Source organism: Phragmites australis, chromosome 17 (genome assembly GCF_958298935.1).
Source record: "Phragmites australis chromosome 17, lpPhrAust1.1, whole genome shotgun sequence".
NCBI lineage: Eukaryota > Viridiplantae > Streptophyta > Magnoliopsida > Poales > Poaceae > Phragmites > Phragmites australis.
Genome location: NC_084937.1, coordinates 23,140,795 through 23,284,973, shown reverse-complemented (window position 1 = coordinate 23,284,973; position 144,179 = coordinate 23,140,795). Strand labels below are relative to the sequence as shown.

Here is a 144,179-nt window from a genome sequence, read left to right as displayed (position 1 = left end):
TGCACCTATGTCCTGCCGGTGAAAAGAGGTCCGAAGAAAGCGATGCTGCCGGGTTTCTGCAAGCTCAAATATTCTACCTAGCTGAGGCCGGATCTGCGGATCTAATTCGGACCTAATCTAAGTTCATCAATAGGGCAAAGTAAATTAACTGATAGATAGGGATCAGGGTTCAGGGATTGCATTTTCCAATTTTTTATTTTTACATTTTTCAATAGAAATTATAAATATATACATCCGTTTTGAAAAATTGCATATTAGACTCCTATCGGAAGGGCGACATGCTACCTAAAATACGACTTGTACAATGTGAAAAAAACAAATTTCAGCGATCCTAAAATTTATCTTTATTCCTTATTGCACAAATAATTATTTAAGTTAATATTTTAAAAGCTAGACAATAGCATTGGAACGCAACATTCTTCAATTTTTTAAAACGACCTGTCGTCAGTTGGGATGGATGGTACAAGCAATCCATTCGAAGATGGTGTCACCAAGATGCGATTCCTTGGCCGGACGTACATCCACTTCTTACGATTATCGTGCGTTCGAGTAAATTAAGCGGGGGTGACATCTTCATGTTGATTGGGATCATGCTCTCGCTCTATCTCGCAGTCTACTGAACTACAACAGTATAGCACTAAACAAAGTGTATGTGATATATGCCGGCCAATTTCATCCGCACCACTAGCTGCTTTGGATTGCCGCTGAATTATGACTTCCTTTACACAATGGAACGGATTTTTATTTTAATAATATTATTTTATTAGAAAATTACAAAAATAATATGCAACATTGCTAGAATAGGCACCTATTGACACTTTGCATGCCGATTTCCTACATGATAGTGGGTTCGGGAGCTTGTCGGAAATCCACGTGCTATCAGATAGTGGACCTGTTGAATTGGTGGTGCCACGTGCTTTGTTTTCATATTGTAGACTTTATATGTCCAGATAGTTTTAGCTTAGTCCAACTTCGCAACGATTGTGATCAATTGACTGTAAAGCATGTTTGATGAGTCATTGAAGTAGTGAGCACCACGGCAATGACCAAAATTTTGTTTCCTGAGCCTTTTTTTTTCATTTACAGCAGTCAGTAATGCAGTTCCTTGCAAATTATTTGAAAACGCTTCCACTTGAATTTGAACTTTGCTTTGCAAAATTGGCATGTTTTGTGTGACATGTCACTTTGGTCTTTCAGTTGATGGGCAACTCAAGTGTGAGAAATGGATCTGGGACGATGACAACAAGTCGGAGGAGTCAAAGATGAAACGGTGGGTGAAACGCTTGATTGGTAGGCCAAAGGATGTCTACATCAGTTGGCCATACCCATTTGCAGAAGGCAAGCTATTTGTTATGACTCTAATAGCTGGTTTGTAAGGTTATCATGTCAATGTTAATGGGCAGCATGTCGCTTCATTTCTTTACCGCACGGTAAGTTCACTGTAAAGCCTCATAAATCTTCATGAGTAGTCCTGAAGGTACGCATTGCTAATTGTGGTCAGCTGATGTTCTCGACAAGGTTACTCTCTTGATGATGCAATTAGATGTTCTTTACCGCACTGTAAGTTCGCTGTAAAGCCTCATAAATCTTTGTTGACCGTGAGCATGCAAATCTAATTGGAATACAACATGAAAAGTTTATATCTCTCCATGCTAAGTGCTGCCGCCCTTCCAATTTGACATAGAGTTCTCTTAATGATTGGAGGATCCTCGAATTGAAGCGAAACCATGTAGGATTGATTAATTAAATTGGATAGGCAGTAATGGATATTTCTGGTCTTATCAATAACGTTGCCTGGTAATGGAAATGGAGTTGACCCTCGATCCAAAAAATTTTTTATACTAGCCAGGGAATGCTTTTCATAATTGCGGGTAGCATGAGCACATGATAGTCGTGCTTGTGTATGTATTACTTTGACCGAAAAGCATAATGATAGACATTCCCTCGCCTTACATTGAAAAGCTTAGTTGATAAGTGTATAAGTGTAAACACATATATTCCTAGAAAATCCTAATTTGAAGAAAGGAGTAGCGCATGGTGGAATTCACCCTTTTAGTTTAAATCAACTGCATTTTAGATGCAAAGCTCTAAATGTTATAAGTACATCAAAAGAATCATGTAACATCTATTGGAACGCGATTACGTGTGTAAGTAGAAAAAGCATGTCAACATCTCAAAATTGGGTTGTGATCCAATCACGAAACTTATTATTTTAGTGCTATCTTTATTTTCCAGTTGTAACGTACATGCATTTGGCTATTACATTTTAGTTAGACAAGTATGAGTATGAATTTCTTATTGATTCTTGTAGGAAATATGTTATCTCATGAAAATTTATGTGTTTCGTTGTAACGCACGGGTATTTATGGATATCTTTCCATCTGATAATGATGGCAATTCGTGTACTTGCCGACTCGAAGGACAAATGGCTGAAGCCGGGAATTAAGAGATAGTCAATAACATCTGTAGTGGAAAATTTTCACCACCCATTGTTACGCACGGGAAAAAACTAGTTTTTTTTAAAAAAAAAAAGGAAGAGAAGAAAACAGAGACAAACCCAGCTCAAGCAAAGTACTGTAGAAAACAGCGGCGAAATAGAAGGTTTAGCGTCGAAATGAAACTTTGAAGTAAAAATGGAATCCGCCAGGACCATCACGCATCAACGCATGCTGATGCGACGCAGTGACTCATCGAGTCTCCCCTGCTTTTCTGAAAGGCGGTGCTGATCAGAACCCATTGAGCTCATTTGTCCTATCAGCTTGGCAATGATTAGCCAGGTAACGAACTGATGCCTAGTTGATGTTGTACCCCGTTACACTTCTGCGCTAGAAATTTCCTGCTTTGAATCCAGCAAAGTGTGGAACTTCTGCTTTTGTTGCTTTATTCTTTGCGCGAAAGAAAGGATTGTATTTATCGGCTTTCGACATATTTGGTCTCTATGTCATATTCGGCTTAGATTCTTCGATTGGCTTTCCCTAAAATAAATAAAAAAAATCTTCGATTGGCTTTCCCTAAAATAAAAAAAAAAATCTTCGATTGGCTGCTTATAAGTTGTCTTTACAATTGAAAATTCTCGTTTGCTATTTGGTAGAGGAGGCAGTCTATTACCACGCCCGCCCGGGTTTAAACCCGGTAAACGACAGAACAGTTGACTTATTTTAAAAAAATTTGGGCATTTGGATTTTGTTGTGCCGGTTTATATCCGGCTTAGATTATTCTATGCCGCTTTGATTTTCTTTTAATGAATCAGCAGGAAAGCTATATATATATATTATATTAATAAGAAGAAAAGTTCGATGGGTTATAGTGCTCGGTTAATTAAAGGAAATCCGAGCAAAAAAGAAACACACACACAAACACAACAGGCAAACTACCTAGGTAAACTAAACCCAGAGTACCATAGAAACAATCTGAATGCCTAACCAACTACCTAACTAAACTAGACCAGAGATGGTCCGTAATACCTCCAAGCACAAGAGAGTCGGACCGAATCCGATAGCCACCCTAAAACGCGGGGAAGGTGACTGCTAGGTGACGCCTCTAAGGAGGGCACAACGCTAAAGACACTACCGTCACCCATTTTAAAAACCAGAATTAGGGTTTCACCTGGAGGAACTTCACAGAGTAGGTAGGGAGCACCATAGCAATGCCTCTAGGGGAGCGGCACCCGAGGGTATAGAGGATGTGTACATGACTTGTCTATTGTTTTATGATATGAAAAATAGGAATATATGTGAAGTCGATGAAGTATACAACGAATAAAGACACAAAGTTATATAGGTTCAGGCCTTCGAGTTAGATAATAGCCCTACGTCTTGTCTTGTCTTGATTATTCTTGGATCATAGAGTATAATGCTGATGTGGATGAGTCTAATCCTACGAAATATGCGGATTTTAGTGTGTCTAAGGCTTAAAATCTAGTCGACTAGGGGATATCTTTTGTCATGGATCTTCGATAGGTGTTGGTCTTCTACTCGACTAATCTTGAGAGTTTCATGACTTCGGAGATCTGAAGGCATGACTTGCTTGTGCTTCGATTGCGATTTGCAATAGAGAGTTGGTTGATTGTTTGATCGCTTGTTCGTTCGCTTTGGACGTACCCCTATCCTCGCTTTATATAGTTAGGGGAACCCATGGTGTGATCCTACTTGGATATCTCGGACATATCCTACTCGGATCGTTAGACTCTTAAAGATCTAGGAATCCTTTCCGAATAGGGGATAACTTCTGTATTCGGAATGAGTATCTTCAAAGTATATCGTCTCCATATCTCACTCCGTGGTGGCCACGACTAGCCTTATATACCTTTTATAGATGTACGGAATATATAATATTAGTTATATATCCCTATCAGAGGATGTCGCCTGTGCCAGCATTTAAGATGCCGATTATGGCTTTTGTCTGGTGCTTCTGATCCTATCAAGGTTGAAGGGGACCAAAATGTGGTGGTGCCACTAGCATATCACAGGCACCAGAGATGTGCTGCCGATGACATAGTCGTCCGCCCCTCGAGCATGCGTAGTCAAAGGAGCTATTTCCAAGCCATATGGCTCCCCATGGACCAGATCTAGGGGGAAGACATATTTGGCAATGGGAAAAGCCCGTAAGATGCTGGAGAGGCACATAAGAAGGGATTAATGATATCTTAAGAGGGAGGGGATGAATTAGGACATTTACAACTATTCATTGCCAAAAACTTCATAAGATCTATTCAAATTGTAACCTATCTAGGAAGGTAAATTGCAAGTATGTAATTGCGAAAATATAAAAAAGATAGAGAGAGCAAACTTGGTATAAGAGATTTTATTCTGTAGTATCGATGGTATAAATACCACCCTTGGTCCACGTTAGAGCTCCACTAAGGATATGCTCCAGTCTCTAAGACTCTTCAAGTCAAGACTCTTGAGGCACCAAACCACCTAGGCAATACCTCAAGACAGATGAGCCACCAAACCACCTAAGCAAGGTCTCACCAAGCCTCTCTTCTAGTCACTTGTCATCATCTTCACTTTGGAGCTTAAACCACCAAAGTAAGAGTCTCCGGATCTCAGTACAAGATTCTTGCCATAACTTCACACTAAGTCGGAGGGTCAACAAGCTTGAGCCACCAAGACTAAGGTGCCAGTAAGTCACTAAGACTCTAATGTACCGATGTACCACTTGGTATAATGTAGGATCACTCATCGATCCACTCTCTAGGCATCAACACCTAGCAACAATTCTCTCTAAGCCTATTACCACTAATCACTCTCTAATCTTGTGCTTAATTGCTTTAGATGATCACTTTAAGCACTTTGGTGGCTTAGATGTCTTCACAAGTGTATGTGAGATTCTCTAGACTCCAGCACCTTCAGATGACCGAGTGAAGGGTATTTATAGCCTCAACCCTGCAGACTAGCCATTGCCCCAATGGCTCAACTTTTCTATATATGCCAGATGATCTAGTGTAAACAAATTATATTCGCCAGACCATCTGGCGTGTACATCCTCCACGAGCTAGCCATTAGAACCCTACTCAAATCTATTATGAACACCGGAATATCCGGTGTAATTTTGAAGTTTATCACCGGACAATCCGGCGTGTACACTCAAGCCAAACTACGCCACTTCTCTGTGCAAAATACTCCGACATAGCCAATCTTCATTGCTGGACCATTCGGTGTGTACAACCACGCCAAGCTAGCTGATGAGACCTTCTCTGGAACAAAAACTCTAATGAACCATCTGACATGTACAACACCAAGCGCTGGACCATCCGGCGTGTAGCATCTTCATCTCCTTTATCTGGAAATACTCCAATGTACACCATCTTCATACGCCAGGTCTTTTGGTGTGTACATCTGCCATGAGCTGAAAAGCTCTGGCGTGTACAAACTCTTCTGTGTCGGACCATCCGGTGTGTGTATTTTTCCTAGTACTTTGTCCAATTTGATCGATCTTTGTCCCGGCTGTGGTGGCTTCATGTACTGCATCCATGAGATCTACTAAGGCATATACTTGACAAATATATTAGTCTCATTGACTATATTCTCATTAATCACCAAAATCACATTACATACCCTAAGAGGGCCATGTTCGCTACACTAAATCAGGACGAGAACCGTGAGAAGAGGACTAGAGTGCCAAAGTCGCAAATCAAACTATACGCCACATTGTTTCACCCATGAAGCTGTTTCTCACGATCCAGATTGAGGGAAAGAGACCTATCTAGCAAGGGGGGAGCTAAAGCGGTCCAGAGAGACTAGAGCTGTGACGAGCATCAAACAAGCCTGATCAGCAGGCCACCCCACCAAAACCGCATGTCAACCACCAAAGGCTACCTGCAAATGCACCACCACTCAGAAACTGGTGCGCCATTACTGTCAAAACTGATGAACGCAAACCCCGAGCTAAGTGACACACAACCACTTCAAACATGGAAATGGGCTAAACAATGCAAATTGTTACCATTGCACTAACCTTGAGAGAGAAGAATAGAAACAGTGGCATAATGAACCACAAGCTATACCATGGTCGACACCATGGTTAGCACACACCACGAAGCCCTTCAACCATCGACTCCAGAATGGCACGATCCCATGGGCGAACATCTGGCCTTGCAAAGAAGAATGTGGCCCCTCATGCGAGCCATCGCATGGCAGTAAGAAGAAGAGGCTGCCGCCACACGAGGGCACGACCATCTGATCCACAAAATCACCCTAATCATGCTCTAGAGATGATGTCGTAGAACTTGCACGCCGCACCCAAGGTGCCCGGATCAACATCATTAGCTAGCAACAGACCCAACTATGGTGGCCGTTAGCACCAAGGTAGAGGAAGGTCAGGAGGGAGCTGCACTGCTCATTGAGTGAACACCAGTTGTTCGAGCTTCGGCTACAGGAGCCACCAGTGCACCATCAACAACGTTCTTTTGTAGCTATTCAGGGAGGGACCGTCGGGACCGACGCTGCACGACATGAAGGTCGGTGTTCTTGTGTAGTGTTACATGCTGTGAAGATTCGATCCACTAAGCATTGGCCAACTGGAATGGACGGGCGCATATCAGATCCACTGAGTGCGAGATCTCAAAGGAGAAGCAGTCGAACGCGCAGATCTGGCACCCACACATGGGGATGAGATGACACCGTGGAGATAGAGGTGATGCTATCCTTCCTCAGGATGTGGGCACACCAACACCATCAGGATATGGGTTAAGTATATGTGTGGTCATGCGAATGATGTCGGGGACCACCTCCGTGACTTCACGCTCTACGCGGCCATGATCTCATCATCACGGGCCACTGCCTGAGTCCTGGGTGTGCATGCCTCACTCGCTGATCTAGCAACCAAGAAGAGAGATCAATCACCCATGAGTAGATTCCACGATGTTGGGCGATGCCACATCAACCACCACCACCTGCAATAGAGATAGAGAAAATGGGAGGAGGGAGCGGAAGAAAATGGTGAAGGATTAAGATGGGGGTCTAGAGGGGGGGGGGTGAATAGTCATTTTAAAATTAACTTAAACTAAAACTACGAAAGCTAATTGGATGTTCTGATTTCTTAATCGGATATTCTGATATAGATCGGATGTTTTGATATTACTATCGGAACTTCCGATTTTTTCTAAACTTTACCGTAGCTGGAACTTCGAGCAACAAAAAACTAATCCACTAGAAAATAGATACAATAGGATATGAAATTACTCAAGCACATGCAAGGCTAGCAACAAAGTAGATATATATCAAGATAATGATGAATTGCTCAAAGTTGCATAAATAGTAAGAAATAAACGAAGGTGGAGACATGTTGGCTTTGTTCCCAAAGTTTGGATCCTTGAGGGGATCCTACATCTCCATTAAGGAACTTGGTCATACTTGAGCCGGGTCTCTTTCAACGTTTTTCTCCCGAGATTGCACAAAGCATTCCTTGGCTTCCTTATGGTATTTCTTCACAAACTTTCTCATGACACACCACAAATAAATTGGTGGCTTGTGAGCAACTCCTAGCTGTCTAGGAATCCTCAAACTCCAAGAGAAAAGAATTCAAGAACCAAAGCTTGGAGAAGACACTTAATGCTCAAAGGTCTCCTTTTGAATCTAGCACTCAAGCTCTCCTTTTCAAATCCCTCTCAAAGGTGAAACACTTTCTTGGAAGATGAGAGGGGCTTTTGACTTTGTAGAGCTCTCAGAGTCGAAATGTGAAAGAGGTTGTGAGTGAAAGGGTGGAGGGGTATTTATAGAGACCCCCCTCAAAAACTAGTTGTTGGACACGTTTTCAGCACACAACGGGTGTCCCAAACTCTATATTAGAACATCTGATCGGTTCAAATTTACATATTTGAACTTCAAGACTTAACTCAGAACTGGAGCAAAACACATATAAGAACATACGATGCAAACATCGGAACATCCGATGTAGAAAAATTAAACCAAGATAGAAAGGTTTGAACTTGCTAAAAATTGGAGGTTCTAACTGGATCGAAACATCTTATCCAAATATCAAAACATTTGATATTGGACTTTAATACCAAACAGAGACCTCTAAACTTGTTAAAGTTGGACTGACTCACATCCAAACATCCGATTAAAACATCGGAATATACTATATAGAAAAAGGAGACCCAAATAGAGAACTCTATCCTCTAAAATCTCGGAACATCCGAGTACATCGGAACATCCGATCTAGACTTTGAAACATCCGATGTGAAACATAACAACAAGACTCGGTGCTAAAGAGGTGAGCTTGCATCGCTTTCTAGACTTTGTGGAGATCTGTTTGAGCACTAATATTAAAACCAAACTATAGCGTTTCACCCCTCTTAATAGTACAGCGGTCCTAAACTCAATTTAAAATAAAAGGGTACTTTAAAGAGTAAACCGTTAGCCATTTTCTTTCTTTCATTTTGGGGGGTTACCAAAGTCGTGTTGCTTCACACAATGGGACTTTTACCTATTTAAAAACTCATTGAATGCATTAGTCCCTTAATCGTTTGTCGTCAATCATCAAAACCCACATAGGGGGTCTAGATGCACTTTCAATCTCACCATTTCTGGTGATTGATGACAACCCGATTGAAGCTTACAGGAGATTTAAAGAAATGCATTTTTGAATGTCAATATATATGATGAGCTCCCCCTAAAAGTGTGCATTGCTAGAAATTTGTTTTTGAGAAACAAATACACATTTTAAAGAGATTTTTGCGAGAGCTCCCTATATATCTTGGCATTCATGGGGTGCATAGCGAATATGAACTATGAAACAACATGAATAAAGCATGATTTCCAATATGACATGACATGGCATGGAACACACATTAAGCGTAATATTAAGCATAAGCAACAAGCATTCATATATAGAGTTCATAATTAAAAGGGTAGCACACACCACAATATTTAAACTTACAAGAATTTAATAAGATTAACGTTCACACACAAACTGAAGTAAAAGATACACGGACGGAGGACTAAGATGACAAAACTGGACAACTAAGTTTTTCTCTCCCCCTTTGGTATCAAGACACCAAAAAGAAAGAGAAGGAAACTTAGTAGGAAACTAGTCGATCTCCTCCTCACTTTCTTCTTATTCAACTACCGCTTCTTCTTCTTCTTCTTCTTCTTGGATATTTTGATGGAAGGAATCTTCAAAGTAGTAATTTCAGAATATAACACCCAATTCACGTGCCTCGACCGAAGATCACAATGACAGGTGGATCCGCCCTAAGTCTATGCATGTGGGCTAGGGTGTCAAATCCTGGAAGGCACGCAATTTTGGGTGTTATATTATTTAAATAACTCTCTTCAAAGGCATCTTCATCACTTGATTCCACCTTAGAATCATCTGGAGAACACGAAGGCTGGATATTTAGGTGATTGTGAATCTCCTTCACTCTAGAATTTAGCTTCTTCCTTGCAGCTCTCTCTTTTTGAACACACTGTGAGGTGTTCTTGCACATCCAAAAGATAGTTTTGAGAACATTCCAAGTAGATGAGATTGACCTGACTGAAGCGGACTATCCGAGCTTATTGGAGGAGTAGCACTTGCTTTAGACCTTCTATGAGGAATGGTAATGTCCTAAGAGGGGGGTGGATTAGGACACTTAGAAACTAATGTATCTAAAAACTTCACAAGATAAAACAACCTCAATTTCTATCTAAATGTGCTTTAGGTTATCTAGTGTGTCTCCTTTACCGCTCAAGATGATCACAACATACTCTAGCAAGGTAAATTTCAAAACATAAAAGCAAAAACAGAAATAAGGTAGAGAGACAAACTCAATACAAATGATTTTTATCCTGTGGTATCGGTGATACACAAGCCATCCCTAGTCCATGTTGAAGCTTCACAAAGGATATGGTACTGGTCGCCAAGACTCTTCTGGTCACAGGTTTTGAGATACCACGTCACCAAGACAAGGCCTTAAGCACGATGAGCCGCCAAGCCACCAAGACGATGTCTCACCACTAACTTATCTTCCAGTCACTTGGGTGTCGTCTTCACTTCAGAACTTTAGTTACAAAGACAAGGGCCTCCACGACCCTACACAATCTTCTTGCCATCGCTCCATAAAAAGTTAGAAGGTCAACAAGTTACTGACGAGTCACCAAGACTCTAAGGTGCTGGTGTACCTCTCAATAGACGGTTGGATCACTCCTTGATCAACTATCTAGGTCACAGCACCTAGCAACACTTATCTTTAAGCCTATAATCACTAATCACTCTCTGATGGTGTGCTTAATCACCTTAGATGAACACTTTTAGCACTTTGATATCTTGGATGTCTTCTCAAGTGTATATGGACTTCTTTGGACTCTAGCACCTTCAAATGACCTAGTAGGTGAGTATTTATAGCCTCAAACTTGCTAACTAGCTATTACTCCAATGACTCAATTTGATTGTGAACATCGGATGATCTAGTGACAATAGTAGTACAAGCACCGAACCTTCCGGTGAGTACACCATCAGCAGCTAGCCGTTGGAACCTCACTCAAATACATTCTAAACATCAGATTATCCGATGTATCCGTAACTCCATCACCAAACTATCCAATGAGTAGACTTGAGCCTGACTGAGCCAATCTCTTCACTTCTGGAAAATACTCCGGTGCTGTCATTCCTTCATCGCTGGACCTTCCGGTGTGTACAACACCATCTTCTGGGAATTCTCATACACTATGTTAAATGCTCCGTTGTTCATACTTGCTTCATCATCAGATCATCTGGTGCCTTAATCTTCTGTCTTCAACAGTTGCAACTTTCTTTGCAACACATGCTCCGGTGTATACAATCCTTGAATATCGGACCTTCCGGTGAGATCTTCATTTTCTTCTTCTGAGTGAAAACACTTCGGTGTGTATAGCCTTCTGATCACCAGACCATTCGATGAGTTTAACAGCCTCCGAACAACATGCTCTGGTGAGTGCAAACTCTTCTACACCGGACTATCCAGTGAGAACAATTTCTTTGGGGCTTGTGCAATTCATTCCTCCTGGCTTCGGTGGCTTCTTCATGTATGGCATACATGAGACCTACTAACATATAATCTTGACAAACATGTTAGTCCCAATGACTATGTTATCATTAATCACCAAAATCACAATCATGGCGTAATAGGACCATTTTTGGTACACCTTTATTCCTTAATGAGGTGAATTTGCAAGCCGGTGTGCCTCATCTCTTTATAAAAGGTGAACTTTGTCACTTTCTCAATCAAACACATGTCAGTAATACGGAGGTTTAACCAGTAAAAATTGTTAGAAGTACCACATCACTTACCACAATATGAAAAAGGCAGGAATGATCCACGAGGAATGGTCTGGGGGCCGGCTCTATAAGTCTTCTGAGTTAGGTGGCACGCATGCGCGGATGGTAAAACGAAAGTTACTCTGAGTACATGGCGTTATCATATTATCCAGCAAGAACGTTGACATCCACTACGACTGACTTCGTCCACCTCTGTATGTGCTCGGCATTCACGGATGCCTAGTTCTGTGTGCCTCCATTCCCGGTGTGCTCCTCCTGTACGTGACATAAACAGTTATAACTTCTTAACATGGATCACCTAAGTTACTAATGCTACCTACAATAACACACTTACTTGTGTGCCCATCCTGCATCTCATTGGGGAGGTACTGGCACCACATGTTGGTCCCCGAACTGCTTCTGTATACGCTCATAAGAATATACTTCCACATTAATCATGTACAGCAAGAAGTATCTGGTCATCCATAAGTCTTGCTACTGACACCATCTCAGCCTAGCATGAATCCACCGATACCCCATCGTAGGCCTCATATCATCTGCAATGCTATTGGAGATGGGGACTGGATAGTAGCTCTAGCTCAACCAAGGTTGTAACAGATCCCCTCTTCTTTGACCATTAGGTTGCATCACACAATCCTCTGTAGGTTGCAGCCAGCACAGCAGATACTCAACTGTAAGATGTCGGCTCATAAGGACGTGATGCAAGCTAACCCGCTAACCATACAATATGGGGAAAGACATAATCGTTTGTCATGTTGTAGAACCTAATGTCTCTCAGCAGGATATACATGTACATCTCATAATGCTGCATAATTGTAGCCTCGTCCGCATTCTGCGGGCATGGATCGAACTGTGGCAGCCCATGAATCCAGGATATGGAGATGCCAACATCATTCGTGTCATATTGCACATCTTTGTTGGTCACAAAACTACTAACGGAGCACCCCTGATCGGTAGCTCGGACAACATGGCCACATCCCTTAATCTTACAACCATCTCGCCAAAAGGAAAGTGGAACGTGTATGTCTCAAGATGCCACTGGTCGACGAGACCTGTGAGCGGTGCTACCTCAATCATTAGAAGAGGTGTCCTGCCACCGCCTACCATGGGGGCTCCGGTCATCATAAGAGCGAAAGGTAGTAGTCCTACCCGTACGAGTGGCTCGTGGAACGGAAGCAATTGCAAATGTATCCTTAATCATGTGGACACTTCAGCCTTGCAACGGAAGCAATTGCAAAGGTATCCAATACTATACATGTGCTAAGTAACTAACAAATTATCGTGGTAATTAAAAAGCACATATAATCATGGTACCTGCTGCCCTATGAAAATCATCATTTCCCTATGGTTCTCATCATACCATTGCTGAAGAAGCTAGGGAAGAACACCATGATCCATGATAACTCTAATGTTTGTGAATAACTTCATAAAACAAACTAAATCGCAATAACTCTAATAAAATACAGTACGATAGTGGCATGATAGTTTACTGCCGGGTTGGGCAAGTCCTCCTGTTATGGCCAAATTGTTTGCAAATTTTGCACTTGCGTAGACCGTCAACAACATCTGTTGCATCCATGACACCTTGCAGCCTTGTGGCTCTAGGCCTTCCAGGATCTGTGCGTCACGCTTGGGGATAAGGTACCTACTTAAGCCCCTCGATCGCTTTGTAGCTACTTCCGACGTTGAAGAAACACATCTTTGGAGGCCATGTTCTCCTCAATGCATCTATCGTGAAGTACGGTGATACATACTATGATCCGTCATTGCTGCCCATGTTCCTGCAAGCGGTTTAGACATGGGAGCACGAGATATGGTACAATTTTGGCTTATTGCATGTGCACTTCACCTCGTAAGGCCCAAATTGACATTGCTACATGGTGTCCCCTGCGCTATACCCTGAAAAATATCTGCGGTGGCACATGAACTCGAATTCATTATTGACCAAGTCATAAATCTTGGTCCGATGAAAGTGTGCCTTGCTCCTCCTTCTGGATATAATTTCCTCCACCTTAGGTGCGAACCAAGTGCTGCATTCTATAGCAGCATTACCACAGTCTCAAAAGTAGTCGATCGTTCTATAGAATGTGAGCTCAATGATGGTGCACAATGGAAGGCCCTGTACACCCTTTAGGACATTGTTGAACTCCTCTGTTATGTTCATTGTCATGATAGTGTGGCTAACATGGGATACAATAATTTTAGAAGGAATATTTGGATAAGAAAGGATAAAATACAATCGCTAAAATGCTAAGTGCTAACCTAGCATCGTCAGTGTCATGGATTAGAGCACAACGCTCCGCTGGCTTCCTCACTATACACAGGCTAAACGTAGCACGTCAACAACTAACGATAGTTTGGCCCCCACCATTTGCGTCCGTAGGTACTCCTCCTGTGCTTGCTACTCTACCATCATCTTGCGAGTGGTCTCGTTTAACTCTCTCCATATCTCATTGAACTTTGTCTGATGGTTCTGAAGACACAACCCGTTGAATCTCTTTACAAGAGACTTGTTGCGGTACCTTGTATACAGGTTCACGCTCAAGTGTCGTATGCACTACTTTCTCTCCACATCAGGTCATGCAATGGAGCAGTTTGTGCTATCATGCAGCACATCAAACTCATGCAGAAGGCCCTAGTTACGATCTGAGATGATGCAAATTCGTTCCATATTGCTCATGACATGTCTCCTCACCGAGGTGAGGAACCACAACCAGCTATCATTGTTCTCACTCTCAACCATTGCAAAGGCGAGAGTAATGATCTTTTTATTTGCATCTGCCGCCATAAGGGTACTGTCGGAGAGTGAACTCCTGTCGCAGGGATCCCGAGAGACCCCTTTTTAGAGATTCGGCCGGGGGGATGATCCTGGAAAAGCTTGTGTGGGAAATAAGCGGGAACGGAAATAAATGCGATGGCTAGTGGGTACGCCGGGTTTTAGACAGGTTCGGGCCGCACGGAGGCGTAACACCCTACTCCTGTATGAGTGCTATATTTATCCTTGAAGGGGATTCTTCAAGGAGGTATCTGGTTCTAAGAGGAGAACTGTTTACAAAGAGCTTGAGGCTCTTATGTTCTAGCTTAACTTGAGCTGGTTCGAGTGTCTGTCGATCTATCTTTTTCCTGGCTCGCCGGAGATTGTTGGTTATCTGGTCTCTTGGTCGTCTTGTGGTCGGGGGCTGTCTCTCTCCTTCTTTTTTTTTTTTGACCCCTCCTTAGTGTTCTCCATCCTTTCCTTTTATAGGTGCGCCGACCTCAACATATCCTGAATGGGAAAGAGGGGATGCGAATGCCAAGGTGCCACGGAGAAAGGCGTAATCATTTCATCTTGGCGAAGTGACAGGGGCGGTGGAGAAATGCGGCGCGCATTCGACCACCAGCCGCTGCGGAAGCCTCGGGGCGCCATGAAAGGGGCCCACCGGGCAGCCTCAGAGGTGCCCGGTGCGCCCACCCTGTCTTGTTCTCCTGCCAGGGCAGGGTGGCAGGCCGAGCGCTTCGATTCTGGCAACGTTATCCCGAGGCACCTGGATGAAACGGGACGGGACCCGTGCATTTAATGGACCCACGCCCCCCTGCCAGTGCATGGCAGGGTCTGATACGGGGGCGTGGGCAGCTGAGAATGTTAGGATGTCAGGATGTCAGACCGCGCGTGCCTATTAAATGCGGCATTGGGCCTTTGACTGGATGACACCCTGACGACGGGACCCTTCGGGTCGTTGAATGATCTTGCGCGAACCTTCGGGGAACCGAGTCCTCGGGGGCTGCCACGTGCAGCCCCGAGCACTCTCTCCCGAGCACTTCGGTGGGACCTTCGGGGCACGAGTCCTCGGGGGCTGCCACGTGCAGCCCCGAGCACTCTCGCCCGAGCACTCGAGTGGGACCTTCGGGGAACCGAGTCCTCGGGGGCTGCCACGTGCAGCCCCGAGCACTCTCTCCCGAGCACTCGAGTGAGACCTTCGGGGAACCGAGTCCTCGGGGGCTGCCACGTGCAGCCCCGAGCACTCTCTCCCGAGCACTTCGGTGGGAGCTTCGGGGCACCGAGTCCTCGGGGGCTGCCACGTGCAGCCCCGAGCACTCTCTCCCGAGCACTTCGGTGGGATCTTCGGGGCACCGAGTCCTCGGGGGCTGCCACGTGCAGCCCCGAGCACTCTCTCCCGAGCACTTCGGTGGGACCTTCGGGGCACCGAGTCCTCGGGGGCTGCCACGTGCAGCCCCGAGCACTCTCTCCCGAGCACTCCGGTGGGACCTTCGGGGCACCGAGTCCTCGGGGGCTGCCACGTGCAGCCCCGAGCACTCTCTCCCGAGCACTTCGGTGGGAGCTTCGGGGCACCGAGTCCTCGGGGGCTGTCACGTGCAGCCCCGAGCACTCTCTCCCGAGCACTTCGTTCTTAGTATTTGGGCTCTGCAGATCATCGGGGAACTAGGGTGCTCGGGAACCAGAGGCGGCGGCCCCGAGTACCTTCTCCCGGGACTTAGCTTTTTCTTACCTTGCAGGGTGGTGACATGTGGTGGATGGCCGGCCTGGCCTCGGGACTTAGGGACCCCTGGTTCTGAATACACCGACAGTAGCCCCCGGGCCCGTTGGTAGCCGATGGGACGGAGACTGCGAATGGGCCCTTCGTTGCGACCGAGGCCAAGGCTGGCGCGGACGCCATGTGGCAAGCTTTCGAGGGGTGGCCCTTGCGGACCTAGACCTCAAGTATGTTCCAACGGGAAAATGAGTGGACGCGTGTCCACACAACTTCCGAAGGGTATGATAACCATACGGGCGGCACGCGCGGTCGCCGCGCAGATCGAGGAAAATACGCCTGGCAACCGCTGACATCGCGCGATCGGCGGGAGATTCGCCCGACAGTCGCGCCAATCGAGGTGACGCTTCGCCGAGCGAACCGTTCGGGCGGCAGTTTTCGAATTTTGAGATATAAGAGGGGGAACGGATCGGTCCGTTCCCCTTTTTACGCTCTCTTGCACTTGCGCTCCTGCCTTCTTTGTGCTCCGAAGCCCTCAGGAAACTCCCAGGCGACCGGAGCATTCTCCCTTCTCTCTCTTTTCACCACCAGAAAACATCCCCCATCTTGCCGAAATGACGAGGGTTGGAGGAGGACGCCGGGACAAGACTTCGGACAGCATCTTGCCGGAGTCTCGTCTGAGGAACGAGGAGGCGGCGGATAAAATTAAGAAGCTGCTGGTGCCGGAGGGTCAGGAGGGTGCTGTGGCGGTGAGGCCGGCGACTCTGACGCCGACGACGACCGTCCCTGGGCGGACCGTCCTCTTCACCTCCTTCGTGGCGGCGGGGCTAGTGCCGCCGTTCTCCGCCTTCTTTCTGCAAGTTTTGGAGACGTACGGCATTCAAATGGCGCACCTAAGCCCCAATTCCGTCGTGGCGTTGGCGGTCTTCGCGCATCTCTGCGAAATGTTCGTGGGGGTGATGCCGTCGGCGACGCTGCTTCGCCATTTCTTCGTTCTCCGGCCGGTGGGGAAGAAGAGGGGGCACTCCACGGCGGACGTCGCGGGATGCTGCAACCTTCGGCTCCGGGAGGCCTGGGGGATCATTACATTCCCCAGGTGCTGCGCAGCAAGTGGGAGGAGTGGCGGCGGGACTGGTTCTTCGTCGACATCGACCCCCACGAGCGCCTCGAATTGCCAGAGAGGGCGGCGGAACCTCGGCGATCGACGTGGGAGGCGCCGCCGCCAGAAGACGCGAGGCTGAAGTTGGTGCTGGAGCGCATCTTGGAGCTGCGCGAGTCCGGGCTGACCTCCGTCATGGTGGTCGTGGATTTTCTGCGCCGTCGGCTGGCGCCCTTGCGAGAGCGGGCCCGACCAAGCTGGTTCTACACCGGGTCGGAGGATTTCACCAGGACCCAGATTGGCCCGAGCTAGGATCTGGGGCAGGCGGAGCTGCGAGGGATGACCCGAGTGATCACCGGGACGGAGGACATGAGCCGGGCGGAGCTCCCGTGGCCGGAGATGGCGCTCTGCGCCAATCCCAACCGGGTGGCCATCATGAGGCGGCTGCCGGAGTTTGACGCCCAAGGGCCCGTGGACCGGCCAAGAAGCCGGAGCCCCGAGGTCTCTGAACTCCCCGGGCTGGAAGAACTTCTTGGCGAGGAGGTTGCTGGCAGCTCGGCGCGGGCTGGCGACGGGGCTGCCGCAAGCAGCAGCTGCCGTGCCAGAGAGGAGGGCGCCACTGAAGTTGTTGAGGAGTTGGCGCCGGGAGACCGGGGAAAGCGACCCCGGGCCTTGATCCTAGTGCCGGACTCCCCGCCGTCGCCGACGGCAGTGGCGGCATTTCCGGTGCTGGAGCCGCGCCTGGTGCGGATGGGGCCTGTATCGGCGCCCGCGACCCGCATGGCGGAGACCGAGACCCGTGCGGCGGCACCCGAGGCCCGCACGACAGCGACCGAGACCCGTGCGGTGGCACCTGAGGCCCGCACGACGGCGCCCGTACTCCACGCAGCGGCTCAGCCGAGCCCCCAACGGAAGAGGTGGCGGGAGGAGTCCGGACCGACAGCGCCGGACCCGGACATCAGGCTCCCAGCAGCCAAATGGCGGTATCAGTGAGTCTTCTTGCTTGCTTTTCCATGGGCATTTTCGGCCCGAACTGAGTTTTGACAACTTTCACTTGTCTCCCGTAGGCCGGCCGCAGGCGCTGCTGCGACGGAGAGAGAGCAGGCACCGAGGCCAGAGCCGAGCCCGCCCGCTGTGACGACGGAGGCCGGCATAGGAATGGCGGAGGCGCCAACTGATGTGGCGGCCCCTGGGAGAGAGGCGGAGGCGGCAGCCGAAAGAAGGGTACCGGTGGAACCTACCCCGGGCGCGGAGAGCCCGGGGCGGATAATGGTGGAGGTGGATGTTCTGCCGGGGCCGGCGGACAGGACGGCCGATGCGGGAATGCGGCCGCCGTCCGAGATCTTGGCTCCGGCGGAGACTACCCTGGGGAGGCAGAGCCCGGGGTGGATGGCGGCGCAAGGCCCGGCGGAGAGCTCGGCCCCCCTGGAGGCATCCCGCGGAGAAGCCTGGGCCCCCGCAGTGCCCGGCCGGCCTGCCGATCCCTTCCTGGCCGCCATTAAAGGCGTCCAAGTAGCAGTCGGGCAGCTGGGCGCAGTGGTGAAGGCCAAGGAGGGGGAGCTCGAAGCCGAGTGCGCCCGCCTGGCACTGGAGAAGGCGCAGCTGGCGGGCGCCCAGGAGGAGGCCCGTGCGGCAGCCGCGCGGGAGCAGAAACTCCTAGAAGACATCCTCGCGGAAGCCGCGCGGGAACGAGAAACTCTGAAGACCGCGCGGGCAGAGGCCGCGCGGGAACGAGAAGACGCCACCCGCTTGGCCGAGGCATCGAGGCAGCAAGCTGTCGAGGCCCTTGCCAGGATGGGGCAGGCGCAGGAGAGGGAGGCGGCAGTCGCAGCCCGGGAGCAGGCTGCGGAGGAGCGGCAAGCCGAGCTGGCCCGCCGGGAGGGCGCGGACGAGAAGACGCGCGCCGACCTCCAGCGCTGGGAAGATGACCTCCGGAAGATCAGAGAAGAAATCAAGCGCTGGGAAGAGGACGTCTCCATCCGGGAAGTAGACAACGAGCTATCAGCGTCGGATCTCGGTGCCCGGGAGGATTCGGTGGTCCAGCAGGAGGATGTGCTGGCCCGGCGGGAGAATGAGCTGAGTCGCCGAGAAGGCGAACTGAGTCGCCGAGAGGGCGAAGCTGCTGCTGCGGTGGCCGCCGCGGCTACCAGGGCAGAGGAGAATGCGAAGCACGAGGCGGAACTGGCCGCCCGTGAACGCGCCTTGTCCGAGATGGTGGCCAAGGCGAAGCAGGCTGCCGCCCTTGCCGCAGCTGGCGGTTCTTTCGGTCCAGCCGGGGACCAAGGACTCGAGGCACAGCTGCGGGCCGCCAAGGAGAAAATCGAGACTGCCTTTGTATCGCGGGTCAACCTTGAGCATATGCTGGAGGACATACTCCGGCGGATGCGACGGGCCGTGGAGAAGGGTGGTCTCGGACGGCTTGTCGACGACAAGAAGGGAGACGGCCCCGCACGACAAGTGTTGGGGCTGCAGCAGGTCTGCGAGCGCCTCGAGACCCTGCCCTGGGCAGTCCAGGAACTTGCTACCCGGGAGGGGCGTGGCTTGGCACATGCCGTGGCCGAGCACGTCCTGGCCTGCTACCGAAGCAGGGACCCGAACTTCCCATTGGAGCCGGCGTGGGAGGGAGTGGTCGAGGCTGAGGAGGAGGCCGCCCGGGCAGCGGTCCGGAGTATCGCCTCCGTGGTGGCGGCCGGCTTCAGGCGAGAGGTGCCGCCACCGCCAGCCCCCGGGGACGACTCGGAGGATTCAGCCGACGCCTCCGCCGCCGACTAGGCCTTCTGTGCTCTCTTTTCTTTTGCCGTCTCAATGGATGTAAATATTAGGAGTGAACCCTTAGAAAGCACCTTGTATATGTCTTGTGAATATAATGGCAGCTTTTCCTTGGGCTCGCAACTCCAATTTCTCTGTGTGTTTGATATTTCTTCTGGTGCTCTGCCTGGAAGTCCCGGGGAGTACTCAGTCGGGCCGTTCCCGACCTTCCCATCCCCGAGAAATGAAGTTGTTCCGATCGCTGACGTTGGCGCAGCCAGCCCTCAAGCTCTCGCGAGTCCGCACTGCCTAGGTTAAGAAAAGAAGACACAGACTCCCTTGCCCGGGAGATAGATCGATCCTGCTCGGAACACGCCGTGCCCAGTGAACACTTTTTCACTTTGCGACCACTCAGTTAGTAAAAGGGAGACGCGTGCGGGCGAGAATGTGACCAAGAGTCCTCGCGGTCCGGTGGTGCCCGGGCTCAAAACGGGTCGGACCGAGCACTAACAGCCCGCCCCCAAGGCCTGAGCTCCGGACTACTCGAGCAGCTCGAGCGATAGGATTACCCAGGGCACCCGAGGACTCGGTAGTGCTCGGGGTCCTTAAAAGCGGACCGAACACCACGACCACCACGAAGGGCTTCGGTCAGACATTACCGCACGCGCGGTACTCCTTTCTACAAACCGCTCTGTCGTTCTGGGAAAAAGTAGACACGCGGCAGGGTTTTTGCGTGCGAGGAGACCACCTCACCGACCAGATTAAAGCGCGAGAGCCCCCGAGAATGACTCGGGAACATAAATTTACTGAAAGCAGACTTGTCTGAATATAACCACTCACCGGACAGCTGTCGGCCTTCCGACCAACCGATCCAGGAGGGGTGTGCTTCCGAGCTCGGGGGCCCGGGGACTTGATTCTTTCAACGGAGCGCCCGAGTGCCCAGAGGCATACGAGGCTCCTAGGGTCGGGTGATCTCGACCACCCAAGCCTAAGTAGTAGGACCACCCGAGGACCCTTGGGGCCGACCAGAGACCGGGGCATTGAAGCCCTCGCGGCCGAACTGCTCGTGATTGCCAGCCTGTGACTTAAGAGAGAATATAGAATTTCTTTGTCTGGTGCGCTCTGTTAGTGCGGTACTTGCTATAGACTGCTCTCGTTTTCGACCCGAGACCTCTTGAATACCCAAACCGGCGGACAAGAGCGGACAGAGGCATAACCCAGAGGTCCTATGGTTCGGTGGCGTCTGGGTATGACAGACCAGACCGAGCACCGACAGCCCGCTCCGGGGGCCCGAGCTCCAGACTACTCGAGCAGCTCGAGCGATGGGATTACCCAGAGCACCCCGAAACTTGGTAGTGCCCGGGAGCCTGTCACGACACCGAACACCACAGCCTACCATGCCGGACGTAAGTCAGCGGCAACTGCTCGCATGCATACCGATCGGGATTCTTTTGTCAGCGGGGAAAAAGAGAGAGCGAACTTTTTCTCGCACAACCGAGCTCCTCACCAGACAGATTAAACATACAGAATCCAGAAAAAGTATTTTGACATAGCGATTGCTTATTGAAAAACTTAATGTGCAATATTTACAAGGTTGGGTGACAGCGACTTACCCCACGGGGCGAAGCCTTCAGACTGCTCGGGCGGGGAGAAGCCCCCGGCCTTGCTAACCTGAACCGCGAGCACGACCATCTACGGGTAGAAGCGTCGAAGATGCTCGATGTTCCACGGATTCGGGAGTGGCTGTCCTTCCTCCGTCGCCAACCTGAAAGAACCTGCCCGGGGGACCGCGATCACGGTGAAGGGACCTTCCCACACAGGGGACAACTTATTCATTCCTTCGCGCGACTGGATGCGTCGGAGAACTAGGTCCCCCACCTCGAGAGACCGGGCCCGGACATGGCGCAGATGATAACGCCGCAGACTCTGCTGGTACCGAGCCGCCCGGACAGCAGCACGCCGCCGGCGCTCTTCCAGGTAGTCTACGTCGTCGCGCCTTTGATGCTCCTGCTCACCCTCAGAGTATGCATGCACTCGAGGGGAGCCCAGAGTGAGCTCGGAGGGGAGGACTGCTTCGGCGCCGTAGACGAGGAAGAAAGGAGTCTCCCCGGTAGCGCGGCTTGGTGTAGTCCGATTGGCCCACAGCACGGCTGGCAGCTCGTCCACCCATCCCTTCCCATGCTTAGCGAGCACGTTATAGGTCCGGGTTTTGAGGCCCTTTAGTATCTCCGCGTTGGCGCGCTCGACCTGCCCGTTACTCCGAGGATGAGCGACGGAAGCGAAGCAGAGCTTGATGCCGAGATCTTCGCAATAGTCCCCGAACAAGGCACTTGTGAACTGGGTGCCGTTGTCGGTGATGATCCGGTTCGGGACGAAAGCGGCTGGTGATGCCGCGGATAAACTGGAGCGCCGTGTTTTTTGTCACCTTGATGACTGGGACCGCCTTCGGCCACTTGGTGAACTTGTCGATAGCGACATATAGGTATGCATATCCCCCGAGTGCTCGGGGGAATGGACCCAGAATGTCCAAACCCCAGACCGCGAAAGGCCATGACAGGGGAATGGTATGGAGAGCCTGAGCTGGCTGGTGAATCTGCTTTGCGTGGAACTGGCACGCCCTGCAGTGCCGAACCAGCTCGGAAGCATCCTGGAGAGCTGTAGGCCAGTAGAAACCTTGCCGGAAGGCTTTCCCGACCAGCGTGCGGAATGATGAATGGCCACCGCACTCGCCCTCGTGGACCTCAGCGAGAAGATCGCCGCCTTCTGCCCGAGAGATGCATTTCAGGAGGACACCTCCTGCGCTACGCCGGTAGAGATCCCCATCTACTATGGCATAGCGCCTGGACTGCCGAGCAACCCTTTTGGCAGACGCCTCATCCTCGGGTAGGAACTTTTCTTTCAAGTACCCTCGGATGTCAGACATCCACGAGGCATCTTGAGAACATTCGGCGAGCACAGCGCACTCGCCGGACGGCGGCGCCCTGACGGGGCTTCCCACTGAGGGCACCGCCGGGGTCCCCTGAATTGAGTTCGAGGTTTCCCCTTCATCCTGTTCGGCAGGCAGGACGGAAGGCCGTGCGAGTCTTTCTTCAAAGACTCCGGCAGGGACGCGCGCACGTGAGGAGGCCAGGCGAGAGAGCTCGTCGGCCGGAGCATTGTCGCGGCGAGGGATATGCCGCAATTCGAGGCCGTCGAAGCGTCTCTCGAGCTTTCTGACTGCAGCCACGTACGCCGCCATTTGAGGATCCGTGCACTGGTACTCCTTAGATATCTGGTTGACGACCAGTTGGGAGTCCCCTTTGACCAGGAGGCGACGAATCCCGAGCCCCACCGCAGCTCGGAGGCCGGCGATGAGACCTTCATACTCCGCCATGTTGTTGGATGCGCGGAATTGCAACTGTACGACGTACCGGAGCTCTTCACCCGTTGGGGAGGTGAGGACCACTCCGGCCCCTGCGCCTTTCAGCGAGAGGGAGACGTCGAAGTGCATGACCCAGTACCCGGGCGCGTCGTGCCCGGGATAGGCAGAAATCTCTTCTGGGATGACGCAGGGGGCGGGCGTCCATTCTGCCAAGAAGTCAGAGAGCGCCTGGCTTTTGATTGCCTAGCGACAGACGAAGTGTAGGTCAAACTCCGCCAGCTTGACCGCCCATTTGACAACGCGCCCGGTGCCCTCCGGTTCCGGAGAATGGGTCCCAGTGGATAAGTGGTAACCACCGAGATCTTGTGCGCTTGGAAGTAGTGGCGCAGCTTCCGGGAGGCGATGAGCACGGCATAGAGCAGCTTCTGAGCTTGGGGATACCTTGTCTTGGCCTCCCGGAGGACCTCGCTGACGAAGTACACCGGTCGCTGTACCCGGCGGGCCCGGATAGTGGCCGCACCCGGGGGACTGCCACAGCCCTCGGGGTCGGCGACATGGTCGGGGCTGGCCGGGCACTCGAGCTCGATTCCTTGGCTGGGAAGAGCAGTGTGCTCGGGCTCGACCCCTTGCTCCGGGGGAGCCACGAGGACAGGTGAGTGGTCGGGGGCCTCTGGGAGCTGGGACCCAGCACCCGGCCCTGAACACTCGTCGCGCTCCACCACCAATACTACGCTCACAACCTGAGGAGTGGCTGAAACGTAAAGCAGCAGGGGCTCACCTTGAGAAGGAGCCACCAACACGGGTGGCGAAGTAAGGTACTTCTTTAAGTCGCGGAAGGCCTGCTCGGCCTCCGGCGTCCAGTCAAAATGACCGGATTTCTTCAGAAGCTTGAAGAGGGGGAGCCCTCGCTCCCTGAGCTTGGAGATGAAGCGCCCGAGGGCGGCCATGCAGCCGGCGAGGCGCTGGACTTCCTTGAGTCGAACCGGGGGTCGCATCTGCTCGATGGCCCGGATCTTCTCTGGATTGACCTCGATCCCTCGGCCAGAGACCAAGAAACCAAGGAGCTTGCCCGCCGGCACCCCGAAGACACATTTCTCCGGGTTGAGCTTGAGGCGGGTAGAGCGGAGACTGTTGAAAGTCTCGGCAAGGTCCTCGAGAAGGGTGGCGCGGTCTCGGGTTTTGACCACGAGATCGTCGATGTAAGCCTCGACGTTGCGGCCAACCTGCGAGTTAAGAGTGATACGAATGGCGCGCTGGAAGGATGATCCAGCGTTGCGCAGGCCGAAAGGCATCGACATGTAGCAATAAGTACCCACCGGGGTAGTAAAAGCGGTTTTTTCCTCATCCCCTACGGCCATGCGAATCTGGTGATACCCAGAGTTTGCATCTAGGAAGCATAAAAGATCACATCCCGCAGTTGAATCTATAATTTGATCAATGCGAGGTAAGGGGAAGGGATCTTTAGGACAAGCCTTGTTAAGGTCGGTGTAGTCCACGCACATGCGAAGCTTGCCGTTGGCCTTCGGGACGATGACTGGGTTCGCTAGCCAATCGGGATGGAGGACTTCTCGGATGAATCCGGCGTCGAGGAGCTTGCGGACCTGCTCGCGGATAAACTCCTGGCGCTCTGGCGCCTGCCGCCGGACCTTCTGCTTCACCGGGCGGGCGTCCGGACGCACAGCCAAGTGATGCTCGATCACCTCCCTAGGGATCCCGGGCATGTCGGACGGTTGCCAGGCAAACACGTCCACGTTAGCCCGGAGGAAGGCGACGAGCGCGCTTTCCTATTTGCTGCCCAGGTCGCCGCCGATACGGACAACCTGGGTAGCATCTTCGCCCACCTCGACCTCCTTCGTTGGAACAGAGGTGTCGGCGGCGATGCGGGGTCTGGATGAAGAGGGTCCCGGGCCCCCTGAAGAGCCATCAACCTCGGCCTGTGCTGAGACCAGAGCCATGTATGATTGTTCGGCGCAGGAGACGACGCCGCGAGAGTCGGCGACCACGGAGATAGAGCCTGCGGGGCCGGGCATCTTAACCGTAAGGTATGCATAATGCACGGCCATCATAAACTTGGCAAGCGCCGGACGCCCGAGGATGGCGTTGTAGGGGAGAGGGAGTTCCGCGACATCGAATAGGACGCACTCCGTGCGGAAGTTGTCCCGGCTCCCGAATGTGACAGGCAACTCAACCTGCCCGAGGGGCAGGGAGCGCCCGGGGGTTACTCCACAGAAGGGGAGTGACGGCTTTAGGTGTCGGGAGGATACTTGCAGCTTCTCAAAAACCTCTTTGGAAAGGAGGTTGAGGCCGGTGCCACCGTCGATCAGCACTCTGCCGACCTTCACATTGCAGACAGTAGGGGATACTACCTGAGGTAGCCGTCCCACGGCTGCAGTACTGGAGGGGTGATCAGCCATGCTGAACGTGATCAGAGCATCCGACCACCTTAGGGGTCTTGTGGCCTCCTCGCTCGGGGTTGCCGAGCATACTTCGCGTCGCATGACCTTGATGCCACGGCGCGAGCAGGGTGTGTAAGCGCCCCCGTTGATGAAGGCGACGGCATGCTCGGGCTCCTGGAAGCCGAGCTCGGCGTTGTTGGGGACGACCTCGGTATCGCCTCCTCCGCGGGACTCGTCGCGCTCTCTCTGGCGCTGCTCCATGAGTCCTTTGACCGTACGACACTCCGTGAGGTTGTGCCATCTGGTCAGGTGTATGGGACACCATTTACCTGGCTCGGGCCCCGCGGGAGCGGGGGCCCTCGCTGGAGCAGGAGCTCGGCCGGGGGCCGGGGCTCTTGCTGGAGCTGGCGCCCTAGCCGGTGTCGGGGCCCTCGCGGGCACAGAGGCCCGAGGAGGAGCCCGAGCAGGGGCCCTGACGGGGCGCCGATCGACACCCGGCCGACGCTCTTGCCGGTGATCGGGCTCTTGCGGCTCCCTGTGAGCGGGGACTTGGGCTAGCTCAACGGGAGCGGCCTCGCGCTTCCTTCTCTTTTTCTTTTCCCGCTTATCAGAGCGGGAAGAACTTGGCTGGTCAGAAGCGGGGCGAGGAGCATGCCATGCCCTGGCCTCCGCAGCCTTGGCGCACTTATCGGCCAGTGCGAAAAGTTCCGCAGGGGTCTCGATCTCGTGCGTACCTAGCTTCTCGAGCATCCGCTCATCACGGACGCCCTGCCGGAAAGCAACAATAACAGCATGGGGGGCCACTCGCGGAATAGTGTTGCGAACCTGGCTGAAACGCTGTATAAATCGCCGTAGCGTCTCCCCTTCCTGCTGTTGGACGGCGTGGAGGTCGCACTCCAAACCGGGACGCGCGAATGTGCCCTGAAAGTTGGCCACGAATTGGTGGCACAGGTCATCCCAGGAGCCGATAGATCCTGGGGGTAAGTTCATAAGCCAAGAGCGGGCGGAACCCCTCAAGGCAACATGAAAATAGTTTACCATCACCTTTTCGCTGCCTCCGGCCGCTTGGACGGCCGTCGTGTAGATCTGGAGGAACTCGACGGGGTCGATGGACCCGTCGTACTTCTCCGGCAGCTCGGGGCGGAACTTGGAAGGCCACCTCACCCGGCGGAGCTCGGTGGTGAAGGCACGGCAACCGGTGCCGTACCCCGCAGCACGACCGGGGGTTCTTGGTGGCGAGAAGCGGCGAGCCGGGGATCCCCGGTGGTCGTGGGCCGGGAGAGAGGAAGCCTGGTCCTCTGCCCCAACCCCCTGCCGGGTCTCCCGCTGACGTTCGAGAGTGACTCGGGCATCTTCGTGGCCCCTCCGCTCGTCAAGGTGCAAACGAAGGTCCCGGGCTTCTGACACGGCCAGGGGGACTGCGCTCCGCCTGGAGACCCCTCGGCCCGTGCGGGTGTTGCCCGCTGAGGAGCCGGCTCTGGCGGCACCATGCTGAGAAGTGGTGCGAGGACTCCCGGCCTGCACCTGGCGACGAGCAGTGCCGACCAAAGCGACGACATCTTGTATCCACCGGCCTTCCGGAGTGTTTGGCGTGGCCTGAACGGGCGGGTGCCTGAGGAGAGCATGTGCTGCAAGCAGCGCGCTTCCTGGGCTGGCCTCACTGAAAGCGAGCCTGCGCCGAGGCGGCACCCGACGTGGTCCAGAGGCGGACCTGGCGGCCGGGGTCCCGACCACCTGCTGGGGGTCGGAAAGTACGTCGGCAGCGGCGGCGGCGCTGATGGGCCCAGCGCCTTGATTCCCTTGGGCGGGAAAGACCGCGCGCGTGGATGGCGGCTGCCGCGGGCACGCAGCAGCGACGGGGCTTTCTCGGTCGTCGAGCAGCGCTCCGTTACTGGAAGTGGAGCCGGAACGCTGGAGACGGTGCCCACCGGCCATCTTTTCCTGTAAGAAAAAGTGAAACAAACAATCCAGGGATATTCCCCCCTACCTGGCGCGCCAGCTGTCGGAGAGTGAACTCCTGTCGCAGGGATCCCGAGAGACCCCTTTTTAGAGATTCGGCCGGGGGGATGATCCTGGAAAAGCTTGTGTGGGAAATAAGCGGGAACGGAAATAAATGCGATGGCTAGTGGGTACGCCGGGTTTTAGACAGGTTCGGGCCGCACGGAGGCGTAACACCCTACTTCTGTATGAGTGCTATATTTATCCTTGAAGGGGATTCTTCAAGGAGGTATCTGGTTCTAAGAGGAGAACTATTTACAAAGAGCTTGAGGCTCTTATGTTCTAGCTTAACTTGAGCTGGTTCGAGTGTCTGTCGATCTATCTTTTTCCTGGCTCGCCGGAGATTGTTGGTTATCTGGTCTCTTGGTCGTCTTGTGGTCGGGGGCTGTCTCTCTCCTTCTTTTTTTTTTGACCCCTCTTTAGTGTTCTCCATCCTTTCCTTTTATAGGTGCGCCGACCTCAACATATCCTGAATGGGAAAGAGGAGATGCGAATGCCAAGGTGCCACGGAGAAAGGCGTAATCATTTCATCTTGGCGAAGTGACAGGGGCGGTGGAGAAATGCGGCGCGCATTCGACCACCAGCCGCTGCGGAAGCCTCGGGGCGCCATGAAAGGGGCCCACCGGGCAGCCTCAGAGGTGCCCGGTGCGCCCACCCTGTCTTGTTCTCCTGCCAGGGCAGGGTGGCAGGCCGAGCGCTTCGATTCTGGCAACGTTATCCCGAGGCACCTGGATGAAACGGGACGGGACCCGTGCATTTAATGGACCCACGCCCCCCTGCCAGTGCATGGCAGGGTCTGATACGGGGGCGTGGGCAGCTGAGAATGTCAGGATGTCAGGATGTCAGACCGCGCGTGCCTATTAAATGCGGCATTAGGCCTTTGACTGGATGACACCCTGACGACGGGACCCTTCGGGTCGTTGAATGATCTTGCGCGAACCTTCGGGGAACCGAGTCCTCGGGGGCTGCTACGTGCAGCCCCGAGCACTCTCTCCCGAGCACTTCGGTGGGACCTTCGGGGCACGAGTCCTCGGGGGCTGCCACGTGCAGCCCCGAGCACTCTCGGCCGAGCACTCGAGTGAGACCTTCGGGGAACCGAGTCCTCGGGGGCTGCCACGTGCAGCCCCGAGCACTCTCTCCCGAGCACTCGAGTGAGACCTTCGGGGAACCGAGTCCTCGGGGGCTGCCACGTGCAGCCCCGAGCACTCTCTCCCGAGCACTTCGGTGGGAGCTTCGGGGCACCGAGTCCTCGGGGGCTGCCACGTGCAGCCCCGAGCACTCTCTCCCGAGCACTTCGGTGGGATCTTCGGGGCACCGAGTCCTCGGGGGCTGCCACGTGCAGCCCCGAGCACTCTCTCCCGAGCACTTCGGTGGGACCTTCGGGGCACCGAGTCCTCGGGGGCTGCCACGTGCAGCCCCGAGCACTCTCTCCCGAGCACTCCGGTGGGACCTTCGGGGCACCGAGTCCTCGGGGGCTGCCACGTGCAGCCCCGAGCACTCTCTCCCGAGCACTTCGAGGGGAGCTTCGGGGCACCGAGTCCTCGGGGGCTGTCACGTGCAGCCCCGAGCACTCTCTCCCGAGCACTTCGTTCTTAGTATTTGGGCCCTGCAGATCATCGGGGAACTAGGGTGCTCGGGAACCAGAGGCGGCGGCCCCGAGTACCTTCTCCCGGGACTTAGCTTTTTCTTACCTTGCAGGGTGGTGACATGTGGTGGATGGCCGGCCTGGCCTCGGGACTTAGGGACCCCTGGTTCTGAATACACCGACAGGTACCATGGTACTTACCGTTCAGAAATGTAGCATCCACGCATACAATCGGTCTGCAGTATCTAAAAGCTTTGATGCATTGTCCAAAGGATCAGAATAACCTAATGAGATATCAATTAGTGGTGTTGTATCACCCATCCTCTAGCTTGATCGGCTCATCCGCCATGGCCCACTAAGCCCCTTGATTCGTCATGACAATCTTCTACAGTAGCTTCAGAGCATAGTTGTAAAACTCTTCGAAGCTTCCAAACAGCATCTTCAACACCTTCTGCTTCGCTCACCACACGATGTGGTAATTGATCAGCATATCCATCTTAGTCTACACCTCCTCTATAATCAATTTTGGCGACAAACATATATCCATGCCAACAAGGGTGATGAGGAGTTGAGCTATGAACCTCGCATCAACGGCATGGCTGACATTCATAACAACCTCTTTGTTGTATGTATATGAGGTGTGTCTACTGATCACAAAATAGTTCTCATATTTCATTTTATATGCTCATACGAAGTAAGGACAATTCGGGTGCTTGATACACATGACCTCATACTCCGTAAGGTTATATCGGGTGCACTTATGGTCCCTTCTTGTGATTAAAGCACAATTACTAATAAAGTGGATGACCTCCTCCTAGTTACGAAACCATTGTTCGACTTGGATTTTGTTATTCTGGTATTCCCAGTTAGATAATGTATTATACTCAATAACACAATTCGCCTAGCACAATTCAGCAGCTTCTTCATCCCCACTATCATCGGCTTCATCATCAATGCATCCTGCATCTACCTCATAAGGGTCCACTCCAGCTCCCTCTGTACTAGAACTACCCTCCCCGACATGCCCTCCCTCCTCTTCATGCATCACCTGGTGACTTAGTTCTTTCACGCTAGTTACTGCATCACCTTACACCAGTTGTGGTACTATGTTTACATATACACCATTTCAAAATTCTCCTCTAATGTCTTATGTGAGTACAAAATTCATGTGTTGTTCCTTCTCATCTCGAACAATGTATGAACAACGATTAAGCTATTTAAAACAAGTTGTGACCGCACACTATCTAGGACAACAGTATGTGACTGCTAGTTCATACGTAAAAGGCTCATAACATATGATTTCAGATTATCTAGGTTAATAGGTAGTTCAACAGGACTCTCTATGTACTGACAATTCTGAATTGTTACAAGTCTCTCGTGCAAAACAACGGGACATTCTACATAATAAATATGGATAGTCATACCATATTTGCTAAACAAACGTAGATATAATAAAATAACTGCTTAGATGTATGTATGATACACAACTAATTACGTCCCTCGATAAATAATAAGTAAATTAACAGTGCAAATTAGATAGTACAATACTTAACCATACTAAATATTTATATTTAAGTAATTAAAAATGCTAATTAAATCATCAATATTGAATTCAAATGAAATAATTATTATTTAAGATTGAATTAAAATATTTAATAAACATTAACTAAGTATTAATATACAACTATTATGATTAAATATTAATAAACATTAAACATAATAATAAATATTTACTGAATAACTATTACATAAACATCAGGAATCCCAAGAATAATTAAGAAATAATAAATAGCTATTAAAAATCATAATTAATATTTAAAGTTACGGGCTATAATTATTTAACAACCATTAAATAAATTCATAATACCTTATTTAAAAAATTCGATTAATCATATTACTCTACTTAACCTAAGTGATTAAATTAATTAATAAAATTAGATGAATTAAATTAATTAATCTATAACTCTAATAATTCTGATTAAATTACACAAATACTCTAATTATACTGGTTACATTCATAAAATTACACTAAGAGAATAATCTAATTACATTGATTAATGAAATTTATGTTATTAAACTAAATAAATAATCTATTACACTAACTAATCAAATTCATATAATCAAACTAAGAAAATAATCTAAGTACTTCACTTTATCAACTTAATATAATTAAACAAATATAATTAAAAGGATTAAATAATCTACTTACTCTAATTACTATTACTAATCTAAGTAGTAATTAAATGTGTAATCTTAGTACTTAGCGCTCTCGAAATGTTGAATTCACGTTACTGCTCCTCGCGTTGCTCCTCTTCTGTTGCTCCTCCCCTTCTCACGCTGCTGCTGCTCCTCTTCTTACGCTGTTGCTCCTCAACTGAAGTCAGCTATCATTTTATAATACTAACTAGGCACTGAAAGCAGTAGGACGCGACAAGAAAAAAAAAAGCAACAGCACGTGATGCATCGAAAGCAACAGGACTTGACAAGAGAAAAAGCAGCAGCACACGACGCACCGAAAGCAACAGCACGCAACAAGAGAAAAAGCAGCAACACACGATGCACCAAAAGCAGAAGCACACAACAAGACTTGAGCCCTTTTCGGCACTTCATACGTTATACGATACTATGCACCGTATTCGGTATATCATGCACCGAATATAGTGCACAGTGTCGTATGGCACATGAGGTAGCGAAAACACTAAGGCTCTCTTTTTTTCGGTGCACGATGTATCAAAAATTTGTTTTCAATGCATAAGATGTCAAATAAATATGCTATATCTAAAAATACGGCAACATACTGTCTATTTTTGCAATATAAATTCCGTATGTTATCTATTTTCTCAATACTCCTGGAAAACAGAGCCCAAGCCTCCTTGCTCGAAAGCATTTTGGCCTCGTACCGTTAAGGAGTGTTGCTACCCTAGTTTTTGCAGCATCAGGCCGCTGTCATCGATGGAGAACTCAGTCGCCACCAAGCTGGGCCACGATGGGTGCACATTGCAGCCAATTGCAAATGGCGAAGGCATAGCCTCTGTTGTCAACAGAAATGTGGCGGCCAGAGTTCGCCGTCAACATATGTGGGGACGGACGGAGCTCGGCATCAGAGCTCGCCATCGATGGCAATCTCCGTGAAAACTACAGCAAAAAGGTGGCCAGAGCTCGTCATCAACGGCGGCAGGGGCAACTGGAGCTTGCCATCTATGGCGGCCATTGACAGAAACAGCTCAGTACAAGCCGTCGCCTTCCCCGAGCCGCACCAGGCTCGTTCGCTAGAGCCACTCCTGTTCGCTCACTCGCTTGGAACGAGTCGCGGATTGCACATGATCACTAAGGAATGAGTTGCTTTGAGATCAACGAGGACAGATGGCGTCAATCCAAGTTGGGGCATCACGAGTACTGGTTTGCACCTCATGTTACCAACCATTGTAGCGGCGGACCACAATAATCAGTGTGCCACCCACAAGTAACCCCTGGGTGGCACTGGATTACGCATCCGCGAGCCCACAACCCCCGGCAAGGCAACAACACTCTCGGCGGGTGGATCACTGGATCGCAGTGGTTGTGCTTTTTAGCAGTGTAGCATGCACGGGCGCATGGCTTTTGCAAATTGGAGGTGGTACAATATCGCACGACGGGAGTTCCCGACTTCTTGGCACGGTAGCTTATCCAGAGCGGACGGATGGATGGATGAGCGCGGCTCGCTTCTCGGCCATGTAGGTACGGGTGGAAATAAACCAAAAACGGAAATAAAAAGTCTAATCGAACCAAATTAACCATTTTTTACAGTTTATCTGGTTTTCAGTTCAAGGGTTTGGTTTTTAAAATTGTTATTTTCGGTTTTCGATTTATTATTCGTATTCAACTTTCAAAAACCGACTTGATCCCACTTGCGCAACATGATATTATCTCCAAAATTAGACTATTTGAATTAGAGTGTTGAGCTTATTGTGAATTTTATTATGTTGTGTCCATGTATTGCTATATGGGCATTGCAATGATGTGTGCATATTCTCTTTGTGTAGTTGAAATTTCCTAAAAAGGCTGAGATTTGTTAAGCTGTTTAGAATTTCGGTGCAAAACCGAAAAAAGCCAACCAAAATATATTGTTTACTTAGGTTTGGTTTTTCATTTTTACTTGGTTATTTCAGTTTCTAGTTTATGAAAACCAATTTTTTAAACCTTAAAAATTTGAACTGTAATAAGGGTATTAACGGATTGCCCACCACTACATATAGGACCTATCAAACGGCATTGTCTTTGCATGGGCTCGTTCGTATTGTGTGATTGGTTGCTGCATGGGATTAACTTAGCTCGACGGATAATCTCAGCGAGAAGTGTGTTTAGTTATCCATATATACTGTTCCAATCTGATACGGTGGATGCAAATGTATGTCCGCAGCTTGGTCCGGTAGATATAGGCTCCTGTATTCGCTCATGCAGATAAGTCCACTTATCAGTGTCACAAAATCATCTTCATACAAGCAACTAATTACAGTCTTAACTCTTGCATTCGCTCATGCGATCTCAGATTCGATCACCAAATCGAAACACAGCTCAACCTATCTAGACATATACAATCAACCAAACATTTTTGTTTTTAACAAATATAACTCCATTCAATCTGCATATACGGTCCATACGGACAACCAATTATACCCAAAATTGGCGTAAGGTTTTCGCATTAGACACGCGTCGGGCCAGCCTAGATAACATTCAATCTTCCTAAGGATTGGATCCAGGAGTTTCACGAAATTCGAAGTCCAGTGCCTCTCCGGTGCAATTGCAATGGAATTTTGGTTGAGATTCGAGGGTGGCGGATCGTGTGGACCATTGAATCACGAGTCTACGGCTTAGATCAAGTTGGTCCAAACAATAAGGTGTCTTGTTTGTTTTTTCAGTTGCCGTAAGCTTCCTTTTGCTAAGGGGCTGTTTGGTTTGGTACAAGAGTTTCGCCAACGCTTAACTTAGCAAAATTTAGTAGCGTTGGTCAAATTCGGCGAGTAGTTGGTTTGGTACCAAGCTTTTGCAAGATTCATTCCTCACTTGGAACTCCAGTTCATCTCGCTGCCAATGTTTGGCCAACCCCTGGGCGGCCAAATTTTGGAAAGGTCCCTTCACAAAGATAGCCCTTGCTCTCAGGGGGCCTGTTTGGTTCTTGAACCTAAAGAGGCGAAGCCAAATTTTAGCCTTGCCCACACATTTTGGCTTCCATTTGGTTTGCTACCCTGATTTGATCATGCCAAAAAAATTTTGGCACCGTCAGTTCATAGGAAGGCCAAACTTCGGCTCAGGCTGGGGCGAGCGAAATGGTGACCCCAATTTTGGTTTGGCCGGCTGCGGTGCTGAGGTGGCAGCACATGGTTGGTTGGAATAAATACTGCTTTTTAGATTAAGCAAGCTTCAACAGACTATATTTCTTAAACCGTAATTTCGATTTATGATCTGTTTGTATCGTTATGCTTTTTGCAATTAAATCTACAAATTAAGACCCGTATTGACTATATTTTAACGTTAAAAAAATTAATTGCATGTAGGTTCTACATGCCATACTCACAGCTTTTAGAAATTTTAGTATGACTTCGATCTAAACGCTCTAGACTCAATTTTAGCACTGCCCTAACATTAGCTTGTCACGAATCAAACAACATTTTTTACCAAATTTTAGCATTGCTCCAACTTTAACCATAACCAATATTTAGTTAGGCTTTTGAGCTATGCAACCAAACACGCCGTTATTCTTATTCGGTGGAATAAGAGAGCCAAAGGAATACATGCATGATAGAAAGAACACTGAAGTTCAGGCCGTGAGGCTTTCCCTGGGGATGTGGGAACTCCATAACTCAACATGTTATACCCCACCACCCAATCCTGATGTATCCTTTCTGTGTTGAAGTGGCCGATGTAGTGGCTCTTCGATCAAAGGGCGAGCAGCCACCAGAGATTAGTGAGGCAAATTCGATGTCAAAACAAGCAACCCCTTAGCCCTTTGATCTTCCCAAAGCCAAAATCCAAGGGCTCTTCTCCGCTGCGATTGCGTGGCGGCAGTTGAAGTCACTGGCTGATTTCCGTGAAATTCGAGAGTACACGGTCACATATGAGTAGGCCCTAAAACGTACTACCGTCGTTCTTTTTTATTTGACGTTTTTTTTTACTTTTTATGGTATTTGAGATGCAATTTTGTCTATTACTTCTTATAATTTAACATAAAGATATAGTGATAAGTTTACAATATTACCAAAGCATTTTTAGCTACAAATCTAATTATACAATTTTTATATAACAAATCTATATAGATTCAAATTTATAAGTGGTTAAGTTTCACTATTACAGAACTTATCATAAATAACGATTTATCACTATCGGTTGTACTAGAACCGATAGTGATAAATATATCACTACCGGTTCTTAAACTCTCACGCCTGAACGATGATGAAGTAGCAAATAATTAGCACTGATACATCAGTGTCAGTTTGTAATACAAACTGACACCAATAGTTGTGTATCAATGCCAGTTCTATTCACGAAACAGCACTGAAGATTGGATCCGAATATTTAGTTCATTTCACTTTTGGCTCACGTACAACTCGTCAACTGATGTTTTCTATTTGCTCTCACCCACTCAACTCTTATATGCTCCATCTCCTCTCTCATCCACTCATCGTTCTGCTCTTATCCGCTCAACTCTTATCTGCTCCACTCATCCACTGGAGCTCTACCGTCCGTCTGCTCGTCGAGCGCACCTGCTAGCATGGATCCCAGAAGTAGGCCTCCAAGCTCCGGCAACAGCATATGAGCACAGGAGCACGTCCGGCAATAGCAGATCCTCCTGGCCACGGGCGCAGATCCTTGGCTGCATCGATAGCGCGCTCGGCACGGTGCGCGGCTTCGCCACCGCTACCGGCGATGACAAGAAGCGCAAGTCGGAGAACGGGCCAACCTCTCGGCTTCCAACGACGTCCAAAAGAAGGTAACACGCATGCTAGCTCATAGATACTTCAATTCGTGGCATCATGAACTTGACTGATTCGCACCATGCCCCAGGGACACACATGTGGCCGTGGTGGACAACAGGTTCGTGTCATAGCCTTTCCTGATCAGCTTCACAGCAACAACAAGGCGTAGCTTCGTGTTTGATTTGATTTGATTGTGAGATGAGTCATCTTGTGTTCAATTTGATTGTGAGATGAGTCGATTTATTCGATTTGATTGTGAGATGAGTTTGTGTGGATAAGATAGTTGATCTGTTCTTGTATGGATTTGTTCGTGAGTATGTATTGATTTGATTATGTGTTCGTATGGATGAGATGAGTCGATTTGTATTTGTGTTCGTATGGCGGGAGAGGTTGACGGAGGAGCAGCAGAGCAAAAGGGAGAGGAGAGCAGGTGCTCATAGAGGATGGACGGAGCGGCGCGTGGCCGAGCTGCTGATGGGAAGGGACCGATCATCTAGATCCACTTTGTGATCCTTTTTCTGGAATCTCATTGCCAGTTCCCAAACCCAGTAAAAAGTGAGGAAGTTGGCCAGTGTACTCTGGCCGGAAAAATTGGCTGACACTCTCGCTTCAGGTGGCAGGAACAACAATGCAACCGTGCTAGAGAAATATGCCCGTGCGTGTTCGCGATTCTTACAGTGATCGACCAAACAAATGAGAAACAACAAAATTTGGCACAACGCATGCTCCTGTACAAGAAAACCAATCGGAAGCTTTTCCTCCAGAGGGCGCCGACAACCCATCCGTTTCCCTTCCGGACAAACCCTGCTTCTCGGTGCCCAGCGCTCAGCTACCGCAGCAGGTTGGCGACGAGGTTGAGAGCGAGCAGCGCGAGAACGTTACCGACGTGCCGATCTGCCGGGGGAGGACCTGAACTCACCGGCGGGCTGCTTGTCGGCGCCATGCCAGCCATCTGCGGACCAATGCCTCCTTCAGATGGCATCGGCGTCGGCGACGGACCGAGGTACGTCTCGAAGAACGACGACGTCGGCGGCGGGATCAGGGGAGGGAACTGATGCGGGCCTGCACGAACGGCACAATGTTTCAACAAATGGTTACGTAATCCTTTGTTTTACACACACGAGACATGAGTGAAAATCAAGAACAGTGGCAAGGAAAAATAACCTGGACATTGAGGCTTAAGCGACGTGGTTAATCTGCAAGATGCAAAAGATCGTGGGTGAAGCAGATTTTTCCGAGTTCAACATGAAAATGAGGTGAATTTGGGTCGGACAATGCTTACTTGGTGAGGATCGTCCCGTTCACGTATCCCCCGTAGCTGCATGACGTGACGCTGCACCCGGCGCTGGTCATCAGGAGGGTGAAGTTGCCGAGCATCATGCTGCTGTTGCTGCACTGCATGCTCGAGCACGTCGAGTCCGCCAGTGGCGCCGGCACGCAGAACAGGCTGCAAAGAGCAACAACAACGGCATCAGAAAATCTGGGACACTTCGGATTAAAATCTGGAGGGGGTTGAAGGGCACGTCGATCGGCGCCTACTCCAGGTTGCCCGGGCCACAGCTGCACTGGACGCAGCGGTTGGCAGTGATTGCGTAGGTCCCGTTCGCCACGGTCAGGCCGGCGTCCGACGTGAACGCCGGGAATGATGAGGCGCACGCTGAAACAACGGACAAAGAGGAATTGAATGATGTCACAGTGAGTACATGAAAAGATGAAGCGGCCGATGATGGATTTCCTGATGAATCGATGATGAAGAGGACATGATAGCCTACTAGTTGCTGATCAATCATGGATTCTACTGCTATCCTGTTAGTCCGTGATCTGACAGAACATCTGGGGACAACGAGGACTGTAAAAGTTTTCCCTTTCTTCACACTCAAATACTACCATGATTGTGTCAGAATCAATCGACACCGAAAACGGGAAATGCAAAAATGACAGGAACAACAGAACGTCCAGAGCAACGCTGCTACCGTTATGCAGAAATGAATTTTCTTGCTGAAGGGCTCATCTATCTGTCCTGACTCCTGAGTCCTCTGTTAACAATTGGCAACAGACACACATGGTGCCCACTCTGTTACTACTCGACAACATCTCAGCATCCAAAACAGCGTGCCAACTCACACTTTTGATGCAACAGTAGAGTGTTCTCTGCTCTGTATGCACGTTCTTACTTGTGGAAATGCGCCGTGCACTTGTGCTGCATGCGTCGCCCCTTTTGGCTGCCACATTTTCATGTGTAAAGAAAAAATATGGACGCGTCCAAATATACAAAACGAACAGCTAGCCAACCTGGCATTACTGCAGAAATATAGCACGATCAAGCAACATTTCGAGTGTAAAAACTTGTGTTGTCGGTGTGGAGCCTACCTACTTCAGGAGTGATTTCAAAACAGATTGATGTGGCACTGATCATAAACGGAGGCTACACGGTTGAGACCAGGGATTAAAATTTTATTAAAATTTCAAGAGTTTTAGAGGAGAATGAAATATCTAAATCTAAAATTTTCTTTCACTGATACATAGCCAAGGACGAAAAATAATCAAAATTTCGGTGAAATTTTAGTCTTTTCACCGGTGAACGAAAAAAAATTGTAAAACGAAATTAAAATGCCTAGTGAGACACTCACTTCAATCGCAGCACTGTCAGCAACGTGAACGAATCTTTATTCTTTACCAACCAAATTCGTCCACTAGATCATCTAACCAACCACACGCACGTTCGTACGTACACGGTACACCTCAGGCTCAGCAACGATCCAAACCAACAGAAACAAGAACCAGATCCAAGAAAACGTGCAAGTGGTCGAGCAAAGGTTAGCTGAGCTCACCGGGCAGCGGGACGACGATGATGTCCCCGGCGGCGACGTTGGCGGTGGCCATGTCGTTCACGCTCATCAGGTCGTTGGCCGTGGTCCGGTACCTCTGCGCGATGGCGGCCACGGTGTCGTCCTTCCTGACCACGTACGTCAGGTACACCGCGGGCACGCCGCTGTCGAGGCCGGCGAAGCACGCGCAGTGCAGCGGCACGAACAGCGTGGTCCTGGCGTCGAGGGCGGCGGCGTCGAGCATGCCATTGGAGTCCCGGATCCAGTCCTGGGTGGTGAGCCCGCCGTAGACGACGGAGGCGATGGACGCGAGCGTGTCCCCCGGCCGAGACACGTAGCGGACGGAGGTGGCCTTGCGGATGCCGTCGGAGCAGGCGCAGGGGACGGGCACGCGGAGCGAGAGCCCCGCGGGGAGGATGCGGTCCGCGGGGTCGGGGACCGCGAAGTCGATGGCGTTGGCAGCGAGGATGGCGAGCGGGTCGGCCGAGAAGAGCGCGGCGAGCTCAGCCAGCTTGAGGTCGGTGTAGAGAGCGTAGGAGAGCAGCGCGGGGCAGGCGGTGGTCGAGGAGCAGGACTCGAGCGTGGACTTGGACGCGGCGGGGGCGAGCCGCGTGGAGGCGACGGCGGCGAGCAGCAGGAGGAGGTGGAGTAGGGAGGACGGTGGTGGCATGACGGCTGTTGGGCTGAGCTCGGGTGCTGCCGCGTGAGGCAGTGAGCGGAGACGGGACACTGGTCCTCACTGCGGCTCGGTGATTTTCGTTGGGCGGCGACTGGCGAGAGCCGAGAGCGAGACTACCAGTGGTGTGGTGGCGACTGGGAAAGCGTGCGGGCTTTGGATCTTGGGCTGGGCTTGGTGCGTTCGGCGCAGGATCCTCTGCGACTGCCAGTCTGGTGCAGACGTAGTCATGTAGTACTCCCTCCCGTCAAAAAAAAATACTTTAGGCTCTAGACACCACGGTCTTCAATATATATTTTTAATCATTATTTTTTATTAAAATATATTTATATAATATAATGAATTTATAGTTATGAAAATATTTTTTAACCAAATCTACATATATGATTTTTATATTTACAAATTAAGTATTTTAAAAGCTATTGGTAGTCAAAGTATGAAAAGTTTGATAGAATTTTATTAAAAGCGTTAAGTATTTATGACCAGAGGGAGTAGTAAAATTATAGCAAAACCTTAAGGTTTTATGTCAGGTAAATTGAAGCGCATTAGACTAAATTAACAACAGTATTAGCATATTTCAGGAAAAAAAAAGGGTGCTACCCTGTTCTCAATATGATCCCAACACAAGCACTTAGACAGTTTGGCTAGCAAAGATTATATTTATGCTATTATTGTAGGACACTGAGCTAGAACTATAACACTTTATTCATAGCTTTTGAATAAAACATTATGCATAACTTTTGTATAAAATCATAGATGTAAAAGGTTACGACTCATACTTATGTATAAAAGTTATTTGTGTCACACCTTCTAAAAATAAGTATCCATCTAAAATTGTCATGCAATATAAGATGTAGACAATTTTTTTTTTTGTCTTGATAAAAAGTCTTGAGATTAAAAAAGGCATGAAGTTACAATAATTCAAATATTCTTTTTCACCCTTCAACTCCAACAACTATGAACTAACATACAGTGATGTTAGAGCCACTTGTTACAGATATGGTTTTACATATGTGGTGTAGTACAAACCGCAGAAGATCCAAATCTGCGTGCTGGTGGCCCGGTGGGGCTCGGCCGGTCTGTTTGAAATTAGGCTGCCGTGCTTTTGGCATGATGGTATTTTGGGTCGTTTCCTGATCGATCATGGATGTGTGTCGTTTTGTTTTCTGATCCAACCTGATCGATCAGAGAGTTTGCATGGGATATTCACTTCTCCGGGTATTAGGATCTTTGTTCATAAATTTTTTAACCAAACCACAAATTCAAACATTGTTCATGTTCTCTCACCTATGGCTCCTTTCTTTTCTGATTCAAAACTTCAAAACAAATATGTACATTTTGAACACAATGTTTCATCTCTCCCATGCTCCATTTGAATTTTTGAGACTTGAATGTACACTCGAAACTTTGTTCTTCACCACAAAAAAATATCAAACATCAAATTGGAAGATTTTTTATAAAGAAAGTTTTATTGACCTTTATTGGTTTCATTAAGGTCATACAAACTTAAAATGAGTGCTGCTAATTGTCAAAAAAAAAGGTCCCCCAAAAAAAAATGGTACACCCCTCCAATCAAGGTCCACTCTCAGCCTCTGCACTGCTACGATGCACATAGCCCCCAAAAAAAGGAACGCAAAGCAGAAAGAAATTACAAAAACGAGTGCTGCTAGTTGTCAAAACCGAAGCGACGACTATGTAGTCAAATTGGAAGGTGGAAGTATTGAACACACTCTTGATCAAATGAAACTACGAAAAATTTGTACAAATTTATAAACATCTCAGATTTAGAGTTTTTTTCTGTACAAAATTCAATCACAATTTTTATTTTCGCATCAGTTTAGAAATTTCAATGACATACAGCATGACAACATTAAATCAAGCATTGCCTACTTTCAACATCCAATAACCTAAGGTCTCTTAAAACACACACACAAAAAGGCAACAAACACCTTCTATACTCCTGATAGTCTCCACATAATCTTTTTAAAAAAAATAAGCATCTAGCGTTCACCTAAAACCTAGGGTTTCTTGCAATACCAGCCAAATCACTCGTATCCAATTGGTTAAAATGAGGAAAGGAAGGGAGAGTACCTCGATCTGTTGAATCCACACACAAAAAAAAAATCCAAAAGAGTGGATTTGAGGGCCAGGTGTCCATCTAAAAAGGCAAAACAAAAAATAATCCACACAAATTCTCTTAGATTTGCCTAGCTCCTTGAATTTGCGTCACATCACCTCGGCTACCTTGCCTCCTCTATCGTCACGGCCTTGGCCGTGAGCCCCGTTTGGCAGCCCCTCCAATCTAGGTGGGCCAGGTGTTCCTCTCAGATCTCGTCTTTCCTATGCGGATGTCATCAAGATCCCATCCGCCGCCATCAATTTGGGCCAACTACCTTCTGAGATGCGAGGATGTCCCTCCTTCGTTGTGGCAACTAGGCGTAGGCCTGGAGACAACATTAATTCCTCATATAGGAGAGGCGCATGCCGCTGGTCATGTCGTATTGATCGTCCCTCCACCGCTTCGAGCCGGTCACTATTATCCCGTCAGGATATGGTTTCCAGGCGTGATCCCAGTCTGTGATAAGTACTAGTAGCGTAAAGAACACCACCATTCTCAGGATGCAAGGAGCCCCAATTCAAATCATTGTGATGCCCCTTTGGGATTCTATCACCCTCCCCCATCGGTTCTAGCTCTCTCCTTCTACCGACGCCTCACCTAGGATCGCTGCAAGATCTGCCTAGGCTCTGACCACCATGCCAATAGTTGTCACGACCCAATCTGATGCTTCTGGTGCCACCACTCAGGGCATAAGGAGTGGGCGTGTAGAGCTCACCACTCTTCGCTCGGCTCCTCGGCACCTCTGGATTCTAGTATCATGAAAACAATGCACCCAATAAACATTCAAGTAATGAAAACAATTCAATGGATGACTCAGATGTTTATTAGGCAGGTTTCAATATCAGGTTGTTGTTCATCTGTTAGTGGAAGTTTAAATTAGGTGTGCATAGCTTTGGCTTTCCGATTATACGGCACATGGGTTCCAGCAGGTCGGACCTCTCTGCAAATCGCTACTAGGTCAATCAGAAGTATGAATATTAGGGTTTTTTTATGAGTTCAAGGGTGGATGTGTGTCATTTTCCTTGATTTATAATTATATGACATTTTACCTCATTAATGGGCACCAACCTATTAATTACCCTAATTATGTTACTATTTATCCTAAGGACATTGCTTTTAATTATTATCTACGCAAATTAAACTACTATAGAATCTGCACTAAGATTGTTCTTGTAGCCTAATTAAATATTATGATTACCCTAAGCTACTCATTTTATGGGATAATTATTGTGCAAATAATTATTAGCTATTATCATCTACTCGCTAATCACCATAGAAGATTATCCTAATATTTAAATATTTCTGAAATAGAACTAGAAATTATTAACATTACTATGCAACTAGGCTAACTTAAATAGTGTTGGGCTTGGTCTAGCCAAACTCCCTCTCGGGCTCCCCTTTCTTTCTTTCTAGGTCGGGTTCTCTCTCTTCCTCCCTCGGGCCGATTGGCTGGCTGGGCTTAGGCCTACCTCCCTTTTCTTCTTCTTCTCTCTCACCCACCCGGTCCCCTCACTCTCTCTCACTTTCCTCTCTCTCTCTCTCTCTCTCTCTCTCTCTCTCTCTCTCTCTCTCACACACACACACACACACACACACACTCACTCACTCATGAACCAATTGATTGTTTTCCACCGTCAAGAAGTGACTTCGCTTACTTGCCACTCTGACATACAACCATTGACTCAGATGGTTCCACATGCTATTGATATGAGTGGCATCATAATCAAAGGGTCGATCTTTTCAGTGGTAAATCATCAATTTATTCCTCACACACACAAAGGCGACGGTGGCAGCGGCTAGGGTTTGGCGGCGGGATGGTGGCTAGGGTGGGGAATGGGAAAACGAGGTGGCGACTAGGTGGATAACCGAAGGGGAAGGAGGAAGGGAGCCGAGCTCACCTTGGGGAGTCAGTGGCGGCGTGAGCACGGTGGAGCATAGAGGCGGTACTGGTGTGGTGGAGCGGGGTGAAGGCGATGGTGACGATCCAGCCTTTTCTATGTGCTGGAGGGGGGCAACATGGGATGGACAGTGGCATGGCTGCAGTAGCTAGAAACGACGACGGCTATTGAAATAGCGCCAGCAACATGACAAGATTAGGTGGAACAACGATGCAATGGTGGCGACAGCGACAGGGGTAGGTGGCACAGCTGCACACTATTCTCCTCTCTCTCTCTCTCTCTTATTTCCTATTATTATTTTTGATGTTGTTATTATTTTCAGATGTGTTATACTCATACTCTCATGCATTCACCCTAGCTCCCAAGCATAGGGCCGAGATGAGTTATATATTCCGGCTAGCTATCACTACTACAAAAATACCTAACAGTGCCGTTTAAATAATGACTTTACTGTCGGTTTTTCAATTGACACTCTTCACTCGGCATTGATAGTTCGGTACTATCAGTGCCGGGTGGGCAACCGACACTATTAGTATTTGCAGACAATAAAAGAAGAGAAAATTGGCGGCGATGGGAGTGGCATCTGAGCCGGCTCGATTCGATGCCGCTTCCGCCACTGCTCCCCCGCCGCCACTGCCGCCGCCGCAACTACCGCCACCGCCACCGTCGAGCTCCCCTCTACATACACAAGCACGACAAGCATGACATTGCAGCCCAAGAATCAAAACAAAACCTCAAAAATAAAAAAAAACAGATCTGCGTCGTAGCCACGCATGTCAAGGTCCTTATGAGCCGCAACCCCGTCCACCCCATCCCCGCACCACCACCCGTGCCTTCATCCTTAGCGATGACAACGAGGGTCTTCGAAGCCCCCGCGGAGCCGCCAACGATGCTAGGCCCGGCAGCGGAGAACTCGGAGGGGTCGACTAGGCCGAGTGGGGTCAGGGTGTCGTCGTTGGAGTTCGGGGAGGCGGCTTCTATAGGGGAGGGTGGGGCGGGATCCGATTCCTGGTTGTTGTCACCAGACACGGCGGAGGCGACGGTGAGGGCCTTGAAGGTGGCGTCGAAGGCGGCCTTGGCGGCGGCGGCGGTCTCGGCCTCGGACTTGAGCTTGGCCTCCTCGGCCTGCCACACCCAGATGGTCTTGGGCGTCGCCATTGGAACACGGCTGCTACTTCTGCCCTCACCGAGCCTACCCATATGCTCCTCCTAGGCTCTACAGCTTCTGCAGCAGAGAGAGAGTGGAGAGGGAGGAGAGTGTGTGGACCCGGTGTAGAGATAAGGTGGAGAGAGAGGAGAGTGTGAGTGGAGGAGCCGGTGAAAAATATCGCGTGCGACCTGAGCCGGACACGAGTGCGTGGAGACTAAATTCGATATGTAAAATTTCGGGTCTGATGGTTTTACTATCGGTTCGTTCTACAATCGGTACTAATAGGTCGGTATCAGTGCCAGTTCGTATTACAAATCGACACTGATATATTAGTGCCAGTTTGTAACATGAACCGACACTGATACCGACTATCAGTGCCAGTTTTTAGCGACTCTACCAGTTTGTAACACGAACCGACACTGATACCGACTATCAATACCGGTTTTTAGCGGCTCTACCATGATTTAGGTGTGAGAGGTTAAGAACCGACAGTGATAGAATTTCACAATCGATTTTTGTACAATCAATATTAATGAATCGCTACTTAGACTAGTTCTGTAGTAGTGTATACTAGGCACATGTATGCACGCACGCACGTAGCAATGGCCAATCGATAGAGCTGGCCGTTCATCGGGAGTGCCGCCGGGCTTCAGGCACATGGATCGCCACTACCTGCACTGCACGCACGCATGTGGGGACCGGTCTGGCCAGCCGGCGGCACTGGTCGTCGATGAGGCAGAGCTAGCTCCCGTGATCCCGTCCAAGCAATTCTCGACGAAACTGCATACACGGGCACGGTGTTTCGAGTCATGTCGGCGTATCGCGCATCAGCTGTACGTGAGCGCGTCACCTTTGCACGTGTGCTCTGGACGAATGTGTGGCTCGAACTGGAGTGCAAGTATTGGGATGCCGTCATTGAGCAACGCAAAGAAACACGGTGCACAGTGGACTCGTGTGTCGATCAGAGCAATACAGTCTACAGCTACGTACGAGGAGAGCCTTGTAGACGTAGTGGTTGTATTTTGTCTTGATGTTCTTCACCTTTCAAAAGCATCTTTAAGCATTGCCCTTACTAGCTACGTACATAGCCTGCATTATCCCATCGAGTCAAAGAACTTCTACTCGCCAATAATTGGAGAGCTAGCTACCGGCCGGTCCGGCAGCTAAGTGGTATAGTCTTCTACTCTTTAACGAAGAAGTAATTTTTCTTTCAAACTGATGACGTGTGAATAGGGATGCAAATGGGTACTTAGTAGGTAACTCTGGATTATTAATTTGTTTATTTTTTTCTTAACTTAATTAATTAGATGAGAATGAAGTTTTAATTCATTTTATTTTAGTTTTAGGTCGATCTAATGATCCTAAAAATACAAAACTTGCATCCTACGCATGAATGATATGTCTCCGTAGAGCCGACAATATATATCTCTTGCGGTTATACTATGATTTTGTCTAGGGTTTAAGAGGAGATAGAGCATGCAGACCGTTCAGTACATATACAGACCGTTCAATGTCAAAGCATGGCATGCGCTTGCCAGTGTCATGAACTGTCGTAGGTCAGTACTTGCTCCAAGAGACAATATATATTCACCATCAGTTGAATTTCGATGTAGATCAAGAAGTACAGGCTTATACATGATTTTTGCATAATTAACGATAAGACCGGCAGTCAATGATGCAATTAGAAGATGGCTCTTGCGAACAATATAATGCATGTGTATATATATACGTTCAAATCATCTGTAAGCAATAATGAGATGACAATTTGCAAATTTAAGGCCAGTAGCTGCAGACAAATAATGTACGATCGCCATTGAAATGCCAGAGCTAGGAGTACACTGCGCATTGGCTATTTAACATGCATGCATCTTTCACGACGAGCCCGTGAGCGAAGTAATGAGCCTAGCTATTTCTTTGTCTGGCCAGATGTGCTTAAATGCTTCAATTCGTTCTTGTCATGTGTCCTTGTTTTAGAGTGTCAGTGCTCGCACACGACCATGTCAGATCATTCTACTAGACGCAAAAACATGCACTTCGAAATGAATATATGTGTATATTATATATTAGCTCAAAAAATGTACATGGTTGTATGGTTTTCGAAGAAAAAATGTACATATTTAAATTCGTTCTCACTTCCAGGCATGCCTGTAGTAATGTTCAATTGTCTGGCCTTGGATGATGTGATGCAAAATGCAGAGAAATGCAAGAGCTGAGGTTCAGATCTGCATGGAAATGGTTCGGAAGTTCGTTCGGATCGAGCCGGTGAAAAGTTCACCGCATGAAGTTGAATTGTGTTCTTTGAAGCCTAGTAGATGTTTTAAGTTGCTATGCATACATGCTTTTTCAAAAAAATTTAGTAGTACTAATGGGATTCTATACACTGCAGATAAGAGAATGGAAAACTTGCATTGTTGGACAAATCTAGCTACGATCAGTAAGTCTTGAGCCTTTTCTGTTTCTAGCTGTGGACTAATAGAAAGAAAAGCTAAAAAAGATGGCTACCTTACCATGCATGCTCCAGTGGCAAACTGCTTGAACAGCAGAACAACTGAGTGGCAAGTATATGAAGATGCTGGTTAAAGGGATTGAAGCCTGGTCCGAGATCACCAATACTTACACCCATACTGGATGCTAAGCAATATGAGCCTGCATATATATGATGCATTTGGGAGACCTTGAACCAGACAACAACCCCCTTAACCTAACCTTCAACCTGGGTACGCACTGCACTCCAAAGAGACACAAGACCAGCAGCTGAGAACTCACCATGAGACAAAGCTAGTACATGCACCATGGACGGAGGCAGCATGGAGCTAGCTAGCCATGAAGGAGAGAGAGGCGAGAAGAGAAGAAGCTGCAGGCCGGAGAGGCACAAGGGGTCAAGGGCTAGCTGGGGTTCTTGAAGGGGCGGGAGCTAGGGCAGGGGTTCTTGAAGGGGCAGTGTCCTGGGTTGGATGGGCGATGAATTGTCATTTATTGAGAGGCGCTTATACACTGGGCAGGAGCTGCAGTGATGGGCAGGAGCTGCACTGATTAGGAGTGAGATTTAAACTCTGACTTCAACTTCGAGAGGAAAATTCTGCTAGTTCTTGTTCACGTATAAGTTATCAAGATCATTTATTTATATTGGGATTCGTATAGAAAAGATATGTGAAAAAAAAATTTATAAATATGTGAGAAAATTAATAGATAGATGAATATCAAATAAGATAAATGAACAGACGAGATTAGTTATATATGTGAAGGGCATGTGAGATTACATCTCCGGGCAATACAGACAGGCTTTTTATCGCGGGCTTGTGCTGCAGTGACAACTGGTACGAGACCGTGCGTGTGCACGTGAATCTTTTCCATGTGAAAGTTTTCAGCCGTAGTAACACAAGTTGCACTCTCTTTTACTCGTCATCCCGGAAGATGTGCTGCTCAATGTAAAGATCTCTATGTAGAAAATGTTTAGATTCGTCATATAAAAACAGAGATCTTGAAATTTCAAGTTGCTCCAGTACCACTACCAGCACAATATATGAACTTCAAATTTGGGAGTATGTATTTACCACGGGCAGGGACGGAGCAGGGCAACGTGGGCGGGGGTGTAAACTCACATGACGCCGATGGTGAAACGGGGCCCAGTCGCCAGGGATTCTTGGCGGCGTGGAAGAAGCTCATTGGCCGTAGGTTGGCAGCAATTATGGGGTCATGATACCCCGGTGATTGAGTGAAGAGAGAGATGGGCACCTGGAAAAGCTGAGTTTCTCGGGGAGCGCAGACGATCCCAAGTCCCCATGTACTGTATGCATTAAGGCAGAGTCCATTCTCTGTATGGGCCTTTTATCTGAAACTCCCTCCAATTTCGTAGATATAGTTTTGGACCGGATTTAGAATGCTAAGCGATTTAAATAAGATTTTTTCTTTACTATTTATCCATCATAACTCAAATAGTAACTGAGAGTTATTCAATACAATAATAAAGGAATAAAGTTAATGATGCATGCAATATTAGAGTAATTGCAATAGTAAAATGGACTAGATGGTTCCTAAAAACCTTAAACAACAGCTTTTAAAGAACCTCATCTAAAACTCTCCAGTAACATCTAATATGAAACTGGGGGAGTATAATTTCTGCAAATCCTAATTTTAAATTAGGGTCTACTTACTCCCTTCAATTCCAAATGTACATCCTGTCAGAGTTGTGCAGATGAGTTGAAAATTAATAGAAATTGTCATTCACATTAGCACAAAAACCGGCATTACTGACGGTTTTTAAATTAGCATCACTGTCAATTAAAGAACCGATAATGATACCTTTAGCACTGTTGATTCATGGAATGAATCGACAGCGATAGTCTTATGATGACTCGATGCCTTGGAGCCGTCGATGAAACTTGAAAGGCAGATCGGGTAGATAGACCAACCACTGTGGCAATTCATCAAGGAACCGTTGGAGGTTGATAGGGAGCAACAATAGCCTTACTGCGACGCCGGCGGCCAATGGCACAACGATAACGCTAGGGTACAAAGGCCTTTGTCACGCACTCATGCTAGAGCATGGCAGTGCTTGCATACAAACTGACAGAGCATGCAATGGGGAATGAGAGGAGGGGAAGGAGAGGCTGAGCAGGAGGTGAGTTCACCACGTCGGGGAGAACATGAGAGAAGCGGGTTGCTGGGGATACTCGTTGCTCTCTCTTTTCTATTATTTTGGAGTAATCCTTATCGAAGGGTAAGGCAACGGCTATGCATGGCTAGGAAATCTGCAGGCATGCAAGATGAGATGGGAGAAGAGATCGGGAAGGGGACACATGTTTGATTCCTCTCATTAGATTGGAATAGATAAGCCATTGCCTGATGGCATGGTGGGTAATTTGAGCCATGGTATTTGCTTTAGATCGTAGGATGTGGTAGATCAATTAATCTAAACTGTCATAACTCTATCCCACCTTTGAATAGACAGTTAGATTTTTTTTCGTTGAATAATGTGGGAATTTCCTTAGAGTCTGTGATTAATGTAGATATAGATAGATGGTATGTAACTGTAGAAAGATTGTATTTGAAACAACAATGTTGATATTTGGGTTTAGAGGGGGAGTAATTTAAAATCTTTAGTTGTCATATGGAATGTACTATAGGTCAAGTGACCTGATGTAACTAAAGCTATAAGAAAGTTCAAAATCCACAAGCTACTTGGGTATGACTTAATTCATGTTTGATTTGAGCTCGACTTCAATGGAAAACAAGCTAAACTCAAGCCTGCACTGAAGCTTGTTGAGCTTAAATAGCCAAGCTCGAGCAGTTCAGATATCAAACTACGGGATATTGATGCACTATTTTGTTAATGAGCTTTACTCGAGCATTTTTGCTGAGCTAAGCTTGGGAGCTAACCTATGTTAGCTCTAGTTAGCAATCTAGCTTGACTCTTGACCCCCTTGCATTTAACATATTAATTCAACGACGATTTCAGATCGGAAACTCTAGTGAACTTTTGAAAATCTTCACGTATGTTCATTTTTAGGAATTTGTTCTAACTTAGTTGTAAAAAATTAGATGTTTAATAACAGTTTAAAAGCCAAAGTGAAATATATGAAAATACCCTAAAATATTTATCAAAATTGTAACAGATCTTTCAAGCAAAACTATAATTAAAAAAATCAAAAGTGAACTGGTTAAATAAAAGGCAACCTTGTTCCAAGGAAACAAATTGAACCTAAAAATGAACCTTCTTTAGGTAGTCTTTTTCTCTCGAGACCTCCTATACATAGGTTGCGCTACCCAAAGCTTCAGGGTAGCAAGGCCCATTATTGGGGAAAGAAAATATTTTTTACGAAAAAAGTACAGCGAGAGCTAATTCATTGGAATGACTCAAGCTTGTAGGAGAAGTGGAGATGGATAGAACACCACACGTTTCTAGGGAAATCTACCATTTTGGCTTGGTGACCAAAGGTCTGTATTTATACTAATATCCATAGTATGAATGTACAAATATGCTCATATGAGGCTGATAGAGATACAAGATCTTTACTGTATCACAGGGTATAGGGATAGCCCCATAATTCATGGCTACGGCTGGTGAGGCGGTTATCCTAGTAGCTGGTCGTTTATTCTAGAGTCGTACTGCACCAACTTGTCAGGCGACCACCACTTGTGTCAGCATATCAAGTAGCCACCACTTCATTGGTATTAAATGCCGATCATTTCGCTGCAAATAGGGGGGCGACCTGCGGGCCCCCTCCTGGTTAATAGAGGTCAGGAGGGCCCCGACGGCATAGCCTCCGGGACCCCTCTGGAGTCATGGGGTCCCAGAGGAGTCTTAAGCCTAATGGTCTTTGGGCCTAGACTAGAGGAACCAAGGGGGCATTGGGGGTTTTTGATGGTGACCCCCAACAGTAGCCCCTTGCGAGGATGGCCAATGGTGCGACCATCCTCACGGTACTCGGAGCAGGGCCTCCGACGATCCTTGGCTCCTTGACCATGGGCTCTCAGCCCTCCGACGGTTTTGAGTTGGGAAGTGCCGGTCCAGTGATTAGGTAGAATGCCTAACGACACCTGCGAGAGAGAACATTAAATGTAGCCTGCAGCTAGTGATGTAGTCGTGTTTGGTCGGGCGGTAGTGGGACACATGGCACGTTGGTATTAGAGGGTCATGGAGAGTGGTTCTGCTTCCCCATGATAGTAGGGATGGGGACGTGATAGGGCGTGCGATCGTGCCCCGAGGTGGCAATGGCTCCTCCTTGGGTGGATAAAAGCAGGAGTCTTGGCCGGTTGGAGTCCTCATCTAACATTCTCGCCTCTTTTTTTCCCCTGCTCTTTCCAACACGCTCGCCGGCCACTACGCCTCCACTCTCCATCGTCGTTGAGTGCTCCTCACTATATTTCTATGGTCACCATGACTTGTTCTAGCGCTCGCGATAGGGTTGGATCCCCGTTAGGGGGCCATGCGGCGTCTGGGGACCAGGCTACCAAGCTGGTAGGAGCCACGGGGGACATGATCCCCCCACTGCTTCCTAGGTCGCCACCGGGCATGGAACTGCATCGCTCCAGTAAGAAGCACCATCGGTAGATCAGCGTGCTGGGGGAGTCGACCATCGTCGCGGCCGATCTTGACCAGATGGTCGATGAGGTGAAGATCCCCTCTAGGTCGGTGGTTTGCCTTCCGATGGGAGAGGCGATCTCGGCCCCACGGAGTTGTGAAGCGGTGGTTTTTGAGGCATTCTTTGATGTGAGGCTCGGGTTCCCGGCCACGCCACTTCTCGAAGGGGTGCTCCATCACTTCTACGTGGAGCTCCCCTAACTCTCAGCCAACGCCATCGCCCACCTAGCAATCTTATAATGGGCCATACGGGCGGAGGGCTATGAAGGTCAGGCGGAGCTATTTGCTGCTACCCACGAAGCAAGCTGCCAGCCGAAACCTCAGACGGAGGGTGGGAGACGAAAGCCCTCTGTTTTGGAAGCATGAACTTCTAGCTCTAGCTGGAATACCAGAACGCATTCTCGCACGAAGGCCATCAATAACCGGTGGTACACCGGGTGGACGGAGGGGTGGTTTTATTATGATGTAGGTTTCGGATCCCCCCTTCGCTCTACCAACCGAGACATTGAGTACGTCCGAACCCGGGCGATGGATATCCCCGACGCTCAGTTGGTCTCGAGGGTGGCGCTCCTTTGGAGGGTGGCCTGGAAGATGAGTATGCGTGACCTCGCAAAGGAGTTCACGATGCTACGCATCCGACCTCTCCAAGAAGGCTGGCCCTACATCTGCGAACAAGGTGGAGAAGGCAAGCTGAACACGTATTGCGGGCCCACCGCAAGTTCTGGTGAGTCTTCTTCATTGTCTAGCTTCAAATCCGCAGATATAAGACGCCCTTTTCTTTCAGAGAGTTGCCTCCCGCTGGACCAAGTGACCCAGATTGTAGAGAAATTCCTGAGCCAACCCTCCGTTATGGAGCGGGACTAGCGCCTGGAGCTAGTGGGGAGCTAGGAGTGACATAACCAGATCTGCTCCTGCCTCAGACTGGCGGCTCTAGTGTGGCCCACTCTAGCAGAGCCCTGGGCCACAGGAAAGTGTTGTCGCGCCGCAGACTTTGCAACTTCGGTGATTCCGCACCGGGCTCGAACTGCACCTAGCCTCACGGGCTTGTGTGCCAGCTCGGCGGCCAAGTCATCCGAGGCCGTGTCAGAAGGGGCAAAGCGTTGGAGGCATGTGGCGGACATCGGGTCCGCAGGCGGTGCTACCGAGGATAAGGCCCAATCCTTGGGTGGCGACATCAGGGAGGCTCTGGCCCCTCCGGTCCTGACCGTCCATGGCTAGGTTGGAGGAGGGGGCGAGGCATCCCTAGGTAACTCGATGGCATGGGATCTTACCGATCCCTTTGCTGACATGAACGTCACGGGCCCCACGGATGTGGTGAACGGAGGTGCGAGTAAGACCTTTGTTGGTCCCCACTTGTTTCTCGATGCTTCAGTGCTTGAGGATCTTGACCTTCGTATTCCTTCTGGTATTAAGAGGCAGCTGAATCGGAGCCAGTCTCAGCCTCCTCTCCTGAGGTGGTGGCACCCTTGGAGGGCTTGATGATCGTTCTAGCGGTTTTCCAAATTGCCACTCCGGAAGTGGAGGTTTTGGCGCCTTAGGGCCTCGTGCAAGGCCATAGCCTGGACCTTGTGGCTGGTGCAGGGGGAGCCGAGCCCTGTGTGGTGAGCGCCCTAGCTCTCTCAGGGAGGAGTTTGGGCTTCAAGGCCTTGACCTGTGACGACTTCACCCTCCACCCGGAGGCATTGAGTACTTTTGCTTCGACCTTGTTGCTCCTGGAGAGAGGAGAGACCAGAGCATCTCTTGCTCGAAGGCCCCCAGAGGAGGTGGCGGCGGCCTAGCAGGCATATCTAGGAGGTAGGTTTTTTAGCCTCGACCCTCGGAATGTTGTCTCATCCGTTCTTTCCCGCATATCACAGCAACTATTGCTAGAAGAGGCACTAAGCTGCTCGCAGCGCTAGGTCCTCGCAAAAGCCCAAGGCAACGCACGGGAGGAAGTGGCAACACTCTGAAGCACCCCGGAGGAGGCCATGAAGTGTGCGGATTCGACGGAGGGTCGTCTGTAGAGTGAGATGGTGCGCCGGGAGCACATGGAGGGTTCCCTGCGATAAGAGCGTGCGGAGGCTTCCCTATTAGAGGAGACGGTATGATGGGAACATGTGGAGGCCGCAACCCAGGAGGCTACCAAAGGCAACCGGGTCACGGTGGAGGCATTTAATGAGGCCAACATGGCCCGCGTGGCTATCAAAGGCGATGCCCGGGACCTTTGAATAATGGTTGCCATAGCTCAACAAGAGTTGTGGGCGACATGGGCGACGGAGGACACCCTGCAAGTGGAGCGCCAAGGGCTGGTGGAGTGCACTACGGAGGTGGCTCGTGCCATAGATAGTGCTCTGATCGGCCTCAGGACAAAGGGCCCATCGTTGCCCTTTGGACCGGATGTCCTGGTCTGGATGCTCTATTGGCTCCGGTCCGCGGTAGGGGCAGTGGCCAACGATGCCGAGGCTTATGCCGGCTCGAGTGTCCGGGTGGCCATGGCACTTCTACTGGCGCTTCTACATCGAGCCGGGGTCCATCAGTTTGGCGTGTTGGAGCAGCCGGACCTAGGCTTCACAGTCGAGGGTGTCTGACCTGAGGAACCCTCGACGTAGATTCGCGTTGCCTTAGACGGCTTCCACCAGGGAGTATGGGTGAGACATGGGCAACCTGCAACACTGCATCTCATGTCAAAGCGCGTGAAGTCCAGCGTCCGAGGGACTCCGAGTTCGGGAGTTCAGGCTCCACGCCCAGACGTCTCCTATGGCGCACTGCCACAACCTGGGTGTGTAAGACCTTCGAACATCGCTCCGTAGGGATAGTCACCCTGCGAGGATGAGGTTCATAGGATCGGCCTTCGAAGGTGTAGTCCTCAGTAGGCTTTGCTTTTTTTTTTTTGTCTCTCTTCTTCTTTTGCGAGAGGCCAGAGATTCAGTGTGCTAGCCTGGCACTCCTTTTTTATGTATTATAACTCTACCCTTCACTCTTTGGTGAGCCCATGCTTCCTTTGCTATTTGTGTATTTATTTATGTGTTGCGCTAGCATACCTTTGGTCAGGATTCACGCCTTCAGGTTCGACAATCTGGAGCAACAAGAAACATCCTCAATGCTCTGGCTGCCACCTCTAGAGGAGGGCTCAGGACGTCTGGATCCTCTGGGCCAATGCTATCCTTCGCATGGCGGGAGCACTTCGTCCTTCCTCATAATTCCCAAGGACGCGTGGATCAAGAGGTTTTCGTTGATGTCTTGGCGAAGGAGGAGCCAGGGGACCCTTCCGCTTCTTCTTTAGAGGCTGACTTGAGTTTCGTAGGAGTAGACGAGTGTTGGACTTCACGCTGCAAGATGATCTCCCCCTCAAACACTGCTGGTGCAGACTCGAAAGCAGCTGAAGTGGAAGTAGAGGCTGCAGGACCCTCTGCCGTGTAGAAGAGGCAGGAACCAGCTCAGGACCAAGTGTGGTAGTAGAAAGTAGTGGATCATCCTCGTCGTCCTGAAAGTTGAAAGGATACCATCTACAAAGATGCTTTCACTCATCTCCTGGTCACCTGCACACTCAAAGACAGAGCTAGCACAAGGGGTTGATTCATCAAAATTCACATCACAAAACTCTATTACGGTGTTAATGTCAAGATTAAAGACCATGTAAGAATGATCATGAAGAGAATACCCTAAGAAAATACCATCAGAAGAACGCGACTCGAACTTGTCAAGATTTCCACACTTTAGGATGAAGCACCGATACCCAAAAACTCTCAAATGCGAAACCTTCGGCCGATACCCAAATACTCATATCTTGTAGTACACTTCTACCTACCACCTAGGATATTTTGGTCCATTTTTTTCTCGATTCATCGGATGCCCGCGATGCCTTCATGACTTAGCTTCGTCTCAACGGAAACTTCGCAATGGTGCCACGTACTCTTCCAGTCCTCCCACGATTTTAAAGTCAAACCGTGAAACCCTAACACGCTTATCAAAGTGTGACTCCCCACTTGCTTACACCTTAAGCAAGCGCTCCAATGTCGACGCGTGTACTCCGTCTTGCGATCCTGACCATCGGTAAATCTCTCCGGCTCCCGATCCATCGAGCCGCTTTGTCACTTGTACCTGCATCTCCTTCGCTTGGCTTTATCAACACGCCATCTCTATCCACCTTTTATACTTTCCTTAACATCTACGTGTTCAACTAGAATCACACTTGACTCCGTTCGGCCTCCTTGATCATCCAGCACTAAGCACTCTGCTTGACCCCGATCATCCCAACGTCGACCGTCAAGTTGCATCCATCACCTGCACACTATGAGACAAGCAAACACATATCTCCAACTCTAGTTCTAGTTAGTCCATAATCAATATGTTCAAATGAAATCACAAATCAATTCAAACCACATCAAAACTCATAGAAAACCAAAGATCATCAAACTAAATAAATATCAATATCACCACTCAAAACACGTTCCAATCTCACCTTCTACAACAGGCACCGAGGTAACTGCCGTGAGCAGTTATAGGAAGAAGATCAACTTCAACAATACAAACTAATGGTTGAGAGAAAAATGCATTTTAAGTTTGAGATGCAAACTAAATCCCTCTACCCAACCGCACATGGACATGTGCCCCCCTATACTGTGCAGTCTGTGCTCGCCCCGCCAGCCCGCAGCGCGTCCTCGCAGTCCGATTGACCCGCCAAACCAATCTTAAAACGTGCCAACCAGAAGCTCTCCAGTAGCATGCCTATGTTATAGGATTTATGTTCCCTCTCTGCCGTTCACCCTTTCTTCCCCTCTCCTCTTCATTCCCCCTGTGCCCGACACAGGTTTCATATGAGCTGCTCGCTTTCACTTTCACATGGGCCGCTCTTTTTCAAGTGACCGTTCTGCTCTACCACCTATGCATGACAATCCAGGTGTCCACCTGCTCGGGGCCCACGCGCAGTGAACGTTCGTATGAACCGTAGAGTGAGAAAAGGCAGGCCAGGTACGATCTGAAAGGACAACCGTGTGGGCGGTTCGAACGCTCCCACTTTCTTTCACGAAGAAAAACGTTGGGCTCGTTTGGTTCCGAGCCCTGTCAAAATTGGCACGCCTGCGTACGCAAGGGTGCCTATTTGTTTTAGCGTCAACATGTTAGTGAGTCCGCGTCTGGGCGTATTCCTTTTTTTACTATCGGTGACTGTGGATGGTATCCTATTTGCTATTTTATCCTATATGTTTTTTTGGAGAACGCGCCTTGACACTTTTTTTATTAAGAGAAAAGCAACAGTAAAAGATACATGGACATGGACGAAACCTATGACGACCGGCCTAACGCCGACAACATGGTTTGTTCGTGTTCGACAAACTTAGAAAGCGAGAACGGCCAACCATTCACTGATCAAAGGGAAGTAAGAAACTAGACACTGATGAGCTGCGCAAGCTGCCTGTTCCCAACCAGAATCCAGCAATGACCTTCTTCCCGAACCAAACTGCATAGTTTGTCGGGCAGCAGACCGGACTGGTTAAAAGCACGTCGATTTCTCTCATTCCAAATGCACCAGGTACTTAAGTAGGAAGAGGACGTCAAAACTTTGTCTGATATCTACAGATTTAGAGTGATCTATATATCATCCTCAATAATAATTATCACTTTTTAAAAATGATAACTGAGCAATTATCCTTTGAACTATGCTCGTGATTTAGAACCATGTTAGTATATTTTCACACCCACCCGCGGACGAAACCACGGTGATCGATTCCTGCACCAAATATTTGGCAAGGCAATTGTTTGGCGGGGTTAGTCGGGGGCCAATCCAAACATGCCTGTTGCCTCCGGCAGGCCAATCTCTGCCGTAGGTCATCGATTGGACGGAGTGACTTCGCTGCGATGGATGGGCCTTGGGCCGCGCTAGGTTTTCCCCGGCCCACCTGGCCGCCCGCCCACGCCGCTGCAGCCACCGCCGCGCCACAGCCGGCGACTTGACAGGTGACAGCCTCTCTCAAAACGCCACCCCGCCGCGCGACCCCGACCCCGAGCAGACTCGCTCGGATTCGGGGCGTCTCGTCTCAGCGGGCGCGCGCCGCCGCCGCTTCACCTCTCCTACCGCGCGCCGCCGCTGTCTCCACCGAGCACCCGTCCGTTCTTGCCTCGTGCAAGTAGCAAGGTACCCGCGGCGATTTCCTTTTTAAATCTCTGTAGCTTTAACTCGGTTCTTGCGCCTTCTTGTTCCACCGCCTTTGCATTGACCTGCAAAAGGTGCTAATTATCTTGCGTTTCTTTGGTCGGTATGGATGCTTTTGCTTCCAACTCGCGATGGAATTTATTGATCTGGTGGCCGGTCCTTGTTCTTGACGCCGCCCAATCGATCTCTTCGGCTAGAAGAATGACTGCGTTTAGCGTTTCTTGGATATGCTTATGTGTTACAATTTCCTCGAATTTAGGGTTTCGGAAGTGGGCTTGCGCCTCCAGTCCAATAGCGTGCCAAGATTTACCTCTGTGATGTTTCATGTACATAGATCGTGGTCGATAGTGCAAAGAATGTTTTAGGAATTTTATACATTGTGTTTTACACTTAACTATATGGCTATATGTTGTGTTAGGACACGGGGACCATGAATTTTCTGTTCTGTGTTTGCTGCCGCTGTTGATATTAATGTTGGTATCATACTAAACATCATGCTGAAAAAATTTCTCTGGATTTTCTATATAATTTTTAGCTTATCCCAGCATATCAGATTTGACACTGTGATGTTTCCTGTGCTAATGATGTTTTATTATTGTACTCGCTTAGTGTAAAGAAGAAGGTTTCAGGAATTTTAGACACTATGTTTTATATTTACCGATATGTCAGTGTGCTGGGACTTGGCACCTTGACTGTTCTATTCTATGTGGCTGCCGATATTGATATTTATGTATGTTTCATAGTAAAATACATGTTTATGCAATTATGCTGAAGAAGTTTCTCTGGGTTTTCCATATGATTTTGAGTTTAGTCTCTACATTCCTACAAATTCCAGGGCATTTGTGTAGATGTCCAACGTTAGGCACACTCACACTGTGAGAGAGAATTACTCTTTATCATATATTTGGTGTGTTTGAACTGACATTTTTTGCAGTAGCAACAATGAGTATCCAAGATTCCAAGTTGTCCTTTTTTATTGGACTGCTAGGAATGTAGAAGTTGGCTTTTTGCGATCTTTGTGGTGAAAACAGCTATGCATCTCTGTTATAAACAGGTCAAGTATATCTGATATTATGCCAGATTCTCTGGTCAGTCTGGTCTTTACTGGTGAAATGCTCACTGGAACTTGTGCTGAACCAAAGCAAGAGGTTTAAAGTTTGGCAGTAACAGTCTCCGTTGAGTTTGTGATCAATACATGCTGTTTGACATTTAGCAACTTGTAAGTATTTGAACTGTTGGGTAACTAAAGAAGACTTAAATAAATGTAATGCAGGTTACTGAGCTAGTATCAGTGTGTATAACTTCTGTTCCATGCTTATCAAAATCATCAGGATAAAACAGTAGAAGTAGTTGACCTTAAACTTGGAATTCATAATGTCTTATTATTGAGCTTTCTTTTTAGAATATTGACCATGGGATAGGCCTCTACTCCATTTATTAAGTGGTGAAACAGTGAAGCAGAAAAGAACCTTTAGAAATGCCCTTTTGCTAGCGATCATACTGTCAGTGTCAGCCTGTATCCTTTGATTTTGATTTTAAATTTTCTGTTGACAGACTTCATGGCACCTTACTTAACAGGGTTAATATATTGCATCTTGCAGTTCTTTTCAAGATGACCAAATATATGAGGAACAAGAAAAATTCATCTCGTCAACTCAGATCATCAAATCATCAGAAACCCTGCAGCCGTTGTAGTTTCAAGAGAGTTGCCAACCAGGAGCCAACATTTGCCGCAACAGAGAAATGTGCGTGGACAGATGCAACTTGTCCAGTATGCATGGAATTCCCACACAATGCTGTTCTTCTACTCTGTTCATCTCATGACAGTGGTTGTCGTCCATATATATGTGCTACCAACTTCCAGCTCTCAAATTGTTTTGATCAGCTTGTAGAGTCATGCAGGAACGAAAGCTCCGAGGACCCAGACTCAATAGAGCTTGCATGTCCCCTTTGCCGTGGTGTGGTTAAGGGATATACGTTGGTTGAGCCTGCTCGGGAGCAGCTGAATCAAAAGAGGAGGAGCTGCATGCAAGATGGCTGCTTATACATGGGCACATACACAGAGCTCTGCAAGCATGTCAAAAAGAAGCACCCATCTGCAAACCCTCGCGTGGTGGACCCTGTACATGCTTTCAGATGGAAGCGGCTTTTATTTCGAAGTTCATTGCAAGATATGATCTGTTCGACGAGTTCACAAGTGCTGCGAAGGTTGTTTTCTACTATGCTGCAGTATGACGAGCTTATGGCATCTGTTTGGCGTCAAAATGGTGATAATCATGGCGCTACTAGTGATGGTTCACTGCAAAGTTCTAGCAGTCTCTGCTGATCCGTGACCTCTGGACCTCTCGCTGAATGCAAGAATCTGGTTTGATACTGCAGAGAACCTTACATGGACCCATGACTTGACCCCTAGATCCAAATTGTGACCTGACAAAGCAATACTGGTCTTCATCTGTTCTCAGGGAATATTCATTGTCATCTTCAGAAGAAACAGACTGTTAAGCTTTCATGGATTCAATTATAACAACCTTGACGTTGTGTTGGTCGAATGGCGTGTGGCTTCTGTTCATACTTCATCTTAGCCTCTTTGTGTCGTGTGATGCACTGCCGGTGCATCCCCTCTCCATTGTATGACATTACTGTTTCTTCTGAAATGTGAACTTTGACTGGTTTACTGTTTAGTTATTTTCTCGTGGCAGATGATGGGTATGAATGAGTATTCAAAATGGAAGATCTTTTGCTTCATACTGTCAAAACTATGTGATACGTTCTGCGTAAACATTGAATCTTGGTACTTGAATTATAGACTAGTTAATTTGGACCCAGGTCTGTACTAAATACGCTAATTTCTACTGGCATTTTCTGTGATATGGCAGGCAAACTTTTGTGCGAGTAATATGTGGATCTCATTGTCCGATCAGTTTCATGAATTGAAACCAGATTATACACAGAATTTCAAAATCAATTAGTCCCATCAGATTAGCAATGTGCTGTTAGAGAAGATTTCTTTATCACAACGGGTAGAGGCAAGCGACCTGGTTTAATCACAAGGAGCTTGGTAACCAGTGTCGCATGCTCTTTGCAGGCATGTTTGTCTCAGACTGTTTCTGTTAAAAACTCAAACAAACTAGTTTGCTAAAAAGTGGCGTTTGAAGAAACCAAAAGACTGCTTCTGAGGAAATAAACTAGAAGCTGAGAAACTAGCTGAGAGTAGTTTTTCTGAGAAGTATGCTGAGAAGTTAAAAAATTGTTATAAAATACAACAGCTAAAATCTAAAAATAGCTTTTAAAAAAATCAAAAGCACAGTTTTTCAGAGAAGACAGAAGCAGAAGCCCAAACAAACAGGTCATCAATCAGGCCACAGACAAGACAACGATTAGCATGTGATGCGACATGGCTGGACAACCTTAGGCTTCGAGAGGAAGGAGGTCAAGGAGCCATTGTCCCGCGCGCTGCGCTTTACGAGTTCGACATGCCCAAGGATTGCACAACGCCTTTCTCTCAGCCGGACGGTAGCGACGTCCTGCCAATCGGTGACTCGGTGGAAGGATGATAGGAGGTTTTGCCGTGTTGCGCCCAGCGGAGGACTGTAGATCAGATCACCTCTCCTTTGTGATGCAATGAAGCTGCGTGCCTAGGTCCGCCTTGGCCGAACGGAAGGGGCAAATGGAGGGACCTGGTGTGGTCGGTATTTAGCCCAAGAATTTTCTTCTCATTTTCAGTGCTCCCTATTCGGGTCGAAATAGACTCTGAAATTTCGTACCTTGCTACGTCCATCTACGACTCCTCTCCTTGAATTTTCCTGCGATTTTATTGCCTCTGCCTGGGTGGTCGGTATTTGAAATAATAACCACCTAAAGGACGACTATAAAAAGTCATCGCACCACAACTTGATGTAGTACTGCTCCTAATCCAGTCCTTGAAGTGTCACATTCAACAATAAAAGGGTTTGGATAAATTCGGCAACTGAAGAACAAGGACAGTGGATAGGGCTGTTTTGAGAGCAATAAAAGCTTGAGTTGCCTCGTCAGACCAATGAAAAGCCTCTTTTTTTTTTAAGACTTTGGTAAGAGGAGCAGCCAAAGTCCCATAATTCTTGATGAACTTTCGATAATAACCAGTTAATCTCAAAAAACCACCAACTGCTCTAACAGATTTAGGGATAGGCCAATCCGCTACTATAGAAACTTTTTGCTGATCCATTGCAACACCCTCAGCACTAATGATGTGACCAAGGTAAGCCACTCCAAAAAAACACTTGGATTGTTTCAAAAACAATTGGTGATGTCTAAGTGTTTCAAAAGTGAGCCGAACATGATGAAGATGCTCTGACCAAGATGCACTATATATCAAGATGTCATTAAAGAAAACAAGGACAAATTTACAAAGAAAAAGGGTCAACACCTCATTCATGAGGGATTGAAAATTTGAGGGTGCATTAGTTAATCCAAACGGTATCACCAAAAATTCAAAAAGACCTCGATAAGTCCAGAAGGCCATTTTGTGAATGCCATAGGGATGCATGAGGACCTGGTGATAACCCGAACGCAAATAAAGTTTTGTAAAAAATTTGGTGCCACGAAGTTCATCCAATAATTCTTCAACCACCAAAATGGGAATTTTATCTTTAATTGTAACAGCATTGGGAGCTCGATAATCAATATAAAAGCGCCAAGTACCATCACGCTTGTGGACCAATAAGACCGGAGAAGAGAAAGATGAGGTGATGCGGCGAATAAGGTCCTGTTCCTGTAACATCCTAAGTTTAAGCCTGCCAATAAGTACAAATCTCACTCTCAATTATACTTTTAGATTCTATTCAGCGCAAATCCAAAATTTAGTTGGATCCTTTGGTTCAAATCGTCTTGAAAATCTTGAGATCCAAGTTCAAATATTCAAAATAGAGTTGTTGAATCCAAAGTCAAAACCAAATTCAAATTCTCCAAATTTGAATTATTCCAAAACTTTTTCTTTCTCTCCTTCTTTTTCCTCCTTCCATTTTTCTTTTTCTCCCTGGGCCGGCTTTCCCCTTCCCTCTCCCTTCTTGGCCCAGCTGGCCAGCTCGGCCTCCTCTCTCCCACGCGCTGCGCCCGGCCCAGCTCGCCGCGTCGTATCGGCCCACTCACGCGCGCGCACTCATACGCCCTCGACGGTCCGCTGAGCCACGCGTCGCTGATCCGCCCGCACGCGTCCGCGCGCCTCTCCTTCCTTCTCCCCTCCAGCGCGACGACGACATCGCCGGTCACCGTCTCTCCAGGAAATATCTCGCGCACGCCCGACCACTCTCCGCAGTCCCCGCTCACCCTCCGCTCTCTCTCTCTCTCTCTCTCTCTCTCTCTCTCTCTCTCTCTCCCTGCTACCCATGCCTCTGCGCCGTGATTTCCGCGGCCCACGCGCTGGCCGGCGCAGAGTGCCCATGCTCCGGGGAAAATGGTGGGCGCCGGCCGCCACCTCGCCACCGACGTCCCTGTGACGCCAGCACGTGAACCGCCTCCCCGTGCCTTCCCTCCCGTCTATAAGTAGAGCAGCTTGCGTTTCTCTCTCCCTCCTTTTCTCCACTTCGCCGCGCCACCGTACCACCACCACCGCCATTTCCGCCGCTGCAACCTCGCCGTCACCCCTTCACCGTCCACGTGCCGTCAAGGAGTTTCAGGACACTACCACCGTCTTTGGGCCGCTGCTTGTTCACCGGAAGCTCGACTGGAGCTCGTCCGTGCCGATAGCCGAGCTGCGCTGCCGCCATCTCTCTAACGAATCGCCGGCCGCCACCCCGCCCGTCGTCATTCCTGTGCTCAGTGAGCACCCCAAGCCCTAGCACCCCCCCTCCTAGATAGCGTGTAGGTGTCCTCGCGCTCTCCCTTAGCTTTTCACCGTGCGCCGCCGTGTTTTGGTTTCCGCCGCCGCAGTTGCGCTCGCCGCCGGCATGATTCTGCCCGGTGCTGTGATCCGGCCATCATGCCATATGCTCTAGAGGCATTAGGCCTCTTTTCCTTGCAGGATTGGCCCCTCTCCGTGCGGGGGAGGTGCTGTCCAGTTGCGCCGCGCCGCCATCTCCTCTCCGGCGGTGATCTGGCGTCGTTCTCTCCGCCGGTCGCCGTCAAGATGATCCTTGCCGAGTCCGCCATGTCGCGTAGAAGCCCGGCGTTAACTCATAGTCGTGAAACTCCGGCGAAAACTCGATCCCGGCGAGCTTTCCGGCGCTGCGCCGCCGTGATTCCTCGTCGCCGGCTTGTTTCCCCTCCGCTCCGCCGCTCGCGCGCGTTCGCGCGCTGGCGCGTTCGCGCAAGCCAACTGGGCCATGCCTCGGCCTCGCCAGCCGGCCTGGCTCAGCCCAGTGGCCGGCTGACCGGCCTGGCCAGCAGGCCGTGCACCGTGGGCCGGCCCAGCTCCTCTAGCCTGTTAGCTAGCCAGCCCAGACCCGAATGGGCCAGTACTGTGTAGTTATTACTGTGCAGTCCAAGCCCGGCCCAGACCCATCTAGGCCCAAATTCGGCCCAATCTGAGCCCATTAGGCCCACTGGGTACTATTCATGTGGGTCCCACCTATGAATAGTGTCATTTCATAATTTTCCGATTTAATTTTATATTAAATCTTCCGGGAGCCGTAACTACTCCATTCTGGCTCCGATTTCGGCAATTCTTTCGCCAAAATTCATCTAAAATCGAGATCTAGTTATCTGTTGCATTATGATGTTTGTTAAGGATCATTGGTTTTCCATTTGGTGTGATTGGTTCTTCCCTAGTATAGCTCGTTAATGGTCGTAGTCGCAATTGCAGATCTGCCAGAATTCTGTGAGTGCTGCGCGGGAAGCATCAGAAGCGAAGAAGATCCTGATTACAACCAAGATTTTGAAGAAAACTCCGGAGAAGGCAAGTCATATTTCCTTGATCATATTGAACCTATGTTTTCGAATAATATACATGATCAACTAAAATCGGACTTATTATCGCATGTGCTATATATTGCATTTCTTTCAAACTACTTCTAGTAGTTAACCCTATCAACACTGCCATGCCATACATGTCATCATCCAGAATACATATCACCCTAGGAGTACCTGTTGTTAAATATATTAACGATGGATGACGTCTTGATATCTAGCATGCTTAGGATTGAATACATCTCCTCGGAGATGTCGCTTTTAAAACACTTCTCTTCGGAGACAAGATTTACTGTTATCAACAATAACTCATATACCATGATTCCTTGATGGTTGTGAATTCCGTGATTGTGGTGAAATCCTTGATGTCGGGTGGGACATGGAAGGTGATGTGTAAAAATGGGTGAAAACTGTTTTGGCGCGGGCAGGTAGAGTGGTCCTCCGGGGAGGATGCTCATAGGGGGCTTGAGTTACATGATGGTATTCATTGCCCATGAAGATGCCTAGCCCGGCCGCTTAAGGACCGAGTCTTGCGCCGTCATGCTTAGTCACCCCGTGCAACCATGCGTCCTGTATGGGCAGGACTTGATTTTCCTTCACTGGACTGAGTTGGGCATCATACCAGGAGGCTGAGAGCAACGAGCAGCCAGGGGTCTATCTGTCCCGCTGTTTGGAGGTTCAGGGACCGGCTTAGGCTTAAAAATGGAGGCTGGCCTTCGGAACATGCAGCTCTGGAACTTGGCGTGTCTCGTGGAAAAGCCCGGCAGGAAAGGTGTTTGGAGAGTCTCGGTATGATTCGCTCCTCCGCTTGCAACGGTTGGAGGCTGAGCATATCGTATGGGTAAAGCTGTACAACCTCTGCAGAGTGTAAACCTATTCGAATAGCCGTGTCCACGGTCATGGACATGCAAAGCATTGACCTCACTTGAATAGACTCCGTGTGCGTGCGTCTTGATGTGTGAGTGTGTGGACTAGATGTCCGTGTGATGTGGTTCCTGGCTCGATCCGCCAGAAGCTGTGTGGTACTAGAGGTACACCAGATGTGATAAAAGGGACTGCGGAGTGAGGTATAGCCCCTCCCAGGACTGAAAACCCCCAGATACAACTTGTTACCAGGTCACCTTCTAATACGTTGGGGACTTGAGGTGATACTCAGTACCAACAGAAGATGCCTGCCTTTGTTTCAAAAGCTTTGTTGCGTTTATTTCAAAAGGGTAACAGTGGAGAATATAACTTGATACCTGCATAAAACCTGCTTTACGCTTAAAACTATGCCGTAAAGCCTTATCCTTGAAATATCCATTATACATCTATCAACCCCTTTGAAGTAATATAGGACTTGTTGAGTACCTTCCGTACTCACTCTTGCTGTCATTCAGATGAAGAAGCCGATGCTGACTTCGCTGGAGGAGAAGCCAGAAATGAAGAATAGTATCTAAAGTCGCGTTCGCACCCTCGTTGCTTGTGGCTTGAGCTTTTGTTCCGCTGTGTGCTTTGATGGCCGCTAGGCCAGATATGTAATATACAGTATGGGTTGTAACCTTTTGTACTCTAAACCATATTAATTATGCACGAAGTTTGACTGTGATATCATTCTGTTGAATTCTGTGCGTATCAGCTACTTGATCCAGGGACTGATACATGAGGCACAGGGGAACCCGGGATCGGGGTCCTGACAGTTCCAGCATGGTTGCTCACTGTTTCTCAATTTCATCCTTTTGCAACTTAAGGTTACAATAGGACCGAACAGCCACATCATTGATCCCGGCCTTGAGATGAATCCGGTGATCCTGACGTCTGGTGGCAGAAGACATGTTGGCTCACCAAATAAAGCTTCATATTCAACTAATAAAAAACCCAAATCTGCATCAATGGTCCCAATAGCATGGAGAGCGACCTCTTTAGGCTGAACAACCTTCCACATCATGTGGCGCTCGTGTAGGTTAAAGGACATGGTAAGAGCAGAAAAATCCCAAAGAATCGACCCTAAGGCGCAACCATTGAGTGCCCATAATAATATTAAATCCATCGAGCCGAATGGAATAACAATCTATGTGGAGGAGAGTTTGATCCATAAAAATCAGAAGATCGTGGCAAAGTCCAATGCAAGAAAGGCGATCTCCATTAGCCACGGTAACCCTCAAATCAGTACGGACTGGTTCAGTATGGACTGGTCCCAGCATTGATAAAATTATGTGTTAAACCTGAATCAATAAGTGCAAGCAAAAGGAGATCATCCACCTAAACTTGGAGATGCATAGTACACCCTGTGTTGTGACCAGAAATAGCATGTATGGAGATGAGAGGCTATAAATAGTCAACACGCTTCGGACTCGCATTAAGGACATCATTGTCAGAGTCATCATATTTGATATAAAAAAAGTTGTGCACAACGATGGCCTCGAACAAATTTTTTGTCATTATTGAAGCACAATCCTTGTTGTCGATGTTCTACCATCTCAGCTGAAGTTAGCTGTCGATCAGGGTGGCCTGTGCCAGATGCTATAGAAGTTGAGGCAACCCCAATAGTTGTAGAGGAGGTTGTAGGAGCAGAAGGATTTCCTCGAGATGGTCAGCTCCCTGAACTTGCACGGTGTGAATTGAGATGTTGTGCCTTGAGCTCACAAGCACGGGCTAAGCTCATTGCCTCCTCCAAGTCCTTCGAATGTTGTAATTCAACATCAATGCGAAGATCACCATGAAGGCCTGAAGTAAACATCTGCTACTGTTGTATTTCAATTAAAGGTTCTACACGATATAGTAAGGCCAAAAATTTGCCTTGATAATCCTCCACTAAAGATGTTTGAACCAGCCGGTTTAATTCACCCAAAGAATTATATCAAATTGGAGGATCAAAACCAAGATTACACATCTCCTTGAAGTCTGTCCAGGATGACATGCCCTTATTGCATTCAACATGAAAATACCACTGTTGGACGACTCCGGTCATGTGAAAACTTGCCAACCAAGTTTTATCGGCCTCATCCGTGCGCTGTGGACAGGACTAATCCGTGTGCGTGCCAGGAGCGTTCCGCACCCAGACACGCAAAACGACAAAGCGCAGAGCTGCCGCTCGGGACGGGCAGGCGCGTGGGAGCAGGCCGTGGGCACGCGAGGCCAACATGCACACGCGGAGAGCTCAAGCTGGGCCTGCGGGTCTTTGTTGGGCGAGACTCCTTTAGAAAGCTTCTGAGAAAAAGTTAAACTCAAAATTTGTCCACAAAAGTTATCTACAAAAACTTGTCTACAAAACTTGTCCACAAAACCTATAACAAAAAATTTATCTACAAAACTTGTAATAAAAACTTATCCATAAACTTGTACTGCAAACTTAGAACACGTGAGCCTCGCTGGTGGGCCATCACGCGTGCTCCTTAGGGCTCATCTGGGCCGGCTCGCACGTACACGAGCGAGCGCGCTAGTGCGACAAGCGGGCACGAGGCAGGCCGCAACAAAAAACACACACATACACGCGCCCGCGGATTTAGCCTACCAGCCCGAGGCCAACTGAGGCGCGAGACAAGAATTGTCGTTCACGACTTGGCAGCCAGCGGGCACGCTCAAAACAGTTTTTGCAGTGCGATGTTCACGAAAAAATTGATCACATCTATTTAACCATGGTAATAGGTCTTTTTTACCATCATATGTCGGAAATTCCAACTTATAATAACAAGGAACCCCTCCTTTGAAAGTGCTATGCCCATAAATCCTTTTATCTCTGGACTCATCTCCTTCAGCCGCCGTAGAAAACTGAGAGATGGACCCTGTTGGGGCTACCAACAGACCCTTGCCACCTAGCTGCGGTGGTGTAGAGCTAGCAGGAGAAGCTTCAATGAGTTGCCTGCAATCTTTGCTCTTCTCTAAAGAAGTCATATGAGCCTCTAAGGAACTAACGGACATATTGATCTGGATAAATTTATATGCCAATTTGGCTAAAAATTCTTCCATGCACTGATCCGGCTTCTTGTCCTGCACCTCCAGCAACTCCTTGATTGCTTCTTTGTCCATACGTGTAGAGGATCAACAAAGTATTTGAAACCAGATGTAATAGCCTACGGTTGAGAACAAGAGATAAGTAGAGAAATAGAGATGAGATAATAGATTGTATTGATATTGCTTGTCTCGTACAGACTGCCACCCCTCTCTCTGTATAGGGGGCTAATCCTACTCATAGAAAGTTACAAATCCTAGTCCTAAACTGACTCCAACATATCTATTTATAACAAATTGAACCCAATACTTCTATCTATAACAAACCGACTCCAAAACTGACTCAATCCCTAACCCAACTTAACTAATCTGAATTGATTTATTTCCTTTTTGAGACGTCTCCTTTAATAAGTAATTCCACACATAACAGGATCATATCAGGATCTGAAATTTTGCAGCATGATGCGTCCATCTACGGGTCATTTACATGAATTTTCCTGCGATTTTAGCGCGGTGGCACCGGAAGATGGCCAGATGGCGGGACCTATGGGTCGGTAAATACCGACCATCCCAGGAATTCGCTTCTCCTTTTCAGTTCTCGCTGTGGGGATTGCCTTAGGCTCTGAAGTTTTGTACCGTGCTGCGGCACACTATTCCCCGTCTCCACGATTTTTTTCAGAAATTTTGAGTGCGATTGCCACCGGCAAATGATGATCTCCCTCGGTCTGCATTTGTTTGGTTCGCGCCCAATGCAAGCAAGGCTTTGCATTATGCAAGTGAGTCCGGCCCGCTGCCGTCTGCTCCATCAGGCACATCAGCACCCAATGCAAGTAAGGCTTCCAGTGGTTTCGATTGAAATCCCGGAGTTTCTAATGCTTAACGACGAACTGGTGACTGCATTAACCAGGTTGAAGCCACTAGAAACTACGAACAAACACAAGTTCACATCGAAAGCTCAGTGTGGTCGTATTCCCTGGAATGTGTTGGTCGATGATATTCCGACCTCTTCTAGTTGAACTTTGCGTTCAACTTGCCCAAAATCAGAAGATGCACGAAACACAACTGAAAATCTTCAGGATGACACTAATCAGCAACCCACATAACTGAGTACTAGTATATAATGCCAAGATCAAGAAAGACCAAGAGATCAACGACAAACTTCGTTTCAACCTGGACTCATCCTGAATCCCGATCACAGTTGGTTAGGTGTCATATTGAGTTCTTCATCATCATAAAATATGCTTATATTGTTGCCTAGGCGTCGGCAAGCGTTACAACATATGTAACTTAGAATGGTGCGGGTGCGACCAAAACCAATGGCGACATTAAGGTGCAGAACAAGAGCACCTTGCAGATATATAGGCATGTTTGGCAGAACGCCTAAACTATGGGTAGAAGATATTTGAGTGAGCCATTTTGTTCACATTTTAGACTAAAAATAAATGTTTAAACCACTTTACTTTAGCTTTCAAATTCCATATCCTGTACGAATGAATCTAGGAGTTTGAGCTATGCCAAACATAGCCATAGTAATCATAATTCGGCCTTCTCATGAGCTCCGGAACAACCTGAGATCCAGATAAGTACACAAGATCAACCGATTCAGGTAGAACCAGGAACGCAGTGTTTATCACAATGGACCCCAATATGGTCCACAGAGCAAGCGGCCACATACAGAGGCACGCATAAGCACAGGGACATAGAAATAAACATCAAAAAGTAACAAGATGCAAGTCCATAAAACTAGGACAAGACTGAAGCTCAGAGAGATCATAATCAGGATGGGTTTCAAACTTTCGGTAAGGACAAATTTAAATGATTGCTTACAATGAGAAATTATTTTCTCCTAGAAGTTCTTCATTTAAATTCGGATAGAGCTTCACCCTAGTTTTCACCATCAACCACAAAAAAGATCTAATGTTATAGGCTTATAGTTTAATTCTTTCACAAATGAGGCAACACTCAACCTGAATACCAAACATGATATTCTGATTTGTTGATACTATAGAAAGGATCAGCACAATAAATATATTAGAACAGAGCATTCATAATGGAGATGCATCAACCGAAACTTAACTAAACATAGAAATGGTATACCATATAACGCATAAGTTAGCATCTAAGCAACACAAAATACAATGATCCACCGAGAACAAAGAAAAGACCATCACTCCTTGTTCAACACCTAGATTCTGACTGAGGTAAGTGCACCTTGTCCATAAAAGTTATGTAATTTAGGCACAGTTCTATCTAGAAACAAAAGAAGACACCAGTTGCTCCTTTTTGCACTACTCACCAACCAAAAGATAACCCTTAACTCCTCAGTCAACCCTCCAGTGCATCAAGCACCATCTTCACTGTCTCCTTCATCAGTTCCATCCGGCGCAGCTGGTGCCTGATCTCTGTCAACCTAAACTTCCGCAGCTTTTCCTCCATCCCACGTGCTTTGGGGCCTTCAATCAGCTCAAATGCCTTCTTGAATGCCACCCCATTCGGGTGCTCTCGTGACAGATCTGCAACAGTCTCCCAAAGGTATGGAAATGCATCCTTCCCCTTTTCAAATTCAACTTTCCCTCTACTATTGGCATTCACAGCTCCAATCCCAGCGCCATTTCCATTTGCCATAGTGATTGGCCTCAACCTCCGATTCTTGCGGCCACGGTCATCCCTCCCACTGTCCATGCCCCCATCGCTCTCTCCACTCTCGCGCTCCTCTTCGCTCTCACCACCACCAGCACTACCTCCACCAACATCAGCCCCCCAAACCTTCTTGCCAAGCTCATAGACAGTGTGGTCATGCGGAGTGGACAAGTCTGGATCCCGCCCATTCTTGGCACGGGCTGCAAGTAGGTGGTACTTCTGCTTGAGACGCCGTACCTTATCACTGAGCTGCGTGGTGGTAACCTTAACACTGAGTTGGCCACGGATGTGGCCATGGAGCTTACTAATGTCATGCGTGGAGCCAGGGAGCACGCCACGTTTGGCACGGTACGCGACGAGGCCCCGCAGGATGACGAGCTCGTCAACAGGGCTCCAGAGCCGCGGCGGACGCTTAAGCTGCTCCACGGAGGACGGGACGGCGGCGCTGCGAGGGCGCTTAGGGCGCGGCTCGGAGAAGGAGGGCATGGACCGGCGGGGCGGGTCCATGGGGCGGGAGCTGATGGGCTTGATGGCGGCCGCCTCGGCGCGGGAGGGGCGCGGGGGAGGGAGCGGCGAGGCGTTGCCTTCGTCGGAATCGGCGCCGGCGGCGGGGTAGGCGTCGGCGTCGGAGGCAGGGGGCGCGGCGGAGCCGTCGGTGCCGGAGTTGGCGTCGGGGGTGCGCGAGCGCCGCTTGAGGCTCCTGGGCCTGGGCGACGCGGCCGCCTTCGGCGGAGCGGAGCGGTGGTCCGCGTCGGAGTCGTAGGCGGCCCCGGAGTCGGATCCGGCCGCGGCGGAGTCCTCCGCCGCCGCGGATGCGGAGGCGTGGGCTGCGGCGGCCTTAGGGTTAGGGTTGGGGGGTGTCGTCTTGGACGGGGACGGCGATGACGGGTGGAGGGCCGCGTCCGCCTCCGCGTCGGAGGCCTCGGACGCCGACCCCGACGCCGCGGCCAGGCGCTTCGGTGCCATGAGGGCGGCGGGGGAGGGGGAAGCGAGCGGGTCTAGGGCCTCGGCTCAGGGTGGTTCGGCTCCGCCCCTCGCGCTGGGGTGAATTGTGAGTTCTCTCTGTTCGGCGACTCTCGGGGTTGGTTGGGTCCTACTTGTACTGAAGAATTTTTAAGGGCGGCCGGGCGGCCGGAGTGGGCCGAGGGCTCGCGGGGAGGTGTGGTGAGGTGAGCCGAGTTCGTTCGGTGATGCAGTGTGTGTGTTCGATTGGCACGCGGAGAGGCAGGCACATCCAACTGGCTACTGATGCATGCAAGTGTGCTAGCAGTTCTGCTGAGTGCACAAACAAATCCCAGTGCTGATTACTCGTCGCTTTCTAAAATAATAGTCAAGGCATTGATGACAAGATGATGCTGGCCAGTTGAGTCTTTGGAATGGAAGCACAGTCGAATCGACTGGGACCTCGCAAGTTGCAAGGTTTTTTTTTTTGTTAATGACAAGTGTCGTACTGTCATCTGATGCAAGCACTCCAGTAAAAAAAAAAGCATGGTAAAGTAGACAGGAAGTACTGCGATCTGCTTCTTTGGACAACAGACAGCTCTGGCTCGTACAGTGAAACAGTAGCGCCCACGATATCAATATTATCGAAATGCTTGCACTCCGAATTCCGATATGTTTTGTTATCTGCATCGATCCGAAGGGAGCAGGCAGTCATGTTCGGAACGGAAACTATTTGCTGAGACAAGCATCCATATCAGAACTGACTTTATTTCAGGGACAAAAAAAAAGGGCACTCCTATCACATCAGTTCCCTTTAATTCAAATTGATTCTAGCATCCAAAAACTGAAAAACATCCCACTGAAATTGTACAGTTCACCGGGAAGCAAGCGAAACATTAGTGTTTCTCAGATTTACAACCTGGCTAATCGGCACCGAGATAGTTCCAGAATCATCAGAATCACAACTCATCATTCACTGGGGAGTTATCGCCCATGAGCTCGTCGAGGGAGAACTCATCCTCTTCAATGACCTCTCCATCTTTGCCGTCCCATGGTTCCGTTTCAACTATTGATGGGGCACCATTCAGAGGAAGATTTCCCTTTCCACCGCGCCCTGCTTCCTTCACAAACTCACTGCACGAGATAATTTTCACTGAGATCTCTTTCACTAATTATCAGGCAAATGAACCTAAAACAACAAGTTATAGGCGCAAGGAACTTACATGATTTCGTCACGCTGGAAGGCACTACGAAGTGGAGCATATGCACCTTTCTTCACATTGAGAGCAACCATGGCTGGATAGCCATAACCACCCACTCCAACCTGCTTCTCAAGATCAGCCTGCTTGCCAGCAGCTGCCCAGACAAAACTGCAAGGCAACATTATCCAGGGTAAGGATGTGTATATCAACAAAAAAGGATAGTTCTCAAGACAGAAGTGGCTACATTAGACGATTTTGTTGAGGCCAAGTTAATAGTAAGAAATTTACAATGTATGCAAATGCTTACATTACACAAAACGGCATTGCCATATTAATGTCAACTAGTAAGTTTTTTCAACGTCGAAGTAATTTTATCTCTTCTTTTAAGGTTAGAATTTACTATTTCATATACACACCAGTCATTGTCAAAAGATAAAATTCATTTTCCTTTTAGCAAACCCACTAAAGGAAACTCCAGTACTGACCAAACTGTTGAATTATTTTTTTCTTTTCTGGAAAATAATAACAAGAAGAAAAGGTTTCAGGTAAATTCCATGTAATTAATTCAGCTGACACTTGCCTGTATGGACTCTTTTTAAACTTCTCAGCAATAGATAATAGCAGCTCAAGGTACTTGTTTCTTCCTTCTGCCTTTGAATCAAGGATGTCTGGGAGAAACGATACAAAGCAAATGGCAGCAGAACCACACTTCTCTTCCATGACATCCTACGGAAGCCAACCAGTAGTATCAAACATAAATCACAGACTACATGGTCTCCAGAAATTGTCAGCATCATGAAAGCTTAGTCTTACCGGGCCAGTCAACTCAAAAACTTCCGGTGGAGCAGAGTTGGCTTCCAACTGCTCCAATGCAAAGGACTCAATAGCAGATGCAACTCTAGCCCCCTGGTAGGGGACTGGGCTCTCCTTATCAGCACCAAATACCAAAATAGTTGGAAAGCCTTGTACATTGTACTTGCTCATCAAGGACTGCAAAATACAAAAGTCGATTAGTATTTTGCAAAAGTGGTACTTGGGAAAGAAGTGTAATGAGCCATTCTTGGTGATCATCAAAATGGTACAAAATCAACCGGAATTTCAAACCAGGTTTCATGTTACATATGCCTCTAAAACCTGGTGTTTTGCGTTACATGTGCCTCTAAATCATCTAAATCAAAATGAAAATAAGTAATTTACAAATCTTTCATTGCAGTCTTGGTGTTCACCAAAAAATGGCAAGAAATCAGCAGGAGTTTCAAACTAAACTATTATATCTGTATAGGTATTGTTCGCTAGTAAGCAGCTTGGAAAAAAATATTTCACTTTTCATTACCTTATTTCCAAATAATAAAAAAATCTGAAGAGGATGATTAGTACAGGCAATACAAGAAAATGCAACCTAGGCTATTGGAGGAGACTATTTCCAAAAAGGACTAAAAGTACGGGTAATGGATGCATATAGAACAAATGTTATTACCAAAAGAAAACAAGAAGACTAAGGAACAAATAAAGACACACCTTTTCAGCATCACAATCAACATGCCCTAGCTTCACTTGGCCCTTCAAGTTCTTTGCAGCCTTTTTCCATTCAGGTGCCAATTTCTTGCAGTGCCCACACCTGAACAAAGAACAATATAGTTGAGGAGTCAAATATTGAATTCAGTTAACATGATTCACCTATTACCTTCAATAGACAAGGTACCAGAAAAGAAAATTCAAAACATCAGCGAACCAATTAAATAACTTGCCATCACTGATAAAATGAATAGGAACAGTTAAAAAGATTGGAAGCAACCTTAACAGCCAAAGCAGGCAATATTCCATCAGAAACATTTGTGCCATATATTGATAAAGGAAAAGAGTGAGGAAGTCTAGTCTAGCTCTATAGGGTAGGAAAGAGCAAGAGAGCAGTACTCATGTTCGTTCCTGTGTTGGGTTAGGGGAAGATACGAGTGATTGCCATCAAAGTGTAACAGACTTCGAGATAAATCTCGATCGTGGAAATTACCCGACCCAGTGCAGTAATTTCTTCCACAAATGTCCAAATAGACAGGAAAATAGAGGCTCGGACCAGATAACACTCTAGCCAATATTACATCAGAAACATCCGTGCCATATATTGATAAAGGAAAAGGGTGCAGAACATAACTCCCAACATTAATTTGTGAGCTAATGTTCTAGCAAAAGGTAGGTGTCGGAGGGTGAACTTCTCAAGCGGAGATCCGGAGGGACCCCTTTGAAATTCGGCCAGGAGGATGATTCTGAATCCGCTTCGCAAGTGAAATAAATGAGTAATGAGATGCAGGTGGAGGTGGAATGATCGGATGCAGAAAGTAGTAAATGCTTCAGGAATTTTTAGACAGGTTCGGGCCGCACTGAGCGTAATACCCTACTCCTGTGTGTATGCTATAAATTCTCTGAGAATGTTTCTCTGAGTGTCTGCTGGGTTACAAGAATGTTTGTCTAGTCTAGAGCTTCGTGCTCCTTGTTCTTCGGCTGATCTCGAGCTGGTCTCGATTTTAGCTCGGCTGCTCTATCTTGCACTTAGCTCGTACTGAACTTTGTTCATCCTCAACTTCCTTCGTTGTCTTTCTCCGGGGAGCCCGCCCGGCTTAAATACCCACCGAGGCGATAGCGTGCCCGGAAAGGATAGCGCGAGTTCCGATGCGCCATAAATGAAAAGTAACCATCATGGACTGCTGCGCGAAGTGACGGGGAGGGTTGAAAACGCGCCCCCGTCCGGTCTTGTTCGTCATCATGCCGTTTTTCAACGGGCGCCGCGGGGAGGACCCACCGGGCAGCCACCGAGCAGCCCAGCGTGCCCGCCCGGTCAGAGCAGGTCTAACGCAGCAGGGCGGCAGGCGGGGCGCCTCGAGCTCTGCAACGTTATCCCGAGGCGCGCCGGATGACGCGGGATGGGACCCGTGCATTAAATGTCCCCACGCCCCTCTGCCAGGCGGTGGCAGGGACTGATAGCAAGCGTGGGGGGGGGGGGGGCAGTTGGAAGTGACAGGCCATGCACCCTCTTTAAATGCAGCATCGGACCTCTCACCAGCTGACACCTCACTGCTGGGCCTCTGTGGGGGCCACCGGCGAAAGACTTCTCAGGCCCTCGGGGAACCGAGTGCTCGGGGGCCACCGTTCGCAACCCCGAGCACTCTCTCCCGGATATGCCCTTTCTTGGTCCTCGAGGAACCGAGTGCTCAAGGGCCACTGTTCGCCGCCCCGAGCACTCTCTCCCGGAACTGACTATCCTCGGGGAACCGAGTGCTCGGGGGCCACTGTTCGCAGCCCCGAGCACTCTCTCCCGGAACTGACTTCCCTTGGGTCCTCGGGGAACTTGGGTGCTCGGGGGCACTGTTCGCAGCCCCGAGCACCCTCTTCCCGGTACTTGGTCTTCTCGGGTCATCGGGGAACTCGGGTACTTATGAACCACTATTCATAGCCCCGAGCACCCTCTCCCGGAACTTGGTCTTCTCGTACCTCAGGGAGATAACCCCCGCGGGAGGACGTCACGTGGCACTCTGCTGTTCGGGCCTCGGGACTCGGGGACCCCCGGTTCCCGTGTCACCGACAGTAGGCCTCAATATATTATGAACAAATATCATGATTCGTGAACTGAATCTTCTGTGGTTTGGTTAAAATCTTATATATGTGTCAAACTTCTGAAGGCCCCACAGTTAATAAAGAATATTGTAAAAATACAACAGTATTGAAGAAAAATGACAAGCTAAAGAACATGAGCGTAAGGACAATACCCTAAAATGCACCTAGTACGAGATGACAAAATTGTACACAAGTCTTTTCAACTTTTTGCTTTTCCTTCTCTTCTTTGAGAGAAATAGTCAAATGCCAAACGATAGTAAATAATGTAAAATCAACCAAGCTACACAATGAACAGTACATGGACATTAAACAACATACCATGGTGCAAAGAATTCCACAATCCAAAGGTCCTTGCTTTTGATGACGAGTTCATCAAAGTTATGTGAATTTAATTCTATTGATGCACTTGGTTCATTTTTCTCACTTGACCCACCAGATGTCTTGCCACTTGACCCTCCTGATGCCTTACCATTCAACCTATCTCTAAGAAGGGACTTGACCTGTGAATTGCAGAACACATACATAATTAGAGTGATGCATTGACTGCCTAAAAGACCACTAAACAAGAACGCCATAAGTTAGAAGCATTGATTAGGATAGTTGTGTATTTAAAAAGAAGTAAACAGCTCGATCAAGTTCTTATCCAGTATATCCACGAAACTATTTTCAGCCAATGGAAAGATAGCAGTTGTTTTCATAATATAATTTCCTGCAGATATCCAAAGTCATTTATGTTGGCACTCAACAGACTCTTTTGATCTATAGAAGCTAAATGGTTTGTGGAAAGCGTAGAGTGCCTTCTGAAAACAGGGGTTCACACAAAGCAGGCAATGTCTTCAGGAAAAAAAAAAGAACAGCAAAAGCAGAAGTCACGCCTAGTATATTATAAATGCGACTGAAATATATCCGATGAACTAACGGGAAATTGTTTTTGGCAATGTAAGTAGGGTCTGGTGCAACAAACCTGCTGCAGAGCAAATTCTACAATTGGCTTTACATCTCTTGCTCCTTGATAATCGACTGGAGGTTTACCAGGGACAAACACCTTTAGAGTTGGAAATCCCCTGATTCCATATTCCTGCCCAAAAAAAGGACATCATGCATCAGAAAATCTTCAACTAAATTGGTAGCATTCCGTGCAAAGATCTATGAATGATAATTATGCAAGTAAGATAAAATTTGTGGTTGTCAAGTTGGCATTACTTTAGTCCAGAGGACTATTTAGAGAAGTGAAACAGAAGACTTATCAAGCCTACAGTATAAAAGGACTATTTAGTGACATTTTACAAAAATGACTTTCAATCAAATTATCTACCCCAAGTCTTTCTCATTATTCTTCAATATAGCATCCAATCACTTCATTGTAGCTACATTGGCAGGGGTATGTAAATATTTCACACTTGTACTCTCACTCTTGTTTGCCCACAAGTAGGCTGCTTATTGCATCTGATAACTGTTTTTTTTTTTTGTGAGAAATCAGATAACTGTTTGTTGGGGCTATTTCCTCTTATGGGTGTTTTAAGAGCCACCAGCCACATCAGCAATAAGTGCCTCTCAAAACATAAATATAACCCAAAACCAAAATACGCACTGAAGGCTATAAAAAAAATTTAGCCAATGCAAGAATGACATCAGATTATCATTAAATTCGACAATGCGTTGCTTCTCAACCATACAGGTGCGAGTTCTACATAATCAATCCTAATTCAAAATCAAGCTAGAAACAAAGTACCAAATCCTGACAAGCACCGGTTAAATTGTATCATTCTTCAGCAGAAATCTGAAGATACATGAAATTTACTTTACAGAAGTAAGACTAGCGGCTTTGTTAATAAAAATGGAACCAGGGTATTTCCCTCTGGCTCTTGAATAAAATTACTGTGCAGAACCAAATTCCACATTCTTACAAATTATAACAGTTTGGCATGCACAAAAATTCGGTGTGAATTCTAACTCATACACGGTGTTAAGTTTTATCCAAACAAAAAAGTTTAAACAATTTATATGCACTTAGTATCAATAAAGTTATCGGTCCTAGCAGTAATCCACCAAATAAGTGCCACAGTGAACAAAGCCCATCCCGGGTTTAATATTTGGATATCGAAACCAACTCGTATCGGTATGCCGCGTGCACCAGTAAGCAGTTATCACCTAATAAGATCGAATTACTGTACAATCGCAGCAACTGATGCCGAGATCACTACTGAACAAGCAGATCAGCACACACGCATGGACCAATCACAAGGAAACGACAGGGTCAACGAGTAGGCATGCTCACCTGCGCGAGCTCCTTGTGCGCGTCGGCGTCGAGCGCGGCGACAGTGGCGACACCCTTGAGCACGCCGGCGGCCTTCTCCCACACGGGCGTCAGCTGCTGGCAGTGCCCGCACCACGGCGCGAAGAACTCAACCAGCACCACCCCGTTCGAGTTCAGCACCTGCATCCAACGCAAAACACAGCACACCCCTGAGAGCGAACCCAAAATGGAGGCGCCGATCTGGTGGCGGAGCGGTAGTGGGAGTCGGGCGAGACCTTGGATTTGAAGTTGTTGGGGTTGAGCTGGAGGACGGGGGAGCCGGCGGAGTAGAGGGCGGCAGCCGGAGAGGCCGCCGCGGCCGCGAGGAGGAGGAGGAACGCGGCGAGGAAGGAGGGACACATGGCGGAGTTGCGAAGCTTCTGGAAGCAGGGGAAGAGGAGATGGGCAGTAGCGATCGGCTTCGTCGTGGTGGTGCGATTTAGGTTTTCTCTAGAGGAGACGGACGCGTGTGCGGACCAATCGGTGGCCTCCACGTCTGATGTCTGTCCACGTCGGAATGGCTTCGCGCTTCCTTGGCGCGACGGAATTGGTGGGGAGTGTGGAGTTTTGTGGACTCGGAGCACCGTTGTTTGGAGCCTGGACACATTTGTACTCGGACCCACCGTTCAGTGAGTGAACGACGCTGTTGCCTGGGCTCTCTACGCAAAATGTGGGCCGATAGGCTTCCAGCAGCCAGTTCTGTAATTTTTCAAATGTACGTCTATTTGAGAACCGGCTGATAGCTAGCAGTGGGAGCGTTGGGATCTAAATCCCCTGATATTAATATCACGGTGATTTTGTTGTTGATGTATGGATCTGGTCTCACACGTTATCCCTGATATTGATGTTTGTGGTGGGAACATGTGTCTTATTAGGATTTATCTCTGATAATAATTTTTAAATAGTCGTGAGGGTTTGAGGTTTTGTTAATCTCTTCAGTAGATATGTATAAGTATATATCGTAGGTCTAACGTATGCTTTAGTGTATATAGATGTATGCGTGTATAAGATGTAATGTACATTTAGACATGCTTAGCTTGTATATAGTATTGAGGCTTAAAAGGATATATGTCTATTTTTGTAATTTTTTTATTTTCGAAATAAAAAATTGAAAGTGAAGATCATCTTAAATGGGCCAGATTGGGCTAGCTTACAAGGAGATCGGTCATGTCAGTCCATTCATACGGTCCAAATCGTGCTTGTGATCCAAAAGCATGCAGTCTGTAGCAGGGTTACAGCTCTTCCACAGATAACACTGACAAACCAGGCGTCACGATCCAGTAAGGACCTCCGTGTGATTTACAATTTGAATATGGAAACAATGAAGAATTTCATGGTACCGACGGGTTCCAGGTTCTAACGTTAAAAGGACTCTTCGGCTGCCGCGGCGGTGTTCACATCATCGGAGCGCAACTCTGTCAACTTGCCAAATGCTAACTCTTCGAAAATACAGACACCACGGAGCTCAGCCGCTCACTATGGGAAAAGCCATAACGGGCACAAGTACAACACACGCTGGTCGCGAGATACTACATTACATCATACATACATACCCTAGATAGATAGGCCTACCTGGCCCGTTTATTCAGTGTACTACCACAGTGGAAGTGCAGAGTAGCCTGTAGGGTACACGTACATCAGCGAGCATCCCGTGTGCTACCGTCACAAATCGAAAGTTGGAAACCAGGATTGGGTGCTAGGCGCATGCCTGCCCGGCCAGTTGTTACGCGATGGCGATGCGTATGGAGCTCTCGGTCTCCATGGACTTGAAGGCCTCGAACCGGGGCTCCTTGGCCTCGAACTTGTGCCGCACGTACAGCGCCATGTAATCCTCGAACACGAACCTGGGGTACGCCCCCGCGGCCTCCTCGGCCTTCACCAGCGCCGGCGCGGGGTAGATGACCGCGTCGCCGCCCGGGTTGTAGAACGAAGCGATGGACATCCTGTTCCCGTCGGCCTGCGCCACCACCCGGTGCATCACGCTCTTGTACCTGCCGTTGGTGATCACCTCCAGCTGGTCGCCCAGGTTGACCACGATGGAGTGGCGCATGGGCGGCACGTCCACCCACTCGCCGTCCTTGAGCAGCTGGAGCCCGCCCACGCGGTCGTCCTGGAACAGCAGGATGATGCCGCCGGCGTCGGTGTGGGCGCGCAGGCCCTTCACGAGGTCCGGGCGCGGGCACGGCGGGTAGCTGCTGACCTTGGTGCCGAACGTCGGGGCGCCCCTGGGCCCGCGGAAGGCCCGCGCGAGGTACCCCTTCTCCAGGCCCAGGTTCTCGCACAGCAGGTCCAGCAGCCGCTCCGCCAGCGTCTCCAGCTCGCCGGCGAAACGCTTCATCGCGCGCCTGTACTCGTCGTCGAGGTCGGCAATCTCGGCGATGTTGGACTCCGGGAGGTGGCGGACGAAGAAGGTGCTCTCCCAGTCCAGGTCATCCGCCTTGACGCCCTGCGCGTCGCAGCCGTCCTTGAGCGCCCTGCTCGCGAACTCGAGGAACCTCTGCTCCCGCACCCGCTTGTAGTGGTCCTTGGTCAGCTTCTCCACCTCGTCCATCAGCTCCGTCGAGATGCCGTGGTTCAGAATCTGCGCCGCAAGAACAGAAACAAAACAGAGAACATCAAACATCGAGGAGAAAAGCTTTGCTCTTGTCCCATGTTTTTGCGTTCAGATTTTATTTGTCCGCGTTTTTTAGAGAAAAGATTTTTTTTTGTTTGACTGCTAGTGTTATTAATTTGCTGTGCCCACCTGAAAGAAGCCCCAGTTCTCGCACGCGTCACGCAGCAGCTCCATGGCCGCCGGCCTCTGCTCACCGCCGAGCAACGCCATGTTGATGGTCGGGAACGACGAAGCCGGTGCCATTTCTAGCTCTCAAACTCTTTCGCAAGCCACAACTATCTGGCTACTCTTTTGCTTCCTGTTAGTCTAGATTGCGAATGCTGGCTGTGAGAAAAAAATGCAGCACGCATGGTGCAATTTATAGACTCGCCAACCAAGCTCCCACACTGCTCTGCAACTGTAATGGAACGGATCAAAGTTCGGAACATGCTCCGGTGGTTAACCGGATGTCGTGAGACCACCCCATGTGGGGTACGTGTTGGATCACGCCCATGTGGAACACCCGGAAGCCGCGCACGTCCTTTTCTTTCATGCGACGATTTTTACGGGGCTGCAGCTTGACGGCTTCGTTCGGTCTCCCTTCTACGGTGAAATTATGCAATCTGGTCGCCTCGCTATTGGAAGGAATGGGAGCACCTGATGACTTCACTTACACTGAGACGTTGATCATAGGTGAATAGTCGGGATTTGATGTTATAATATTGTTACAGTAGTATGTGAATAGTAATGTTATTACAGTACTGACACTATAGTACTTCTACTTATTGTGCTTGACGTTAGAACACTATCCACCTTCTCAAGATTTACTATTCACCTTTGATTCCACCGGATTAAAGTAAGAGAATTTGGATTCTTATTGGAATGGGAATGGCAAGTGGCAACAAGAAGCATGGTACACTAGATTTGGTCGTTGTGAGTCATCATGAAAAAAAAAATAGTGGTATATGATATATTTATGGATAATAAGACGTATGTGGTGACTTTATTAATCTCAAAACTTTATATCTCCGGTATTCTGTAGCGTTATGTAAATCTATGTATCTGGAGTTGTGAGTATGTACGTATGTCTGCTTGTTGTATTTGAGTTTCTAGAAAAAGAAGCATGGTTGGTGGCTGGTGAAGAGCATATACCATTTTGGAACACTCTTTTTTTCTTCCTTTGGAAAACTGAAGCATAAGCCACAGCAAAATTGCCCTAGTTAGCCATGGTTATAGAACCTCGATCATTGGCCGGCTGGTTAGTCATATGCATGTGCATTGATTGAGCTGGCAATGGCACGACGGGTCGAGATGTAGGTGTAGCCACATCATGGAATTTTTGTCGGTTCGGAGGAAGTGAGCGCACCGATGGCTCCGGCACAGAAACATTAGAAAACCATATGGATCAGCAAGCAATCTAGTACAGCGTCAGCACATGTCCAGGTCAGCTTGCTAGCAACCTAGTCGTACGAATTTTGACCCAGATGCGAAACCCACACCCGACATCCGTTCCCTCCACACCAATCACCCATGTACTCCAGCCCTTTTATTTCCCTTCGTTTTGTCCTTCGTACTGTAGTTTCTACATCTGCACTCACGCTCAACTGCAAATGTGATTATATGCATCCACAATACTGATCAGAAAGGCACAGAAAGTCCACAACCATGAGATGGACGCCAGTAGAACAATGCACATGCAGGAAGCTATCCTGATTCCTGAATCGACAAAACCACAGCTTCCTCCAATCGAAACGACTTATTGAGCACAGGTTTCCTTCAGCGTGCCATGCATGCATCCACAGGCCGCAGGTCAAAAGTAACTGCGAACAGTTTCGCACCGGGCAGAGGCACAAGACCCGTCTTGTCCTCCATGGCTCCATGCTAAGAAGCCCGTCGTGCAGGTGCACCTATTCCGATCGACCGGCCGGCCCCTCTGTCATGTGGCGAGCCCGACTGCCAGACACGTCGGCGCCGTCCCGCCCGGTGCTCCCACCCCCGTAGGCCCGTCGCAGGTAGAGCCAGAGGCTGCCCGCGCGCGGGTCCTGCCGAGTGCCGAGCCGCTTCGGTGTCCCCGCGGGCCACGATCTGATCAGCGACGTGGGGCTGGCGGCAGCGCGCCGCGGGAGCCAGCCAGCACGTCGCCGTGTCGCGCGCGTGGCCCCCGCCGGCGCGTGCCGTTCCAATCCGCCAACCGGTGCGCCATGCCAACTGCCAAGCCACGCCGTGCGCGGGGTGTGGTACTTACCCATGTGAGAGCTGGCGCGGAGAATTGAAGGCGCGGTATGGCCGGAGGCGAGGAGCGTACGGCGCAGACGCGGCGGCATGATGGGTCCGTCCGTCCGACCGACCAACCGCCGCGCGCGCACTGTCGATCGATCGGGAGGAGCCTATTGAATGGGATGATGCCTGGGCTAAGCTGGTTGTTGGTCGATGCCGCGTCTTTTTGAATGGCTCAACTCGGTTTGCCACGTTCCATCGAGCATGGGTCGGTCGCGGATCTGGATAGAGCGCGACAAACATTCCGCGTCTCTGCACAAACATGTACGAGAGCACGTTAGCCGTGCAGTAATTAGTTGGGTGGTGCAATAATGGACCTGGCTGCTGCACTCGCCATCGATCATCAGCAGCTGCAGATGCTACCAACGAGAGGCCTCGGATTCCCAAATTCTCGGAGATATCTATTACATATATTAAAGGCTTAAGAATTAGAACAATTTTAATCAAATTATTGTAGCCACTGTTTATATAGGTCCTATGTATATGAATGTATATATATTGATATGTATATCTATCTATACATGTACATATATATATATATACATATATATATATACATATATATGTACATATATATATATATATATGTGTGTGTATCCGTATATAAATATGTATATAATTTTTTAAAATTCTAGAAAATAGCGAAAGGAATAATAGTTATATTGATAAATCGGTTGAAATAATCTAAAATACATAGGAAAATATCTAAAATTCAAAAAAATATGAAACAAATTTAGTTAAGTTCATACTATTGTCGTCTATATGTTAAAATTATGTGCATATATGGAAGTACAACTGTTTTTTCTATAATTAAATGAATTTGTTAAATATTGATAAATTTATAAATAAATATTGAGATGTCTAAAAATGACGAATCTAATTTTTTAGTCTTCTTTTGTCATGCTCTGTGCAAAAAAAAAAAGGGTGCAGCGTAGGCGTGCCAATCCGTCTAGTTTTCTCGGGTTCTACTCGTGGCGCATATTAGATCCAGTGTTAGAGCCCTTTGCCGTCAGTTAGCCGCCTGGTTACTTTCCAGAAAGCTTCTCTGGTTCAGATTTCGCACTCAGAATTATTACTCTGCAGCCACAACTCTATTTATCACAAGTTAACGGCAAATCTGGGTGGACATATTCCACTATAAGAAGTCTAACAACTCAGCTCACATTCATGTAGTGTTGAGGTGAGTTAGTAGTGTTGAATTTGATCTCGGTTACCTAACGTATATCTTAACTGAATCGAGAAAAGAGGAGGAGTCAATCCCTACATACGCACTTGATTAGAAGCGTTGCCAGCTATTGGTTGCGGTCCTATCTCGCCCTGCACAATACAAAAAGGGAGAGCCGACACCTCATGAGCTACCGTTCCCATGAGGTTTAGCCTTCCCCACACAACCCTAACCCTAAAGCGATCATCAGTGCGCAACAGCGAGGTGAAGGCTGTGCCGACACCTTCGCCATCGCGCTGCCGACCGCAACATCGTCTATGCCTACGTCGACCCACTTCACCGACCTTAGTGACTTCTTCATCGACGCGTACATCTACGTCCTCCCTCTATCCCGAGACTTAATTCACTAACTCATTTACCAATCAACTATGGCATCTTCAGGTTCTGTCCCAATACTTCCGTTGTGATGGAAGGTATTCATTATCGAGGTTAGCACTAATGAGATCAAGAATATAAACTAATAAGTTGGTGGTGCTTGTAGTGTTCACTCCCATGTAGTGTGTGGTGTGAGTAGGCATAATGACCACATCCCTTGTGAACACGGTCACTGCATCGAGTCTGTTACGCATGCTCGCATCTCATGGATCTTGGATCCGCCTCTTGTAAATGCTAGAGATATAAATAGACAACCTGACCCAAGGGGAGCGTGTGTTAGACAAACAACTCTCACACTATTTGTTATAAGATACAACCTTAGTTCGACAAACTTTCATTCGTCCTGTCAATGGTTGATTCGTGACAATATATCCAGGGTATACCGAACGATATATGTGTTGATCTATGTTTATGACGGGTATGTGTCGAAGGGACTCAAGAACAAAAGGATTTATGCAGGTTTGGGTCCTAGCTCATCATGATGGTGAGTAAGCACGCCACCCTGCAGCATTAAATGCTACGGGATGGGTCACTATTATGACACAGCATCCCACAATCATAATCGCCAAAAGGGAGTGCCTGGGGAAGTAAACTACTCGAGTGGGTAACATTAAATGAGACTTGACCGGTTAGATAAGTACATGTCTCGTGACCAGCGATGTGGGGCTATCATGAGGGGCACCCCCTTATCTATAACACCAACAATAGCCCCTAAGCTCCATCACGGATGAGGGGGCGGAGTAGAATGCCATAGCAGACCATGGTCGCTGCGCGATGAGTGGTCGTATGTAGTCATGCCTGGCTGCGCCACTTGGAACCTAGTTGAATGCATGCTCACCCTGGGGTGCATTCGTCAACGCCACTAGTTTTAGCAATCAACCCATGACACTGTATCGAGAGGGGAGGTTAAACGTCTAGAGAGAGAGAACACAAGAGAGGGAGGCATTAACTGCTACCGGTCCTGAGGGAATTTTAGTTCCCCACGCGCGGCCTTTCGAATTTCGAACAGATCAGTCCTCACGGTGATTGAGATATCATGGTGGCCCTTTAAATAGGAGCGCCCATGGTTCCCCATGAAACTTTTCATCGCCTTCCACCACCTCCAAGCTTTTTGCACTCAGAGCTCTTTGTCTCCTCCTCCGTCTTCATCTCAGTCCTTGCCCTCGTATCATCCTCCATAGTCATCTGATGGCGTGCACCGACAGCGATTGCAACTTCCCTAGATCCAAGTGCGACATGGTGAGGCTAAAGGCGTTGCGTGAGATTGGCCCACTCACCCGTCGCCTTTCCTCAAGGTACAGCACCGAGGAGAGCATGTCTGCCCCCTCCCCCTCGTCAAGGGGAGATCATGTTGTTTGTCTCATTCTTCTTGGTGGGCCTCATGCCTCCTTTCTCCGAGTTTCTTCACCACTGTCATCTCCTTCTATGACATTTTCCACCTCCATCTCAACTCCAACTCCATTCTCGTGCTGAGCATTTTTACTCATCTATGCAAGAGCTTCATCGGGGTCGAGCCGTGCCTCGACCTCTTTTGATTCTTTTACACAGGTCAGTCGGCGACAAGGCTGGCCACTAGGAGCTACGAGTTCTGCCTCTGTGATGGCACCATAGACTCCTACATCAAGGTGGGTCTTAAGTCATTGTGGTTAGACTAGAGGGAGGATTGGTTCTACCTTGCAGCCGACAAATCTTTCTGGAACGCCTTGTTGAGGTCGGTGAAGTCGACTGAGAAAACAATTTGAAATGACCATTGGTTTACATGTGATGTGTGATTGATAATGTTGTTGATTTTGTTTGATGATTTTGGTATTGCATGAGCACATTTGTGCTTGTCTATGTTTTAGATTAACCAAAAATATTGGAGTTGGAGTGTTTGTCTCTGAAGCAGGAAAACTTACACTCACAGAATGGTCTGGTGTTTGGGAATTTAACCACACCAGATGGTCCGGTGTTTAGATGAAGTTCATGTCGGAGCATATCCATTCAGAGGCAAAATTTGAAGTGTTCAGAGGAATGACTTTATACACACCGGATGCTCTAGTGCTGTAACACCCTAGTTTTCAGAATTTGCAACTTCTAAATTTTTTTCAAGATTATTCAATAGCTTCACAAGTAGATTAGTTTAAAACCTATTTCATAAATAACCAAACAACCTAAGTTATTATTTCTTGTGCACTTTCAGAGTTTTGCTAGGAGTCAGGTAAATGCATTAGAATTCTTTTTATTTTTCTTTGGTGTTTTGAGTGAAAAAGATTTTGAAAAGGTTTTTACAAAACCCAATAGTGAATAAGTTAAGAATATTAATGGTTGGAATTTAAAATATTTTAATTCATCATGTCTTCAATCCTTGATCATGCTTGATCATTCTCTAGTTCAACTCAAATCTTATCCAAATCTTTGTATAATGTCAATCTTTTCTTTTTCTCAAATCCTATTCAAACCCTATTCAAAATTCTCTATAAAATTTTCTTTTCTAAAACCCTATATATGCCTAAAGTGCCATTAGATCCAATCCTACCCAAGTCCAAGCTCTTGGCCGACACAGAAGTCTTCTAGAACGCCCAACACAAAATATCCACAAAATATATGAAAATTCGCAGAGTCCAGAACAACCTCATTTTCCATATAGTTTTGGAGTTCGACATGGCCTCAAATGTAAATCTTGACAATACCAAAGTTGTAGGTACCGTCGTGAGCTTTGACTTGAACCTATGGAAGTTCTCTTTTGGATAATGGATCTAGAAGTTATAGCCCTTGAAATCAGTGCTGTGCAGATAAGTCTTAGTTCAAATACTTTATCTTGTGACGCATTTTTGGAAATCAATATGGCATTTTTAGAAGTTCCAATGAACACCAAAGTTGTCGATATTTTCTAGTACTACAATTTAGATTCTACAAACGACCAATTTGGACTCCGGACTATGAAGATATTGTTATCGGAATAAAGGGTTACGAAAAAGAAAACCGTAACCGACTCGAACTCGAACTCGAGTCGTGTCCGGCTTGAACTCCACCTCAACCAGCTGCCCCTAGCCCTATAAACAAGAGTTTAATGCCCGCCCTGCCCCTATTCCATGCCCTAAATCCCTAGCCACCGTTGTTGCCCTGCCCGTACGCTGCCGTTCGTCGGTGCCGCCACCGTCGTCGCCCATGATGAGCTACATCGTCATCTCCGCGAATCCTCCTTCCCCGATAGTCAAAGCAAGGTAAGGATCCCTACTTCTCCGCCCTTACCCTTATTTTATCACCATATTAAGTCACTAGCCAAGCCTAGCCCCGGCCAAAGCTCAATCTACACCGCCATGGTCATTGCATTGCTTATTGGCATCAACGTTCCTAGCCAACTAGTGTACCGTTTGCCATGACCTTTCACCAGAGCATTACACATGATGTTCCCTGCGCCCTCACCAACTAGGTCATCCAGTAGAGCAGCCAAACCACCAAGATCAAAGTCGATATACCCACTATCCGGTTTCTGGACGCATTCTGCCGCCACATCGGGTTTGCTTTTGCGTTCCCTGTGAATCCATAATTTGTATGGATGTGCCATCTATGCCACTGCATGTCCCATGAAGTCTTCTACGTGATCCTAGGAGCCTTTCACTGGTTGTGTCACTAAATAACTGGAATGTGGTTGCCAATCGTAGCATATCGCAGCTGCCACTCATCTCATATTCGTTGATAGTTCTTCCTTTCTGGGGATGATCTGCCCAAACCCGTGCTATAACATTGTGTTCCCTGTATATATGAGTCTCTATTTAGACGGTTTCTCAAATTGCATAGCCAATCTCTAGAAACGCATGCCTATTCATCGTTGCATCTGGACGTGGCCACGATCGAAGCTGTTAGTGTTAATCGCTATTTCGCCACTATCTCGGACGACTCATTACAAAACCGACCATACCTTTGAGTTAGCCTTTCCACATTTTACACTATACTTCCCTCGTTTCGCTGAAACAACACCGAAGCCCAACGTCGATGTCAGTGACCACGCACCCGATTGCCGTCTCCGATGAAACCTGAGCCACCACCGATACGCAGAGTCGCTGGCAGTATCCTTAACCCAGAAGTGCAACCTTCTACCATTTGATCAATCATGGATGGTCGAGACTAGACCTCAGCGCACCCCTTCTTTAATTCAAGACGGTGCTTGCATAGCATGCCAAGTCAGCACCACGTTATCCTCCTTAGCCTAGTCAGCGAAGTCTAGTCAGTCATATACTTCTTTAACCTTGTGCAATGATTTTGTCAAGCCTGACACAATGATTGCACGGTAAAGCCTTTTCCCATAGGAAAATAACTCTAGTAAGCCAGTCTTTCTTTTTCAACCTAATCCGTCCTTCGAAAGCATGTCCTGCTTCATCGTAATTCCTATTTAAGCGATTCTTGCATCTAAATTCTTCTAAATCATGATCTATCTAACCATGCCAGTTTTAGGTATCAATTCTCACATCTCTAAAGGAGTTATCCCTTAGTAACATCTAAATTCCTACAATATGAAGATATAGTTTTGATTAGTAAATTTATTATTGTCTCAACGACATATTGGTCCTCGCTAGATCTACATGTTATTGGACCACAAACATGAGTTTATGATATTAAATTAATATATAAATTTGTAGTTTACATATGTTAATACTTCAAATAATCTTTTCTATCATTTCATGTGAAGTCTTTTCTATCATTTCAAGTGAAACTCTAGTTCCTATCATTTTATCTTTCTTCAAAAGAAGTCCATCCAATTCCGTTCTTCTTGTCTAGTTCAACCAGGATCCCAGTCCATTGTTATGTTCATGTTATTTTTGTAATTTAGAGTTTATCTGGTGTTTATTCGATGTTGCTTTTGTTTTCGATAGAATACGTGATTGGTCGATAATGCTTCGGATCTATTCGAGGAACTTCAAGATCAAGGTTTCAACAACACTAAGCAGTATTGGGTAAAAAGCAAGTATACTTCTTGATCATATTGCTCCTATGTTTTAAAATATTTTGTTTTATAAAATTTACATGCAATGTCAATTTGATGAGAAGTCACCTATGTTAGGGTTTATCTAGATATTGCCTTATCGTTCCTTGAAGCCTAAGCGATTTATAGTTAGATGCCTTTCATGTGTAGAATTACTTAGCCATGCTATCGAGAATGTTAGGAAATATCTTATACCTGATTAATGAACTTACGCAACAATGATGGTTAATTGAATAATGACATAGCAACATGGAACATAGGCCTTGAGCAAGAGGTGTTGATGATGATCGTAGTTATGTTGTTGGTTTAGTATTTGATCAATTAACCTAAGGACCAGTTTATGAAGCGATAACCCAAGAAGTATCATATCAACCACAAGCTCTTATGGGGGACCTGGCTTATTAATTAGTGGATTTCATTTTGTGTGTATCAAACTGTAAGAGTGGCTGTGTGAGGAATACTTTTAAGCCAGAACCATTTGGTTAGTGGTAAGGGATGTGTAGTAATTCTTTCTGGAGCTATAAGGCGCAAGAGAGGGCTTCTGCATGATGTGACGCCACTTTGACAGCGTTGAAACCTCAGCGGGCATGCACAATCTGGAGGAAACTTTATAACAGCCTTGCAGTGATCTCCTGACCATACACCTCGGAAGTGTGTAAGCGTCTAGCTAACGCGGGCATAATGGAGGATTTAGTTACTTGTTTGCAGCTGATGAAATCACGTCTCGTGGGGGAAGCCAAACAACCTTTGCAAAGTGTAAAATCTAATATATCAGTCATGCTCATGGTCATAAGAGACTTGGATCCTTACATGATTAGTTGGTGGTGGAATGATTTTGGTTATGGTGTTGAAATGGTTTTGACTATGGTTTGTGGTGTTGTATGGTACATCTGGTGAAGGTTTTGATCAAGGTGTTGACTTTAGTGGTGATGTTGGTAGGAAGTTGGGTTAATCTTCACTTAATTTAATACTTTTACATAACTGCCTTTTATTGCTCACATTTATGCAAATAAACCTATGTGCTAGCCTGTCATTGTTATAAGCCTGCATATCGTTATTTTTCTATACACTTGCGGAGCGTGTTATGAACTCACACTTGCTATTTTCCCTATGTTATGTGACATGTGTGGTACCGCTCAGTGAGTGAATATATTGAAGACTATCAAAACGAGGTTCTGACGTTCTAGGCGCGTGTCTCCCGGTCGGTTACCTGTGGTGTTATTGGGCACCAGTGCTTCTGTTCAGCTGTAGATATCTTCCTAGAAGATAATATATATCGATTGTTGTAAGAGTTTAATGTTTATTTCATTTAAACTATTACTTTTGTTACTTTACCTATGACGTCCTTATATGTGTTAAACATCTTGGGCACATATAAGCTATATCTGGTTTTATCCGTTAAAATCGAGTGTGATAGATGCTTGACATTGTGCATGCCAAATACTTCACCAGAATATTTTCCAAGAGATAGTGCAAAATGGTTTGCCTGGTGTGATTATACGTATCGGATGGTCCAGTGATCGAAGGTGTGAACACCGGAGACTTCACCGAAAGTCGTGTGATGATGGGTAAGCACGTCATCCTGCTATGGTCGTCCTGCATGCTCTGTACCATCACCGGATGTTGTCATGCTCACTCGTCAAGCTATCCCATAGCATTAAATGCTGCGAGATGGGTTACTGCTACGCCACACCGTCCCATGACCATGCTCGCTGAAAGAGAGTGCCTGTGGATGAAAAATAGTTGAGTCGACAACATTAAATGAGACTTGATTGGCTAGGTAAGTACCTACCCTGCGACAGGGTCTCGTATTGCGTTTAAGGGCTGGTCACCTAAGTCCTCCCTAATCGCACGGTGAGATCTTGAAAATATCTACAGCTGGCTGCTATCCGGCGACGTGAGACCCATCATGAGGGCACCCTTTATCTATCACACCGACACGCCACTTAAGAACAAAATTTGGAACTTTTCTTTAACCATAACCATATCGATAGAGAGTGATTTAGCAGTGGAATCTAAACAGTTCCATGTCCATTATCAATCAGATAAGCGAGCTCAATGTGGGTAGGCTATCAAAGTGGATAGAAAGCCATTGCAAAGCCTCCTCCATGTTACGTGTCTAAGCCATTCCCAAGTTGGTAGGCTGTGCAACTTTTTTTCTCCCTCCTGGTCATACTTTAGTCCTTTCTATTATGTTATATGCATGTGTTTTCAGGGTTGGATCTATCATGAGATAAGCCCCCTACCTCTAGACCCACCTTTATGAGGGGTGGATCCACTGTAGAACACAAACCTCCTATCTTTAGCGTACTTGAGAGCTCTCTTTGATTTTGGGCATGAAAGAGGGAAAAAAAGAACTCCTTATTTAGTGGTCCTACCGCCGGATTGTTTCACGGCTAACGTGGTTCCAGACCTAACCTGGCAATGGACACTGATGTTGCACCAGCCACCAGAAGGTATACCATCCCTAGGCGTGTTGGGTGCAAGTTCAGAGGCCTCCAAAATCCTCAATTTGATGCTATAAATTCAGTTAAGGAGCTGAACAGAACATGTGTACCGGTTCAGGATTAAGGTCTCAAGCCTTCTTAAGGGTCCAGCTAGCTCATTTACACATCACCAAAACCATGCTTTAATTCAAGATAAGATGGTTGGAGAAAGGTTTAAGTGTCTTGTGGATTTTAAGGGTTTCTTTGGAAGGTCTTCCCGGCCACAACTTTGTTTGATTTTTACTTTCATGGGATAGGGAAGATATGGTTTTTATCCGGCTTTTTATTAGACTAGTAACCGTGCACGTGCGACACGCACGAGCAATTGTATTACTACGGTTTCTAAAATATACGGACACCTTTTATATTCTGAGTTAACATAAATCAAGTAACCGAATATTTAATAAAACACTGCAAGCATAATAAAAGCTAGTTTAATTTAATCATGCTGCAAATCTGCATCTACTACAAGGAAAAAACATATAGTACAACTCCAATATGTCTCACCACTGCAATACGTCTCCATACACAATATTCTTTATGCTCTTTTCTATGGGATCTATTTCTTTATTTGGCTTAGTAAGAATCCAAATCGTCTGCCTTGACACACATGCAATTAATAACATTGCGACGAATGCATACATATGAAATCAGTAATATTGCAGCGGGAGTCAAAATTTTAAGCAAAATACGGTGTAGAAGTTTACGATCACATATTATATTATTTAAGCAAACCACGGTGCAGAAGTTTACGATCACCTATTACAATTGTACGTAACTGAACTCATGAGAAAGAACTTATATAAAGGAGATAAATAAATGGTACAATAGTCATGAGCAAAAATAATAGCACAACTAAACTTTCCTTCCGAATGATGCACTATCTGACGCACTTAACAAATTCTCGTACAACTTCAGAGATGTTGTCTTTAGATTCATTCCTGTTGTATTTTAGTATGTCAACCAATAACTTCTTTTTTAGTTCGTGCACATCCTGTAATTGCATTATATTTCACCGTAATTGCCGAAAAGAAGTGCATAACCAAATGTCCAATTGCTTAATGTAAACCACAATACTGTTGAGAACACTCATAGTGCCGAAAGTTTGCACACGATAACATTGTCAATCATCATCGAAGTATCTTTCAAGCTATAACATTGTTAATATTTTTGAAGCACTACAAACACTAAATGCACTATTCTGAACACTAGGAAATACACCGCTGCACAACCAAGTTTACATCCTTATTCGAGCATACACTGAACACTTATAAAAACATCAGGAAAGGAGATTCAGGCTAAGCGTTGGCGTCAAACATAACAAAATATATATTGAAAGCAGGCGTGGTACCATGACCTTATTAAAGGAACTGGTACCATGACCTTATTATCTTGACCTTCTAATTGAAAAATAGGAAGTGTAAATTTGTTTTGATTTTCACATTTTCGTATCCAGATTCTTAATTCATATTGTGTAAAGAATAGGAAACAATGTTGGCAAGGAAAGACATAGAAAAACAACCATAACCAAATAGGCACAATCTTAAGCAACTCTGATTGAAAGTTGAAACAATGCAAAAAAAGGGGGAATTTTTCAACAATTTGACCACTATGTAGCATCTTGATCTGTTATCTCTACCTTTTGTTTTTTCTTTACAAACTCATTTGTACAGAAGAATCAATCCTATGGCAAGACAGCAACTACAACCTAACATGTGAATGATCCGGTCATCCAGCTGATCGCATCAGTAGTTTGGTATATACATCAATTGACATAATCCCTTTCTGTTGAAAAATATCACTTGACACAATCTGAACCATCAAGAAAGTGAGTATACTCTGTCCTGTTTAATGTGCTGCTCAGTTGCTCCCAATTCTTGACAAGCTCCAGAAGTGGTCTCGTGTGAATTTTCACCTGCCTGCTAATCAGATTCCTCATCGGAACTCTTGCACCTGGGATAATTCCTGCGTGCACAGAGATTTGTGAGTTCCATTTAACTGTTTTGCATCTCTGTCATAGTCGTTGGCCAACACAGAGATGAGCCTTCGTAACATATTTCTCCTGATTTGGAATAGCACGGAGACACCCTTCTTGTTTAAATAACTAACTATATCATCATGATTGTCCAAACTTCCCTAGAAAAACACAATGATGGCAGTTAGTTGCAGTGTATACTTTTAGTTTTGACAAAATACAACCCGGTATAATTTTCAGTACTGCAAGTGAAAACAGAGATTGAAAATAGCAAACTATTTTTGGATTAGCCATCAAATCTTGCTATTACTCTTATCTAACAAAATGTAAAACTACCTAGATCCGGAGAAAAACCAAAACATCTTCAGCCAACTCTACAAGGTTACATATGACAGGTCCTTGTCAAAATATTGCAAACGGCGGTCAATAACCTAACTAAATGCCTACAGTTGTACGGACTCATATGCTGCAACATTGTTGAACTCATATGCTGCAACATATGCCTACAGTTGTACGAACAGGAATAACACTGTGAGTATTCTAGCCAAAATAATTTCACAAATAATATATTTCAGACTCGTACTCAAAAGTTAGAACAGTAACTTAACCAAAACCATTGAAAATGTTTATTCCTTTTCTTGTTTGAAGCCTTGGGACCTCTAATGGTGATGCACTGCCTAGGTAATCTTTCATCCCTGGGACCTCAAGCATATACATAGATATTGCTTATATCAATGGATCTAAAAAGTGATTCTCCAACCAGTGTTCTTGTCCCGTAGAAATTCAATCACATGCCAATTCTCTGATCAGTGTTCTTGCCCTGTAAAAAGTTCAGAAGAATGAGAATGCAGATTAAGAACATGACAATTTACTTACGTTTTTGAATCTCCAAATTTCCATCATTCAGGTTCATACCAATGTTGGCAGCTGAAATTGAAGTTGACATCAAAATCACTTTAATAGTGAACTGACAAGAGGTGAAGGATCCAAACCTTGAAATGCAATATTATTCCTCAGTACAATACACCAATGAGACAATACAATTGATCGTGTACCATGCACATGTTTTCACAAGTTCATGCCACGATAGCACCTCCGGTATTAGTTATTAATCAAAATTATAATGTTGGCAATGAAACTGAACTGTTAAAAACCTGCCAATGCACAAGGTTCTTGGATTGGAGAAAACACTGCATACTCAATGCACTCTACAGCATGGCCACAACTTAAGAAGGATACACCATGGAAGCATCAATACGGAATTAACCACAAAAAAGCTACTCCCAGGTTTCAACTGCAATATTTCATTCACGCATTTCATTCTCTAAAAAACAAAAGCTATATAGCTTTGCAGGGCACATTGATTGAAAACTTTGACAAATCAATATCACTAAATGTTTTTGAGATACTCTAAAGCTATATAGGTCCAAATGACAAAATCAGAAACACGGTCAGATGAAACAGGGAAACAGGAAAATCAGAATAAGTCTGCTATAGTATCAGGAGTGCGTAGAAAGAGTAAATTGCACAGTATGTCCATAGATTACAACTTTTGAAGGATGACTGCAAGTAGTTATGAACTGAGATATTAACAGAACCTTACAAGAAACAAGAAGTCCTTTGTTCGCCGATTTTCGTCATCAATATTGCGATCCAAGCTATCACCTCGATTTGCACTGCGGGGTCCAAATAGTACACTTCAGAAAGAAAATATATTCACCAAAAATAAAGACAGGCAGATTCTAAACTAAAATCTTAGAGATATGATAGCCCAACGGTCTAGATCAGATGTAAACCTCCAACCAATAACGAAACGAATAACTACACCCTTTTCCTCAAGCTTCTTCAGAGCATCACCTGCAATTTACGTTGAGATAGAAGAATGAAGTTACACTTATGAGCTAGAGAAAATCCATGTTTACACTCAGAAACTTTAGTAACTAAATGTAAGTAGAAACCGTAGTTTATTCAACAGTTTGAATTACTTCAATTTGCAGTCTCTTCAGCTACCACTCTCAAATTAGTGAAGTTTTCAAGCACAGTCGGTCTCTTCCACTACATAGTGTTACCAGGTCTACCACTAAGAACTGCAAGACCAAAAGAATAAGAGCGGCAAACCTCTCGGCATCCACGAGCCACGGAAGGTGTTTGCCTTGAGCCGGGAGCCAAAACCAGTATAAACTCCAATGATGGCAAGAAGCTGTTGCTTCTTCTCGGAGTCCATCGCAGATGGTATACCAAGAACAAATGACAAATTAGCTCCTGATCTCCCATCGAAAAGAACATATAGGCATTGCAACAGATTGTTGGGCTGCATTTATTCACTAATCAAAAACACCTAGGAATTTCAATCTCAAAAGAACATGTATAGCTAATTTCGCTCAAATTTCCTCCCAAAAATCAAACCTTTCACTGACCTAGTCCTCGAGCTGCTTGAGCTCGGCCTTGAGCTGGAACCACTACGTATTTTTTAAGTAGTAGAGAAGTAGAGAAGAGATAGAGATAATGAGCTGCATTGATAGGTGCATGTATGTAACTGCAAATAAAAAGAATTTAATTGATCGGGATCATCATGCCACAAGTATGTCTGACGTATCACATGGCAAATACTCATCTTCTCTTGTAGAGAATGGCTAAATCCTGATTCTTTTAAAAAAGAAGCATTTACCTGAAGAAAGGGTTGGATCATGTTCTCGTGTAGAATGCAGTATAACAGTACCAGTAAGCATGGTAAGAAATCCACAAATCTCAGAGACAACACTGCTTGCACTCTGCCCAGCTCAGCCCTAGTTGCAATCACAAAACAGAAGTTTAGTAAAAAGACAAAAGATAATTAGCATTTACATAAGGTTTTCATAATTACCATACCTTTGAACATTATGGCACTTGCTTAAATTGTAAGCGATGTGAACATTGCATAATAGATAGGAGAAACAACTGCAGTATTGAATGTATCCAATGCCTGGAAGTTCAACATGATGTATGAAAGGTACAAATCACCATCATAGTTATTGTTACCTAAAACATAAATTAATTGAATAATTATGCATGTAGCTGAAACAGTTGCAAACAACCAAGTTTGGAAATAGCCAACCTGGTTTATGCCCTAAATTGTAAGCTTGATAGCAATGCCTACCACCTTGATGCTCATTACCTACCAAAACAAAAGGCAAATAAACATTCCATAAAAAACCAAAAAGAAGTTGGTATGAAAGGCAGCCCATGGACATCATTTACCGTCAAAGATCCTATCACTGAGCAAATTCTGAGATACACCACTATGTTGGTCTAGCCATAACGGGGAGCGCAATGCAGCATCAAGATCAGTGAGATCGCCAGTGCAGAGGCCGCATAGCAAAGAAAGGCTGAAGAAAGTAAGGAAAGATATTACACAATGGACATCAAAACCCAACTGATTAGTTTTAGTGACTGATGATATTAATAAGGTATGCAGAGCAACTAATTGTCCAAGAATGCATCAGTCAAACTTTTAAATTTGATATCTTTATAAACATTTAGATCAAATATATGGAACCCCGATCAAAATGACCAAAAAAAATAAAGCATCTGTATGACAGACTTGTGCATGCTGTTAGTATCACGGGAGAGAGTGTTTTCCTATTGCTTTGTATGGTGTTGATAGAAAGATATGAAAATCAAGCATTTGAGAAATAAGAGTGATCGAGTGTAACTGGAGATGTAAATTAGTTTCTTTGTAATGAAAAAATTAGTTCTTTCACAGTGATCATGCGGGTATAGAAAGAAATTGCTAATCTAACATATATCTGGAAAGTCAAATGAATGAAAAAGGATGCAGTCAGGAAACCACACACCATTTGAGGGGAGAACAATAACTAAAACTCACATGTAATTGTAGAATTGTGACTATAAAAGGAGTTGCAGAATCGTGACTATAAAAGCCGGGGCTCTGATGATGAGCTCATCCATGGTAAAGATAAAGCAAATTTCATCTGAAAATTTAAGAGATCAGGACATGTTTGATTAGGCCGTGCTGTTTCAGAAATATTGTCATCAATATAGAACACTAACAGAAGTGGGACACTAAAAGAAGTGCAAAAGTGATGCAATCCTGCAAGCAGATAAGAGGGGATAGTTAATCAAAATCTATCAACACAGACGGGGGAGAATGAATCAAGAGCAAATAAAAAGATTAGAGTAAGAGACCTGCGGGGGAGAATGAATCAAGAGCAAATAAAAAGATTAGAGTAAGAGACCTGCAGTGTTGTTGAGGTGAATTGGCATGGTGTCAAGGAAGGCCGGCACTGCCTGGGGTCAGTTCAAGTAGCGAGGTTGTAGACATGGGAGCTCCAACCATTACATTGCATGAAGTACACGCACGTAGATGTACTCCACATCCATTACATTGCATGAAAGCCACGTATTTAAAAATAAAACAATGTGTAAACGGTACGATAGTCATAATAAGCAAAATAAACGGTAAACAGTACAATAGTCATAAGCAAAAATAATAGTACAACTTATATCTCATTCCGAAATAATACACTATCTAATACGTTTAACAAATTCTCGTACAACTTCAGGGATGTTGTCTTTAGATTCATTCCCATTGTATTTGAACAGGTCAACCAGAAACTTCTTCCTTAGTTCGTGCACATCCTGTAAACGCATTATATTTCATTGTAATTGTCAGAATAAGTGCATAACCAGATGGCCAATTGCTTAATGTAAACCACAATGCTGTTGAGAACACTCACAGTGCAAATCGGTGGTTGTAGTTGTTTACCATTCCACGCGCACATGAAGTTAATAACAAAAAAACCCGAGTCAAACCTGCACTAAAAATTGTTACATCTACATGAATAATCTAATTGATAGAACCAATGTTGTAAGAAATTTACCAATCTTTTATCTTTGGAACACAAATTGGTAGTATACGACGCCAATCACATATGTCGTCAATCCATGAGGGGTTTGCTACTTCCAGAGCTAGATTCAATTTATTGGAAATTTTAAGAGTTTTCAACAGATAGAAGCATATGGGTTCATGTCCTTTAAACCAATCCGGTATAGGCAGTGGGTCTAATATCGATACACTTTTAGCCACCATGTCGAATGCAAATAGTATGAAATGTCCGTGCTGACATGTCAGCAATAGAATCTGCAAACAATAATCACTACTATTAGGATAAACTAAACCACGACATAGATAAACAACGAAACAAAACATACCAACTTACACGTACCAACTTGCACTGTGAAATATTATACTCCATCCCAGGCCACGTGTCAAACATTTTTGCCAACAAATGGACATCAAGCTTCCTTCGATATTTCGGATATCGTCCAAAGTCACACAACAACTGTGATAATAAAGAGAGCTCGTAAGATTATGTGCAAACAGAATGATTACATGAATATAATATATTGTACCCAGAACTGTAGGTCCATGTAGTGATATTGTTCGTCCATTAACAGGTTGATCTTGTCACAAGCGAACATCCTCACACCCATATTGAAACAATCCTTGTCCATAGGCTTTTGCACGTCCATTATTTCTTGGACCTTTTTTAGGCTTAAGCTAATCAGTTGAGGCTTAGAGCTCCGAATCCATTCTTTCCTATGAAGCAATATATTGCATTAGGTTCAATAATATATTAGAATAATGTATATATGCAATACATATTATATGGAATTAGATAGACGTACTCCAAAGTCTCAGCATGGTCTATAGACATGATAAATTTGCAAAGCTCGCCTACTAACTCAGATGCATTTGTCGGTATGATGGCAATGGGAAGAACATATAGTGACGATTGATCTTCAGTTTGATGTGATGTCTTCGAAAATTTGCCACGCTTGGCAGGACTCTCTACAATCACAACATCATTTGAATTTTTTTTCTTCTTTGCTGTCATGTTTGGAATATGAACACGCTTTCCTGGTGTTTAGATTCGAGTCCAACAAAATTGCTGCTAGTTTTAGTCTGAAATTCGTCATATCACACTACAAAATTATAATTAAAATTAATCGGTTATCTGAATATAATATAATATTTAAACATGTCACAAACCTTTATGATCAAACTTAAAATACCTGACTCACACTATGAGATAGTGTATCTCCTGTCCAATACTTCATGAAGTTTAGCATGAATAGACCACAAGAGACACTACAGTATTGCAGAAACTTCATACAGTTACTTATTTAATTTAATCAAACAATGAAAAGTAATTATTTCAGCAAGCAACAATGCTTTAGTGTACCCGTCAGTCTGCATTGCATCTGAGAATTTCTCTATAATAGACCATGTTCCAACCCTGAGGTCCTGCCACTTGTGGTCTTTAAGCTCTTTCAACTGTGATGCAATATTTATTTGTTTATCCAATCCACTTATCTGTTAAATAGAAATTGTAGCATCATAGGTAATATAAAAAAAGTTTTTTAAATTTAATGAAAAAAAAGTATCGAACTTGTAAATTCTCACAGTAAGAGTGAGGTCGTTGCGATCCATTGTAGGTTCTAGCGAGTCGAGGACATATATCTCACATCTTTTGGCGTTCACAATTGCTAGATACCAATGGTATCGTGAGATGTTAATTGGAATGAATACCTAAAGCAAACATTTGTCATAAGCATTAGACATAGATATATTAATATATAAATATATAATTGATGAATATGGTGTTGATTGTTACCATGTCATGCTCCAGATAATTATCCACCCTTTTTTCGATGGTGTCATGGCTAGGATCTATTTTATCCATCGTAAGCTTGCCATCACGCTTTAGAATGCTAGAAATGTAAGTATTCTTTAGGAAAACTTTTCCACCAGCCCTATAATATAGATGCTCTTTAGCCCTTATACAATGGATATATGCGCTTATGACCTGTAGTTACAGGTTATAAATTACGATTAAATTATAGGGTCATGTTATATAACTGATTTATGCAGGTGTACTTACTTCATCATTTAAGAATTCATTAGGCTGTAGAAGGCATTCGAAATGGAACTTGTCTACGAATGCATCGTCGATGTCCACAAGTATTCTATTATCAGGTGATGATTTGATGGATTCGACAATAGCAATATCTTCTTCAGTACAAATATAATCTGTAAAAAAACAAATGAATAAGAGACTAATATAGCTAAAGAGAAAGAATAATAAACGTAGTGGAAGTATGTACCTTGTGGGGCAACTCTAGTTGTATGCGCCTTCTTTGATTTGTTATGTCGTGATTTAACTTTTGATAGTGTACAACTCAATGTGTTATTGGTCCCTTCCAATATCTGAACATCGGGGCTTATACCAGCTGATTCTTTCTGATCCTCAAAAGAATCCATCTGTACACACATGCATATTGAAGGTTTATTATTACGATGTAAAAAATAGTGTGCCATAGCTAGCTGTGTCAAATGGAGATGGAGCAGGGAGAGCACTTGCGATCGAACTTGGATGGTGAAGGGGCACTCAAGGCATAGGTGAGCCACAGTCTTAGGCCGGGTTTGGCACAAGACACATTGAGATTGGTGTGGTCACTCTTTAATGGCAAGGTTATCTACCGTGAGAATTTTAATTTAAATCAGTGTCCATGCAAAGAATTTAATGTTCCATGTGAAAGACACTAATGAGCTCACAAATCTCACAAAAGGCCACGTCTAGCTGCATTGTGTAGTTAAACAGATCCAACAAACAAAAGGGCCTCATTACAAACAAAGATCCAGTGAGTGCATGACCACATATCATTTCAAGCTATCAACGGGTGTGTTTTTCAGTTGTCAAAAGGCAGCCTCATCTTAAACCACTAAACTTAAAATTCAGAATGAAAAACACATGATAAAAATTTAGATTGCAGTCTGAAATTAAGACCCAAAGAAAACTCACTTACTGCAGGCTAAGTAGCACAAAAGCACACATCGAATTGGTATTAAAAAAACAAAATATGATAAACCTATTACATACTTGAACATCATAGAAAATTATGAATTATGATCAATTGGTTGCACGCGTCAATGTTCAGAAGCCAACACTAATCTGAATGGAAGCATAAAGGAATACTGGATAGCATAAAGGAATAAGTAATTAGAGAATACTGGATAGCATAAAGGAATAAGCCAACACTAATTATTCGTACTTAGAGAATACTGGATAGCATAAAGGAAAGTAATCATGCACATGCGACACGCACGCACAATTTTTATACATCTACAGTTTCTGATATGGTTTTAGATATCAAGAATAAAAATAAACGATATAGCAAATAATATATGTTTTTTCTCAAAACAAAATTAATAAATAGATAGTCACATGCAAATATAACATCACAACTAATTTATCTTTGAAAACAACTAATTCAATATAAAGCCATTAAGTCCACAGCATTACAAATTATTAATGTATTGTTAAGTCATCGCTCACAAAACTAAAAATCCATAATGATATAGAACATAATTACATTAGTCAATGAAATTTTTTTGGATGTGTTCAATGACATTTCAGAGCAAGAAATTGTGAGTAACCATTGGCAACATAAGAACATAATCACATTAGTCAATATGCAAGTGCTTGAATTAGCCTAGCTTTCATATATAATAGATAGTACAGTGGCCTTACAGTAGCAGCTTACAGAAGTTAGATTAGGCTACTGAACTATTTGTGTTTGTTTATGATTTAACACATCTACCCAAGTGATGCCCTTATTCCACAAGATCCATGAAAGTATGAAACAATTTCCACACTACTCCATTTGACAACAAGAAGTGGTTAAGAAAAAGGACAACAGTTTGTGAACAAACTAAAATCGACATCCATAAATAAGAAAGGAGCTAAGCAATGTACACATAATAGAAAAAAAAATCTTGTGCATTTGACAACAAAATCTAGCTGCATATCTTGTTTGTGGCTAGTAATGCATGGACGGCATGCATCAATGTAGCTCAAAGAGCAGTACTCTACAAAGTTGAATTACTTAACAACCTGTTAACCTTCTTTGATTAATAATTGTGTCGCTTTCTCATCACCTTATTTTTTTTAAAGAAAATGCTCTAGATCACATACTATTCGAATTCATGCAGTAGTGAAAGTTGAGTGTACGGAGTCCTAATGCTTTTTATTTGCAGGATGAAAACAGCTATTCAATTAAGATTATAACACTGTAATTTCAACAAGACAAAAATATAATCAGCAAAAGTTCACAATAAAAAACAAATGATGTTATGCATGAAATTATTATCTCTACTATATAAGGCTTGACTTAACAAATTTTCGATTGATATCAACAAAGTATACCTTGTGTCCATTAGTATGACCTCTCTATAGGGTTTACTGCGACCAATGTGCTCAAGTTTACACCAGTGCACAACAACTCCGGCTACATCTGTATGATGTATTAATTAATTATATCAGTTTATTAAATGAACACTCTTGCTTCTCTCATTATAATAGATAAAAGAAAATATTTCACACTTAATTTTTACCTACAAACGTCTTGTTAGGACGTTGGTACACTTCATGGATTGGCATGAGATGCTTCGGATAGAGCGAAAATTGAATAGGCATGGTATACGACTCAACCCTAGTGCGGTCGTTCAAGACACACTCATACCAGTGCCCAATATTCCGAAACTGCACCGCCTCCTCCCAGTTAGGATCGAATCTCACTTCATGCAGGGTATAAATGCACCCTTCTGCGAGTAAAGTGTTGAATCTCTCAATGTTGTTGTTCAATATAATTGCTTCTATTTTGGATCCCTTAAAATTATTAAATAACCAAAAAGTTAGGTTGTGATAATATTTTTTATAACGCGATTGTTATCTCTATCCATTAGACAAGTGACTTACATTGATATCCATGAAAATGAAGTGTTGGCTATCACGATGACGAGAGGGGATCGGGAACTTGACATCTACCCTAACAACGACACTCCATAATCTCTCCAAATCCAAATATTCAATATCATCGAATAATTTGAATCTGTATAAAATTACATGTTAGCCTTATTTGTTTATAATTTATTTTAGCTACATATTGATAGGTGAATATAATATAAACGCACCTAGGCACCACTGGCTTGTGAGAGAAGTTTGCATACGTTCTCTTTCGGCTAAGATCCATAGGGCTATATGTTTTTACAAAAACAGACCACATAATCGCATAGGCCACAAAAGAACACAACAAACGTTAGGGATTCAGATAGCAAAATAGCGAGGTGGAATATACATTTGTATCCTCCAACCTTTTTTTTCTGAGAAACCAGTCTAAGTACATCTACAGCTACTGTTATGAAGAAGGCAACCGTGCAAAATGCAACACAGTGTTCAGGTAGCTCCTTCACCCCTCGCACCACAGTTTCAATAATTATTCATTTCTTTTCCACATGCAAGTGCTAGATAGTTCAATAGCTTAATACATAGTTCAACAGCCATTTAGATAGTTCAATAGCCTAATACATAGTTCAACAGCTTTATGCAAAATAATAGAAGCAGATAAGGAAACCATAGTGCTCACAAGCGTCACATGAATCATAAGTCATAAGTTACATTAATATGCTGATAGAGCATGACAAAAAGGAGCACAGATTTTAAACCATGCCATGCTACACTGATCCATGGCCCATGGCACAGCTTAATACATAGTTCAACAGCCATTTAGATAGTTCAATAGCCTAATACATAGTTCAATAGCTTTATGCAAAATAATAGAAGCAGATAACGAAACATAGTGCTCACAAGCGTCACAGCAATCATAAGTCATAAGTTACAATAATATGCTGACAGAGCATGACAAAAAAAGGAGCTATGTATCACAGAAATTAATCATCTAGGAAAATAACATTGCAATTCCAATTGAAAGCAAGAACTTACTTGAACTGGTGTAAATGCGAAACTTGATTTCAACCCTGATTTTGGCCCACAACTGCTACAATTCTTCTATTTGAAACTGATATGAAGCAATATCAAAAAAAATTAATGATGAGACAACAGATTGTGAAAGGCATTAAGAAGATTCGAAATACAATCAACTCGTTGCAAAGAGCAAGAGAATGTAACTAAGTTCAGTGCAGCATGCATAAAAAGCAGATTTTATTGTGAATGGTACATAGTGCAATGAATTTTTGTGTGAAGGTAACGGTAATAACTTTAGCATATTAGTATACAGAAGAGAAGCACGGAGAAGCCGATTGGTGCAGAGCACCTAGCAGAGAAAAATCACTTTCGCAAAAGGAAGTGATAAACATGAATCTAAAACAATTGACAAAAGCATGTATGAGATTACTTGGAACATTACACATGTCCTTAACCATCCAAGCATGAATCAGTATAGTACCCTAATCTTGGATGAATCAGTATAGTGCTCAGTGTATCCTAATCTTGGATGGTTAAAAAGAGTCTCATAAACATGAATCTAAGACAATTGATAAAAGCATAAATCCAGATTAAGGAATGACAATAGCCAAGTACAACAGACAAAAACATTACACACCTCCTGAGCACGTAGCGTCTAGTATTGATCATTTATATTCTCTATCTTCTAGTGTAGCGGTAAGATCTATAAAAAAAAACTTAGATTAGCAAAAGCCATGGCTTATGTAGTTCAGCATTAGGACTGGATAATTCAACCTGTTGATTAGAAAAACAAAGATTTAGCAATGGAGTTATCAGCACAAATGCTGCTTGGAAAACCAGTCAATATCATGAGGAACAAATACCGTGCAGATGAACTCCCTTTAGAAATAGAGAATCTCGTAGGCCAAAAGTTTATGTTCATTGTTAAAATCTCTGCAAAGAAGTACATTAGAAATCTAAATGTTGATCCCTCTTTTGGATCTACCGTGCTATATACATGATGTATATTTTGCAATACTGATAGAGTAACTGCTGTTCTGAAATCTTCTATGTCATTTTGTTGGGTGCTCGTTCACCTTTACAGGTGAAATGCTCTGAAGGATATATCTGTACTTTTGGATGAATGCCAAGATTATGTTCACTATTATTAATTTTGTGTTATAGTATCATGCTACTCATCCCTCAATTTTATCTAAATTCTCTTTGTTCATATATAATTTTATTTCATACTGCGCTCGGATTTGTCCATTGCATATGTTTCTGTTTGTCTGTCATGTTTTTACCAGTGCGCTATTATTTCTTGATCGACTACACTGGCAAGTGCCAGGCCGACCACTACATCTAACTAATCATGTTGCTTTCACATACGTGCATCTAACTCTCCATTTCATATCTTGCAGAGGTTCCAACTAAAAACAATGTCACATTTACTCGAAATGAATCCACTACTCGAACTTGTTTAATTTACGCTCACTACCAAACTGCTTACTCTAGCGGCCAACCCACTATTGCCAACTTTATTCTACATTGAACAACACATCAAGAGTGACCAAATTGTCTATAAAGCCATGGATGGACCTACAGAAGAAAGTTGTATTGTGCAGAACAGAGGTTCACCGCCGCTATTCTGGTCACAGAAGGCATCAAAGTTGAATGTTATACCTAATATCATATATAGAATCCAAAACCTGTCTATGAGACTTGATGCATCTTGCCATTTAGTCAATGCATGAGATGACCAACAATTATGAGGCTAATAACTTAAACTTGATTAAGCTGAGTTGTAGTTTAAAATTCTAAAAGTACAAGTACAAAATTCTGCTACAAAATCAAATAATCATTCACAAGTATAAAATTTCAACAAAACAAGCTATGAACAATGATATCAGTAGCATATCTATCTGATAAGGACTTGTCAATATATAGAACAACACTACTGCAAGAAGTGAAGCAGGATATGCAGCCTATATAAAAAAGCTGAAATATAAAAATTCCACACCCAACTCCATATAAAAACTGAAACCCTCTCATGAAGAAGGTTTGCCTTAAGCCAACATCTTCAGATTTTTCATGAGAGTTAGGACATGAAACATTCTGAAGATTCTCATAGCACATACACAACTCAGATGAACACTTTGAGATCTATTTTTGATCGATTACAACCCATACCTGTCAAGTCAGAAGAAAACGACTAAAAACTAAAATTTCTAACATCAAATATCCCAATCCAACTGAGTACCCTTTGATGAATTTACAGGAAAGCATGGCATCACGCGGCATCAAATCTCCCAATCCAACAGCTAATGATATGTAACATGCTTTCATGTAAAATAGCTAATGATATGCAAACAGATCAAATGCTATTAGTTGTGCGGCATAGCAGTGGACATACCTGAGAAAATGCATCAAACGTCAGTTCTTCAGGATATTCCTGCTTGTCGTCCGACGCTAGATGCAGCGGCTCCCCGATATCTTGCACTCCCCGTCAACGCAAAGCAAATAAATAACTTGCATATGTACTCAACTCGGCAGCCAAGCTAAGCAAAAGATGTTATTTTGGAAGGTAGGATACGAAGAAATTACCTTTTCCATATACATGAGAATGATTTCCATATACGGAGAGGTTGGATCTTCCGGGCGGATCTTCCAGCGGCCATCGCGGGGGCGGATGGATTTTGGTAGGAGAGATTGGATCTTCCCAGCGGATCTTCCAGTGGCCTTTGTGGGGGCAGATCTTCCAGCCGGCCATCACGGGGGCGGATAGGGAGGCGGGTGCTCCAGGCGGCCATCACGGGCGGGGTGCTCGGGGAGGCGGCGTGGCGCTCGGGGTGGCGGCATCGCGGGGGCGGATCTTCCAGTCGACCATCACGGGGGCGGATAGGGAGGCGGGGTGCTCGGGGAGGCGGCGTGGCGCTCGGGGTGGCGGCGGGGCACTCTGTATGCGAAAACACAGCAGACGAACGGCGGGGGCACTCTAAATGGCAGGAAGGCAGGACGGACCGGGGCAGAACGCGAGGGAGCGAGGAGGAGCGTTGGATTGTGTCTGAAGAGTCTGATGAGCGTGCTCGACACCAAACATGTTCGTGCCTTTATAGTTTAGATAAGTGGGAGAGCGGAGGCGGGAGGGTAATATAGAACCATCTCGTGATTTATATAGTAGATATTAAAATGAAGTATGATAATATAGCTCGTTGATGGAACTGTTTTTAGAAATCAAAAAATAGTGTACGTTTGGCTAACTGCTTTTCTTTGTCAAATGACAGAACACTTGTGTAGGAACAGCAGTTGTATACATAATCAATCTAATTTCTAAACTCAATTTAATTTTTAGAACAAACTGCAAGAATTTTCAATATTGGCCTATTACATCAGATTGAAGATGCAACTGCTTTTCCTACAACAAATTTTTTAAAAATACGTCACAACAACCAAAAATACATCACAACAACCGTCAAATTGACCCCTTGAAACCTGGAATTAGTAGATTCCATCACGCAGCACAACAAAGCGCAGCTCGAGCTATTCTTAAATAAGTAAACCATAATCTAGAGGGTTCTTTTTTAAGCAATTTTGTCGACTAACACAACGAGCTACATGTTCAAATTCGGACAAAATCAACACAAAAAGTGGCAAGTAGCCGACATCTCCACAATATATCGCTATCTTTGTCACCTTAATGCACCAAATTACAACCAGAAAAGAATGCTAAAATAGCAGAGAGAGAGAGAGAGAGAGAGAGAGATTATGGAGCAACATGCTTGCTAAATAATGCAGCTACCCACCCAATATTCCTCTCTTTCACGTTGTAAGTCATTTGCTCATCAATTTTGTCGACTAACACAGCGAGCTACATGTTCAAATTCGGACAAAATCAGCACCAAAAGTTGCAAGTAGCCGACATCTCCACAACATCTCGCTATGTTTGTCACCTTAATGCACCATTCCCTTACAGCCTTACCACATAAGCTTGGTCTCCTCCCCTTTTCTACAGCCTTACCACATAAGCTTGGTCTCCTCTCCTTTTCTCTTACCACCTTTTGCTAGCCTTCTCCACTATTTGTAAAAGACGAATGCTGGATGCCGATAGAAACCTAATAAAAAGATGCAGGAAATTAAGCTAGGACACAAATTCTTGTGTTAATTTGTCTACCACTAAGCCTGACAAAGTTGCACGCCATGTTTTAGCAAAGCGTGGCAAGCTACAACTTTTATGACCAACAACTTTTATGAGCTACCATGTTTCCTCTAAAAGTCATAAAATTACCACGTTAATTAAAAAGAAAATGATCTAGACCACTTATTATTACAAATATCTAACGGTCTAGATTAAATCAAAGAGTACATATCAAATACTAACGATGAATAATAAATAGTTACTATATCCGGGCACCATATGGTTTTTCGTAATTCTCAGGATATATTTTTGTCCCTAAGAAGGGAATTTCTGGAAGAAAGTAAACTACTCGTAGATACCCAAATCCCTATAATTAGAAAGATTTATCTCTAAAAATAGAAAAGAGGGGTTTAGATGAAAAAACGATAGCCCCATATATATTGGAGCCAAGAGGCCCTACGAAGGATGAGCCGGAAGAAGTCAGGACAAGTAAGAGAAAGTCATTAGAAGCCAACATAAACTAAGGAGGATGTTACTGAGTAGGTTTAAATTCATCCAGACTAGCTACATAACTCTTTGTAACAGATTCAAATTAATATAAGACAAACAAGACGTAACATTATTATCTTTCGAATGGTCCAAATCTGTCTTAGAAAACTCTGTATGTTCCCTTATGATTCGTCTATTTCAAACATCCCCTATTTCTTTTTTTTAAAAAAAGTTCATTAGATCTATGATTCACCAATCGTCGACAAATACATTAATAAATAGCTAAATTTCGAAATCAAAGAGTCTATATCAAATACGATTAATAAATATCTAAATTTAAAATTAAAATTATAGACAATTAGTCGTTCGTTTTCCATACAATTTGGGAACCAAAATGTCTAAATAAAAATTCCAAATAAAATAAAATAAATAATAATTAAAATTAGGTCATAATATCAAAAGAGTTCATATCAAATACGATTAATAAATAACTAAATTCAGAAACCAAAGAATCCATATCAAATACGATTAATAAATAGCTAAATTAAAAAAGGAGTGTATATTAAATATGATTAATAAATATCTAAATTCAAAATTTAAAATTATGGAAAATTGGGATTTCCATACGTTCTTGGAAGAAAATATCTAAATAAAGAGTTCAAGTAAAATAAAATAAAAATAATTAAAATTAGTGTTAGAATAGAAAAAGAAGGATCCATATCAAATATAGTCTTATAAAAAATTAAATTATTATAAAAGTCAAATACCTAAATAAAGAGTATGAGAAATACAATTAATCAATATCTAAAATTCACAATAAAAAATCAAAATTCTTACTAAAATAATAGATTAAGAAGCACTATGCAGCTTAAGGTTGTCACATCAAGCAGCCATCGGCAAAACAAACCTATTTTGATTTTGGTTAGACTGCATACACCTAACACACGATTTTGACAGTTAATCAAAACGTATATGAATTGAACAAATACATACATACAATTCGGTATAAGTTTAAAGCATAAATAATTTTTACTTCTTCTTATTCTTCTTCTAATTTTATACATTTTGTAACTAAATAACACTAATCTTATAAAAAACTAAAATGACTAATTTTAATCAAAGATTATATGATAAAATACTACAGTAAAACTAGTCAGCGTAAACCATCCTCCTAGTTAGTCATAAATATCACAGCATTTGATATAAAAATTGTACCTATGACATATGCAGTGTGTTACGAAGAAAGTGTTGTTTGCTAAAAGTTTGGCAGCAATCAAACAATAGCCTCCGAAAGTCAAACTCGCGTAACTCAATTGAGGCAAAGTGTGAGGGGAGCCACTACCAGTCCCTCGTGGATCCGGGATCCTCGGCCTTAATTGCGATTAATGCAGAGAATCACTGTATAAACAGTGTAATGAGTCAACCGCTACAGTAGTCTACATTAATTAATCAAACTTTACTGTAGTAAAACTGCAACACCAGTGACATGTCATACTGTAGCACTACCTTTACTGTTCATAGATTACTGTAGTAACAGATCTGAGCTCTCCGTTTTTGATCGGACGGTATAAGTTCACCTTAGTGCAGAGGACTATAGCATCTCTGCATCGGCTTTTCCAATGCAGATCAGTCCGTCCCTCGTGGGTGTGGTAATTCCGTGGTACACACCTTTTTGTTTGTTTCGAAGCGGGTCACGTGCTATTACCACTAGTACCACAGCACTGAGCGGCTTGCCTCTGTGTCTAAGTAAAATTTCCTTGAGACTACTTAAAATTCTGGCTACTCAAGTTTAAATTTAGGGTGACATATATGATGAAAGCATTTGAGCCATTCAGTTCTCCACACGCCAAATTGGAGATACTCTTTCTCCGAACTGCGTCCCCGTCCTACTCCTACCAAGAGAGAATGAGGTTCCTGCGCAGACGGCCGACGGCGGCACGGCGGTCCCGCAATCGGGACGGCAAGTTGGACGGGCAGGGGGTACAATGACATGTGCCATATCGCGTGCCATCCCAACTCGAGCACGGAAGCGCCGCGGTACCCATTGGCCATCGTCTACGGCTGCCCTTTCCGCGCGCCGCCCGCGCGCGAAGCGGTGGCGCCGGAGCGCAGGTCGACGCGGCTTCCGTATGTGCTGCGGACGCGAGCGACCAGAGTTGAACATGGTGGGGGCAACAGGATACCGTGCAACCGTGCTGCGGGATGGCACGAGCCAACACGCGCCGGTCACATGGGGTGCCCACTGGCCAATGCACTGCCTTATCTGCAGCAACCACCGGTGTAACCGTGTAACTTCGCCGGTTAATCGCAGGGCTTACAAGTCAGCAGTAAGGTCCGCCACTCCGCTACAAAGCTTAGCTGCTGAGCCTATAAATTGCGACCGACCCCTGGCACTTCTACTCAATCCACTCCAGCGTACAACACTAGACGCCCCTATCTCCGAGAGAGATCGAGCTCCCTGCCTGCCAGCTAGACCAGTAGTATCCCGCGAGAGTGGGGAGAGAAACCGAGAACGTAACATGGCTTCGGCATTGTCATTCCCAATCATCGACATGGGGATGCTCGGTGGGGAGGAGGGGCCGGCGGCGATGGAGCTGCTGCGTGATGCATGCGAGAACTGGGGATTCTTTGAGGTAGATATTTCATGCGATTCAAACCCAAGAAATAGGATTATAGATCAAACAATCTGTTCGTGTTGAAGTTCAATGTGTTCTCTGTTTTGTTTTTGTTCTTGCGGCGCAGATTCTGAACCACGGCATCTCAACGGAGCTGATGGACGAGGTGGAGAAGCTGACCAAGGAACACTACAAGCGGGTGCGGGAGCAGAGGTTCCTCGAGTTCGCGAGCAGGGCGCTCAAGGACGGCTGCGACGCGCAGGGCGTCAAGGCGGATGACCTGGACTGGGAGAGCACCTTCTTCGTCCGCCACCTCCCGGAGTCCAACATCGCCGAGATTGCCGACCTCGACGACGAGTACAGGCGCGCGATGAAGCGTTTCGCCGGCGAGCTGGAGACGCTGGCGGAGCGGCTGCTGGACCTGCTGTGCGAGAACCTGGGCCTTGAGAAGGGGTACCTTGCGCGGGCCTTCCGCGGGCCCAGCGGCGCCCCGACGTTCGGCACCAAGGTCAGCAGCTACCCGCCGTGCCCGCGCCCGGACCTCGTGAAGGGCCTGCGCGCCCACACCGACGCCGGCGGCATCATCCTGCTGTTCCAGGACGACCGTGTCGGCGGGCTTCAGCTGCTCAAGGACGGCGAGTGGGTGGACGTGCCGCCCCTGCGCCACTCCATCGTGGTCAACCTGGGCGACCAGCTGGAGGTGATCACCAACGGCAGGTACAAAAGCGTGATGCACCGGGTGGTGGCGCAGGCCGACGGGAACAGGATGTCCATCGCGTCGTTCTACAACCCGGGCGGCGACGCGGTCATCTACCCCGCGCCGGCGCTGGTGAAGGCCGAGGAGGCCGCGAGGGCGTACCCCAGGTTCGTGTTCGAGGATTACATGGCGCTGTACGTGCGGCACAAGTTCGAGGCCAAGGAGCCCCGGTTCGAGGCCTTCAAGTCCATGGAGACCGAGAGCTCCAAACGCATCGCCATCGCGTAACAATTGGCCGGGCAGGCATGCGCCTAGCACCCAATCCTGGTTTCCAACTTTCGATTTGTGACAGTAGCACACGGGATGCTCGCTGCTGTACGTGTACCCTAAAGCCTACTCTGAATAAATAACGAGCCGGTTATTTTGGTGGAGATAAAGAGAACTTTTTCTGGTTTATTTTGGTGGAGGTAAAATTACAACGATGCAGATTAGTTAAATTTGTTAGTTATTATACAACTTTGTTTTTAATCGTACATGTATAATCAGGTAGCAAATACTAGGTTACTAACCATTAATGCCCGCGCTTCACTGCAGGTGATACAATTAGTATAACACTAAACTTTAAAGATAATATATATTCTCTAAAAAAACTCTGTTATGGCAATATGAGAGGGCTCATAAAATATGTCAGACTTGACATAGCATTTAATCTATATCAATAACTGAAATCATAGCCATACTGGTCTAAACAAATGTGTATGAGAGGAGCTCAAGTGTTATGGTTTGAACAGACTTGGTCTCGGGATAGACCAAGTTTTCATAGTTATAGTTATAATCTCTCAAATTACTCATTAAGCATCTTTGATTAGGTTTATAAAAGATATGTAAACCTTTATTCCTATTGTAAAAGTGATTTATCAATGAAAGGATCCTGTTTTTTATATGGAGTATCCTCAATAATAAAAACTAATGAATAATGGACATTGTCAAAATTTAACAATCATACCTGCTTGTGACTTTCCAAAATTAGCAACTTTCTTCAGCACATAAACAAGTTCTTCAACCTTGAGTTTGAAAATTCGACTATGTCAGGTCTCGCGTTAAGATTGTGTAATCTGGAAGAAAGTTAGAGCATGATGCTATTTTCTGCTACTTGGGATTATATGTGAAAGTACCTGAACATGAACACCACAACCGGTCATCTTCTCGTAATACACGTCCTTCCAGGGTCTTCATCCGGGCCATCCACACCAGGCGGTTCCTTACCAAGGGTGAAAAGAACCTCAGGGGTGTATGGCAGATGGGCTTCTTGTATATCTAGTACAGGTACCTCAAAGCCTTGCGGATGATAGCCTAGTAAGTGTCTTTGAGTCGGAACCCTGTCGTGGACACCCTCCACGACTTTATGTCAGGGAAATCCATATGTAACACCCTGATTTTTATAATTCCCTAAAATTTTCTTAGAATTTAATTGGGGTTTAACTGAATAGAATAGGTTAAAACCTATTTTCTAAAATAAATTTAATTTTACCATAGGTTATACCTTGGTTCTATGCATTCATGCTGGAATAGATGCATTAGGGTTTTATTGTGTGAAAAAGAATTTTTGACAACATCGAGGCACGCCATTTGAATTTTAGAAAAGTTTAAAAAATACTTTCATGAAAGAAAAAACTCTTTTTCCCTCCCAAGCCAAATCTCTTCCCTTTCTCTTTTTTTTTTTTCCGATCCACTCTTCTTTCTTCTCCCGGGCCGAGCCCACTCTCCTCTCTCCTACTCCCAGCCTCACCTCCAGCCTAGGAAGCATGCTGGCCCAGCCGCTCCTTTCCTCACCTCCCGATTGGCGCTCCGACCAAATCCACCTCCTCCCTTGTGTGGCGCCCGCGCCCATCTCCTTCCCCGCGCCACGCGAGGAAGTCATTAGAAGCCAACAAAAACTAAGAAGGACGTTGTCGAGTAGATTTAAATCCATCTAAACTAGCTACACAACTCCTTGTAATAGGCTCTAATTAATATATGACAAACATGACGTAACGTTATTATCCTTCGAAATATTCGAACCTATCTTAAAAAACTCTATGTGTTCACTTATGATTCATCTACTTCAAACATCCTTTTTTTTTTAAAAAAAAGTTTGTTAGATCTATGATTCACCGATCGTCGACAAATACATTAATTAATAGCTAAATTTCGAAACCAAAGAGTCCATATCAAATATGAGTAATAAATACCTAAATTTGGAATTAAAATTATAGAAAATTTGCAGTTCAATTTCCATATGATTTGGGAACCAAAATGTCTAAATAAAAAGTCCAAATAAAATAAAATAAATAATAATTAAAATTAGTTCATAATATCAAAAGAGTTCATATCGAATACGATTAATAAATAACTAAATTCAGAAACCAAAGAATCCATATCAAATACGATTAATAAATAGCTAAATTCAGAAACAAGGAGTCTATATCAAATACGATTAATAAATATCTAAATAATTTTACCAGCTCATTTGATTCTTCAAACATCCTTACCAAGCTCTCAACAATTCTTTTTATCAACTCCGTTATCATTACCATAATCCCTGTCTCTATCAAAAATTGATATTCGATTCTAAACCTTATTTTCAGTGTCAAAAATATACAGTTGTGCATACACTAGGGGCTTACCCTCATCTGGTAGCAAAGATCCAATTCGACGATAGACCTGGCCATTAATTTTAAATACATATGACCCAGGATTCTTGTTTATACCGATGTCAATTTTAGCACCGAGTGATGTAAAAGCAAACATCAAATTATATGACCGAATAGACTTAATGAAGTATTTAGATAAAACATCACCGTTTGGATTCAACAACCCAGCCAAAAATGGAGAAGGGTCTTTTTGAAATGGAAAGCTGACCTTACCACCCGTACAATAAAGATGAAAACGAATACAACCGCCTTCACATGGATATAATCTTTTCACATGTTTTTGGTACCAAAATTGTGCACCATAGTATTGGCACTCGTGTGCAAGAAGGTCGTAGTATGAAGTCTCGAGCGAAAGGTATACTGCAGAGGAAACAAATCATTAGATAAATTACAAATTTATTTACTCAGAACATTGGCATATATCTATCTACTAATCTTGACATATTTGTTGTTACCTGAATTTTTTGGCTGACAGCATAATTTCCTACATAAGGAATCAACACTCACATGTTAATGAATAAGTATTGTAACCTTTAGGTATCTATACTTATAAATTGAGCACAAAAAGTACACAATTCATCTTCTTTTTTTGCCTGTCTTATGGATCTTTGACGTTCCTGCCTCTCGCGTATCGTTCCCCCACCTACAGCTAGGGATGCAAACAAAAACAATAAATCTATATAACCAGATGAAGCAACTGAAAACGATATTCTTAGAAAAAGAGAATGAAAATGCAAAAGTGTATGGATAAAAAACAATAAATTAGGGGAGGCAAGCCGGCCTGACGGAGAAGGCCCGATAATTGCGGAGCTGAATAAATCTAATGGGTACAATTTCTGTAGATGCATATATATATATACATATACATATATATATATATACATATATACACATATATATATACATACATATATATATATACATATATACACATATATATACACATATACATACATATACATATATATACATATACATAGGGATGGATTTTGCGGTTTTCTTGCTGCTACATACTCATTAATCGCACACCAAGCAAAGCCATTCGATATTTCACTCCCTTATAAAGGCTTTTCCATCAGAAACCTAACTATTCCTCTCTTCGTGTATTTAGATATGTTTATTGGCCTAATCTTCGCTCCTATAATTCCCGAAAGCTCCAATTTAGATTAAAAAGGTGTGCTTTCTTGGACTACAACAATCTTCACAAAGGTTTTAAGTGTCTTTATATAGCCACTGATCGTGTCTATATTTCCCGTGATGTGTTTGATGTTTGATGAGAATGTTTTTCCTTTTACTCGGTTGCATCCAAATGCAGGAGCTCTCCTTCGATCCGAAATGTTGCTCCTGCCCTCCAATTCTTTGAGCTCTATTGATTCTAATACTAAGGGTGTGCAACTACATGATCCCATTGCTTCCCGAAAAACAAAACTACATGATCCATTGATTAATATTCCTTCGGGTACTGCTAATAACAGTGGCAAAAGTGGAATTTTTCTGTACAGCCGATGCAGCTAAGTGGGTTATTGCGGGAGAGTCTGGCTTGGAGTTAGCGCCAGGTCTGGACAGTCGGACAGACGTCCCCCGCCAGGCTCTTCATCGGAGTCCGCAATTGTCTAGCTATGTGTAAGTGCTAAGTCACACAATAATTAATACACCGAGTGTTATCACTATTGGTCATACCACTTATCCTGTTATATGTATGTGTTAAGTCACATCATAATGTATACATATACTTTGGCTTTAGACATCTAATATAATTAATATGATGTCTGAGCATGATTAGATATAAATATAGAGTAGCTATAGTTATTTTATAAAAAATACTCTTATTAAAAAAGATATATAATATAATTAAAAGAGCACGAAGGTAGGTAAATACATCTGGGAGCTAGAATACGACTGTGAGCCATTGGATACCACAGCTGTTGTGTGAGATGTTTTGCAAAAACATACGTCTGAAGAATAGCATTTGTCTAATTTGTCGCTCGGCCACTATTGCCATTAGCTACTAGCCCACTAACACAGTTTCTGATCACAGATTTGTTTGACTAAAAAATGCAGGTGGGCAATCAAATCTAATTCATAAATCTTATCAGCTAACTACTTTCTGTTCTACAATAATATTTGTCAGAATCAGCTAGGAGCTAATGCCCGTATCACAGCATGTCATCACAACAATCACTAGAATCCAGCGAGAAGAGACTAGCAAGCATGCAGCTTAATCAAATTACAAATAACCAAGAAATGAAGACACCAATACTATAGCGAGGTTTGTTGGTATCTATTAAAAAAACTAATGGGTACAATTTCTGTAGTACATATATAGGGATGGATTTTACGATTGTAACAACTATGCAAAATCAAAATAATAAAAAAATAATGAACAAAGCAATTTTTTCTATGTATAGATACACTTTGTTTTCAGATATGAACATAAATTAATATGCTGTATGAGTATAATTAGACATAAATATAGAGTAGTCATTGATACAGACCTATACCAATGGCATGTGTAGCTTGTGCGGCTGCATAGGGCCCTAACAACGAGGGGGGGGGGGGGGAACGGGGAGGGAGAGAGATCCCATAAACAAGGTTCTTTCTTCATTGATGTAGCCATGCAGGGGAGGGGGTGGTTGGGTGGGACTCTGCCTGGGAGCAGAAGAAAGCTCCGGGCTAGGCGAGGAAGAGAGAAGGAAGCAGAGTCAGAGTCAGAGGCTCTGTTCATTCTGGCCCCAGCTTAGGTGACTCATCATCACTCAGTCACTCACTCCTTGCTTTCCCCTCTCTCTCTCTCTCTCTCTGGCTGCATCTTGCTCTGTACATAAGTAGCCTCTGCTGCTTTCCCATGCAATGCAGAGCTTCATCTCCCCCTTGGCCTGGCCTCTTGATTGCTGTCATCCTTTTATATTTGCATGCTGCTCCTACAAGTACTCTCTCTCTCTCATAGCCTCATGCACAATCTCTCTCTCGTTACATGAAGCCGGTACCCAAAAGGAGATGACCGAGGTCAACACTAATTCAACTCTCGTAGATAGCTCATTCAATTTGATGATGGCGTGTTTCATCTAGAAGATAGATTGTTTAATTAAGAATGCTAAGATGCGCAGATTAATAGTAAAGAATTTTATTTCCGGGAAGATGTAATTCTTAGAAAATAATTATATTGCTGATATGATAAATAAAAACTTGTTTTTAGAATTGTCTTTTCTTATACATGAGGTCTAATTTGAATTTTGTACAAGGCCTATAATTTATTAGGTACGGTCTGGCATGGGTATTCCAAAAAAATACTTCCATTTAAAAGAAGGTGTATAATGCAATCAAAAGAACACTAAGGTAGATAAGGACACTAACTCTGCATATGATCATTTGCCACGCTGCCTCTTTCTTGTCCAGCTAAAGGAAGGTGCATCCTCCATGTGATATTTCTACACATGTGGATATAAGACTAAAAAATTACCTTAAAAAGGAATGTCAAGGAGAGACACAATGAAAGAAAAATATGGCAAAAGGAAACACGGGAAGAACGCCAAGGAAAATAAAAAAACAAAAAAAGCAAAGAAGGTTTAAAATTAATATAGTGGTCATACTAAGCCATGCGTGTAGGTGGCTTCTGCTTGCATGCTACTACAAATCATGTCCACAAAACATGTCCTTTCAGCCCATAATTATTTATTAAGTCTATAGTCTCATGGTACTTATTTTTATGTTAAAATCAACCATTCTTATAAAGCCACAATATAGTCTTATCCTATTGATATAAAGAGCAAATTTTTATCATATCATTAGCTGGTCTCACTAAATTTTATTGGACGGTGAAAATATTGTTAGCATAAACAATAATTGTATATCATGCTACGGTGAGAAATGCATCATCTAGCTGGACTGTGTGAATCTCATAACTACGTAACTCTGGTACCTTAAGCATGCATTATATCAAGTATACAAGATAAACACTGGATAAAAGTTGTGATGAAATGAAAGTAGCATCATGCTTATATAGCCAAGAGAAGCATAATGTTGTGCATGCACCGTCAGGAACAACATTACACAATATGAATAGTTAGTAATTGATGTGATATGAAGGAGCACTGGATATAGTAAATTAATATGATATAAAGGAACACTGGATGCAACAAGTTCATCAATGAGCACTGGCTCGGGCAATAGCTTCATCAATGTTCATTGGCGTATATATGCTTGCGCGATTAGCTTTCCTTCCAACATTTTAATATTATTAAGCTGTTGTGAAGGCCGACATGAGCTATCACTCTAAACTCACAGTAAATGAAAGAAAACCTTCATCTAGACCATATAAAACATATAAAACGGAGCAATTAAAGGAGACTAACGTGGCTATGCTCGGAGGCCGCCGAGACGGCATGACCTAGCAAATTAATATAACATGAAGGAACACTGGATACAACAGATTCTCATCAATGTGCATTGGCGTATATATGCTTGCGCGATTAGCTTTCCTTCCAATATTTTAATATTATTAAGCTGTTATGAAGGCCGACATGAGCTGTCACTCTAAACTCACAATAAAGGATAGAAAGCCTTCATCTAGACCATACAAAACATATAAAACGGAGCAATTAAAGGAGACTAATGTGGCTATATTCGGAGGCCGTCGAGACGACACGGCCTAGCAAATTAATATGACATGAAGGAACACCGGATACAGCAGGTTCTCAAAGACCGCTGAGACGACACGGCCTAGCAAATTAATGTGACGTGAAAAAATACTGGATACAGCAAATTTATCAATACACACTGGTTTGAATAGCAGATTCATCAATGTGCACTCATGTATATATGCTTGGGCGATTAGCTTGTCTTCTAACATTTTAATATTATAAAACTGCTATAAAGGCTGACATGACCTGTCACTTTAAACTCACAGTAAGAGAATAGAAAGCTTTCATCCATACCATTTAAAACCTATCAAAAGGAAACTAACGTAGCGACGGTGTGGCCTAATACTTCTAATATTCAAATGTAGTGCACGTGTAGCCAGCCGTAACAGCATGTTTTGGTGCACGCTAGGAAAGTGGCACGGGGCTGTCAACTTGTCAGGTGGCTCATGTAAAAAAGGTTGTTGTTACGGCTGGCCGGTGGACGCAAGGGCACCCGGAAACCTGCGCTCTCGGCACGACGGCACCGGCAGGCAGATGTGCAGCTGTGCCGTGCAACGACGGTGCAAGAGAGATGGATGGAACGCTCGCCCTGCGTGAACAATCTGCTTGGAAGCTTTCCCGATAGTATATCTACAGTTTGAGATGCACAGCAATGAAATGATCTGTTCAAATTTACTCGCCACAAAGAACAGGACTCCTCTCGCTGAACAATGAGGGGATCACCGTAATTAGCATGCGCTTTAGTTCCCACAGACTGATACGAATACGATATCCCAGCGTTTCTCGCAGATCTTCTTACAACACAAGAGCCTTCCCAGACACGGCCCTCCAGCGCAGTTCAGATGACGATACGCAAAACAACCATTCGATCCTCTGTACCAAGACCGAATCACTCCTGCCTGTCAGGTTACTTGTCACATTGGCATCACATTACATATTCCCCCTTGTCACATTGGCATCACATTACATATTCCCCCCGCTCCTCGGTGCGCGCCATTCTCAGTCTGCGCGTTCGGCAAACAAGCACCGTGAGAGAGAAGAGCTTAGCCGGCGCGGTGGCGAACATGCATACCTTCAGGGCGTGCGGCCCGTGCTCGGCGACGTGCCCGTGTCCGTGGTGGTCGTGAAGCCTCGCCCCGTGCTTCCTCAGCTGCTCCCTGACGAATTAGTCGTAGATGAACGACGCGCCCCTGAACTGCGGCAGCACCAGCCACGGCACGAGCAGCAGTTTCACCTAGTACCACAGCGGTATCCTGTAAACGAAGGAGTAACCGCCTTCTTCTTAGGACAACTCCAGCGCTACAGTACTCCGCAAAGTACTGTATCACTGGAAATTGCACTCTAACAGCTACCTCATCCAGTGCTACAGTGCCAAACAGTGACATTACAGTGTTGCGATGAGGGAGTCTGTTTTTTCGGACTACTGTAGCAGTACTGCTCACAGGGACTGACGGTAGGCCCGGAGGCAGAAAAACGAGTCGGGTACTGTAGCAGTCTGTAGCACACTGTTTATAGAGGCTGACAGCGGACTCGGAGAGAGAAAGAGGAGTAGAAGGTAGGAAATGGGGTAGCTGCTGGAGATGAAAAAATAAGGGATGTTGTAATAGTGATAGAGGATGCTGTAATAGTATTTTTGAAGATGAAAATTTGAGGTAGCTGCTGGAGATGGCCTTAGACCATCTTCAGTGAAGGAATCGACTGCTACAGAGATGGATACGGTGAGCGAGCGCCCAGAAAACACTTCCAGCAGACACCTTTTCTACTGCTACAGGGAATCGGGAGGATGCAAAAATACGGGAGAAGACCGCAAAAATGCGGAAGGTAGGAGGAGGATGTATTACTGTGTAGCCATGTGAATAGAAGATGATTGTGGATCCAATAAGAAATAGAAAGTTATAAGAGATAGAAAATAGGGTATTTACTAGAGATGAGAAAAATAAAAGATACTGTAATAATATTAGAGAATACTGTAATAATATTATAGAGAATGAATTTTTAGAGTTTTTACTAGAATTTTTAGCGTGGTGGACACTGAACGAGTATCTTTTCAGCCAGGGGCGGATCCACCGCAAGGGCGAGCCTGGGCGGCCGCCCGAGCTCTTGGCCCGTGAGACACTGAGGCCTATTGGTTGAGTGGCCCAGACCAACACAATTCGCAGCCCACAAATGTAAATGAATGGAACCCTAATCTCACATTCTCCTTTCTCCAGACTCACTGTGGTGTACTGGTGTGTGCGTGTTGCGGTGGGCGGCAGCGGGCGGACGTGGCGGCCGGGAGCGCGGCGCGGCGTGGCGGCCAGCACTGCGACTGGGAGGCGGGAGCGCGGCGGTCGCGCACGCGCAGCGACACCTGCGGGCGGCGCGGCAGGCGGTCGCGCGGCGGGCGGGCGTGGCGGCCCGCGGCCGGGAGCGCGGGCGGGCGTGGGCGGCCGGGACTGGGAGGCGGGAGCGCGGCGAGCGGCGCGGCAGCCAGTCGCGCAGCGGCCAGCGGGAGCCGGGCAGGGCGGCGTCGGCAGCCGGGAGCACGGCGGGAGCCGGGAGCGCGGGCGGGCGTGGCATCGGCAGCCGGGAGCGTGGGCGGGCGTGGCGTCGGCAGCCGGGAGCGCGGTGGGAGCGCGGGCGGGCGTGGCGTCGGCAGCCGGGAGCGCGGTGGGAATTCTATTTTGTAAAGGTTAATTGAGCTATAAAGGTGAATTCTATTTTGTATTTTTCTTTTATAACATTAGCGTTTCTTTCGCAGAATATCAAGATATAAATAATGAAGAGATTTTTCAAACCAACATCTTTGAATACCCAAAGTACGAGGGAGAGTAGAGTTAGTGAAAACTGTGATGCAGAAAATGATATAGTAGTTGTCACTCCTGCTTCTGCAACTTCTCGGATAGAATACAAAGGTATTAAAGAATTTAGGCAAGAGTTTATTATTGCCGATCCGGGACTTCGTATTGCAATAGATGAATTTGATCATGACATTAGAGATGAAGTTAGAAGAGCTTATGTGTTGAAGGGTCCGACTCAACCAATTGGACATACTTTCCCCAAAAAAAGGTTTGGTAAAGATTTAAGGACTTTTTGTGCAGCATGGTTTACTAAATATGATTGGCTAGAATATAGTGTGGAGAAGGATGCAGCTTATTGTTTCTATTGCTATATTTTTAGATATGATCCCTCAGAGTCTCATTTTGGGTATGATGTATTCTCAAAAGTAGGATTTAGAAATTGGAAGAATGCATATAAATCATTACCTGAACATGTTGGTGGGCCTAATAGTGCCCACAATAAAGCTAGAACAGCATGCGAAGATTTCAAAAATCAAAAGTCTAGTGTGTCATATAAGGTGATGACTCATAGTAAGGAATCAGAAGCCAAATATGAAATCTGTTTGACTGCATCTTTAGATTGTGCAAGCTATCTCCTAATGCAAGGTCATGCATTTTGTGGACACGATGAATCTTCTTCTTCATCGAACAAGGGCAATTTTCTAGAGATGATTGATTGGTACAAAAAAAGAAATGAGGAAGTGAGGATTGCATTTGAGGAGTTATGTCCTAAAAATGTTCATATGCTTGCACCATCAGTTCAAAAGGATCTTGCAAAGAGTTGTGCACAGGAGATAACTAAAGAAATAAAGAAAGAGATTGGTGATGGTTATTTCTCTATTCTTATCGATGAATCTCGTGATATATCAATCAAGGAGCAGATGGCCGTGATTGTGAGGTTAGTGATCTTATTTACTTGTTAAATTGTGATATTGTTGGGCGTGTGATGTACTGATGTTGTAATAATTGTTTGTGATGGTGCACAGGTTCGTGAATAAGGAAGGAAAGGTTATGGAAAGATTTTTGGGTCTTACGCATGTCACAGAGACAACATCAGATACATTGAAAGGAGTTTTATTTGAGTTACTTTCTACACACGGTTTGGACATTGCAAGAGTTCGAGGGCAAGGGTATGATGGAGCTTCGAATATGAGAGGTGAATTCAATGGTCTTCAGAAACTCATTAGAGATGAGAACCCATATGCTTTCTATGTCCATTGTTTTGCACATCAATTGCAATTGGTAGTCGTTTCTGTCGTAGGTAGTTGCACATCTATTCATGAGTTCTTTGAATATGTTAATATGATTGTGACCACAACTAGTGCATCTTGCAAGAGGAATGATTTATTATCTAGCAAGCACCGTGAGAACTTATTGGCCAAGTTAGATAGCGGTGATATTTTTTCTGGAAGAGGGAAACATCAAGAAACTAACTTGGCTAGACCCGGGGATACTAGATGGGGTTCTCATTACAAAACTTTAATCCGTATTGAATCCATGTGGGTTGCAGTGATAGAGGTGCTAGGGCTTGTGCAGGAAGATGCCCGAAATCCAACATCAGCGGGTGGTTTGATGAGAATAATGGAGAGCTTCAACTTTGTGTTCATTATGAAGATGATGTTGAAAATTTTTCATATTACAAGTGAGTTATCTCTACTCTTGCAAAGAAAGGATCAAAATATTGTTGATGCCATGTCATTACTGATTGATGTGAAAGCACGTTTGCTTAACTTGAGGAATCATGGTTGGGAGCCATTGTTTGCGGAAGTCAAAACATTTTGTAAACAAAATGAGATACCAATTCCAAATATGGATGAAATAGTACCAAGATGGGGCCAATCAAGGCGAAGTAAGATCGGTGTCACTCAAGACCATCATTATCGTATTGACACCTTTTATGTAGCTCTTGATGCTATAAACACAGAGATGACTCATCGTTTCAGTGAGCTATCTTCAGAGTTGCTTATATGTTTTTCTTGTCTTGATCAAAGAGATAGTTTCTCAAAGTTTGATGTGCATAAGATTACTAGACTTACGGAGATATATGACATAGATTTCTCCATCAGCGATCGTGCAGTTATAAAAGATCAACTTGAAACATTCATTCTTCATGTTCGAAGAGTTGAAGATTTTATTGGTTGTCATGATCTTGCAAGTCTAGCAATGAAAATGGTAGAAACCCAAAGACATATTGTGTTTCCATTGGTGTACCAACTTATTGAGTTAGCATTGGTACTACCAGTTGCAACAGCATCTGTTGAAAGAGTCTTCTCGGCTATGAACATCATCAAGACTGATTTGCGCAACAGGATATGCGATGATTGGCTCAATGACTTGATGTTGTGTTATATTGAGCAGGATTTATTCAGAAGACTAGATTCTAATGCCATTAAAAACCGGTTTCAAGACATGAAAACAAGGAAGATGAATTTGCCTAAGCCTTCTAGTTCTAGACATAATTAGTGGTTGTGTTTCCGTAAGTTTCTATACTTAATTACTTCTATTGTCTTTAGTTACATTTAGTATAATTGCATAATTGCATATATGTTTATCTTCGGTTCTTTTTCATTTTGCAGGTTCATATGGTTTTATCAATTTATGTTGAGGATCTTTTCACCTCGCCTACTAATTATAAGGTTTTTTTTTAAATTTCTTCTTAAAATTCGCCCTACCTTCTTTGCTTGTCTGAATCCGCCACTGTTTTTAGCCTCGACTATCGACATGACATGCATGTCACTGAACTACAAGAATGGCATGAACAGCCGGAAGCCGGTAACTAAAAAGTTGAAAACCCATAGTGCGATCAGCTTGCAGGGCAGAGAACAGCACTGATTAGTTACCATTACAAGACATGCTGGGCCCCCATTTCCAGGACGCTGCTAATTCGCACGCAACTCACGCCCTCTTCGGACAGCCTTCCTCCTTTCCTTTTTTTAGAATTTTTTTCCATATCTTTCTATTTTCGGAAACTTTTAAGAAAAAGTTTAGCTTCAAATTTTTGAGGAACTCATAAATGTTGAGAAAAAAATAACAAGAATTTTTTTTAGAAACATTAAAAAGAAAAGTTTGTATTGAACCACTAGTGAGCTCTTGTGAGCTATCTCGCTCGGAGACATGACTTAGCTGCTAGGATTTTCGCCATTTCCATGCGGGTGATGAAGGAGTAGAGTATCCAGTAGGCCAACCACTGCTCGTCGTCCAGCTTGGACGTGCTCTCCATCGCATAGACCGACGCGTACCCGATCCATATCAACAGCTTAAACATACACACAACATTGACAGAAATGATAATTTGAACCGACATGCAGTCCAATCATTGCTCACTTACAGAGGGTATATCAGGGTAAGAGTCGGCCTGCACATGAAAGAAGATGATCACACCAATTGGCCATGGTAGCCGCAAACTAAACATCGGTTACCAAGCGAGAAACGGAGAACGAGAGAGGATCTGCGAGCATGTACCTTGCGAGAGCGTGGAGGTGGGTGATGAGCGCCCATGTTTTGCCCATCTTCTTCCTGTTCTTCCGTTCTTACTTACGCAGCAGAGACTCGATCCGAACGTGCGAGTTGTGATGGAGAAAACAGAAAAGGATCGACTACATGCGACGAGACGGGACGCGGAAAGATTCAGTAGGGTTGGAAGGGGGGAAGAGTAGTTTTTGGCTTTATACTTGTGAGTTGTGACCGAGGCCGGAGGGCTGCACGACGATGCGCGAGATGACGGGCATCGGGTGCCTAGCTTGGACGTGGCGTCCAAGGCTGGGTCGCGCCCTGACCTGACCAGATCAGTAGATCACCTGGTGCTCGAATCGCTTTGCGTGGCGAAAATGCCGAGCTACCTGCTTCCCTTTCGGGCCACGGCGCACGTGCTGCGCCTTTGCACGAGGCCAGTCGACGTTTCATTTTCTCCTGTCGTAGGAGCCCTGATTAGGGAAAGCCGACAGGTTACCTTACGGTGGCAGTGGATCAGGTCGGATCAGGGATCTGCAGGTTTTTCATACTCGGTGGGGTGGGTTCGAATCTACAAACTACCATGCAGGGCCATCGGGTTGGATCCCGATTCGAGTTGGATTTAGGTTTGGAGTTTAATTTAGCCCTTCGGGTGCCCATGGCCCCCAAAATAACGAAAGCAGCCCACGTCGTCTCATCTCCGCTGCCACCCCACGGTCCGCCGCCAGCCCATGGTCAGGCCACTGTCCTCATCTCCTGTCCCCGAGCAGCTCGTGCAGTCCTGTATGCTCACTTCCACACCACAGACCCTAGCAAAACCCCAGGCGGTGTGCGGCACTGTGGCGTCCGGCAGCTCCTGTGTAGCGTCGACAACGGCAACCACTCCAGTCTCCAGTACGCAGCACTCCTCCCTCTCGGCGCTCAGCCCCTTGCCCTCCCGACCTCCCCTGTGTGATGTGCGCCTGTGCGATTCCTGTGCGACTGGCAGCCCGCACCACCACCACGGCACGGTATCGATTTGAGCAATTTTGTTGGTCCGTCGTTGGAAAGATGAGATTTTTGGGTCACTGGTTTAGGGGTTCGTACCGTTTGGTATTTCGAAGATAGATTTAGGTTTTTAGATGGGTTAATGTTTTGATTGGGGAGAACCGAGAAACTAAATTCACACAGCTTGTGCTATTTCTAAGGTACGACTGTGATTTTGCATTTTTTTCATCCAGTTTTTGGTTAATGCAGCGAGTCTCGGGTGGTCCCCGCTGGGACGGGGCTAGGTAATTTTGCATCCAGAATGTATATCGGGTGCGATGTTTGGAATTTCGAATCGAGTGTTCTCGCTCCACCGCATCTCGATCCGACTCCATCTGTTGCCGCCCTTTGTTACCTGTTTCTTCTTTCTTGTCAGCCAGATTGAGATCATCGTCCGTGAATGGAGAGAGAAGTGGTCTATGCAAAACAGGGTGTGTCTAGGCCCATATTAGTATTTTTTAGATCCAGCCCATGTTAGTTTCAGCATGCGATTTTTTATTTTTATATTTCGAAAATTAAAAATAAGTAAAAATGGGCTTCTAAATTTAAAAAATTTGCAAAAACAGACGATAAGAAAAAATAAATTCCAACGTGTGATATATAAAAAAAGTAAAAATACAGCATTCCAATGCTGTCAAAATTTAGAGCACTATCCAAGTTGTCATGAATTCTTTTTAAAAAAGTATGGTGTTGAGGATACTATAATCTAGCAAAAAAATCAACTCAAACAATCTATTATATTATTATTTGAGTAGAAAAAAGAGCCATCAAATTCTGAGAAACCAAATTGAAACGTGTCTTCATTTATATGTGATGAGTGATCGACAATGTTATCGATTTAATTTGTTGAGTTTTGGATTGCTTGAGCTTGGTTTGAGCACTTTGATTATATACTAACTGGAGTTAGAGTTGGAGAAATGTGTTTGCTTGTTTTATGTGTGTATATGACGAATGCAACTTGGCGATCGACAGCGGATGACTGGAGCTAAACGGGTGCTTGATGTCGAACGATCAAGGAAGCAGGGTGGAATCAAGGGTGATCCTAACTATACTTGTGGAGGTCAAGCAAAGCATGAAACGGAGGATGAAGACGCTATGTTGACAAAGTCAAGTGAAAAGAATGCCGATGCAAGTGACAAGATGACCTGAGGGATCGGGATCAGGAGAGACTTGCTGGCGGTTAGAATCGCAAGATGGAGTACACGTATCGCATCAGAATGCTTGTTTAAGATGTAAGCAAGTGGCAAGCCACGCTTTGACAAATGTGAATTGGAGGAGTATGTGGCATCATCGTGAAGCTTGCATTGAGGTGAAGCTATATCATGAAGCCGCCACGGTCATTCGATGGACGAAGCAAAAAATAAACCAAAATACCCTTAATGGTATATAGGAGTGTACAACAAGAGGAGTATTTTGGTAACAAACTAGGTAACTTAGGGATTAAGTTTACTAGGTCTATAAATAGAGGGATATGGCTATGAGAGAGTTTGAACCAGTCACGTGAGCCCCTTATGCTACCCATTTGAGAGTCTAGTGCTAGAGTTTTAGAGAAGAGCAAAATAAGTACTTAACTATATAATAGGTAAGAGGTTTTTAAAGAACAAAATTGACTCTTCTCTTTTAACAAAGTTTGTCTTGTCTAACATTGCTAAGCAAGATTAGTGGGCAAAAACCAATATACCCTAACTGTCAGTTCCGCGCCTGCTTTGTCCTTTGGCTGGCACGTCTCTTAGATGATGAACTCGTGCGCTTATTTTTAATGTAAGCAAGTCGGCAGATGCAAAGCTATATATGTGTGGCCATGATTAAAGGTGCTAATCTCTGTTTCATTTGTTCGCGGTTGGCTGAGCATGGTATCATTGCTTGCGCTGGCAAAGCTGTACGACAGAGAGGGAAAACTGCTTTGTTTTCCATGGGAAGTTCGTCCAACATAACTTCTAACTCAGTGCTTGTTCGCATAGTTTTTTTAGTGAAACAGTAGAATCGTCTTACTATTTATATATTAATTAAATAAATGAAAAAGGAGAAAAGGAGTCCAGTTGAGCAACTAAAAACAAAAAGGATCAAAAACCCTATACAAGTTAATCTAAAGAAACAAGTCATTGTTCCATAAAAGGAATATCTTTCTGCTTTGCTTGAAGAATAACGTGAGCAAAAAAAAAGGTTAAATTTAACTTTCACCGCTTGAATAGAGGGAAGAATATCCTTGAAGACATTGTTCGGATATCTTTCACCGCTTGTTCGAATAGTTATGTGTTTAGGCTTCACCTCTTGATTGGCAGGGAATTGTAAGGACTATTTGTATCTGAAGTTCTAAACCCTGCCCATCGTTGTTCTTTGCATCATCACTGTCTTTGATCAGAGTAGCTCCTCTCTGATTGTGGGCATTGTGTCTTGTGCGGGCTTGTGGCCAATACAGGACAAGCAAGAACAGCGATGCAAACGCCATTCTTCCGTGCATCATTGATGACGACAATGTTAATGTCTGCCATTAATTATGTACTCCATCCAGCACGTACTTCAATTTTTTTTCCTTTTCAGTGATGAACACGTACTCTAGTTGGTGGCAACACTGATAATTGATAAGCCTGCCAAGCATCATGTGCTCCGTCCAAAAAGTACTTCAGTTTTCCGGCGTATGGGAATATTGGAATTGCCTGCAGCACGGGCCACTCAACTGAACCTTGGCGGCGAAGTAGTGTGCATCTGAGTCTCAGAGGATTAATAAGATGGAGCGTGTGATCGAGCAGAACAAGACCTTGGGTAGTACGCAATGTATAGATGAAGCTGACATGTCCTTGGTTAACGAACCAATTGAGCTACAAGTTGGCGCCTGCTGCGATTAATAGCAGCACAACGGTAAGCCATAACTGACACCAACACCGTGTATAGGAACTGTGGCGAATCCAAGGCTCCAGTCTCCTCGTTTTTCTTTTTTTTCTTTCTATTTATATCTGAAAATTTGAAGGGGCTCAAGAGCTCCTACGCATACAGAGGGTAGGGTCTACATATATATATATATATATATATATATATATATAGTTTTCGAACCTAATTTGGTCTCTAGGAGTGATGGCAAAGTGATAGAGTATAATACCTTAGCTATACTGATCTCTCTCTGTAAGATACATAACACGTGTCACACGTAAAAGAGAGTTTACCTGTAAGATCTAATTTTATAAAATTTACTTCTCTCATCTCTAGTAGTAAATTTTATAACATCCAATAGTAAGAAAAAACACACGCCACATCTCAACTACATTAACCTCTTTCTATACTTACAGAACACGTGTAACGTGCAGAGATAGTCTACCCGTGATAGCCTTACCTATAAAATTTGTTTCCCTCGTCTCTATCCTCAAACCAACGAAGCTAGCGAGCAGCGAGCATGTACTGCCCTGCGTTTGTTTTTCGTACAGTTGGGCCGTCACATCCGGGATGTGACGACGGCCGGACGAGGGCAGCCGGTCGGGGAAAGTACGGCGCTGCTTTGGTAGCCCGCGCTGTTCGAATGTCTCCTAGAAAAGTTGGTGCATGCCTAGCGACCACGCACGCGCGCCAACGGCCAACAAGGGTACGTACGTAGCTGCTGCACAACGAGGCCGTCGAATCGGCATGGCATATCGGCAGGGGAAAGCAGACATTTTTTGGGGACGCGGGGGGACGGGAATTTTTTAAATAAAGTAAAAATAAATGTCTGTTTGAAAAAAATTACGAACTAGACTACTCATCCCGTTGGAAGAGAGGTAGAGACAAAAATAAAAATATTTCGTTCTTTAGCTAAATTAAAAACGCTATCGAAATTAGTATAATTTTTTTAAAAAATTAGTAGTGTAAAAGATACTATATCTAACTCTCTAAAAAACTTTTAGACAAAAATATAATATACAATGAGAGCAAAAAAAAAGACAAATTTTATTGTACAGACTATATACAATAAAATTTGTCTTTTCTTCGTCTTAATCATTTGAGTTGAAATTTTTTAGCTAGATTATAGCATCATTTACACCATAATTTTTATTTTTCATGATTATTAGTATCTTGAATTTTGAGAGCATTAATATTGTACTTTTATTTTTTTAATATGTCACCCTTCCAGCCGTGGTAGGAGCCATAGTTCTGCAATTTTTTCAAAAGAACTTCTATTTTGTGATTTTTTATTTTCAAAATAAAAAATCAGATTTGATCCGGTCTAGCTTTCTCTCACGTTAGCTAGGGATGAAAATAGATAGAAACGGTTGGAAAAAACCTCATAACTATTTTTTACTTTCACATTTTCTCAACGGGTAGAAACAAAAATAGGAAAGTCGGAAAAAAAATAGAAATATATCAATATTAGATGGAAACCGGTGATTAAAATCAAAAGGACCGAACATGAGAAACATGAGTCCCATGTCTTGTTGCAGGTGAAATTGTTTACCCCAAGCAGCTCACCCCCTCTGTGAAGCTCAAGATCATGTAATCTATATTGCAAATAGCAGTAAACGGAGCATAATCGTTTATAAATTAGTAGTTATCCTTATAACTACTATCTGACCAACCACTTTCAGTTCCAGATGCCAACTAATTGGTGCATGGCATATGGGTTTCCAATCTACTTATTGTAAATGTCTGAATGTATATGTTCCCTTCCTTAGCTGAAACATAAGATTTAATTCATGTTAATTAGAAAATGGCCTAAAATAATCCAAGACTAATGTAATAAACTAGTAGTGAAACGATGCACGAGCACCTCGCTATGGCTCCCTCAAATGAATGAATGATTTTGTGTACTAATCGATCAGCACGACCTATGTGACTGACAAGACAAGGCAAAGATGCAAGGCAAATGTTTTACATGACACAATCGCACAAGGGAGATGTGCAACCAAGATGCTGGATTTTGTTGTGAACATCTTTTGAATAAGATTAACATAATTTTGTATTATTTACAATATTATCATGATTCTTCAATTTACCTAAAGTGTAAATTCATTCAATCATTGGTCATTTTTTAGATAAAATGTCCAATGTCGGGTTTGACATACTCATGTTAGATGACAAAAATTATCCAACATGCGCAATGAACATGAAAATAAGTCTATTGTCCCGTGAACTAATAACAACGATTAATCCTCTCCAGAAGTAGATCCGTCACTTCTAGATCAAATCAAGAATGAGGCTCTATCCTTTATAAGGCACAATCTTTATCTAGATTTAAAATATGAATAATTGATAGATGAGAATCCATACCATCTATGGAACTCGCTCAAAGAGCGTTATGAATAGCAAAATACAATCATACTGCGTGAAAGCTCAATGCGAATATTCCAACATTCTCCTCTAGGATTTTAAATCCATTGGAGAATACAATCATGATGTTCACAAAATCTGCTCTAAATTGTTATTTTGTGACAAAGCTCCCACGGATGTAGAGAAAATTGAAAAAACTTTATCTACAATGCTTCCTGGTCATAGGATATTGCAACAATAATACCATGCTAGAAATTACCAGCACTACTTTGAATTAATTTACACTTTATTCAGGTCAAAAAGAATAATGAACTTCTTTTGAAAAACCATCACCAGCGTCCTATAAGCACTGTTCTTTTACCTAAAGTTAATTCTAATATTCAGAAAACCATAAAGTTCGACGATAACAAACGTCACCCCAAGAACTTCAAAGGCAACAAGAAGCACAACAAGAAGAAGAAATTCCAAGGAAACAACAAGGGAAGGGCATTTCCAAAAACAAAAAAGATAAATTTGACTTTTGTCGTAAGTGTAGTTGCTACAACCACACAATAAAGAAATATCACACCCTAAGACATTTGATTGATCTCTATCTCAAGTCCGCTGGACGAAGCCGACCAGCTCAAGGCAAAAGATATGAAGCACATTTCAATCTTCAACTTGACACCACCAGGAAGGTCAGTTGTCCTCAAAGCATTCCTCTAGAATCGGACAACGACATCACTCTATAGTAGCAAGAGGACTTTGAGAGCACCGACATATGATCGTGAAGTTTGCTTCCAACGACTTGTTTGGAGACCTCAATTACTCTCCTAATTATAATTAATTAGATATTATTATATCTATGTCCTACATAGTATTGTAATAGGTTTTTGTCATCTTATACTATATTGCATATTTCAATAATATATCAGCACATAGATACTCAATAAAATTATATATTTTCTATGTATCTATGAAGAATTTCACTTTAAATTTTCAATTTCTATATATAGATTTCTACAGGGATAATCCAATAGAAGAGAAAATATGGTTAGTGGATAGCTGTACAACTAACTCTATACTTAGAGAAACCAAATATTTTTAAACTCTTAAAAAGAGTAAAGGAAATATTATGACAATCACTGGACGCGATGCTATGATTGTTGGCTCTAATCGCACCATAATCACACTCCGTATGGGTACTCAAATTACAATCAATGATGCACTATTATATCTCGATTCAACTCGTACCCTATCGAGTTATAGAGATATCCGTCAAAATAGTTTCCATATTGAAACCCATAATGACAACAAAGAGAAATATCTCCTCATTACCAAAAATAATGGATATGCTAAACAAATACTAGAGAAAATTTCATCTTTATCTTCAGGATTGTATTACACATACATTAGGGCATATATATGATTTTAGTAATTAATGACAACATAGTCAATGGAACTAACATGTGTGCCAAGTATATACTTTAGTAGGTCCTATAGATGCAATACATGAAGAAGCCACCGCAACTGGGATAAAGATTGCTTAAATTGGACAAGTCCTAGGAATTTTGTTAACGTTGAAAGGTCCGGCGCAGAAGAGTTGTGAACGCCGAAGTATTTCTATCTGGCTATTTTGAATACGTGGATGATCCAGCGATATAAAGCAGTGTATGCCAGAGCATTCTGGAACTGAAGTTCAAGGAAGACACACGCTGGATGGTCCGGTACTTGATGTTGTGCATGCTGGAGCATTTGTTGCAGAGAGGATTGCAACCGTTGAAGACCAAAGAACTACACGCCGGATGATCTAGTGACTGTGGCTATGCACGCCAGAGGCTTCGCCAGAGAAATTGTTGCAGAGAAGATGTCAAAGGCTGATTTAGTGTGGTTGAACAGGATGATCCGATGATAAAGCAAAGCAATATCGGAGTATTTTGCATAGAGGTTTGTGCGGTTTGGCTTAAATGTATACGCCGGATGGTCCGGCGATAGGGCTGGTGAATATGCTGGAACATCCGGTGTTCACATTGGTTTTGAATGGGGTTTCAACAGCTAGTTTTTGGAAGGTGTACATGTCGGATGGTCCGTTAAGTACAATCTATTTACACCGGATCATCGAGCGTATATAGTAAAGTTGAGCCATTGGGGTAACAACTAGTCCGTGGATTTGAGGCTATAAATATCTAACCACTCGGTCATTTGAAGGTGCTGGAGTCCAGAGAACCTCATATACACCTGAGAAGACATCCAAGCTATCAAAGTGCTTAAAGTGATTATCCAAGGTAGTTAAGCACATGATTAGAGAGTGATTAGTGCTAATAAGCCTAGAGAGAACTGTTGCTAGGTGTTGCTACCTTGAGAGTGGATCAAGGAGTGATCCTACCATGTACCTAGAGGTACGTCGATATCTTAGAGTCTTGGTGACTCGCTGGCACCTTGACCCTTTGCGGCTCAAACTTGTTGACGCTCTGACTTGGTGTGAAGCGATAGGAAGAAGCTTGCACGGGGATGTGAAGACCCTTGCCTTGGTGGCTCAAACTTCGAAGTGAATACAGCGATAAATGACTGGAAGAGAGGCTCGATGTGAGCATTTCCTTTGTGGTTTGGTGGCTCAAGTGTCGTGGCCGAAGAGTCTTAGTGACCGAGAGTATATCCTTGGTGGAGCTCCAATGTGGAATAGCGGTGGCATTCATGCCATCAATACCATGGGATAAAAATCTCTTGTGTCGATATTGTTCTCTCTACCTTATGCATATTTTCGCATTTACATACTTTCAATTTACCTTCCTAGAGTAACTTGCAATCCTTTTGAACGGTAAAGTAGATACACTAGATAAACGTTGAGCACATTTAGATAGAAATTGATATATATTTATCTTGTGAAGTTTTTGGAGCCGAATAGATTTAAGTGTCCTAATTCACCCCCATCTTAGAATGTCATCAATCCTTACACAATCCAACCATTATGTGGACCATTTAGGTATTTCATGGTTCTCATTGACGCATCTACACGATGATCACATGTGTGTCTTTTGTCCACACAAAATCACGCATTTGCCAAAATAATTGTTCAAATTATTAAATTAGAGCACATTATCTTGAATATAGGATACAATACATTTGAATAGACAATACGACTAAATTCACCTCACGTGTTTTCAATGATTATTGTATGGCCTTAGGAATTCAAGTTCAGTATTCAGTACCATATGTCCATACTCAAAATGGTTTGGTCGAATCTCTCATCAAGAGAGTCAAGCTCATCGCAAGATCATTATTACATAATTGTAACTTACTAACTTCATGTTGGGGTCATGCAGTCTTACACGCTGTTGACTTAATTTAATTTCGACCAATTGCATATTACATAGCTCCCCCGTTGTAGTTAGTACGTGGAAATTCTCGTAGCATTTCCCATTTGCGTAAGTTTGGTTGCGCTATATACATACTGATCTCATAACCGTAGCGTACATCAATAGGCCCATACAGGAGATTAGGGATCTACGTGGGGTATAACTCTTTGTTGATCATAAAATACCTCGAGCCCCTCATAGGGAAACTATTTATAGCCTGGTATGTTGACTGTATATTTAATGACGAGCATTTCTCGGCATTAGGGTGAGATTTTAAGTACAGGAAAGAATGCCATGAAAGCAATTGGAATGCCACATACATTTTCTACTCAGATCCACGTACTCAAGAATCTGAACTCTAAGTTCAGAGAATCATAAATTTACAACATATTGTAAATAACCTGCCAGATGCATTTACTAACAACAAAGGTGTCACAAAATCCTACATTTCTACTAGAAATGTGCTGGAAAGAGTGGAGGTACTAAACAAAATCACTCAACTCCCAAATCAAAATTGGGGAGGGGGGGGGGGGGGGTACGGTCAAAAAGGACAAAGCTTCCTGCAAGGTATAGTGAAAACAGAGGAATCTCTCCTCTAAAACAGTAAATGCAAATCAATGTCAAGTTAAACAACACCCATTGTCTATGGATACTATACATCCAATGGATGATCAACATCCACATCCCAACTCAACCATGCACATAAATATTGATGCTCGAACATCGGAACACCCCGACTCTATCGTAATGGGAAATCACGATGGGTCAGAAATGATAGATGAAAATTCCATCAATTATATTGAATTTAGAGAATCATTTGATCGAAAGACTATACTTTTTGACATTTACTTCTCTTCAAAGATTGCAAACGACCTTCATAATGATCCAGATCCCAAGACCATGGTAGAGTGTTGCAAGCGCTCGAACTGGGCACAATGGAAGGATACAATTCAGGCAGTAACACCTACTCCTCGTAACATCTTCCCTGTGGGATACAACTGAATTTTTGTCTGCAAACGGAACAAAAACAACGAGATGATGAGATATAAAATGAGGCTTGTAGCACAAGGATTCACGTAGAGATCGGGCATTGATTTCAATGAGACCTATTCTCCAGTAATGAATGGAATCACGTTACGATATCTAATTTTGTTGGTAGTTTAAAATCATCTATCTATGCAGTTGATAGATGTAGTGATTGCATATCTATATAGGTCACTTTATTCGGACATATACATGAAGGTCCCCGATGGAATCAAAATTTCGAATCCAAACGTAAAACGCAACATATATTGTATAAAGCTTAAAAAGTCATTATATGCCTTAAAGCAGTTGGGAGGAATGCAGTACAAACTACTAAAAGAGTTCCTTCTACAAAAGGTACTCTAATGGGATTTTGTATAATCTCTGTATATGTCAATGATTTGAATATCATTGAAAATATAGTAGATATAGATGAAGTACGCAATCATCTAAAGACGGAATTTGAAATAAAGGGTTTGGATAAAACCAAAAATTGCTTGGTATATAACTCGAGCATCTTCCTTCAGGTATTCTAATATACCAAGCCGTATATACCAAAAAATATTGAAAAAATTCAAGACAAATCATATCCATCCAAGACTCTCATGGTTGTTCGATCTCTTGATACGGAGAAAGATCCATTTAAACTGCGGGAGGAAAGAGAAGAGATACTGGGACCCAAGATTCCTTATCTCAGTGCTATTGGAGCGCTTATGTATCTTGCAAATTACACCAGACATGATATCACATTTGCAGTGAACTTATTAGCTAGACATAGTGCTGCTCCAACTAAACAACATTGGGCGGGAGTCAAAAGTATCTTCCGATATCACCAAGCTACTATAAATAATGGTCTTTTCTTTCAAAGAAAATAATATATGAATATAATTGGATACACTAACGTTGGCTACTTATCAGATCCCCACAATGTCAGATCACATATAGGCTTTATGTTCTTACATGGTGGAATAACCATTTCATGGAAGTCTTCAAAACAGACTCTAGTGGCTACATCCATAAATCATTTTGAAATAATTGTATTATATGAAAGATCACGTGAATGCGTATGACTTCGCATAATAATAAACTACATACAACAATCATATGGTATTGGTTCCATTGAATCACCAACAATTATCTATGAAGATAATTCTGCATGCATCGTTCAAATACAAACAGGTTACATAAAGAACAATATAATCAAACACGTTGCCCCTAAATTATTAAATCATCATGAATTACAAAATAATAGGAAGATAGAAATATTGCAAACTAAATCATGTGATAATCTCGCTGATTTATTTACTAAATCCTTAGAAACTTCTGCATTCCAAAAATGTATTCACGGAATTAGTATGCGACGACTAGAGATTTGCAAGATTCAAGAAGAGTTGGCCTTGAATAATAACTTGTTCATATTATATTGCACTCTTTTCCTTTATAAGTTTTTGCTATACAGTTTCTCATATAAGATTTTTAATGAGGCAATATATATCTTATTCCTCCCACTTTCCCAAGTGATTTTTAGAGATTTTAATACGATTCATAGATCATAATTATTGTTCTCTAAACTTATCAGTAAATTTTTTACATTCTAGGTTTCTCATATGAGTTTACAATGAGGCAATAACCAATATATGCCATATCATTTTCTCTTTATATTTTCTCATTAGGTTTTAAAGAAGTTTTAATGGCATATCAACGTATTTTCTCCTCATATTTTCCTATAGGATTTTGGAGGAGTTTTAAAGAAGTTTTCAAATAGGATAATTGATCAAGGAGAGTTTTGTGAAATGACATCTTTTGGACAAATGTGATCAATTAGTTAAATAATTGTCATTAGCAGTTAATCTATGTAATTGGTAGTTACACATAAAGGTCACCCGTTGGGAGCAACCAACCTTCCCAACGAATGCCCTGCCACCCCTTTCAATCTTTATATATATGTAATGACTGTTTCAGAGATTAATATAACCATTAGTTCTCTACTCTCAATCTCTACTTTCTACTTCTACTTACAATAGATTTCATGTGAGACAAAACGTCTAACATGCCTTGTCCGGGTGGTCGTGGTGAGCCCAAGCCCACAAGGCAACCAAAACGGCGTGGCACCTCTGTGCCACCATGCTTCCCAGCGGCCACACGTACGCTAGGTCACGTTGTAGCACTGGAGGACTAGAAAAGAACAAGAAGAGCTGAGGAGTGTGATCGAGTCGAGGGCGAGCGGGCGGCGTCGTGGCCCGTGGCCCGTGGGGAAGAACGGGCTAGCGTTGGTAGACCAGCGGTGCCGTGGGGCAGGACTTGTGGATGGCGGTGACAGGTGGACTAGACGAGGAGCCGAGGACAAGGAGGGGTGTCGGGTTCAGGCGTTCGGGAGTGCACGTTGCGGCGGCCAGTCAGAGACTCGTTGGCAACTTGGCATTTTGCTATGCTTGTGGGCTACGCTTGACGGATTGTGGGCCTGTAGGAGGTGGGATCTAGGCTGAAAACGGGAATATTTCGCCTAAAAACAGGATTCCGTTAATATAAGTGGGATGATGTCTCAACCTTTTTTACCCTGTTTCCGGATGTCACTGTCACGTCCCAAATTCCATAATCATGTAATTAAGCTTAATCATGCATCATTAGCATCATAATTAATTTTTAGGTAAATTATTTTAGCGCACTAGAGCACTTCGTTTGAAATCAATTAGATAAGAGAAAGAAATTCGGGAGAGAAAGGAATTGAATTCGCAGTCAAACGTACTTCTCTCTCTTGTACATGGGCCCACCGGCCGGCCCCACCATCTCTCCCTCCACTTGGGCAGCAGCCCCACCTACTCCATCACTCCCACTCTCATGCCTCTCTCCTCTCCCAACCAGCCAAAGCAAGGGAGCAGCCCCCTCGCACCCCCTCTCTCTCAAACTCTCTCTTCCTCCCTCAAATCCGAGCTCAAGAGGAGGAATTAAGGTATGCATGTGGTACTCACATGATCACAAGCTCATGAGCTATCCATCCCTCCAATTCATTTTCGTTTTCTCGGAGGATTTGAGCCGGATTTGGTGTCTTTTGGTGTTTAGGGTTGAAATGTGAAGAACACCGGATTTCTTCGTCTCCCGAACGATTTCCTCTGTTTCCTTCTTCAACCAACGGTCCTCAAGATCGGCAAAACATCTTGGGTGAGTCTCCTAGGCTCCCATGGCATGGATGCGCGAATTGGTTGGTCAAAATCCAAGAATTTGAAGTTAGGGTTGAAGTTCATGAGTTCTTGATGTTTTGGTAGCAATAGTCGAGTTTTGGTCAATTTCGGCATATGCGTGTGATCCTATGCGGTAGAGGAGGTTAAGGTGATGCTCTAGGTCCAAATCCCCACTCCAAATGTCGTCAAAATCGTCACCGGTGAGCTCCTAAAGTGCCCTTGGCGACTCCCAGTGGTCTGATCGCCACCCCAAGGTCAGTCAGACCGCCAAGGGCCAAAACCCTCTGCACGGGGGCAGTCTAACCGCGTTTCTGGCGGTCTGACCGCGACTCTTGATGGTCTGACCTCCAGTATACCTGCGGTCTGACCGCTGTATACCCAGACAACACAGTTACTGCTTGATAAAACTTGTAAAATTCATAATAAATTCTCTATAGCTCTAAAAATTATGAAACATTTTTTGTTGGTTTCATAATAACCTACTCTACCTATTAAAAATATCTCTAGACATGAAATAATGAACTAAATTTTTGAGATTAATTAATTAGGTTAAAGCTTCATTAATTCACCGTTAATTCATCATAAGTCCAAAATTGATGAATCCAATTTTGCTAGTTTCCTTATGACTTTTTATATCTAGGAAAAATATTTTAATCCATTATATGCATATTGTGGCCTATATTTTTACTTCATTCATACTCATTGCATTGCACGCGTTATTCTTTTTAGAGATCGCCGAACCGACGATCCCGGCGAGCGAGGGCGATCCGGAGGCACCCCACCTTTGTGAGCCAGTGTATCAAGGCAAGATTCTATCATATTGCACCGGGTTAACTTGAAATCTAAAATGTTAAATATGCTTATGTATGTATGCATGTGTCGTCGGGTACCCTTGGGTAGAACCTAAGCCGCTGCATTTCTTCTACCTTGGTCACCTGTTCGTGTATGTTCCTTGTAGCCTAGAGATGATGTTGTGTCTAGGTGTAATCTCGATTTATATGCTTAGCAATGCATTAGGTCATCGGTAGAAGACAAACGGCGGCGTACTCCGTTGTTCGCGAGCTTAGGGTTGCTCCTGTCTTACAATTATGTTTATGGTTACAAATACTTGATGCTGAGGTGGTTGAGATGTGGTGGTTGGTTGAGTGGTGAGTATGAGGTGAGGTGTGAGCGGTGCTAGGAGGGTATTTAGCTTGCCCGGATGTGAAGTTCCCTTGGGTAGGATGGTAAAGGAAAAACAGGCACCGTAGACCACTTGCACCAGTTAAGCACCGATCGTCGGTGTAGTCGGTTTTAGCACTTACCTTACTCATAACATGCCAATCTAATGGTAAGGCGAGCCGAATACCTTCGCAGTTGTAGCTTTGTGAGGCCTGAACAACGACGGTGTGAGCGGGCGGGCTTGTAAGCGGTACTAGTTTGCTTCGGGAGTAGTTCTGGTACCGCCACGTCGAGCGTTGCATGTCGCACACGGTTGGGGATGGTTGGAAAAGGTTGTCACGGGTACCCCTTATGTGCACTTTAGGGGGTGGCATAAGCCGTATGGTACTTGTGTCGTGTGGGTCCAGGAGTATCCCCTGTATGGTGTAAAAACAGTTCGAACTGCCGCGCTCTCGGTTATGAGCATGTCTATCGCTTATCTACACCGGTCGTAGAGTTCTCGTTGTGATTTGTGGATGATGGCATGAGGTTCATGGTTGGGCATGTGATTTTGGTCTGGGTATGGTGGTTGGTGGTTCGAGTTGGCACTTGTTCACATTGATATACTTGTTGTTACTTTTATATATGCTCAGTTGTTGATTATAGCAAGGTGGTTTCATATAAGTTGGTTAAGTTAGTTGCTCACACCTATGTCTAGGATGTTTACCGCTTAATTAACTTAACCATGTTTAATTCTTGCTACCAGCTTAATGCATGATCTTTGGAGTCTGAAATATATATTTCTATACTGTGTAAGACTTGCGAGTACCTTCGTACTTAGAGTGCTGCCCTTAAATTATTGCAGGTTCATAGTGCACACTCTACTTCGAACTCAATGTTTTGGTATGAAGCCTAAGGGCATGTGGCTCCATATCCTTTTGCTGCATAGTTTTCTTCCGCTGCGTAGTTATTGTTTTCTTTTTATGTAAATTGTGGAAACAGCTGCATGTTTAAAAACTTGTAATATAAATGATAATTACCTGCTCTTTATTAAATTGTGTTGTGATGAATATGTTGTAAGGCATGTGTTCCGATCCTTAGACACAAAACACGTGCCGGGACTGCTGGAGCGGTATTTTAATTAATCGTTAAGGTTATGATTATGTTAATAATCCACCTAATAATTAGTTCGAATACTGTTTAATCGGATTCTCACCATCACCAACCTGTTCCTGAGTAAAAATAGGAAAAACAAAACGATCGAAAAAAC

At 45.0% G+C, this 144,179-nt stretch overlaps 6 protein-coding genes and 1 long non-coding RNA gene across 9 annotated transcripts; 3 read left to right on the top strand and 4 right to left on the bottom strand.

The window, feature by feature from the left end:
- Window positions 1-36,042: 36,042 nt before the first annotated feature.
- LOC133897923 (uncharacterized) lies at window positions 36,043-36,694 on the top strand. Its single transcript, XR_009905995.1, has 2 exons — window positions 36,043-36,365; window positions 36,440-36,694. It is a non-coding gene; the product is annotated as an uncharacterized LOC133897923 (long non-coding RNA).
- Window positions 36,695-36,965: 271 nt separating this feature from the next.
- On the bottom strand, window positions 36,966-40,042 carry LOC133897922 (lysM domain-containing GPI-anchored protein LYP4-like). Its single transcript, XM_062338751.1, has 5 exons — window positions 39,183-40,042; window positions 37,891-38,008; window positions 37,634-37,798; window positions 37,516-37,547; window positions 36,966-37,413 (listed from the first exon to the last, which is right to left on the bottom strand). Exons 1-5 carry the CDS (start codon window positions 39,847-39,849, stop codon window positions 37,181-37,183), a joined length of 1,215 nt encoding a protein of 404 aa, XP_062194735.1. The 5' UTR covers window positions 39,850-40,042; the 3' UTR covers window positions 36,966-37,180.
- Window positions 40,043-58,006: 17,964 nt separating this feature from the next.
- On the top strand, window positions 58,007-60,921 carry LOC133897892 (uncharacterized). 3 transcript variants are annotated; one of them, XM_062338719.1, is made up of 3 exons: window positions 58,007-58,218; window positions 59,291-59,455; window positions 59,838-60,921. In XM_062338719.1, exon 3 carries the CDS (start codon window positions 59,849-59,851, stop codon window positions 60,560-60,562), a length of 714 nt encoding a protein of 237 aa, XP_062194703.1. In that variant the 5' UTR covers window positions 58,007-58,218; window positions 59,291-59,455; window positions 59,838-59,848; the 3' UTR covers window positions 60,563-60,921. The 3 variants fall into 3 exon arrangements, with proteins under 3 accessions (XP_062194703.1, XP_062194702.1, XP_062194701.1); XM_062338718.1 differs by lacking the exon at window positions 59,291-59,455 and adding an exon at window positions 59,171-59,290; XM_062338717.1 differs by lacking the exon at window positions 59,291-59,455 and having other exon boundaries at window positions 58,010-58,218.
- A 10,199-nt stretch (window positions 60,922-71,120) lies between these two features.
- On the bottom strand, window positions 71,121-72,906 carry LOC133896770 (STOREKEEPER protein-like). Its single transcript, XM_062337385.1, has one exon. It carries the CDS (start codon window positions 72,652-72,654, stop codon window positions 71,374-71,376), a length of 1,281 nt encoding a protein of 426 aa, XP_062193369.1. The 5' UTR covers window positions 72,655-72,906; the 3' UTR covers window positions 71,121-71,373.
- A 476-nt stretch (window positions 72,907-73,382) lies between these two features.
- LOC133896769 (protein disulfide isomerase-like 2-3) lies at window positions 73,383-80,192 on the bottom strand. The gene is made up of 9 exons (XM_062337384.1): window positions 79,971-80,192; window positions 79,717-79,875; window positions 78,403-78,516; window positions 77,757-77,938; window positions 75,351-75,450; window positions 74,646-74,822; window positions 74,413-74,558; window positions 73,854-74,000; window positions 73,383-73,764 (listed from the first exon to the last, which is right to left on the bottom strand). The coding sequence occupies exons 1-9, from the start codon at window positions 80,094-80,096 to the stop codon at window positions 73,590-73,592; spliced, it is 1,326 nt and encodes a 441-aa protein (XP_062193368.1). The 5' UTR covers window positions 80,097-80,192; the 3' UTR covers window positions 73,383-73,589.
- A 757-nt stretch (window positions 80,193-80,949) lies between these two features.
- LOC133897945 (1-aminocyclopropane-1-carboxylate oxidase 1) lies at window positions 80,950-82,741 on the bottom strand. The gene is made up of 2 exons (XM_062338779.1): window positions 82,478-82,741; window positions 80,950-82,315 (listed from the first exon to the last, which is right to left on the bottom strand). The coding sequence occupies exons 1-2, from the start codon at window positions 82,589-82,591 to the stop codon at window positions 81,458-81,460; spliced, it is 972 nt and encodes a 323-aa protein (XP_062194763.1). The 5' UTR covers window positions 82,592-82,741; the 3' UTR covers window positions 80,950-81,457.
- Window positions 82,742-113,470: 30,729 nt separating this feature from the next.
- Window positions 113,471-114,963, top strand: LOC133896581 (1-aminocyclopropane-1-carboxylate oxidase 1-like). The gene is made up of 2 exons (XM_062337178.1): window positions 113,471-113,693; window positions 113,803-114,963. The coding sequence occupies exons 1-2, from the start codon at window positions 113,580-113,582 to the stop codon at window positions 114,658-114,660; spliced, it is 972 nt and encodes a 323-aa protein (XP_062193162.1). The 5' UTR covers window positions 113,471-113,579; the 3' UTR covers window positions 114,661-114,963.
- Window positions 114,964-144,179: the final 29,216 nt, after the last annotated feature.

Bases quoted from the DNA above. Each gene is read 5' to 3' on its own strand.
- LOC133897922 (XM_062338751.1), bottom strand. From the start codon at position 39,849: ATGCCACCACCGTCCTCCCTACTCCACCTCCTCCTGCTGCTCGCCGCC. The intron at 38,009-39,182 runs GTGAGCTCAGCT...CCGTTGTTTCAG, and splicing joins CATCGTCGTCCCGCTGCCCG to CGTGCGCCTCATCATTCCCG. The intron at 37,414-37,515 runs GTTATTTTTCCT...CCGTTCGTGCAG, and splicing joins GCTTAAGCCTCAATGTCCAG to GCCCGCATCAGTTCCCTCCC.
- LOC133897892 (XM_062338719.1), top strand. From the start codon at position 59,849: ATGACCAAATATATGAGGAACAAGAAAAATTCATCTCGTCAACTCAGA.
- LOC133896770 (XM_062337385.1), bottom strand. From the start codon at position 72,654: ATGGCACCGAAGCGCCTGGCCGCGGCGTCGGGGTCGGCGTCCGAGGCC.
- LOC133896769 (XM_062337384.1), bottom strand. From the start codon at position 80,096: ATGTGTCCCTCCTTCCTCGCCGCGTTCCTCCTCCTCCTCGCGGCCGCG. The intron at 79,876-79,970 runs GTCTCGCCCGAC...CGTTGGATGCAG, and splicing joins CCAACAACTTCAAATCCAAG to GTGCTGAACTCGAACGGGGT. The intron at 78,517-79,716 runs GTGAGCATGCCT...TTTTTTGGGCAG, and splicing joins CGCACAAGGAGCTCGCGCAG to GAATATGGAATCAGGGGATT.
- LOC133897945 (XM_062338779.1), bottom strand. From the start codon at position 82,591: ATGGCACCGGCTTCGTCGTTCCCGACCATCAACATGGCGTTGCTCGGC. The intron at 82,316-82,477 runs GTGGGCACAGCA...CTTGCGGCGCAG, and splicing joins AGAACTGGGGCTTCTTTCAG to ATTCTGAACCACGGCATCTC.
- LOC133896581 (XM_062337178.1), top strand. From the start codon at position 113,580: ATGGCTTCGGCATTGTCATTCCCAATCATCGACATGGGGATGCTCGGT. The intron at 113,694-113,802 runs GTAGATATTTCA...CTTGCGGCGCAG, and splicing joins AGAACTGGGGATTCTTTGAG to ATTCTGAACCACGGCATCTC.